Genomic DNA, 134,904 nt, shown 5'->3' with positions numbered 1-134,904 from the left:
GCAAATACATGGGTATGATAAATTCAAACATTTCTACAAAATGATTTGGGATTTTGAAACTGATTGTGAAACCTTTTAGGCTTAAAGCATGGAATTCCTGCTTTATCTTCCTAAAATGTTGCAATCAGTGGGAGCAGTATTGCAAAGTATTTTTATTATGTATCTATCTAGGCTAACAGGCCTCCAGTAAGAAAATAAAAAAGATTTTCATCTGTCTTAAAACTTACATACATTTCAATTAATAATATATTAATTAATTCAGTTATTTATAATATAGTATTTGGAACCAGACACTTCAGTTGACTAGTTAAAACTGTTCGGACGCTTGTTAATACAAATATCTAAGCAGTAAATCACACGGCGTCATCTTAATACATTTAGGTACGTAGACATGGCCTAGATGACCTGCTGACAACACTGCTGATCTGATGGGATTTTCCCACACAAGCATCTTTAGGCCTTACCAAGAATGGTCATAAAAAAACAGGCAGTTCTCTGGATGAAAATGCCTTGTTGATGTCAGAGGTCAGAGGAGAATGGCCAGACTGCTTTCAACTGATATGAAGGCAACAGTAAAACAAATAACTACCCATGACAACCAAGGTTTGTGGAAGAGCATCTCTGAATGTGCAGAACAATGGCCTACAGAAGCAGAAGATCACACTGGGTCCTAAGAACAGGAAACTGAGGCTATGATTCACACAGACTTTCCAAAATTGAACAATAGAACATTAGAAAAATTTTGCCTGGTCTGATGAGTTTTGATTTTTGCTACAAAATTGTAGGGTCCACATGAAAGCATGGATTCATACTGCCTCGTGTCAGTGGTTCTGGCTGCTTGTAATGGTGTAATGGTGTGGGGGATATTTGGTACGCTTTAGGCCCCTTAGTAGCCCTTAGTTAAATACCACAGCCTACCTGAGTGTTGTTGATGGCCATGTTCATCCCTTTATGACCTCAGTGTGCACATCTTCAGACAGCTGCTTCCAGCAGGATAATACATCACGTCAAATTTATCTCAAACTGGTTGCTTGAACATGACAGAGTTCACTGTACTCAGATGGCCTCCACAGTCACCAGATCTCAACCCAGTAAAGCACCTTTGGAATGTAGTGGAACGGGAGATTCATTCATAGAGGGTCGCTGACAAATCTGCAGCTACTACGTGATGCTGTCATGTCAATATGGACCAGAATATCGGAGGATTGTTTCCAGCAATGGCGATTTTGATTCTTGTGAAGGAGTTGCTCACATCACTCATCCAGTGACATCACTCCCTGGCCAATCAGTGACATGCAGTCTGTCACGTTTTCAGTTCGACTCAGCTCACTTGGAACGCTGAGCAAGTAGGTACCAAAAAAAGCACCTGGTACCAGGCACTACCACCTAATGGAAAACCCTAAAAAGTAGAGTTGAATTGAGCCAAGCAGAATAGGTACTTGTGGAAAAGAGGCTATAATGACTTGGCCAGTGACTGAGTACATATAGTTGTTGCTGTTGCTAAAGAACCTCCAACTTTTATCTACAGAAAGCTTTTACTTGTGGTGTTTCTTCAGTGTACCCACTGAAAATCTGAGGATTGAAAAAAACCATAAAGTAATGATCAGTTTGAGATTGTTTTGGTTCTTATATGTATCTTCAAAAGAATTCTCCTTTTATTTTCTCTTTTTTAAGCTATATATTGTGATGTGATTGTGATTATTTTTCTGTTTCAGACTCTGTTATTTACTCAATAACAAAGCTATCACTATTCTAAATATATGGATCTCTTTTTCCAATCCCACCAGACTGCAACGACTTGAAATCTCTGTTTTCTCGACTGCGTGCAGTGAACACCCAAACACACACTTCGCTCCTACCCTCATCCCTATGCAGATAAACCATTCTGACACACACAAACACACACACACATTCACACACTGTCATTCTTTTTCAAATTGGATAGAGACACAGCCATGCGATATTTACATAAGTAATAACAGCGGCTGCTCCGGGGGCCAGAGGCTCCTATCTCACAGCACAGGATGGGTAATTGCTATTTTGGCATGGGGGTGCTACCTGTGTGCGCGCTTAAGCATGACTCTGTGTGTGTGTGTGGGTGTAAGGAAGCAGCATCTGAATAAGAATCAAAGTAAGAGTAGTGAATTTGTAAGGGATTTGTGTGTGTGTCTATATTTGCATGCTCGGCTTCTGACAGAATAAAGCTCTTCCTCTTCCTCTTCTTCTCTCTTTTTTTCATTTGCAGCACATGTCTAGATGACTGTTTGTGTTAGTTTGGGTCCAGTGGGAGACAGCAGGCTGCCTCTGTAGCCCACAGCTACACAGCTTCTCCGCTTGATATTTAGTGTTGGGCTGGTGCATGTGTTATCAGTACATATTGTCCCATTCTGCAAGTGTGCTGCTGTGTGTTTTAGATGGTTGGTGTGAGTGGATCTCACTGCTGCCCTCCCTCGCTTTACTTTGTGTGTGTGTGTGTGTCTGAATATGCTTTTGTCAAGCAAATGTGTGGGCAGCTGTCAGTTGCTCTGGACGACTGCACTTCTGTGTGTTTTGAATGAGTTTGTTTTTGTGTTAGGATGTGGTTGCGAGATGGGACTTTGCGCCGCATATGTCTGTTTTGCCGAGTGTGTGTGTCTGCGCGTGTATATGTGTGTTCCATCCTTACGAGAACCTTTTTCATTTGCACACTAGCAGACATTTTTTTTGCAGGAAAACATGCACCCTTTTTTTTCTCAGAGGAACTAATTCAGTGGTAGTGCAAGATTAGTTTTAGGCTGGATTTAGAGTCCAAAGTTGTGTCGGAGGATTAATGATACTAATAGAGGGTCTTCACAGGTATAGCAAGCCAAACTGTGTTGTGTGTGTAATCCTCAGTGCTCTCGACAGCTCGACACTTCTGCCCTCCTCTGTGCAACTCAATATGCTGCTGTCACTGTGCAGTGGCAGGACGCCATAGCAACCAGCCCACCTTTAGGTGATTACCATGCTCAGCCCAACCTCACCCACCTCCTCCATCAACACCCATGGTGCAAATACATCCCACCCCCAGGAGGAGAAGGAAGGAGAGGAGGAGGAGGAGGAGGAGGTGGTTGGGCAGGAAAGGAAAAGAATAGCTGGTCTAAACAAAATATTTTACCTCGGCATCTGTACAAGATTAGCTTATCAAGATATTTGTTTTTTGTCATTCTCACCAGCTGTGACGATGAGATCAAAAGCTGACAATAATTAGGCTACTAACAAGCCTTTGCAGCAAAAGCCTAATGCAAAGCTCTGAGGTGTATTGTGTAAAATAATATATATGGTTGCTCAGCAGCATACCAGATACATCCATTTTCTTCCACTGGGCTAGGGTGGGTTACACTGGAGTGATCATAGGGGGTATTTTCGTATTTTTTCTAGTTAGTCCTTTGTTTTTACTTTATGTTTTTAATTGAGTTTTGTTTCCAGAGTGGGTTTACGCTTTTTAGTTTAGTTTAGTTTTTTTTTTTTTTGTTTTTTTTTACTTTGTTGTTTTTAGGAAGAAAAAATGCTTTTCCACCATATTCTTTTTGTTATAACATTGAGACAGACAACCATTCACACTCACGTTTATAGGTACAGAAAACATGCTAAACCATCATGCCTAACCTGTCTTTGGACTGTGGGAGGAAACTGGAGTACCTGGGCATGGGGAAAATATTCACAGTTCTGCAAACTTTATCAGCAAAAAAAGCACAAAATGTTTAGTGGTAATGCACAAATGACTTGTTGTGTTATTCATATACTATTCTGTGATGCTAGGCTGCTGAAATGGTTCAAGGCATAGAACCCTTGAACCAAAGTGATAAAAACAATAAGAAGTCAGTCATAACTTAAAGTAGACACTGTACATTTGTGTTAAAGATTAAAGTAGACTTATTTTAAAGGCATTGCCTGGAAATTTCTCTCAGTGTGTGCAAAATTCTTCCAAGAGTTAACCCACCAAGTACAATGTGATATGACTTGACTTAAGCTTTAATTTGCTGTGCTGCAATACAGACATGGCGTGAAATTCAATATCTGTAAAATGTGCCAGCCCTTTTCTTTACTGTCAAACAAGACAGGATGATGTACTTATCTTACTGCAAAACCCAAGGAGGTTTGTGTTCTCTAGTAAAACACCTCACCTATTTTTCATCCTGTTACTGGTTTGCTGTAACACAAAACACTGCCGGGTACACAAGCAGCTGCAATTAAAACATTCTGAAGAAGAAGACAGAAACTTTAAGAGTTCCTCAACACAGTAGCTAATGTCATCTCACAACACACTGTGAAAAAGACATAACCTTTAAAAAAAAAGCAAAAACCCCCCACTAGGGTTACAGCGCATATTTTTAAAGAGCATTTGTATAGTTTTTTTCATACATAATTGATTGTAAATATGATATTTGGTCAGATGTATTGTATTAGCTTGGTTAAGGTTTGGCATTACAAACTACTGAGTTGGGTTAAGAAAATGACATGGAGTGGTTTAAAATACAATGGCTGCCACATCTCTAAAGGCCTTATATTACTGGTTTCCATGGTGATGCTTTATCTGGATAAAATATGTTCTTCTGACACAAAATATGCTTCCTATTCAAATAATTTTTTTTTACAGATTTCTGTTACTGATGTGACCATTTCAGTTCATGGACATAAATAGATAAACAGATTTGCTTATTTGTGCCTGCAAATCACAAATAAACATGTTAAAAAAAAGGAAGTAAAATTAAAATTCTCTCCATGCCCAGCTGCCCCTCCCTGAGCCTGGTTCAGCTGAAGGTTTCTTCCTGTTGAACACGAGTTCTTCCTTCCCACTGTCGCTAACTGCTTGCCTATAGGGGACTGTCTGATTGTTGGGATTTTCCCTTTAATATTGCATGGCTTTTTAATGTGTAAGTGTTGAAGTCGGCATGTATTTGGTTTTCATGAGAGACCATTGCTGATTTTGTTGTGGACATTGTGTCCCATATTGTATATGCTGCACTTTATGTTGCGTTTTAACATTTTGTTGTTGGTACTTTTGCAATCTTGGCTCTTCTAAAAGAGATTTTGAATTCAGCTGGACTTCCTGTTAAAATCATATTTGTAGATAGCATTTACTGTAACTGACGAGGCCAGACTACTGCTCACATGTCCGTCATCGTAAATACGTGATTTATTTTTTATGCCATCAACGATGCCAATCCATGTAATGAATATGCAGATTTATGAATTCAGTCAATTAAATGCAGTGAAGTATGTGTCACCATTTAACATTAGTAAATCACTTATTCATTTACTGCCCTGTTCTGCTGGTTTTGCAGCTTGCTCGTCTTGAGGCTGAGGTGGATTTGGCAGTAAAATGTGATTGTTTTATGGCTGGAAGCAGGAAGAAGGGGCTGTCCTTACGCCACATGATGATCTGAGGCTTTGCTTAGCAACAATCACCGTGGCTGGGGAACCACTGGAAAATACGGTGTCAGTTTTGTAAACCCCTTCTTGTAACATCAGTAATGCCAAGAGCACACCATATGAAGGCACCACAGTTCTTCACATAGCACCTTTCATTTGTCCCAGTTTGTCTGAGAGTAACAGCTGAAGGGCCAAATGCTCATTGTGTGCTCGTAAACTCCCACCGCCTTCTGTGCCTCCTCTTGATTCTCACTAAGTTGGGAGACAACGCGAGATGGAACGTGAACTCCATCACCAAATCCGACGGTCAGCCAAGTGTCAGTTCATTTGTTACCGCGACGATGGTGTCTGCACGTGCGCGTCTGCGAATTGTTAACTACGCAATTAAAACAATGGATCAGACTGAGGGAGAGAAAGTCTGTACATGGCTTTTATGGATGCAATGTGACTGACACATGTGTGCCTGAAAAGAAATCCATGTGAAGAGCTATACGTGTGCATTTGTACAGCTTATCTTCCACATGCATAAACTCACCAATCCACCTCCTTGTCTTTGAGGCTCCAGAGCAGCTGACACCATGCCATAAAATAACTTAGAGACACCTTAAATCATCTCCCCTTCAGTGCTTATTCCCTTTTGCGGCTGCCAAATGTATTTCGCGTGTAATCTTTCACATACAAATTCGAAAGCTGCCTAGAATCGGAGGTGATTTGTAGCTTGTGTTGACGCTTTAAGCACTGAGCGATTGCACTGCCACAGACATCTAAATGTATCTAACGGCAGCGGTTTAATCTGGCAGCCAGTTGAGTATGCGCTGGATCGTTACCCAGCCCCCTAACAACCAAAAATGATGCCTCTACAACAAAAAAGTAGCATAAGTAGGTTTTCATGGGGTTACAAAGAATAATTTGTGACTTTGATATGACTTCGCGGGCTTAACGCCTCATAAAACAAGACACAGCAACTTGTAAATCACACATTTTAGTCACAGCTTCAGAATAAAGGTATCCATAAAAGATTCTGTTATACTTTGTATGTATTTATATCAGACTTTCCAGAAAATGCCATGCGACTTCGATATGTCTTGATCAGAGAGGTTATATCAGAGCGTGGAGAAACGCTCTGTGTGAGCACATACCGCCTGCTGTTCACTCTCAAACCAGTGGCATTTCCCACAACAACAACTCAGGACTGCAACATGAAGGGTGGTAAACAACAGGGTAGACACAATAACGGCCCAGCTCTGAAAACCCCCAGGTAAATCTGAAACGACACAAAGGATCTCTAACTGGTCGCTTGCTTTTCCACAACAGCAGAGAGAGCTCGCGCCTGCTGGGCTCGACTGCCAAACCTGCCGTGATGCTTATTGATTGACACACTGCCGTTGGGGGGTAAAGAGCTGGGTGGCAGGGGCGTGAATAGGTCAGAGAACAGCCAGTCAACATTTCGTGGAGCACACGGATGGATGCTGCACGGTGGAGGGTTGTGGAGGGTGTTCAGAGTTAACATGGCAAGGCAGAAGCATGGCTTTCTCTGTGAACTGTTTACCCAGTTGTGACACTAGCAGGACTTTACCAGTATGGACTGCACATGTAAAACCTTAACCCTTTAACACCTAGTGTATCATACTCAATAAATACAGGTTTTTGTATGTAACGCAGAAGGTTTTGAGTCTTCTACGTTTACAATACATTTTTAAGCAATAATTAAACAACAAAAAGTGTTCGGTGCAATTATGGTATGATAAAATTTCATCAGTAGCTATATTAATATTTATAGCCATACTGGGATCACATATAAATTCAGAGTAATTGCAGAGTTACCTGGTGTAACTTTGTGCAGCAAAAAGTAACTTTAATTTCTAGTAATGATGGACACACTTGTTTCACTTTTTTGTATTAGAAGTTTAACAAAACCATGTTAGGGTTTTGTTTGCTTTACATGCTCCTCTTGTAAAATTAAGGCACAATGCATAAAAATCTAAATATTATATGAAAGTAAAATGCTTATAAACCATACAAAAATGTGAGAAAAGTTGGCAGACAGCTAGTATCCCAGTTGGTGCAGGTTACTTTTTAAGCCCCGCCCCCAGATTTATTTGAGCTGTTAAAATCGTCTGAAGATGTTGCCATTTAGAACAGGTCTGCAAGTTGCTCCAGGTAACAGCATTTTCAAATGTAAGTAAAACATTACATTTGAAAATGTCATGTAGCTGACTTATTCGCTTTAGTGCTGATTTTATCTGTTGTCAAGTTCTGTTTTGCAATTTTAACTTATTGTATGTATTTTATGACTATTGCTTCTTTTATTAACTTTGTTCTTTTGTAAGGTGACCTTGGGTTTTTGAAAGGTGCCCTCAAATAAAATGTATTATTGTTATTATTATTATTATCATTATTATTATTATTAAAACAACTAGGAAGATGACTGTTGGAGCATCTGTTTGGAAGATAAACATGGCATGAAGTGGGGCACACTATGTTTTTAAGAGCAAGTGCTTGATGGGGATAATGAGTGTCCAGTGAAAAGAAATGCTGGATGGTGAAAATGGTTAATATAAGGAATGTTTTAATGTGGAGCCCAGTAAATCATAGCGACATAAGCTTAGAATTAATGGAGTTTTCAGAGTAATTGCCTTAGGACATGTGGATGATCACAGGCAAAGATGTGTTGAACTGAACCCAAAACAAATGTGCTTAGAGAGTACAGAGCTTGTCCATGTGTTTGTGTGAGTGATGTTTCCAGTCCAGTGGATTTTATCTCATCTTTGACATTCTGGTTCAGAGCTTCTCTCCCGCTGCTTCTTTGATCTCCTCTCTCCTTTTTCTCTTCTTGTCTTCTCCGACTCCCACTCGCTCTGACCTCCGGGGACTGTCTTCCTGACTGTGGTCTCGAGGAACACGGCATGAAGCTGGGGATCCGAAGGCGGTGGGCTGCGCCTTTAGCCTGAGGGGGGGTCGCAGGCCAGCAGGAGGGACTTTAGATGGAACAATGAACCAAACTGTAGTAGGGAGAGTGGGAGAAGAGGACAAAAGGAAAGGGAAGGGGGGCCAATAAATATGTGGTAAACCTCCTGTAAAGGTGGAAGATTGGGCAAGTTTGTTGGCTCAGTGTGTGATGGGTTTGTTTGGAGACTTTCTGAAGGTTAGCTTTGGTAATTTTTAGTTAACATTTTCCTGCTATAGTGAACTCAAGACTAAAACATGTCTCTGGCATCATGCGCTGTGTTATGAAATATATGCTTCCCTAATCTGAAATTAAAGCTGGAGGTACAAGCTTCTGGACATAAAATGTTGAAGGGAGATGTTGACTTGGACTTCCAAAGTGGACACCAGGCAGGGAAATAAAGACTCAGTAATCTACAGCACAATTCAGTTCACTTTTGTCTCTGGTTTTCAAGGCTTCAAAGCTGACTTTAGCAGCCTCTGATATCATTTTACATTTCATAAAAACAGAAATGTCAAATGGACTGCAGTTATACAGTGGTTTTATATTTTTTTGTACCAATCAAAACACTACAAGGCGCATTTATCCATTCACACACGCAAACACACATGTGATGCTTTGTGAGCAATACACAGGTTTGATATCTTGCACAAAGGCAGGTAAAGCTTTAAGGCTGAAAAATGAGGCTGAAAGCAAAGTGACAAAACCTGCAGTTCCCGGAGTGGCCACTTGAGGCTGCTTCCAAACAGGAGTAAACAGTATATACAATAGGCTCAGCTTGTGGAATTAAACAGCATTAAAAAGCAGCTTTACAACCTACTACAAAGACCTGGTTTGGATTACAAAAAACAAAACAAAAAACAATTCCTTCATCTGGATGCTGTTGAGACTTAAAGGCAGGAGTGTGGCTGCTTGGACTGACAGGTGTTCTGACAGCTGTAGCTGATAGCGGTCTGCTAGGCCTCATCTCTGTGGGAATCACTGAATTGGACCTCTGAGCTGTGTTTGTACTTCAGTTTTGTTCAGTGAGGTTCCAGTGTTTTATATGTCTGTAACACATCACTCATTATCACATATTTGCGTCTATTGCATTGCAGTGCAGTTTATGGATGGTGGCAGGGCTGGACTGGGACAAAAAATCGGCCCGGGCATTTTGACTAGAGACCGGCCCACCAGGTATTATAGGAAAAACCATACATCCTTTGAATGAAAACAAACACTGTTGTCACAGTGATGTACACTGTCTTGTTGGTATATATGTATCAGTCTAATAAACTTAAACCTACACCATCCTCCCTATTCTGGTATTCTAAACAGTACCCAAAAGTAGACTGCTTGGTCGAGTTAATCTCCTGAACTATCTACAACACATGGTGAGAACCTGAGATTAAGACAGAGAAGACTAGAGGTGAGACATGATCATTACTGATTACTGATGACAGATTTAGATATATTTTCATAAACCATACATTTGCCACATCAATAAACAGCATGGCAGGGCAAAATATTTTTTCTAACATGGCAACCTTTAAAAAGTGAAAGGAGACAGAAAGACAGATGAGAAAGAATAAAACTTAATTGACTTTTTGATGGCATTTCACACACAGTACTGGTACAGTATCTAGAAAATGTGGGAAAATGCTGGCATCATAAACAGTACTTAGCTACTTCCGAAGAAATTATGATAGGGCCCTAAAAAAAAGTACTATGTAAAATAATGGATAATAATGAGAGGAGAAGAGGCAGCTGTGCAGCAAAGACACAGAATAACTCCAGCTTTGTGTCTTTTTCATTGTAGCTGAAATACAAGACAAACTGTGTTCATTTTCACCTCAATACGAAACGCGCAATATTTTCTCTGTATACGAGACGATTCCGTTTTTTACGGGACAGTTGGAAACTCTAATAACTAACCTTATAAATAAGATAAAACAAGTTCAACATCAATAATATCATAGCACCCGCCCAGCAGTATGGAAACGAGTTATTGTAACTGACTGTAAAAAGTCAGCATAACGAAAATAAACTCCACCTAAACTTGGTTTATATCTGACCCAGATAGACTGCAGGTCATAACTTCTTACCTGAAGTTCAGTTCACCGCCTCGGGTCTCTGCTCCTCCTGCCTTTCCGTCATCCACCTGCCAGCGTGTTGCATCTGCTGGCCTCCACCACTTGCTAATGTTACTGAATCTGTAGAAGCTCCGCAATAGCCACCACCAAACAAGTGAGTTATTTTTACACATCTCCCTTCATCTGGCCAATCCACCACCTTTCAGTGTTTATACCGTTACGGAAAAAAACGAAGAAAAAACCCCCCATCAGCCCATAAAAACGAAGAATCTCCATCGGCCCACCGGGCAAATGCCCGGTATGCCCGATGGCCAGTCCAGCTATGGATGGTGGATGTAGCTTGCTAACAAACCTTGCTAGCATTAGCTAACAGCTCAGCACTTTACCCATTAAACCAAATATGACCACTTCTGACTTCATAAAAAGTCACACTAGTGGTGTCCAGAACGCTGACTTTGAGGGTTCAAAACACACGACTCATTTTACTGCCAGTCTTTCTAGTACTCACTACCCCCTAACACAGACTTTGTAGGACTGTTAACCCTCTGTGGCCCATACCGTGGTGCCTCGAGGTGACGACAGACACCTCGTGTATAATGGAGAGACACACAGGCATCTGACAAAGCTGCAGTATGTGTCACATCAGGATGAGGTATAGATGGAGACGAGATATGATATAGCCACTACTAGAAGATAGCTTCATTGTCCTCGAGCTGTAAAATTCCTGTGGACTGAATGATGAAATATTGTCAGGTGGTTTTTAGTTACTGCATGAGGTATGATGTTCACTTAATTTAATTACTTTTGTGTGCTATGAATTCTGTACACCTTAACTTGAAAAATCAAAACGTACACACTGTTAAAGCTGGACTTTGTAGCATATCAGTGTGTGTGTGTGTGTGCAAACTCAAGCAAAGGATTTGGAGTCGGTGTGCATGATTGGCACACAATGCAGATGTGTGGGCAGCAGATGCCATCTGGAGAAAGCGGAGTGGGCTGGTGGAGGGAAGAAAGAGGGGTGGTGGTGGTAGTGTGTGTGTGTGGGGGGGGGGGGAGTTACCCCCCCTTCACCACCACCACCACCCACCCTCCCTCAACTCCAGAAAAGAAAAGCCACCAGTCTGACAGGAGCATAAAGGAAACGATGGGAGTGTAATCAATCAAAAGCACAGCCGCTCAAATAAAGGGAGACAAGAGACACCACCCGCCCACTAGCAGCCTGTCCCGACCACCACTGCTGCCCCTCGTCATTGCTTCAAACTTTTGCCACCGTTGGTCTACAAAGATCAAAAGCACCACTCCAGTCACCGATCAGGCTCCACATCTGACTGAGGAACAAGAGGTATAATCTATATTTTGGGTTGTTTGACCAATTTCAGTGGACACTAGATGCTCTGTCTGCATCATTACACTGGGCAAACTAGGGAGACCATAAAGCCACAACGAGACAGAGTGTCCAGGGCCGACGAGAACAACATAAACCCACACACTCACCTCTCCATCTTTTTCTTAAATCAGCCTCATTTTTTGCAATCCAAGATCAGGACTCAAGAGCTGCCCTTTTAGAGCATGTGAGACACAAAAACACTCTATATATCTTTCTTTTTTTTTATTGGCATCTATGAGGGGGAAAACAAAGCCACAGTATGTCTGTTGAATCACTCAAGACAAAGGCAAGTCTATTTGCCATGAGCTCACCACTGTGAGGGAACTCCTGGATGTTTCCTTGTATGGGCACATATAAACATATCATAGCCACGGTTTGGAAGCTTCAGTTTGGTGTGACAGCTACAAAAGCACACAAGAGCTGGTGCGCTTGGCAATATATCCACACAGACACATTCATACATGTATGAAACGAGAAAAAACAAACAACCAGAAAAAAAAAGGCATTCAGACACCTGCTGAGAGTGAGGAAAGTTTCTTATGGCTCTCGCCCTTGCTGGCTCGCCTTTGCAACCTGGGCTGTGAATGAAGCTGCCTAAATCCAAAATGCATGCAGGTGCATTTTGGATTTTAAAAACAGCAGTTTGCACACAGCGCTGGAATACTTTTCTGATCTGCGTGAAAAATTCTGTTTTGACTTTCCAACCCCCAGAAAGAACAGGCAGCCATACAGCTGATAGGGATACAATGACAAGCCCAAGGACAATGAAGGCAGAGGGCATGTTTCCCAGCTGAATCACTGCCTTCGTAATCTGTGAAAAGGCCACATTTCACTAAAAAGGAGACACAACATTCAAAGGGTGCCGGTCGTGGTTTGCGGAAGCCTGGCTGCAGTCACTGGCCGCAGTGTGTGGTGATGCAGAAAGCCCTAATCTGCCCACACAGTGACAGTCTCCTCTGCAGATCATTGAGAGGCCGCCTGTCAGCCACAGCAACGGGCGCATCTCACGGGAGCAGTAGAAAGACCTGTGTAGGAGGACAAAGATGAGTGAGAGCACCCTGGGCAAAATCTTAAACCTGGACACAGCTGGCTTTTCTCAGATGTGAACAATGCTGCCTTTGTTTGAAGAAAAACTGCAGGGGTAACAAGCATTTGCTTTTTACCTTTTTGCAGCAGCAGCAGCAGGAGCTCAACAGACAACCAGGTCTGCCTCCCTCACGCTGCACTGTGCCTATAGCTTTCATCGTAAATACCCATAAAACCCTGATAATATCAGAATAACAGCAAGTGACAATAATCCAATACAAGCTCGCCACCCATCCTGAAACGGGCATTGTCAATTTCACAAAGTGCAATTCTGTGTAATGTTAGGGGAGGTCATGCTCATACTTGTTCTTTAATCCATTTTTCCCCCCTTTTATTCTTTTGGAGAACAGGCGTCGAGTTGTCCGCTAGGTGGCGACCTTGGTCCGGTGCGGCTCGCTTACCTCGGACTTGCCTGAAGCCGAACTACAAGCAGGATCAGCACAGTGAGAGTGCTGCGAGCGCGCAGGACTGAGACTGACGCAGTGCATTGCACTCCCATGCTGGAGAGTTCAGGAGCGCTTTCTGCAGTTAGTTAAGGTGTTGCTTTTTCTAAACCCCAAACACACACACACACACACAGATTGTATCTTGTAGCTCAGAGTCACTGTGAGTTGGACAAATGTGCGCTATGATCCCCAGTCTCATGCGTCTGAACTGTAGTGACCACTGTTTGGTGTGTGCAGAGGTGTTTGAGTGTGTGTGTGTTGGGGGGCTAGTTAATGATTATTTGCCCCCCTCGCTTCTCTCCCCACCCCCAGTTCTTCTCGTTTCCTATATGGATTGACGGAGTCCGCGTCAGAGCGCACGGAGTGGACCCGCCTCCTGGCTGTGGAGCGCTCGGTGCGTTTCTCTTCCCCCTCTGTCCGCTTCAGACCCATATTCCACTGGGAGAGAGAGAGGAGAGAGAGCGAGGGAGTGAGTGAGAGTGTGTGTGTGTGTGTGAGAGAGAGAGAGACAGCAGGACCTGGGAGAAGAGCACCGAAAGAAAAAGAGGAGAGGGGAAAAAACGCAGCACCGACACAAATGGCACTCATGGCAGGGATTTTGTTCACGGCCACTTTTCTTATTTCTGGGATTTCTACATCTGTTTCTTCGACACGGATATATCCCCCAAATGAAGGTAAGGTCGCTGGGAGGAAAATGAACTGCGGCGGGACTTCATCCCCGCTCCCCCGCGTCTGTGCGGCTTTTGCGCCGCGGAGGCTCACTTCGCCGAGCCTCCGTAGTTGCGAGTGCGTGGAGCCGCGACGAGTTGGGTCACCTTTACGCACTCAGCGGCTTCTGCAGAGCTTTTATGCGAGCGAAACTGGAATGAGAAGTGCCTGACCGAGCGCGCATCGGTTGTTTTGGAGTCGGACTTGGATCGTGCCAGCTGCGGAAAGCCTGGGAGTACTGATACTTTTGCCCCCCCTCCCCTCCACCAATACGTGCTGTTTTCTGTAGGACAGTGAAGGAGACATCTGCCTCCCCCCCCAAAAAAAATTAATAAATAAAATTTAAAAAAAGCACTTCGAGCAAACGTGTGTCGAAAAAGAGAAACGAAATGAATATACGAGTCAGTTTGGAGACTCGCAAACCACACATCCGACTGACAAAGCAGCTCTTAATCCATCATTTTCAGAAGCATCCGCAGCGATGTCCCCCGCTGTCACTTCGTCATTTAGGGAAGAAAAATCCGAATAAATTCTAAAAGTTTAGCTTTCCTGCCTGGCGCATCGCATTGACGCCGACACAACAAAACATTTATCGTCGATTCATTCAAGATTTTTTGCAAGTGTTAAAATGGGAACTATTTAAATGAAGTGTGGTGTATCACATACAAAACATGCGCTGAGGTTTTCGGGGCTGGAGCCTGCTCGGGTCCCGGAGCGCAGCGTGTTAGGTCCGCTACAGATGAGGCTCTAACCCACTTTCTACTGTAAACACTAATAAAATCAATACTTTATTTTTATTAAAGACGAGCACATTAGTTGCACGTCTGTCCTCTGTCGGGCTGTTTGGTGTGCGTCTGTCCTGCTCGGCAGAGCAAAGCTGTCCGACACAACAAGTCCACAGTTAGAAACCCCGAGCGCCGTTTAGTTGGGACTTAAAGAACAAATTAAAATTTAAAATCAGTCTTCAGTGTGCACAATCATTTATTTCATGTGCTTACGTTCTCGGATTTTTATTTATTTATTTATTTACATTACATGCAGCTGATTAAGCTTTTTCCCCTCAATGAGAATTTAAAAGAACCGCAAATATAATGTCAATTTGATCTCTTTAAATTATAAATATATGCGTGAATTTTTCTTGTGCGTGATGTTTTACTTTTTTGGAGAAAATATTGTGTTCGGTTTTTTGTCTGTCACTGTGTTTTTTCCCCTTTTATAAAATGCTTTTATTTTCGACAAAGTTTACGCACGAGGATTCAGTCAAACACGCGTAAAGACGACGGTGAACAACCGATAAAATCACGATGTGAAAGGCTCCGGGGGAAACGCGTTTGTCGTTGATAGAAGATCCCTTTGCTTAACGAAAATCAATCAAACGACGTCCCTTAGGCACAGCCGGGAATTACGCAGAACAAAGCCTTCACATGTACATCTTTTGTAACACTTGCTGGCCCACAGTTTTTATTCCTGAACCATCATCATGAGAAGATTTCCTCGACAACATAAATCGCTTTAAAGCTTTGTGTATGCGTTTGCTTTAATCATGAAAAAAATAGGAAGCCATTTCTCTTCCTCAGAGTGTAAGGCCTAATTGGATTATATGCCAGTGCTGATGTTGTATGGACAGTCTGAGGCTGCATGCTCACTTCTTTCATTCTTGTTTTCCAGTCACGTTATTGGACTCCAGAGCTGTACAGGGGGAGCTGGGATGGGTCTCCAACCCGACAGAAGGAGGGGTAAGTGCTGCAAAGAAGTGTTCCCTTGTTAGGACGCATGGTCCCCTATTGGGAAAAAATAGAGAGATGATATCCATTGTTGGCAGGAGCTGTGGAGTGATCCGCCAAATAGATACACAGCCCCCTTTGATAAGATTCTGTCCTGGAGAGCATTTTATGGGAATATCTTTGTTGTTGTATTGTGTGTGGGTGTTTGTGTTCATCAGCGCTTAGGATTAGATCATTTCACAAAAAATTGAATAAATTCAAATTTTTATCTTATATAGAGGCCACCTGTAACCCACCTCAAGACCCACATCAGGTTCAGGAAGCCGCTTTGAGAACCATGGGGTGTGTAAGCACCCCAATAACCTCGCAAGCCCCGTTCCTTTTTCTCCTCTGCTCCCCTCCTCTCCAACCACTCTGTAATGGTCAGATGCGGGGACCGATACTCCAGCGGGCGTCGGGTTTCCTGAATAGACCGTGGATTGAATCGGCCTTTGTGGAGAAACTTTATATCCCTTTCCACCATTGAGTCGAAGCGAAAGCGAGAGGGAGAGGGAGAGGAACTTGGCAGCTGAGAGAGGGTCCTCTGGAATGGATGAATGAGGGGGGAAAGTGCAGTGGGGTTCAGCTCTTGCCTGCAGTATGACCAGCTACAAAGCAACGGGGAATAGGATCGACAAAATGTGTGATCTCTGGTGGTTCTAATTGGGCTACAGTGGCTCTGGTACGAGAAAGAACAGGGGCCACAGAGGGCCCCACGATGGCCACAAGTGTTAGATTTTAGTTAAACGTAAGGCACATGCAGTGCCTTAACCGAAATGTGACTGTATAATAACAGGTAAACATGTATTCAGATGCATGCTGGGAACTAACCCTCACCCTAACTGGCCTTTCATAAATGAAAAAGTAGGTTTTGATATTTTAGATAAAATATTCATTTTTTGTCCTCTGATTGTGCAAACTTGGGAAAAAAAACATTTTCAAAGGCCAATAAATAAATAAATTTTAAAATCACAAATTGTCAAAGCTTAGAGGTCAGGGTCACTCAAACGACAGAGGGTTAATGATCGTCAGCCAGAAGTCAGTTCTTCCAGTTGTCCTGCTTGCACAAATGTGATGAAGACCACAATTAAGCCTTTTAATGTTTTATGAAAATGAATACAAATTAGCAACCGCCATGTCAGCTAATGAATATGAACCCAGGGGAGCAGGATCTCATCTTGTGCATCTGTTGCGGGCTCTGTTGTTGGCCTCTCTAAATGAACTTGATCGGTGCTGCGCTCCGGTCCTCCCCTCAGCCATTTTATCACAAACAAGTGATTGACAGGGTCCCAGCAGCCGCGCAAAGCCTGCATTCACCCTCTCATTATGACCAATTGGCCTTATTCTCCCTCTTTCTTGCTATCGGCGGGGGGAAAGGTGCGGCGTTATCTCAGCGGTGCTTGATTTCCACAACAAAAGGGGGGCTGAAGCCAGAGAGCAGGAGGGAAATGATAGACATTTTTCTAAATCCTACAGCCACAGCTATGTTTAGCATTATCCCACCACTCTGCTTTGGGGAAATAAGGCTTTAATCTAGATTGTTTATGATAAGGCATCAAGTAAAATCTGGCAGCCTGACTCACATGTTTCACTTTGACTGTTATGTTTTTTTCTTTTTTGTGCAGTTTTCTAAATGGCTGAAACGACAGCGGCCAAAAGCTTGTCTGCTCTTGTTTACAGCCCAGCTCAGTCAAAGGCTCTATTTAAAACACACGGTGGAAAAAAAAAAATAACAGAGGCAGCGGGCTGCTCCGAGGCTCTCGAGAAATACTTGCGTTTCCTCAACGGTGCCGTGTCGAGAGAGGAACTTTATCACGAGTTAAACAAACATTCTCCCTGGGTAAAAAATAAGCCAGACCACACCGGGTAATCTGTGCACCCCACGCGCAAGCTCATACCGACATCAGTGCCAATCATGTATGCAGATGTAAAGAAGGCGCACATTCGATCATTAGCAATCTTCTAATGCCTAGGTGTGTGTTTGTGTGTGTGAGATGAAGATTTTGTATACAGCTCACCAAGTAATTGAACTGTAGGCATTGCTGAGCCAAAGACCTAATCACATATTTCCTTCATAGTGGAGGAGAAGCAATAAATATTAATATCTTTGCACAACTCTATTAGGTGTCATTCATAAAATATGCATTAATTTAAGCCATCGATGAACTGCTCTGCTTGGCTAAACTAACAAAATGCTCTTTTGCGCTATATTGCTTGGCATAAACTGGCACCGTGTAATATGTACTTAGTTGCATAATTAGGTACATACTGCAGATTGGCAGTTAGGAGAGCTTTTATGTCTGGCATTTTCTAGATGTTCTTAATGTTGAACAAATTTTCTTTACAGGTTCCTTTTAGCTGCTGTTTGGAAAATACCATTTTCACAAGCAGATTTAAAGTTTAAACTCTCAACATCCACCCAGTCATCAGGGAACCACTTAGGGTTAGGTTGCTGAACAAGCACAGTTTAAACTGGAAGATATAACTTTTCCAATTAGCTCTTCAATGCATTTGGTCCTCTGCTGAACACTTTTCATTTGGGAAAGCTACATACAGGAAAATTCCATATAAAGGGGTAGATGTGAAACCAGCCCCAAACCAGTCACTGGTGACCTGGTGGAGACGAATAAAGTTTAAGAATTTCCCTCTGGGATTAGTAAAGTCTCTCTGATTCTCCGATTCTGATTTTAACATTTTATTATTTGTTTCCTTTCCCCAGTGGGAGGAAGTGAGTATTATGGATGAAAAGAACATCCCCATTCGGACGTACCAGGTGTGCAATGTCATGGAACCCAATCAAAACAACTGGCTCCGCACTGACTGGATCCCCAGAGGAGGTGCCCAGCGAGTCTACATTGAGATTAAGTTCACTCTGCGAGACTGCAATAGTCTCCCGGGTGTCATGGGAACCTGCAAGGAAACCTTCAACCTTTACTACTATGAGTCCAACAACGACAAAGAGCGCTACATCCGAGAGAACCAGTTCGGCAAGATCGATACCATCGCCGCAGATGAGAGCTTCACTCAGGTGGACATTGGCGATCGTATCATGAAGTTGAATACAGAAGTCCGGGATGTGGGAGCCCTGACCCGCAAGGGTTTCTATTTGGCTTTCCAGGATGTTGGGGCTTGCATTGCGCTTGTTTCTGTCAGGGTCTTCTATAAGAAATGTCCTTTAGCCGTGCGCAATTTGGCCCAGTTTCCAGATACTATCACTGGAGCTGATACTTCTTCGCTTGTGGAAGTTCGTGGTTCATGCGTGGATAACTCGGAGGAGAAGGAGGTGCCCAAGATGTACTGCGGGGCAGATGGCGAGTGGTTGGTGCCCATTGGGAACTGTCTGTGCAACCCTGGATACGAGGAGCGCAATTCAGAATGTCAAGGTAAGCAACTGATATTCGTCTATGGCATTTTTTTGGCTCCTTTCTCGATTTATAGACCACCGTCCCCCCTCTCCTCCAGTCCGGCCCACCCTTACAATATCCTGTCTCTGTCTCTTTGTCTTTATCTCGTGTGTTTTGTTCTCTTTGTTCTTCTCTCTCCGTTGGATGTTTTTATCTCCTTGCTCCCCAGCTCTCTACAGCCTTCTCTCCAGTGTTTAGTTGGGTGATAGAAGCGGAGATGACTGTAAATGGAGTAATTAGTGGGCCCACTGGGAGGTGTTGTGCAGTGGGATGCATCCCAGGAGAATTGGTGACACGGAGAGAGGAGACTAGTGCCCCAACTGGTTTGCACTAACGCTGTGTCTTTCACCCGCCCTAACTGTTCTTTCTCTTATTCCCAATAGAGCCCCAAGCTGTGGAAAAGAGATAGACAGCTTTAGAGGAAGAGAAGGAGAGAGAAAAGGGTTTATAATTCCAAGCAGGTATGAGAGGAGTAAAAATACACAGCTGGGAGATGGGGCTGAAATAGTTCTATTTGGTAGGAGAGGAATAGCCCTTTGTGGACAATTATTCTACTCTTGGCTTGCCGTGATCCTATACCAGGCAGTTTGATGAGGTTTTAAGGTCAGCGCAGAGTGCCTCCCCCTTCAGACTTTTTAAAATCACAATCATGATAGAGCTTGAAGCCTGTTGGTGAATTTAAAATGATCCTAGGAATGCCAATCAAAAACCCGCCAATAGATCCTTTCAAATTTCTGTCGTTTTCCAAGCTCTTCATAAATGGCATTTTTGATTGCCTCTGACCCACTTTAACTCCCTTGTTTCATAGCACCAGTGGTCTGTGGCGTATGGTATTCAGTACTGTGAGGTTAATAACATCCAGTAGGATTCAGCAGCTGTTTTGCTGATCAGTCTTTTGCCAAGCTGGGGGCACACTTGTAAGCTGGCCAGATGAGCGGATGCCAGTTCTGCCATGAAAGTTTATTGGTAAACCCCGGTCGTCACCACCCACCAACATCACACAGAAAGCAGTGGGCCACAGCAGTGAGGGGTCAGAGGCTGGGCACGGGTGATTAACAGGGGGACGGACTACTACACCTCTCCTAATTTACGAGGCAGCCTTTATCTCAGAGGACTAATTGCATGACAAACAGGTCTGGTGATTTAGGGCTACCACTGGCTGCTCGGGGGTGGGGGAAAGGCAAAGGGGTTCAAGTAGTCACAGATGGAGGTTTGTGTGTGTAGTTCAGAGTTTATTTGTTGAGCATACTCTTACTGAGTATGATCAGTAAGAATTCTCCTGGAGTGTTGCCACCTCCTCTGGGTTCAGATGGCTCCAGCCAGGTTTCTATATCCAGAGTCAGTTTTAGAAAAGCAGAGAGAGAGAAATCTGCAATCAGTTTACCACAACAACCTCTTATGACTCAGTATGAGAACCCTGATCTCATATTGTATACCATAACTTCCATTTTGTTGCATCATTGGAAATGACTTCTTATCTCTTCCCTTTAATTCTCGTTGAGATAAATAGCTGTTATAGTCATCATAGAAGGCAATAAAGGACTTGGAAGCTTTGATTTTATGTGACTAATGCAGTATTGTAGTGTTTGCCAGCTTGGCACCGGCACTGTTGCTCAAGCCAATATATCCATTTAGTCCCCATATCACTGCATCTGCTTGAGCTTGTTTAAGTTTACAGTGCCAGTACGCCTACTCCATTCACTTTTAGCTACAGTTCTACTCTCTTTCTAAATCTCACTTTCAGCTGGATAACATGTGTTGGCTTTATTTTGAGTGTGGGTCAGGGACTCGTGGGTTAAAAGGTGCTGGTCCTCAAGTGCACAGATGAGCTGGCTAATATTTCCCCATGTGACAGGCTCTGGGGGGGAGGGCCTCCGCTTTTCTATGCCCGTGTTGACAAACAGACTTAGGCAGAGGTTTGGGGTTTCTTTGTGGTGAGGGTGAATATAATGGAAACATGAGTTTAGGTGTGATTTTTTTTTTTCAGTATTGTTTTGCTGTATTGAAAACATGTATGAGAGTGTCAGCCTATGAGGTGGTTTGATAAAGTTCAAACTGTTTTTCTTTAAAAGGTTTTCTTTGGTGCAGTTGTGTGAGTGGTGTGTGTGTGTGTGTGCTTGTCCTGTGTACGTGCAGGGTTACAAGGGCACCCTGGCCCCTGGTTCCCAGCCCAGGATGAATGGGCTCCCCTCCATCATTGTTTGGGGCAGCAGCGGAGCCGTCTGAGACTGGTGATGTTTGAGGGGGAGAAGGATTTAGAGGGGGAGCTGACAGGGGATGTAGGACTTGTATTCTCTACCCCTGGCAGAGGTCAGAGGTCATCCCCTTCCGCATCCATCTTACTGCAGTGTATGACAGGGTTGGGGATCCAGGATTGATTAAGATGTCAGGGTTTTGACAGCTGTGCTAGGGGGAGTGTGTATGGGTGTCTGTGCCTTAGGTGGACCTAGGGTGACTAGGGTGTATAGCCAGGGCCAAGGCAAGAGGGACAACCGGGGCACTGTGGGCCAAGGGGCCCCCTGATCTAAGGAGAGGGGACTGTCTGTTTGTGTTTGGGATCTCGTTCCCTGTTAACCACCTCGCCTACTCTGTGGGGAGGGCACGGGGGTCAGCTTGTTGTCTCACTCTTCATCTGGTGAGGGGGTCCCTGCTGTTGGAAGTGCGGGAGTGTCTCTCAGGTAATGCAAGGAAGAGATTGCATTACTTCATGCATTACCGCATTACCATGTATATCATTATGGGGAAATGATAATTGCCCGCTTTTTTCTTGGTTAGAAGATTGATCGAAATAAAGTTTTTGGAAAGCAGGTTTTTCATGACTTTTTCCTGACAATCAAATTTTAAGTTGCTTCTGTTGGCATGAGTGTTTGTTGGGGATGAGTAGCTTGTTTGAGGTGTGAAGTTGACAGATGCTTCTGACACTGCAGAATGCTTGCACATAGTTAAGCTGTGAAGCGGTCACCCGTAACCGCCTCTAATCACACCCTTTATTTTTTGTATTTAGGTTTAAATACAAAAATTTAATACCGCCCCAAAATCCTGCTTGGACGCACCTTGCATGTGACATCACACGGAGCCAAAAGTAGGAAAAACTGTCTGAAACAGAGAGTTTCAAGCAGCCTAAAGTCTGAGCTTTTTGCTCATGAGGATTACTTGTTCTTACACTGATCTCATTATTTAGTATTAGTATAGGGTCTTTAACATACAACATAAAGCAACTTGAGGCAATTGCTGTGGTGATTTTGCGCTATGTAAATCAAATTGAATTGGATCAAATTGAATAATCGAAACTTGTGCCATGTTTAATATGAGCATTCACTTATGTAACAGTATATAAAAGACAGAAAATAAGCAAATGCATGGTAAAGTCCACTTTAAATTCCATCTGTGCATTTGTGTTCTCTTTAAATCCTGCTTGTGCACATGTGTGTGTGTTCAGGACCCGATTGTGATGTCAGTGTGCGATCAGTGCATTTTTGCCTCAGCAGTCTTTGCTGAGCTGGAAACTCTCATTGGTATTGGATTAAGAGGTTTTACGGATGAAGTTTCTCTCCTGTGCTCCATTCATTATATGTGTGTGTGTGTGTGTGTGTGTGTGTGTGTGTGTGTGTGTGTGTGTGTGTGTGTGTGTGTGTGTATCTAGGTCTCCCATTCTCTCCCTCCCTCTGTTGACAGTGTTAAATATGCGCTTGGGAGCATCATTCTAAATTCACCACGTAATTCTATTTAGCCTGCCGGTCCCCAATGGCTTTAAATCCACAAACTCAGTCCCTTGTTCCCTCCCCCCACCACCACTCCTCCAACCCCTGTTTTGCTCCCTTTCTTCCTTCTCTTCTACATATACACAAATTAAGCATTTGCATCTTCCTTTTGGTTGTCTTTTTTTTTTTTCTGTTCCATGTCTTCTGTCTCTTCAGATTTCCTGTTGCTTCACCGGCTATTCACAAGCGTTCCTCCTCTTTTCATATGTCTCTTTCTCCTTTCATAGCCCTCCATTTTTACTGCCGAGTTTCTGTAAGCAATTTTCACCCATTCACGCTGTCTTTTTTTCCTCCTTTTCTCTTCTTCTTTTACCCCCCCCTTTCTTCTCTCTGCTCCGGCCGTCGGGGTGGTTAGTGTTTGTCAGCCTGTCTCTGGTGGCAGCAGCAGGAAGTGGGCTGAATAATGAGATTACCTTCGCTGTGGGGAGGGAGGCGGCACACCAAATATCATCACCCGTCACTCTCCCAGCGAACACACATGCGCGAGTGACACCCGAGAGCGTGCGCACAAAACCCAGTCATCTACATCTTGGGATAAACATTTGCCACACGTATGCTCGTGCAAACAAACTCTATATATCCAGGCAAATGCATGGAAATAGATGAAGCGGTGAGACGCATGCACACGCGCACTCACAATCTTTAGTTTTGCTTTCGTGCGCACACAGACCCGCACTCCGAGCAGAGTGCAGCAGAATGGAGGTGAATGTACTCATCACTCTCGCTGCCACCAGAGAGGCTCATTTTGTGCCGCTGAATAGAGACGAGGAACGGAGGCTATTACCAACGGAGAGCAGCAAAGAACAACAGATACAGAAAGAGAGGACAAAATGTCTCACGGGGAATCCTCCACCTCCTCCTCCCTCCTTCCTCGTTCCTGCTGAAATAATTGCATAAAGGATTTTTAAATATTCTGCTGTTGTTTTCTTCTGATTAAAAAAAAGAAAAAAAAAGAAGCAGTCCTCTCAGCTCACACAAATCTTCCCTCGACTTGAATGGGAAGGAGAGGAGGGAGGTGGGGAGGGGATGCTGGTGGTAATACAGCCATCATTAGTCGAGGTGCTGAAATGCTTTTCCTGCTCAGGCGGCCGTCCTGCCTCTGTGTTTGTTCCCTTCATGGCTTGACACTCATCACCCTTCTCTGTTTCTTCTCATCGTGCCCTGTTTAAGGCGGGAAGCCACCGGTGATCGAGCATGACCCGGGCTGATAGCTGCAGTACTCCCACAGTGCCAGCTACACCTCAGGGTGTATGACTATGCTGCTACAAGTATCCATGTTTATCCATGTTTTTCCTTCTTTTTTTTTTCTTTTTCTATGAAACTTAAGCTCCTCTGTCACAATTTACAGTTGGGCCTCATTTCTGTTTCTAACACCGGCTGAAAGAGAGATCTAGTAACTGTATTTAAAATGAGCTAAAGGACTCAATAAATCACCAAGACTGTTTTCTGAAAAAATTATTTAAAGACGTAATAAATATTGTTGTCATTGGAATCAGATTGATATAAGTGTTTTGAATAGATTTAAATCGAGCGCAGCGCTAGGTCAAGCAATTCAAACTCCATTCAGTTTTATTTATATAGTACCAAATCAAAACAACACTTACCTCAAGGGCTTTATACTATAAGTATCGACCCTACAATTATACAGAGAAAACCCCAACAATCAGTTGAGTCCCTTTGAGCAAGCACTTGGTGACAGTGGGAGGGAAAAACTCCCTTTTAACAGGAAGAAATCTCCCACCAGAAACAGGCTCAGAAAGTGGTGGACTTCTGCTGCGACCACGTGAGTGTGAGGGGAGGGAGACAGGACAAAGACACACTGTGGAAGAGAGCCAGAGATGAATAATAACTAATGATCAAATGCAGAGCGGTGTATAAATACTAAGGTGAAAAAGTTGAAAGAAGAAGAAACACTCAGTGCATTATGGGAAGCCCCCAGGAGTCTATTACTAAGGGAGGATTCAGGGTCACCTGATCCAGCCCCAACTATAAGTTTTATCAAAAGGAAAGTAGCTAACGGGGGGCAGATCTGCTGATCTCAGTGCTAACCCACATCAGCTGATTGCTCAATACATTCTACACATATCTTTGGCCAGACTCTTTACCACTCTTTATCCTGCTTTAGCCTCCTGCTGCACATCTGCAAGCAGATTCACAATCCACTTCTTCCTGTCATGCTGCTTCAATCAGTGTCATATCTGTTATCGTCAGGGCTCGCTCTGTTCTGTGCTTTTTGTCTTGCTGCCGCTCTCCCATGACAGAGCAATCCTGCCAAAGACAAGTTACTACAGATGGAAATCTTTCTTTGATTACAGTGGGTCTGACTGAAAAAGCAACAAGTGTCAAATCAGTTCCATTCGATGCTTTGTTTAGGTTTTTCATTAGGTAGTTTAGCCATACTGGAAAAAGATGACAGGTGTTGTTTTAGCTAAATTAGTTAGGGAAATTTGGAGACTTCTGTTTTTGGTTGGACACTGTGGTACAAGGTGGCAATGAATGATCCACAGAGTACAGAATATACCATTGCTTCCCTATTAAGGCCACAAATCTCTAACACTGTACAGCAACTGTTGATGAACTTGGACCTGCTTTAAACTTTTTAATAATCCTTTTTTTATAATGATCTGCTTTTTCAACCTATAACGGAGCATTTAAGCCTTCAGCTCATTTTAATTTCATTGAATTACATTGGATATTGTGAAGACACTACTTTTCTTAAGTACACTATGTTTGTAACAGCGCAGCTTACATGGTTGTCAGCTGGCATTAGCAACATATGGGCCATGAGGATGATAACATTTCTCCTCTCCTCTCCTCTCCTCTCCTCTCCTCTCCTCTCCTCTCCTCTTTGAAAAGCATCCTCTCTTTGAAGCCCGCGATGGGAAGAGGGAGCGATTAAAGCAGTCAGCAAGCAAATTAGCATGTCAAAAGGCCCTGAATCAATACCCCAGCTCTCTACCAACACAACCCTGCAGTCCTTTCACCCCCACCCCTCCACCCCCCCATGCATCTCTGCCATTCCCCCATTCCTCAGGCTGTTCCCCTTCTTCTCCCTCCTTTTTTCCTGCACACTCTCCCTCTTGCTCCTTTGCCCTTTTCTTTCTCCTTCGCTCACTTTTCAGATTTTCCTTCCCCCCCCCCCCCAAAAAAGCCCTGTTCTCTCCCCGAGCTGGCAGGCAGACGGAGAGAAGAGGCGGCGTTTGTGGAGGGAGATGGACGGATGTATAGGCAGAGAAAGGGCGACGGAGAGGGAGAAGTGGACAGCCATCAAGTGGGCATGGGTGAACTGTTTTGGAGAGAGAGTGAGAGAGAGAAAGAGAGAGAGAGAGTGGTTATGAAAGAGAACGAGGGCCTCTGCCACCTTCTTTGTGCTTGAAAGAGAGGCAGAGCGGACCTCACTCGCCAAGAACAGCAGAGGAGATCCGAGATGAGGAGACAGGGAGGGAGAAAAGGAGGCAAAAAACACGGGAGGGAGTGAAGTGGAAAGAGATTTAGTTCCAGTCTGGCAACCTTGCCTTTCTTTTTTTTCTTTTTTTTTTTTTTGCACTTCATCTGTCGGTTCACCATCGCACAGAAATCTCTTTGATCTGGGGCAGTGTGTTAGTGATCACCAGCGCAGACGGACGCGGAGTAAATGTGTGTGTGTCTGAACCGTTATCTGGCCCGTGTTTATTCAGTGCATCTGTCTCAGCGGGCATATCACATGCTGTATCAGAAACTTCTATTAACATCCCGAATCGCAGCGCGCGATCTCTGCATGCAGACAAAGCAGCTCAGCAGCCCCTCAGATGGACGGCCGGCTCTCCTTCAGTATCTGACAATGGGAGGCTGATTGCAAACACCTTGAAATGTTTTATCTCTCCCTCTCTCTTTCTCCTGCTGATTTCCATCTTAAGATCCCCCCTTTCCCCCCACACACACAATCCAGCATCATCCAATAGTATCTAGGTGGTCTTTTTCTTCTCTTTCGTCATCATCCTTTTTTTTTCCTCAGAGGGCAAAGAGTTCAGTGGCCAAATCAAAGGCAGCTCCGTAGCAATCAGTTAGGGGTTATGACAAAAAGCCTTGCAATAAAGGGCCGCTGTGTAATCTGATGGGCCCTAAGACTGGATGCAGTGCCCATTCTAATGAGCCGAGATCCCCCTTTTCTAATCACAGCGTAGGAGGAAGTGGCACAGTGCTTCATTCTCCCTGGAAAAACACACACACACACTTAGAATGTGTGATTAGAATAAAAGACTACATGCAGATTGTTGCAAGGAAAACAGATTAAAGATGTGAAGTGGGAGGAAGTATTCTGGGCATCCAAAGCCTCCTTCATCTTAGACAATGGAAGATGAGTTTGGAGAAGATGAGTTTCAAAAGCCTAAACTGACATTACGCTCGCCTGCGTGTGAATCGGCGCTTCAGCGGAGGAGTCGGTGCATTAGGGTATGGCTTGTTTTTTGATAAAGAGAAAGTTTAAACAGAGAAGCTGGTTACAACTTACAGGTTGCATTTACAACACAGGCTTAAGTGCAGAAATTAAGACATGTAGGGCCAACAATAAGTAGTAAAGTTTATTTTTTAAAAACTTAAAACATATGTTTGACTGCTTAAATCGACAGTTCTAACAGAATTCAGCTCTAGCATGTTGTTTTCCTGCCTGTTAAAACCATAGTAAATGTAAAACTGCTCTGTTGAGTACCACCTCTGTTCTAATAATGGTTGAACCTCATATGTAGTGCCATATTTAGAGCTATCCACATTGCCACACCAATGGACCGAAGCTACATCTGTACTGTAGATGATGAACAAGGAGAGTATTCTCTTTGCCTTTACACTGCAGTCAGTCCCTGCAAGGTCTGCGGCTGAAAAATGAAGAAATACACAAGTGTCAAATACTTGTAATGGCACTCAAGGCTGGCTAAAAATGCAAGTCATTGTTGGAAGCTTCCCATCTTTACACCGGAAATGAACATGTTTTCAACTCAGTACAAAAATAAGAAGGCTTAAAAGTTATGCAAGATTAATGGTGGTGACATAAGTAGCTGTGAGCTCTCTGCTATACCTCACGTTTACTAGTTTGAATAACTGAACAGAATCTTTGTGCTGCTGGTGCTTTTTGGTGCATGTGTTGTAATAGTTATTATATGGGGTATGGGATAATAACCAAAAACTATGTGGTTATTTGTGTAAACAGGCTGTCTATGAAGTCAGATTTTTTTTTGTGGGAAAATTCGGAATATATATGTTTCTGTTAGCAGGTGACTGTGTCTGTGCAGCCTATGGATGTCCTCTTTTTTAACAGAGATCAGCATGATTGGTCTCCTCTTTCCCCCTCCTTGATCCTGGTTGTGTTTAATGTTTCTTCCTGTTAAAAAGGAGTTTTTCCTTCCCACTGTTTGCAAGTGTTTCCTCATAGGGGGTCATCTGGCCATCTTATTGGGGTTTTCTCTGTATTTCTCTGTAAGGCTTTACCTTACAATATTGACCAAATATAGACCATTGACCAAATACCAAACTTTCAGATTGTTAGTCCACAAACCAGTCGGTCATGTCCACGTCCATTATTTTTGTACAGTTGGTGCTTCTGGTGAAAAAACAGCCCACTACAATAGCCCCTGTGCTGTGTCCTCAAGGTCTGCACAGCTTACTGTCTGTTAGCTGTAGCTTTATATTTCTATTCAATGTGTGACAAAGATTTCTCAAAAGAAAAGCAAAGCTCTCTTTCTTACCTTTGTTAACACGTTTATTGCAGTCTATTTGCTGATTTCACCCCCAGAATTTTGAGAACAGGTGGCTGACCCATTGCTGAGATGGGTATGCACACAAAAAAGGCAACGTACATGTGTATCAAACACACCGTGGTGTTGCCTCTGAGGTGTAACCTCTGTGCAGGAGAGCTGAAATGTAATTTGGGGATGTGGAACTCTCGCTGCGCCGGTGGACCCAAAGTTGCTGATCTCCAGCCAGAGGCGGAGGTATGTCTGTGGCAGGGCACATCTCTGGGATTAGAAACCTTGATCCTTCCTGATATGTGGCGAGTTTTCAAATACTGCTAGAAGGGGAAAGAAAAAAAAAGTGACGTGTTCCCTTGAAGACTTGTATCGCCGGGGTATGGGTGAGGAAGAAAAAAAGAGGAAGGGAGCGAAAATGAGACAGACAGATAGGATCAAGCTTAAGAGAAAAGACAGCGATTGAAATCAAACGAGGGCACCAAAAAAGTGACTTTGTTTGACAGAATGAATGTGTGTGTGTGTAAGACAATAAAAGAAAAAGCAAGATAAATTGATTCCTGTCTAGTGGCCTGATAAATGGCTGGAGATGTGAAAGGTGAAGTGGGGAGGGGGTATGGGTGGTGATCACTCTTTGAACAAGCGTACTGTAGTCATGTCATGACCTCTGGCAGCTGCGGTAGATATTACAGTCAATATCAGCTGTGTGTATTGTAGAGTTGATTCACCTGATCTTGAACCATTTTCATTGGGCCTACAGGGAGCATGAGTGAACTGACCCTTTAAAGAGTGCATTGAGATGGAAAGACACCAGAGCTATTCTCCTCGTTAAAGAAAACCAGCTTCTACTGTGTTTAAAAAAAAAAGAAGAAAAAAAAATTAAAACCAAAGCTATATGTCCTGATATGTTGTTTTTACATTAGTATTGGATTTTAGTGTGCTGAAATCATAGACTGTATATAGTAAGAGACAGATCGAGCCACCAAGGCATTTCTTCATTTTTGGATTCTGCTTTTGAAGCCTCAGCTTAAGCATTTTGGCTGCCACCATGTTGGGATTTTCTTTTCGAGCGTTCTTCCATTGGCGCCTGTGAGGATTGGTTCAGTTTTGGAACCAGCCTCAAGTGGCCACATTAGGAATTGCAGGTTTTGGCACGTACTGTTCTTGGCTTGAATTTTCAGGCCTGGAGGTTGGAGCTTGATTATTGACCGCATTAAGTGGGAGAATAAAGGAGGTTATGAGCGCTTTTCTTTGCTTTCACAATCAGCAAAGCTGGTAAGTGCGGAACGTCAACTTAAGAGGTGATAAATCGCAACGATAAGAAGAGATAAGGAAAGGCAGAGAGAGCTGTAGATATGCTTGTGTTGGAAGAATGTAAAGAGTTAGAGGAATGCGAAAAACAAGACACAGAAACTCGACTGCGGTAGTGCCCACACACTTACTTCAAAGCACGCTGTGCATTTTACCTCATATCCCTTTGTTTGCCCCCCAATATCATCATTGTGCATGTGTGTCTGCTGTCACATCAAAGCTAAAGGCTAAAACACATTAGCAGAGTAACCTTGTCAGAGCAGCAGCCATTAACCCGAGGCTCCTGTTACAGACCCTGCACACCCTTCACCCCACACACACCCTCTCCACTCTGCCCACAAGGCTAGGTTTAAATAGTCTGGGGTTAAGCAAGGTAGCGTATGCATCCAGCTGTTGGACACACATATACGCTGCCAGCTTAGGAGTGTGCACACATCATGTCAAGGCATGCAGCATGAACAGGAGTCGACACAGTTTCAAACTGGGGAGAGGCTCAAGATGGGAGGTGTCATTTCTATGATGGCAGTGACCTCGTTTCTGTTTTGAGAGGAGAGAGAGACAGAGAGACGGGGAAAGTGGTCTGGAGCGGGTGAAGCCTGAGTGACTCCAGGCGAGGTCAAAGGGCAGGGCAGGGACAGTCGCGGTGGAGACCAGCAGGCCGTCACTGGGCTGACATGAGCTGTTGAAGAGCCAGTGACCCGGAACAGTTTTTATGTAACCTGTGTGTGTGTGCGTGTATGCGTGCACTCACAAATACACACACATCCAGAGCATAAAATCGCATCGAAAACGTGTCCCCCAGTGCAGAGACACAATGGCAGCGCAGCATTCCCAGGGATACACACACACACACCTCATGTGCACACACATGCACAATAGAAGGTGTTTTGAGGCCCCAGACAGCCTGTCGTCTGGGAGCTACAAGTAGATTACCTAAACAAACAACCTAAAAATACCTCCCTTTTTCACCCATAAGTCGACCCTTTGCAACCTCTGCACCGAGCTGCTTCTGAGAAGCCGTCAAGGTTGATGTTAAACTCGCCCCCGAGACCGCAGACAACGAAGCAATTTAAGTTTTTGCATGTGCGAGCTTAAGCGCTGACAGATGTGCGCGCACTTTCATTTGACAAACTGTACGTCCCGTGTGCGTGTGGTGGAGCGTGTTTGATTTACGACAGGGTCGTGGTGGAGTCATCTAAACTTACATGTAAGCTCGGTGTAAATATTTTACGCGGTGAATTTGTCACTATGGAGTCGTTTTTAATGATCCAAGTGTAAGTTGGAGCCCTTTTTCTTCCGCTGTAACTAAAGATTAAATAAACCATGTGTTCCATTTGAAAAGACAACTAAAATTAATGTTGAAAATCCCCAGCTACAGGCAGTGGTTTAGCCATTCTGCTTTCGTGTTTATCTGGATATCAGAATACATGTGATGGAGGTTAAGGTTTATTTTTGCTTTGAGCTATCTGCAGAAATGTGGCAATTACATCATATTTGAACAATTTTCCAGCTGCAATGTTTCCACCTGAGGTCACACACCTGTGGCAACCAGGTCAGAGAGGGGGGATTTATGGGCTTTTTTTGAAAAAAACTTTAATTAATTTAATTTAAGCTTTGTTTAACCTGGATATAAGATGTTTAAGTTTATATAAGATGTAAAGTGCCATGGACATGAGAGTGAACAGTGGTTACAGAACAACAACCACAAGAAGACATACACATTAGTCTTACACACATACATAAAACAAACAGTGCTCATCCAAATCCACATCACCTTAAATTCATTTATTGAGACCAGCTGCTTAAAGTTAGTTTCTTGTGCAGCTGGTTCCACACCGAGTTAGCAGATAGAGGGAACATTTAGAGATGCAAAATGATCAAAAACTAGTGCATTATTATATTAGTTAAAAATTACTCATATCTAGATCTTGAAACACCTTTTAATAATTACTAAGGCTCTTGTGAATACCTTTTCTTTCTGCAACAGAACAACGGAAATAGTAAAAACACACAAAAGTTGACCCAACACAACAAAAGTGTTTTTAGGGTGACAGACCAGCCGCCGCATGTGAGAAGCTAACAGGAAAAGGTTAATAGCAAACATGTAGCTACAGTATTAGATGAATGATGCAATTAAAACACACATTACCTTACATCTCCCTCACAGCACCGGTGAATCCTCCAGCAGTTCGTCACATGTTTTGGTTTCTGTCGCTTCTGTCACAGCTGGTCTGTCACGTTAATGTGTCCCCAGAAACACTTCTGTTTTTTTCTTTTGTTTATTAATTTTTTTGTGCTTTTGCAACATTTTTTCTATATGTTGGTGTTTTCTTATGTGTCAGGGGCCACCCTACTACCCAGCAGTTGTTATAGTTTTGTATATTGTAATTAGTTTTTGGTTGTTTCATTTTGACTTTTTGCTTTTAATTTAGGCTAGTTTCAGTGAGTTACCAGAGTAGTTTTTTTTTGTTTGAGTTGAGTGTTTATTGTCTGAAAATGTTTAGTTTTAGTTTAGTTTTTATTAGTTTCAATCTTAGCTTTAGTCTTTATTAATTAATAATGTATGGAGGGCATGTGTCAGGGGCAAGATTTAGGAAAATGATTCCAGGTATTAGAATAAAAACACAGAACCATTTGAAAAGAGCGTATTCACAGTCTTATAGTAATCCAGAGTCTCAATAAACACCACCATAAGAGCCTCAGCAGGCAGCTTTTAATATGTCTGTGGATTTATTTACTTATTTTTTTGGCAAAGTAGCAAACACTAGAAATAATGATATTTTTTCTATGCTTTCATTTTATTTTAATTTTTTTTTAAATTCACAAAATTGTTTCAGTTAGTTTTCCTTTTTTGGTGAAAGTCTAATTTTTTATTATTATTTTAAATAACCAGCTAACTAACGAAAATGGTTTTTTCACATCTAGTTTTAGTTTTTAGTTTAACTTTTGTTAATCGTGCTTCCCAGCCTCTGTGGTAATCAGCAGCAAGCAGTCAGTGTTATGAGAGAAAATGCATTAATCACAAAGGCACATTTTAAGTTTGTTATTGCATTAATCTTACCAAGTTTGCTTCTTAGTATGTGATGTATATATTTAGCTGACGCATAGCTAGATTATCCTTTGTTTAGCTGTCGTGATATTTTCTCCCATTTTGCGCAGAAAGCTCGTGATGTTGATGTATTTCCCAGTTTCAGAACGTATGTGTGACGTATTGTGCACTGTGCAAGAAAAAATGGATATGCGAGGGAACAAGCTGTGCATTGAGCATGTGTCACCTTGAGGCTGTGCAGTGATTTGTTGTGTATTTGTACTGCAATGTCACAAGTGGTTTACACTTGTTTACAGAATTGGCTACGAGGCCCCATTGAGACCGCTTCCCTATCGCTTCCTCTTCCTCTTCACCTATTCTTAGTGTGTGTTCTCCTCACACATACTCCCTTTTCCTGCCTCATTCTCCTTGACTCACCGCGAGCAGAATAGTTAAACTCCCCCAATTGTTTAGCAGCGTGTGCGCCCCTACGAGTGTCCCCTCACACAACAACATTAGCATACCCCCCCAACTCCCACCTATCTACCTATTTTTTTTTTTTTTTGTCATAACTGAATTGAAATGCAGCTCTTTTCATTGTAAACAATGTCAGGAAAGTGTGCTAAACACACACACATGCAGACACACACATATCCAACATGAGACACTAACCCCCCCCAGAGAACCTGAGGAAATTGGACCAAAACAATGCCATGATTGTGTTTGTTTACCTCCCCTGGTCCCTGCTGTGCTGCCGTACCGTGCTTAACCTGCTTACACAAAGCCTGTTCAGCTGATATGTGCATCTTTGTGTGTATTTGCATGCATGCATGGCTCTGCAAAGTGAATCTGCATAGTCCAGAGGGCGTTTGAAGGGCTTTTGTATTCATACCTGAGGGTCTGCAGGTGCACAGAAGTTTGCACGCCTCTGTTTGTGTATGTTTCACTTGTCTTGTTTGCCTTGAATTATAGCCCGTTACCCACCTGCTGTGTGAATCTCAGGTCACAAAAGGTCCTTAGTCAGTTGGCACGATGCCCGGCTTTGGGTGGTGCCACCCTTGCCGACCTGGCATGGCCGCAAATGTGGAATCTGAGTGGCTCCCACCTAACGCAGCCAAGTCAAATAGTGTTTCACCAGACAAAGATGGATCTGTTTGCCTGCACCTCTTCCTCGTCATTCCATCCTGTAGCTGTAGCTCTTCTCCATTCGCTTCAAAGTCCTAACAATTTCTGCTCTCCACCCTCCCCTCTTGAGGTGTTTTTTTTTTTTGGGAAGTGCCTCATTCTTTTCCTTACATGTACCTTCAGGACTCTCATTCTTTAAGCAATTGTATTGTACGTGAAGTTGGCTGGGTGGAATACTTTAGATTTCTGCGATATGACCATTGTACTAATATTCCTTCGTAAGGTGAACTTAGAGGAATTAGGGAGGAAGTTAGGGCCTACGTGTCAATATGAACGCTGAGACCCTGGTCTGCAGGAAGTCCTCAGAACAATATTGCAATTTCTTTTTACAATATGGCACCACACTGCGCTTTTAGCAAAAACGGCTCCATAATGAAGCAGGAAACTGTTCGTTAGTCTCTTGTAATATTTGAGCAGCAACCCCTTGGGATGAAAAATGAAGACAACATGTCACCACTTGAGCTTGGCTTCAAAAGTGAAAGTAGCTGTGTTCACAACTGGTTTAGTTTCTTCCTTCATATCCACTATACATCGGGTTAACTGATGGATACCTCATTCAGTTAAATGCTGTTAAGACCCTTCCTGTCTGACATATGCACACAGTGAGCTGTTGTTGGTTGCTAGGCCTAACCTGTGGTACACGACCATCCAAGTAGTTTGTGCTTCTGTTCTGGTGAGTGATAAACTTAAACTAATCGTATTTTATTACTCTGTTATTTAGCACTGATTAGCAGACCAAAGCTAGCAGGAATTGGTAACTTAGCACTCCATGTGCTCCAAATTTCATCACTTTTGGCTCCAAAAAAACCAAACTCACCAAGGCTTCACTGGTTTTGTGGAGTCCAAAACCAATAGGTGGCGTCACTGTGGCTGCGTCCATATTTCATATCCAGTCTGCGGTATAGTCTATATTTGGGTGAACAGGGCTGTCAAAGGTCTTTTACAGTGTCTGCAAAAATTTAGTACTGACTTGTGTGGCTGCAGGTTAGAACATTTCAGATCTGATGTTGAATTTGGATGAAAGGCCAAGGCATCAGCACGAGGGAACAGTTTGTTTTATGGGCATAACCTTGGTTTTTGAGGCCTTCTTTTGTTATAATTCTCCTTTTTTACAACACGCTTTGCTCATCTGGTTCGTTGGCCAGTGCTCCTATATGTCAGGTACAGACATTTTAATTAGGGCAGCGTCTTGGGTGGTTCTTGGGTGATGGATTGGTGCGGCTGAAAATACAGTTATAAATCATCTGGCCTTTGACAGACAAACTGCTGGCAACCCTTGTGCTTGCTGGCACCGGCCGCCGGTAGCGAAGCGACGGTGATTGTCAGCAAGGTTGGCTCGAGTCTTATTAACGTTGTTAGCCTCGATGGCTTTTGTTTGAAGCCTTCATTAACACCAGTGAGGATGTCGGCCCAGATGTCACTCCCAGACTTTTTCACTTTTGCATCTTAAAGGATGCTACAGCTAATATAGGACCTTTTTCCCCCTGCCAGGTCAAGGTCAAGATGTGTGTCGAGTGTATGTCATCAATCATGGTGATCAGTTTCGGTGGCCGTGTGTCCCTCATCCATCACGCTGATGTGTTTCGCTGGCCGTGTGGCTCTGCGTCGCTGTCAGGGCTGGAGGTAATTAATAACCCGGAGTGACAGAATTAATGAGTTAACCTGCTCCACTCTCCTGCTGTTCCAGTGACAGACGCTAACGGTCAGCAGCTAGTTAGCCCTGATAATATGCCACTGGCTCAGGTGTGTCGATATGGAGGCTATTTTGTTCTATACATTCATGTTCATGTGGGGAATATACGTTCAGCTTGTGAGTGTATATTCCATAGCTAGGGGCCTAAAGAGAAACATTATTGGAATCGTAATCTTTTTTAGAAGGAGTCTCACCTGAGCAACTTGCCTTCCACAGAGAGGATAAAAAAAGAGATTGAAAACACACAAAGGCAGGGGGATAAGGCAGAAAGGCAGTCTGAATAGAGATCGTTGGCTCCTCAAGGTGCAGGAGAAGGCGAGACTCTCCTTGCCCTCAGGTCCTGAAAGCCGATCGCTTGGTTTTTTGAAAGAGCGGCTTTGTGAGGATGCCTCCGACCGCTCCTCTGAAGAGCGCTCACTGTCTGTTATGACTAAAAAAGAGTGACCGAGTTTTCATCACCCATAGAAGATAAAGCACGGCTTTGAAAGCAGGGGGAAAGGCAGCAGTTTGAACTTAATTCTCCCTTTTTTTGATTACAAGAGAGGCAATTGTTCTGCCTGGGCAGGCCTGGTTATTGTGCGCCGTGCGCTGGGTGTTACATTCCCGGGGTTTTCGGATGCTTATTGTAGTGCAAGTTCGCTCTCATGCTTTCATTCCCTAGTGTATTGGTTACTTTGTTGTGTAGGCTGCAGAATAGCTTGCCTATCAGGCTTAGCATGCAGGTCACTCAAGGTGGGCTGTAGTAGGTGGGTGTGTGGGTAGATGTGGATTTATTTGGCGGCATCTATCGCTGTTCAAAGCCTGGTGTGTGGGTTGCTGCCACTCGGAGGAAAACTTAGCTGGGTTTTTTTGTAGTTGGCTCGCCTGTGGGTAGCTATCATTGTATCGTTAGCTTTTTCTGTGCTCCTATTTTTTACAGATGGACGCATCGATGGTCCCATTTCCCCCCCTCTCCATTAAACTAAATCAGCCAGCAGAGTCCCCGACTGCACAGACAAAACTACTCATTAACTCTTGCAACTCACTCCACTCTCCTTTTCTCCAAACGTGCTTTAGCTCAGAGACAACAGGGATGGGGCAGGGGAAAGAGTGACAAAGGGGGAAAAAAAGACTAAAGCTAGAGAGAAGGATTGAATGAGTGAAAGAGCTGGTGGGGTAGAAAAGAGGAAGAATGTGATGTCCCCGGTCTATGAGGGATTCCATTTTTTGCCTTTCTAGAATAGAACAGTAAGTCACCAGTCTCTTTGTCTGTCTTTGATCTCTCAGCTCAGGGATTTGGCACCTGACAAACCCCTCTCTGTCTCTGAAAGGAGGCTTGCTGAGAGAAAGCCTCCGAGAGCGGGAGACAGAAAGAGTAAAAAAAATTAAGGGAAAAAAGAGTTAGAGAGCATCGGGAGCGAAAAAAGAGACATATAAAAAAGATGGTGTGGGGGGAAAAAATTGGGTTAGACTTTTGAGGGCTGCATGAGAGGATATGACGAGGGCGTCTCAGCTCAGATCCCATTAAAACTCAATACACATGTGTTCCTGTGCGCCTCTATTTGCGTCTGTATAGGTTTGCCACGGCTGGTCCGGACAGTGATAAATCCAGCAAGTCTTAAGGGAGATTCCTCTCTGAAGCCACGGTCTCTTGGACCACCCACTATTGTGGTCTCTTTCCTCACACACACACACACACACACACACACACACACACACACACACACACACGAAGGCTCCTAATAGGAAGCAAATTCCCCCAGCTTTACTTGGATATCAACCCCTCTTTTCTTCCAGTCATTCCCTTTGCAGGGCAGTCGCTGCTATAAACAAGCCCTGATATGTTGACATCACATTTTCAAACACAAGTTCTGAAATCCTGAGTTTCAAACCACAGATGAAGATGCCAGAGCCTGTCTACGGCAAAACGGGGGGATTTGGAGTTCTGCAAAGAATTCTGGGACAGCCTGTGAGGGTCAGCTTGGGACAGCTTAATAATTGATGGGCAAAAAAAAAAACCCTCATCAACCGTGCACAGTTTGAGGTAGGCTGCTCTTAGACTGTCTTTAGACTTTTAAGAGGCTCAGACCCAAAGGCTGTGAAGCATGGGACTCAATTAACTCTCCCACCAGCTTTTAGCATTCGGGGGTTGGGTGGGGGGCACCTTCTCAAACAGCTGCTTGACCCCGCTCTCAGCTCCGGACACTTTCCTGGTCAGCGCACATGTACAAACCCTGACTTTGTGTTTTGTCACCTGAAGCGGTCACAACCTCTCGAACAAAACCCACAAACCCCAGTGTCCTGTTTCTAATGATGACACCGGGTGCTGAAAGGTTCCTTTAGAGACAGGGAGATAAGACAAAGTACCCCCCTACTAATCTCCTCACTTTTTTTTTTTTTTTTGCTACTGTGAAGAAAAAGAAATGGAGGCTTCACGCACCCCTGCGGGCTACAGTCAATGAGGCCCTTAGCTTAGTGCTAGCGAGCAAAGTGACAGGGATTTAGAGCTGATTGAGGGAATGGGACTGGGCAAAGAATGGCTCAGCAGGTAGCAGCTAGCCTTGGCTCTGTTAACGCCACGCTATGCTAATCCAGCAGCTAGGGAGGAGAGTCTGCAGGCTAAATAGCCTGACTTTATTGCGCCTCCAAGACAGGGATTTCCCAGTATTTTAGAGGGTTTGTGGATTTCCTCTGCTGTTTGTGTGTGCAAGTGTGTCGGCCGGGTGGCGGAATATGTGTTTTCGTTGGAAGACCCGGCTTCCCTCTTGGTGCGGTGAACGTGGACAGGCTCTGATTTGATTTCTGGTGTGGGGAACTCATGCAAAAGTTTGTTTATTCGACTATATGCAGGTTTCCTTGATGTATTTATGACTGTGCTGTTGAAATCCATATGCCTTTCAAAACGTACTTTGAGATCCGGGTTGTGCGTGAGCTTTTGAAGAAAAGGGGAGATTGCTTTACCCCTGCAGACTGTGAGTGTGTAATTATCTGACTTATACTGGGTATGAGTTTACCCATCTGTCTTCATTGGGGTTCTTTTTTTTAACACCATAACAATATAGACAGACACTCAAGTATTTCATTCTAACAAAACCCAAACCACAGCCCTCTGGCCTCCATACCATTTGTTGACCCACTGCCAAGCACACGGCTGCCTCACTGACTGACAGGTTATTCGGTCCAATCGGTGTTGCGACTGTCTGCGCCGCACCTCTCGGAGAATTGTTGTATTGTCCTCGTCTTTCTGGTTCAGTGCTCAGGGGCTGAAACGTAACCCTGCTAGGTTTCTCCGACCATTACAGAAATGGATAGAGGAAGGAGAAACTCCTTGAAAGACGAGCCCTCCAATCAAACTGTCACTCAAAGGAAAGGCGAGCAATGTCGCCAAAAGTAGGAAAAGTGTCACTTAGGTTACCATTTCAGGCTGTGAGGTGTGTGTGTGTGTCTGTGTGTGTGTCTGTGTTAGGCCCGGGCTCAAAGCCTTGTGAGAGTGACAGAGCTCCCGGTGTGCCAAGTGTGGTGGCATTTGTTTGTTAAATGGTCTGAAATGCCATCGGCTCTGGTTTCATTGCAGCTCCACATCTTGCCAGCAGAGCATAGCCTAAATTTGTGAGAGAGACAAGAGGTAGTTATTTGATCTTCTCCTCTTTTTTTTTTTTTGTGGTCGGAGGAAATAGCACTCTTTCCTCCAGCTCTGTTGTTTCTGGTAATGGAACGCAGGCTTGTGAGAAAGGTGAAAAGGGAGAAAGCGCTGAAGTAGAAAAATTAAGACAAAGAGAGAGAGGAGGGGGGGATTGGTGAAAGGAGCAGGGGCCTCTCGGCAACATGTTGTTCTCTGTTGCTAATTGGGGGGAATTGGTCAAGCCCACAGCGCTCTGTTCTTCTCTTCAGAGGGATAAAATACAGGTAAATTTCAAGTTCAGTGATTAGATAATAATCCTTATTACTGAAACTTGTGTTGAGGAACCCACCGGCGAGTCTACTGATTTAGCCTTTGGGAACAAGAGGCTATTTTTATGGGCTTTAAATGTATCCAAGTGATATCTAGTAGTCCATTCATTGTTTATGAATATACAGATAAACCTGACATAATTTTATAAAAGCTACACAGAGAGATGTTGCTGATGTTTTTAAGATTGCATTTCAGCAAATTCAATTCCTTTTTGGCACACACACTAAAAAAAGGTTGTTCAGCCTCAATAAATGTGACGCAATAATTTTGAGTAAGTTCCAACCGAAATATCTCAAATCAAATAATTAATCACTAAGGAAGATGTGCTTCAATCAAGTACATTTCATTTGGCTAGATTCCATTAGATTTTACAGTTAAAATTTTACACTGTACTTATGTAACAAAATTACATGGAAAAGTGGCACGTAATTAAATTAGTTAAAGTCAGCATTTCGGGCAGAGTGCAGACTGTTTACTTGCATGCATCCAAAGCCTTTTCAAGTGTGATCAAAAACTACAAAGTAGCTACACAACCAGAAACCCTCCAGTTCTAAAAATCGTGACCACTGCCTTCAGATTCTCCACATTTGTTTCCAGTTTACAGAGAGTACAAACCCCAGGCGACTGCATATATTAACTGTGGGTGTTTTTGCTTTGTTCACCCTCTTTGGTTTGGACTAAAATGTCTCAGTAACTATTGGATGTCTTGCCATAGCATTTGCTGCAATGTATTTGGTCCATTGCAGTCCATACAGTGGGTAAAGATTTTGTGGACTGTTGTAATAACTTTAGTCTTTCGCTGACTTTTAATCTTAATCTATGTAATCAGATCTAAATTTCTGTTCCATACTTTGATTTGTGAGCAAAATCAAAGTTTTAGCTGCAATTTCTGTGTGCAAGGACAGAAGCATACAGCTAAAACCACCACTAATTTATTAGTGGGCTGCTTTGGAGCCACAGCCTTCCTGCTTCTTCCAGAACTCTCCCCTCTAGTACAAAAGCATTTGAGTCATAAACATGTATTTCATATTGTCCAGATTTGCAACCCTAACCCGACTTCCTCTCTGTGTTTTTGCTATCTTTCAGCTTGTAAGATTGGTTACTATCGTGCTCTGGCCACCGATGGCGCCTGTTCCAAGTGTCCTCTTCACAGTTACTCTGTCAGAGAAGGCTCCACCTCCTGTGCCTGCGACAAGGGATACTTCCGCTCCGAAACAGACCCAGCATCCATGCCCTGCACCCGTAAGTACACCCACATGTAGCATAACGATACACAGCACTCAGTTATGTTACCAGTAGGCCGTGACAGGCTGTGGTTTGCAGTGATTTTCTAAACAGCCAAAGATAGCTGTAACCGAACACTGTTTTGGAAAGGAACCCCGACACACACACTGAGAGCGACCGCCTCCACCGAAACACGGGCATTGATTCTGGCTGTCGCTCGCTAAAACATGCATTGCCAGGCCCTCACACCCACACACACATGTACACGTACACGTATACACACACTGACAGATAATCATGCAAATCGTGCAAACATAAAGAAGGCGCCTGTTGGTTTAATAGGCGTCTTTTGATCTCAGGTGGTACTTAGTCATCGGTCACAGTGACATAGAACTAATGAGGGTAAAAACCGCTGCATCCCAGATTCAGTCTTCCAGACTGTGAACAGGAATCAAACTGTTTGGGGGAGGTGATGAAAAAGGAAAACAAGAGCAAGACGTATGTAAAATAAAGTGATGGGGAACAGGGGAATAAAGGGAAGAAAGCTAGAAGACAGCAATGAATCAAGCTACAGGAAGGTGTTCAGTGGTAAATTCATCTGTGTGTGTCTTCACTTTCCTCCTTCCGGTTGTATGAGTGAACTCCTAGTGAATCTGGTCCTTCCAAGCCTACCCCACTGACTCACCACGTCTATGATAACAAATATTGCCAACAATCCTGCTGCCTAATGATACCTCTTGCCTTTTTTTAGACCTCGTTCCCACTCTGAGTCACAGAACTGGGAGTTCATAGTGGCAGAAATGCACACCAACATGGAGAAAACAGAAAAAGCCACATAACACCCGAATCCCTGCACTCCCATCTTACGGGAAAATAATAAGATTGATACGTTCGTTTGAGAGCCGTTTGTGTTATGAATGAGTAATTTTAGTGTCATGAAGTAATTTTAACAACGAAAACATCTGTTAAGGTGCTTAGCTCATAGTTGGCTCGCCTTTCTGTCAAGTTCCTGAGGAGTCATCACTCAGCAAATCAGCTCACTGAATCAGAGTGGATGAAGTACCCCCCCCCCCAAACTAATTATTTCCCTCTAGCATAGTATCTATACAGGATCCAAAGCAATACTCCACTGTGAGCAATTTGTAAAATTGGAAATGTTCGACTTTGCTGCAAAGTGCTACAGAGTTTACACGTATTTTCCAACTGTCATTAAACATGAAAGCAGGAAAGTATTTACTCAGAGCAGCGAGTACAAAAGCTTTTATGCAGTGGCTGGATGTGTCACATAAAGTGGCAATAGAAAGGAGTGAAATGGGTATTTTATTTGAAGGACAGACAACAATGTAGAGCTTTAACAAAAAACTCCATTAAAGGGGACCTATTATGCCTTTCCTCTTTTTCTGAAGTACACGTACTGTTATAATGGTGGATGCTCATTAAACATGACCGAGGTTTCAAATAATCGGCTCGCCGTGTAAACACATAAATCCCTTGAGCCAAACCTCAGGCTTCAGACTGCTCCAAAAGTTCCGTGTGATGTCTCATAAGCAGATATCCCTAATATGGCTGTCAGCACAGAAGCTCCGCCCACCTGCCATGCTAATTTTTGATTCTGAGAAGCAGCCAATCAGAAGAAAGACACCTTAATGCTAGCACTTTCTAAATACACACATTAAGGATAAGTGTGCAAATTCTGACATGCAGTACACACATATGGAGTTACAAGCATTTGCAACAGCTTCTTTCAAACAGAAAATGAAGTGCACCAAAGCCCCCAGTATAAGAGAAATGACGGTTATTTTGAACTGTGAATGATACAAGGCTGTTCTAGTAAAGTCTAAATGTCTACTGGACATGTAAAATTTGTGCAAATATTTCATGCGTTAAAAATATTTTTCGGACTCATCTACTGTTAGTGACGTCATCCACGACCGCGGAATTCTGCTGGACAAGTTCGCTGCTTTTTTTTTTTTTTCAGATCAAGCTCGATTTTTCCGGGGTTTTTTCCCCCCTCCCTTTTCTTGGGCAAAACATCAGTACCAGCTCGTCGTCGCATAATGTCGACTTTATTTTTTTCATAGTGAGGATAAATTACTCGCAAAAAACATAACACCTACAGTGTGTATATACGTTACATGAGAAATTGGCATCAAAAAAATTCTGAATTTCATTTCTTTTTTTGGCAATGAGCTTGATGTATAAAGGCCTTAAGGAAAATAAATACATTTTTTTAAATCTTATGCTGTAGGCTGCTTTAGGCTGTTTGAGAGATTGATATTCGAGCAGGAATTGTGCTTGGATGCTTTTCATGCTGCAGGAGGACATGTAATGTTTTCACCAAACAAGCTCCACCTGGGCGTTCAGCTTCCTGTAATAGAAATTAAAGTTGAAAACAAGAAGAAGAAAAACAAGTGCAGTGCTGCTGATTATGAATCACTGAAAAAAACAAGATGGTTCAAAAACAAAGAATCTGTGCTGCAAAACATACTTTTGAAAAAAAAAAAACAGCATTCCCTGCTGTTTATTCTTTAATACACTTACACCTGATTTGAATTCTTTTTCAATTGCAGTACTAAATATTGATAAATCCCCAAGTATTCATAAATGAAAATAACTGACTGCTAATCCACCCTCCCATCGCCTCACTGTTCAGCAACATCTCATATAAACTGCATTACTAGCCGTCTTTTAATGGACGAGCAGGGAGGTCATCCCCATTGTCTCGTTAGTCAGTACGGCATTTCACAACGGCTGCTGCAAGTAACAGCTGTCGAAGCTCATTACTCGACTGATTTTATAGGACCCTGCTTTGTCATTCGAGCTACATTCCTAACTTGGCGGTTAGGAACTGAACATTAGCCCGACTCTCTCAGGGACCTTTGCCCTGCCTCGTCAGCCGGTCAACATTTGATCTTTGAACTCTCACCCTGTCTGTCGACTGCTGTTTTCCTTCCCTGTACATTTTTTTTTTTGTTTTTTGCACATCTCACCCACATGTTAGAGCTCTGTAATTACAGCTGTCACTCATACATCCCTACTCATCCACATTTTGTTTTCACTCTCTCCCTCTCTCTGTTTCTCTAAAAACCCACTCAGAGTCACGAACAGAGCAAATGAAGAAAAAAAAAGCCTCTTAAATTCATTTCCCAGTTTGCTTTGCTGAAGGTCAGGCTGGGAACGAGCCAGCATCTCTGGTAATTGGGGAGCATGTCTGTGTGTGTGTGTATGTGCGCGCGCGTGTATAGGTTATTGAAAACACTTTTCCTCTCTCTTAGTTTGCAGTCTAGCAAAGCAACATTATGATTAAAACTGGATGTTGTAGTTTCATCACTTGCACGACTCCAGCTGTATTCTAGCTCTCAGTGCGCGCACCTTTTTCATTGGGCTGTTCTTTTGGTCAGCCATTAATGCACGCTGCATGTGAATGGAAACGTTGGTTACTAGTCTGATAGTCATCTTAGGAGATTTTATTTGCTGTAACATTTTTTTAGTCTTTTTCATAGTTTGTGATGCAGGTTTTAGCCGTGATTACTTTTTTTTACATTTTTATTTTTACAGAGATTTTTACAGAGATTTTTATGTTCTCAGCAGGGGTGCAACCAAGGTTTTGCCAGAGGGGGGACACTGGCCACTACTATGGCCACTTTAATGATGAATATTTTAAAACCGTAATGCCAAGTTTATCATGTTTGATACATGAGTTTTTGTGAGCTTTTGAGACCTCTATAACATTAGTTAGATTTTGGGGGGGTGATAAAACCTAAATTATTTCACAAAAATGCCAGATGTTGGCAAAAGTGATATAAATTAAAACTGATATATGCAAATTGATTAATTTAATTTATTTATTTATTTAAAAAAACAACTCCAGCTTCAAATAAGCAGAATTTTCTGGCAATTATTTCATGCGTCAGGCTTTACAGCCTTAAACAAGAATAATAATTTAATGGCATTATATTATATAATAATATATAGAGATATGTAGCACTCATGCCTTCATAAATAAATGATAAAAGAGATCAAAGTGACCAAAAAATTGATTATTTGGACCTCAGTTTTTGTACCACCCCAATCTATGTAATGGTGTCTAATAGTCTCAGCCTGGCCACCTCTATAAAAATGATCTTGCTCTGCAGCTGGAGCACTGAGATCCATACACACATACACTTCATTATTTTTTTAATAAAGTAATCAGGTAGAAAATATCACCGAACACAATTTAGTGTACAATATTAAAACTAGGTAAAATACCCATGTGAGTGGGTATAAATACACCCACACACAAAGCAGTAATGAGGACCAGCGACAGACACCCGTGGGAGCTGCTTGCTCTGCTTGTGTTCAGGTTATAAGGAGGGGTTGTTCTCCATTTTGGGGTTTCTGTTGGCCCTTGATGTGTTTTTCAGATTTTTCCCCAGTTTTCTTAGCGGTGGTTTTGTGGAGGAAGAAGGAGGGACGGAGTAAGGAATGAACGCAGACTGTGGAGGACTCAAGGGGGGCATTGAATGAATCCCAGTCGGATGGTAATAGCGGGGTCATTGCTCTGGCCAATTTAGCCCGGCTCTCTAACTCGGTCCTGCGCTACACTAGGCTAACAATTACTGATAGAAAGAGACAGACAGAGATAGGGGTGGAGAGGGTGGGAGCTTGCTGTGGGGAAAGATGGAGAATGGGAGTGGAGTAAAAATGAGAAAGACAGATTAAGGTGGGGAGGGGGGGGAGTATGGAAGTGAAGGAGCAGCAGGAAATAAAGAAGTAATGCTCTGAGCAAATTGCTAGGCCATAAACGAACAGAAAGGGAGGGAAAAGAAATCACCAACTTTCTTTAGGAGAAACTTTCCAAGTGTCCCCCTGGATTCCTCCCATAAGGAGTGTGAATTTTGAGGCCATGTTGAGCTAACGTTGTATGAAGGTTCTGCGAGCGTTGAGCTCCCGTCTCCCCCTGCCGTTCTTTCTCCCAGGATTAATTACCGGGTGTCAGTCACAGCCGACGGCTCTCCCACGCTCCCTTGTTCCCAATGGTGCCTTCTGGGAGAGCGACAGGTACAGGCAAATGTAGTTTGCGTGCGTGTGTGTGTGTTTGTGTAGAATGCAAGGAAGAATACTGACATGGTGTTTAAGATTTAGATTTTATTTTTATTTTTATATAAAAGCAAAGCTACATAGTGCAGTTGTTAGGTTTGTATTAGCAGAACAAAAAATTCTTTCTGGGATGATTATACACATTCCCTTGTCAATGGACATCCTGCCCCCTAAAGACCTTTACACACCAAGCTCACTGCGAAAAATTGCTACTTTTAGAAAAATCGAAATTCCAAACTTTTTGGATGCAAGCTTGTTTTATAACGTACACACCAAAATAACTGCATTTTTTCAAAAACTTTGTCCTACAAAAATGCACTACGAAAAAAATTGAGTTGACGTCAAGCAATGATGAGCTGGTACTGATGTTTCTACACAAGAAAAGAAAGAAACAGAGGTTCTGGCTTCATCCAATTCTCCCACGCAAACAGCAGCAGGGAGAATTTTATTGTTTGATCCAGGAGTTGAAACTGTATCCCGACAGCTTTTGTACACATATCGGGATGTCAGTGGGACAGTTTGAGCTCTTGCTGGCAGAGTTGGGACCACATCTGAGGAGACAGAGTAATCATTTCAGAGAGTCGATTGACCCGGAACAGCGTCTAATTGTGTGTCTGAGGTAAACCGGATTATTTTAATATTTGGATATTCAATGCTGCGAGTGCGCTTGTTGCTAAATGCAGTGGTCTGATTGGTCAGATCTGTTTGTTTGCATTCAAAAATCTGAAAAATCCAGCTTGGTTAGAAAAAAATAAATGCCACAAATTTGTTTAAAAAAGCAAAGTAAATACAAATGAGTTTGGATAATAAGATGATGTATATTTCTCAGTTTGTACATTTTTACCAGGGAGCTGATGTTGGGGTTTGAATCATGTTTGATGGATTAGTTCTGTCTAACACCCTTTCATCAGCGCAGTATATGTAATTGTTCAATACATACACAAGGGAAATATTTTTCCTTGCGAGTTTTTTTTAGCTGCCTCTTATATGAAAAGCTAAAGAAAACTCGGCTAAGATAAGGATGTCTAGTTTTGTAGTAAGTGTTGAGGAAATAGAACTGCGTCTGCGTTTCCGTAACATTTCAATTATTAGTTTGACAGCTTAACACTGCTGTACAAATGATCAGCCACCTTTGTCCTGTTACGTTTATGACACCTGAAGTCGAGATAAGAGCCCAGTATCTCAGATAGCGTGTCAAGAATTGGTGTAAAGGTAGTAGGTGTGAGTTAAACCTAGCACACTGACAAAGGCGGTATTGTAATAACACTTTGGGTGGGCACCTTAAATTAGAAATCCCATCTGTAACTTGTTCCCATTGTCTGGGCAGCAGACGTGGGGAATAAGGTGAAAGACCAAATGAGGAAAAGTGGGCGAGGAGATGAAAAGGCAGGGGCAAAGGAGGGTGGATGAGTCCTCTATCATGATTTTTAATGGGAATTTATTAATAGATTTTCGTGGAGGGCTACACTTGGTAAGGGAAGGCTGAGCGGTGGTGCTATTAGCGCAGTCCATTCTGCATCCTTTCATCTCAAAGCTCGTGTACTGTGCAGTTAAACAGATACCTCTCCTCACCAGCCATGCTCATTATTTGCCCTCCCTCCTTGTATCCAACCCTCCAGACCTGCTCCTTCCATACTAATCAGTTTTTTTCTTTTGCTTTCTGGGTGAACAGACGGTGTTTGTCTTCTCCATCTCCGTCCTCTCAGCCTCTGCCTCCCCTCAGCATTTGCGAATTTACCGCTATCTGCCAGAATAACGCTGGAGTCGTGTCCATACACGCGCAGCCAAGCGCCTGCCTAGCGCACAGTTACTCGTCTCCATTAATACGCCGACACTCAGAGCCCGCTTCTTCCTCCTCGGGCGACCGTGCGTGCACAGCCCCACACGCGGTCCTCCCTCCGCTGCTCTTGGTGTCTCTGTGAAATCATTCATTGCCATTCTCCTCCTCCAAAAATAACACTGATAATTAATTTCCGTTGTGAAATGATTCGTCTGCGGACTGACTAGCTTTCATATTTCACCCTGCATCGATCCCCCCAGCCAGCTCGCGTGCGCTTCATTAGTCAGAGGAAGAGAGAGTGGAGAGCAGTGAGACAGGGAAAACAGAGACATGGGGAGAGAGAAAGTGAGAGTTAAGTCAATTACCGCCGCTTATGTTTGAAAGCAACGCAAAAAAACACATTAATTACAATGGAGCTGACATGTAAATTGGGATTGATGTGCCGGGAAGTTTGTCACGTAGCTGCAGAGCTGCTTCCATATAAAACTACAGCGTGTGGCTTTTTATATCAAAGCAGGGACTAAATAACAGGCTACAAAGCAAACTTTGTTTAAAGTTATTCACTGGCTGCCATAAAGTCCCACTGTTAGCAGTGGGCTCAGGCATCCCACCACTTTCCAGCTGATTCGACAGGAATCTGAAAGAAAGTCTGTTGGCCTATTGGATTTCTGTTAGCATTCTGAATTAACTGAGGTGAAACTGGATCCTCCCATTCTGTAATGGACAGGACATTAAAAGGTAACTCAAGAAGCCTCAGCTCCCAATAAACGGAGAACACAGTCAATTACAAATTCACAACTTATGTATAGAAAGGATTAATTGCCACAGGTATACATGAGGTTTGTGACAACTCTCAGCAGATCAGCAGTTAATTTCAGACCTTGATGTTTTTTTGCGGTGGGGTGAATATGATGACAGCCTGTTCCTTTAACGTGCTATTTTTACTGAAGTAAAACCTTGCAAGTTAAGTTTCACCTATTGTGCATTGTGTGTAGCTTAAATCTGTAGGCTTAGTCTGACTTATTAACTCAAGTTAATTCGTCATGTTTTACCAGTTGGCATAATTATAACATAAGATAATTAAGTTGTTCCAAGAATTCTTTTTTGTAGTGTTGTGAACATTAGTGGATGGATGCTGAACAGGCCTGTTTATATGTGTAAAAACAATAAATAGTTAATGGGAACACTAGCTGAATGTGCTACGTTAAGCTCATTTAACAGTCTTTAAAAAGAGTCAGTAGTGGGGGTTGGGTTTGAGATTGTGTCCAACCTTCAATAAATTGGCAGTAACCCTGCTGCTTTAAACCATACGCTAACCACCGCTGCTTACATAGCTTATTAGCATAAGCAACATGAGCACACGGCTAATTAGCTTATAATTACTTACACACATTACTGAAGCTGTTTCTTAAACCTACAGATTGCTGTTTAAACCATTAAACCATTACAAAAATATGTTCTAAATAAAAGCTGGCTAAACTCAAGCTCAATTAAACTGCATATTTCACCACAAAGCACCGCTAACATATGAGTAGCTAACAGCTTAGCGGCTCAGTTACTGTAAAAGTGATAAGACAGAATCGTGAAAACGTGGCTGCTTGTATTATGGATTTCTTCTCAATTTCAGTAACCACAAGTCAATGTTATTGCAACTGTGTGCTTTTTTTAGCATTTGGCATGCTGCTTTTTACAACGCCAGTTCTCCTTCCTCTGCAGGCCCTCCGTCGGCGCCTGTGCATCTCATCTCCAATGTGAACGAAACCTCCGTAAACCTGGAGTGGAGCCCACCCCGGAGCTCTGGGGGTCGCCAGGACTTGACATACAACGTAGTGTGTAAGCGCTGCGGTTCTGACGGCCGGCGCTGTCAACCCTGTGGAAATGGAATCCACTTCAGCCCACAGCAGCTGAGCCTGAAGGGAACCAGGGTGTCCATCAACGAGCTACAGGCCCACACCAACTACACCTTCGAGGTGTGGGCGGTGAATGGAGTCTCACCTCAGAGCCCGGGGCCGGAGCAGGCCACGTCAGTGACCGTCACCACCAACCAGGCCGGTAAGATGATGGGAGGTGATTCAGCTGATTCTAACATGGTTTCCTGTGACCCCATAATCATTAAACATCTGTTTAATCACTTATTACCATATATTCCAAACCCTCCTTACACTAGCTTACTTTAGAGTGTTCAGAGGGGTCTTCTGGTTTTGCAGGAGATCACAAAACATACACTCTCACACTGTGTGAGAGTTTATGTTACCAGAGACTGTGCTGGCTCATGTATGATACAGACGGGTTCATTTGACTGAATGCTTGAAAGTACTTTTTGGGGGACATGTCAAAAACATGTTTATTAAAGTTGTGAATAATTGGGGGGAAGGTTGGGTGATTACTGAGGAGGATGATGATGGATTTTCGGCAGAGGGAAATGATTTTATGCAATATTTCACTGGAGTTTGGCATAATTAGGCATAAGAAGCCAGGGCTGACGATGGGGGCACCGTGCTATATTTAGCACCCAAACTAATAAATTAGATGAGTGGTATTGATCTGGGGAGGATTCATTACAAATTCTGCTGGATTACATGTGCCTGGGTGCCTGTGTGTGTAATTATTGTCATAGAATACAACCACAGCCTCCCCTTCAGACCAGGAGAAGAGCCCTCCAGCCTCCATGCTGTATTCAAAGCCTCCCGTTGTTTCATCATTTAGCCATTTTGTGACCAGTTGTTCTGCAAATGGATTTTACGACCCGGGTCTTTTCTCTTCATCCCTCCCGTCTATACTCCGCTCATAGACGATCATTACCTTGGTCTGCTTTACTGCTCTGCTCTTGGGTGGCAAGCTAAGTGCCTTTTTGTGTCTTCTTTTATCGCTAATTTCCATCCCTGGGAAAAGCGAATATCTTCAATAGGGCTTGGACTGGCAATTTAAGGACACAGTGGCTTGATTTATCAGCCGGGGTCAGGAAGATAGAGATGAATGGATGTACTGCCTGTGGGAGAGCTGCGAGTACTGCCAGAAAGGCCTATGTGGGAGCTGTAATGCAGCACACCCTGGAGTCCGGGCTGAAGGCTCATAATAGCATGTCAGCGTGACCATGCTGATGCACAGTTGCACAAAAAGATGCAGATTTTTTTTTTTTTACAGAGATGCAGTCCCAAACACACACACACACACACACACACACACACACACACACACACACACACACACACACACACACACACACACCCAGAGCCCCCTAAGGTTGCTGGAGGCTAATGTGCTGACTTGAAGTTGTAAGATATAGATGATGTTGCCTTTGGCTCGTCACTGGTGCATGTTTCACAAATGTTCGCCAGGATTAGTTATATGAAGCTGCAGCTGGAAGCTCTATTATAGTGTGTGTGTGTGTGTGTATTTGCACATGTGCAGCACTAACTGCATGCATGGTGAGAAGTAAGAAAATGTTTTGCAGAGATGCTTGCATGAACGCAGATGATCAACATTTGCTTCTTAAACAATGTCCTCTGTGTGTCTGTGCGTGTATCTATGTGTGTGCGTGTCTCTTATAATTTGTGTGTGTATGTGTGTTAAAAGAGAATAGCTCCAGACTGATTGGATTTCTTCCTGCTAATGCTCGGTAGGGGCTTTAGAAGCTCTGGTTTCAGCCGCTGGTAATCCAGCCAGTCATCTGTGGCTGTCCCTCTCTCTGTATCGCCTCCCCTCATCCAGACACAGAGGATTACACATTTATTATGATAGATTTATTAGGATTTATAAGTGCTGTGGAAAAGACACCCCCACCACCTCCCCGCCCCATAAAAGTTCAAATTTCGGCTAGGGAGGAAGAAGTGAGGTAGGCAGGTTGGAAAGGATCTGGATTTTTTTTTTTGTTCGGCACGAGAGGAAAGTGTAGGAAGGTACAGTGGAGAAAAATGAATGCCGTCAGATAAAAATGAGCAGTCCCGCTTAATGTGCGTGTGTGTGTCTGTGACCAGGCATGTATTTATGCGCGTACAAGAAGGTCAGATTCCATGTGTCGCCACGAACAATTCCACTATCGTAAATCAGGCGGGGTGTAACCCTTTCACCCGGGCTACAGGAGGAAAGCGAGGGGAAACGGGGATGGGGAGGGTGAGATGTCCAAGCTTTGAACTGACCCCTGGCTGTAAATGGATGTTGTCTTCCCCTTTTATGAGATCAAGCATTCTATATGTCTATGTGTGATTGTGTGTGAGAGAGGGAGGGGGTTGGGGTCATTTATGTCTTGATACAAAATACTTCAGGTGGCTAAAAGTGAATTCATGCATAAGGATTGCGTGTGTGTGTATGTGTGTGTGTGTGTGTGTGTGTGTGTGTGTGTGTGTGGGCACTTCCATCAGTGCATGTGTGTGAGTTTCCATCGCTCTGGCAACAAACCGGCCAGCATACATGTGGAAATGTGTTCTCGGAAGGTGGAGGCTGACTCTAGATAGGTGGAGGGGGCGAGGAGGGAATCATGTAAGCAGGAGCCATTTTCTCCCAACACCCTGAAAAATGGCTCCCTCCTCGACTATTTCTCCTTGGCGGCGAAGGCAAAGAAAAAAAAGAAAAGAAAAAAAGAGTGACTCAAATCTGGCAACCAGGCTCCAATCTGGCAACCACATGTGCAGCCCCTGTCTATTTTAATGTCAAACTGTAATCGGCCGCGTATTCGCGCAAATGCTCCACCGCAGATCCTCCTCGCTGTACAAATACTCCGTGATGAGCACGCTCGCTCAACGAGCTGGAAAAGGAGAAAGAAGAAAATAAAAAATAAAAATCCGCTATTCTGCCGGGAAGGTTATTTTTCAAACCAAACCCTGAACTCTGTGTGCCTCTGCCAGGTTTTTACCGATTATAATTTATGCATGTGTGCAGTGATTGAGTTTTTTTTTTTTTTTTGCTGTCTGAGCTGTGTGAGATAATGGGGCTAGGTGTGTGTTTTTCTATGTGAATTTCTATCTTTCTGTTTGTATAATGAGTTCCTTTGTGTTGCCGGGATGTGTATGTCTGTGTGTGTGTGTCTGTGTGTGTTGCAAAGCAGTTTTTTTCTGAGAGAGCACAATTCTGAAATAAGATCTGAATATTCATTGCGTCTAACACTTATTATTCCACCGGCGTGTTTAGCCCACGCGTTCAGAGGGGGGCGGTAAGAAATTACAGATCTGTCCCACATATTTAAATTCATCTACAGAGGTGCCAGCAAGTCTAGCATGCTGTGCCTCAGGTGAATGTTTCAATTTTAGGATCTCAAGTTTAGCTGTGCACGATTTGTCTGCACGCATTTGTGCACAGTTTTGTTTTGTTTTTTATTTTACCAGTTGTTTTTTGTTTTTTTGTTTTTTAAAGAGACCTAAATGGATCACTTCTTCTGCATCTGAGCCGAGCTGCCTGGTGATGTCCATTAGAAGGGATCACTCAGAAAATCTGTCATCTTTATCCTCACATTAGTCGAGAGGAAAATAAAAACGCAACAGGAGCAGCAGAACACGATTAAATCGCCATATCTGTCATCTTCGTAGGGGAAGATGGATGTGTGGATTACCTCCAAGGAATGAAGGCCCGTGACCTCCTCGGGGGTTTTCCTTTCGGAGTCAGAGCATCCTCAGTCGGCCCCAGGAGGGCCTTCAAATTGGCTCTTGCTGCCGGCTAAGATTGATCGGAGGGCTACAAATGGCCGCCGTGTAATTGTTTAAGGGAGACGCAACACATTAGGCCAACAGGATGACACAACCTTGGGTTAATCTATTTACTAAGAGATGTCTGCAATCCCATCCCTCTCCATCTCAGTCGACCCCCACCAGTCGCAAGCCCTCTGCCTCAACCCCCCCTCCCCATCTCCCCCTGTCGCTTCTTCACCCCAATGAAACTCAATCCCTTGGCTGGTGCTTGAATTCCAGGCCCGTTTGAACTCAATCCCCCAGCTAAAAGCGGGGTTTTGTTAGCATTAGCTTGTGGGCTAGGCTCCCTGGAGCCCCCGGTCAAAGTGATGAGAATGTATATAATGTCATAGATAATCCAATCATAATCGGTGGACTGTGAACCCCTCATTAATCATCCCCACTGTAATTTTTTAAAAGGCAGATGGTCTGGAACGAGTAAGGTTACAGTAATCAGCGAGGGGCAGAGGTCAAAGATCTGCTCCGTGTGGAGTCGTAAGAGCAGATGCCATAAAAAACACTGTGTTACCTGGGCGTTAGTGGGAATGTTTGTCTATGTAGTGCTTTTGTTCTGGCTCTGTGGGCGAGGTTGTTGGGAGAATTATTTAACCCTCTGTGGTCTCGGTGCCCTGAGTCCTAACCCCAACGCCGTGCTATCAGAATATGTGACTTTTGGCTTTTGCAATCAGGGGCCAAAACCAAAATCAAGCATTTTAACTGACACAAATATCACAAAGTATTTGCATTTTTTCCCTCTACTTTACAGGAACTTTGCTGATGATAAATCTCTTTATTTTGGTCTTTTTGTCTGTGTTTATCTGTGGAGCTTTATTCTATCAGCTCATGACTGCACTGCCATATCTCCCAAAACTCAGTCCTTACACGAGTTGTTCCTCTGTTTACAACCCTATCTCTCCTACACCTATGGATTTTCTCTTCGTAAAGTCGCGAGCGTGTATGACCCAATTTACGTGTTGTCACACTCCCCGGAGATAGAGGTTTGATTTGTGCAGCGGCGACACACTTGGAGGGAGGGGGCGAGCGTAAGCCATTATCTGTGCTTTAACCTTCACGTGTTAAAGGCGTCTGAACACAGATAGCACGGCTGCTTGAAATATGGCCTCATTATCAGCTGCTGCAGAAAAGGCTCGAGATAAGATCACTCTCTGGAGCTTTAATGAAAACCAATTGATTTGCTCTCTTAAAGACAAAAAAAAATGCAAAGGTGTCGAGCCCATTTGATGTTATTCATATACTTTGTGGTTGAGAAAAGTGCCTAGACGCTTGTGTCACGGGAGAGCTTGTATCGGTTTTATAGACGCCGACATTTAGTTCACGCTCCTTCTGTCAAATCAGCTGTGTGGCCGCACGGTTTCGCAAGACCCCTGATTCTGAATGAGAGCCAAGTTCAAAGAGAAGTGGAAGCGATTGCCTCGTGGCTTGTTTGACTTTCTCAGCAGGAGCAGGAGAAAGTGTGGGACAGAACAGACTCAATGTCTCCAAGGGTGAAAACAACAGCTAAACATTTTTTTTCTCTTCTGTTTCCTCTTTCTTTGATCGTCTCACCAGCTCCCTCTCCAGTGACTTCCATTCAGGCCAAGGATATCACAAGACACACCATTTCCCTGGCCTGGCAGCCACCGGAAAAAGCCAACGGGGTCATCCTGGAGTATGAGGTCAAGTACTATGAGAAGGTGAGGGACGGTGCGAGAGATTTCGTTTCTGCTGAACCGTCAAAGCAAAAGCAGCCTCTGAATAAGTTGTATTGTGTTCTTTTTTTCCCCCTGTCCCGCTGTAGGACCAGAATGAAAGAAGCTACCGCATCATAAAAACCTCATCAAGGAGCACCGACATCAAGGGCCTCACCCCCCTCACCTCCTATGTTTTCCATGTGCGGGCTCGCACAGCGGCCGGCTACGGAGAATTCAGCGGCCCGTTTGAGTTCATGACAAACTCGGGTGAGTTAAGTCACACTGCCTGTTCATCTTCGTCTTCTTCTCCCTGCAGAGCCGGGAGACGCCTGATTCCAGCTCCGCCACGGCAGTTTCTGAAAAATTCCTACAATGATAGCATCTCTTACGAGTTTGTCTCTTTCATTGGAGAGTCATTAATCAAAATTGCTGTTGTCTATAAAAGATAAATGATATTGTCCTCCGGCACCTGACTGGCAACTTGAATATCTTCCATTATTCACGTCTGAGTATCAGCCTCAGTAGACGTGCCAGCTGACGTTTAAACTGTATGAAGCTTTGAAGAATGGCACCATTTGTGGCGTTTTCAGTCAGAAGCTGCTGCTAGATACTTCTCACTGCTCGCCAGAACTCTTTAATTGAATCAGTTTCAAGCCAAAATAAATGTATTCATTTCTCTGCCAGAGTCTAAGGCACACAAACCCTGTGATAACTGCAGCAACAGCGCCTGTGTAGGTGGACTCTGATCACAATTTCAGATTAGCCTCTCAAACCTCACTAACCCACTAGTGAGTTACTTACTACAGTGATACAGAGTGCAGCCAAAACTTGTTCAGACCCCGAGAAGTTTATTTGAAATTCTAGTGGAGATCCCACAGTTTCCAAAGATTTCCATTTGATACTGAGTAGCGACAAAAAAAAAAAAACTTGGGAAAAGCTGTTACAAAATAAATCAAATTCTATAAGACAGAGTGGAATAACATGACCTTATAAAGCTCCTTTGAGGGGAAATGAATGAGGAAAACTGTGCAAGATGTAAATGAAAGTCTGTTTTTTCAGGAAGAATTTTACAAAGCAAAACAAAAAGAGATAAACTTTTCTCCATCCAGTGTTTCCTACTGACTAATGCCTGACTTGTGCTTCAACTGGAAATCTGCATAACCAGGAACCCCTCTTAACCCTGAGGCCACAACGTTCTACGTAACCTGACATGCAACTACACGAAACCTGCCTGCAACAACTCTCATTGGCGTGGAAGGTTTTGGTGCAGGGTTAAGAGGGGTCTCCAATCTCCAGTAACGACGCAGATTTCTCACTGAAGCAAAAATTTGGCATCAGACTGCATTTGTGGTGGTGAAAGGGGCACGAGTTGGGCACATCTATAACAATACATATCATACATACTTTGTGACGATAAATAACTGAGTAGTAATCTCTCCAGTCTAACAGCACGGTACATAAACCAGCCGTCCACCTGCTAGAGCTTCTGTTTATGGTGGACTTGGCCTCTAAGATGATGGTCTGTGTGCCCAACGGGTGACACACAAAACAGTTGTTATTCACCCGAGTAGCTTGTAAGTAGTGGTAAACAGCACCATCACTCCAATAATAATATGTGGCCTATTATCTAATCTCAGCTTTCTGTATTTTCTTAGCATTCAGCTTTTGGTCCAGTGAATATATTTCCACATAATGTTTCCCGTTACTGATGACACAGAGGGCTAGAGAGATCCACTAGAAGCCCAGGTGTCCCTTTTGTAATGCAGATAGAGACAGCAGCGCATGATAATGACACGGTCAAGCACACATCCTAATGGGCTGTCATTGTCTCCCAATGAAGCATGCGAAACAGTGGACTTTATGATCAGAATAGTAAAATGGAGGGAGGGCGAGCAAACACTGCGTGGGGACAGGAGGAGGTGGAGGGATGAGGGGTATCGAGTTACTTTGACTTTGCTCTTTTTTTGTTGTTTCTCTCCAACCTTTTTTCTCTCCTCTCTCCAATAGTCCCAGCTCCCATTATCGGCGACGGGGCCAACTCCACGGTGTTGCTGGTGTCAGTGGTGGGCAGCGTGGTTCTCCTCATCATCCTCATCAGTGCTTTCGTCATCAGCCGACGGTGAGCTTCACCACCCGCCCCCGCCCTTCCATCTAACTCTGTCCCTTCTGCTTTCTGTCTATCTCTCTTTCTCGGCACACAGATGAGGGATGTCTTACTTAGTGCCGGGAAAAGTAGCTGTCAGGAAATGGAAGTCACTCAAAAGAGCACACACATACACACACACTAACACTCCCAGACAGCTAGTGCAACTCGCTCACGTCGGATGAGTGATGACTCGCCACACCGGAGATGTGATTGACAGCTCCGACAGCTGAAGAGATGCAATCAGCGACCCCTCGCTCCCTGTCCTCTGCATCCAGCCCGCTCCCTTCGCATAGTCCCACCCGCCTCCACTCCACCCCGTCCCTCTCCCACTATCTCTCAGCTAGTGGCTGTAATCCTGCCCGCTAGTTATTTTCTCCTGCTGCACCTTGCTGACCGCCACGACAAGAATGAGAGAGCGAGAGGGAGAGCGACGGGAGGGTGGACAATGAGATAAGCGGGAAAAAGTGGGAGATAGAATAGAGCGAGGACGAGACAGAGAGGCATCAGGTGGATTTGCAGTGACCCAATCTCAGGGTGTTAACCAGCGAGCAGGACAAAGCACCGTCACACAGATGGGATTACATGCAGATGGGGCTGCCTCACCTCAGGGTGTAAAACCACACGCACTCTCTGCATGTGTGTGTTTGTGTGCGCTTCCATATGTGTTAGGGGTGCGAGTGCATACATCCTGTGGAAAAAAAATAAAGTTTTGTGTGTGTGTGGTGTGGCAGTGGAGGGAGGGGGGTGTCAATGGCTTGTGTGTTGATTCTTGAATTGACCAAATCACTGTTTGCATGTGTGTATTGGTGCTGTGAATGATAGGGAGTGAAGGGGGCTGTTGACTGTGTGTGTGTGTGTGTGTGTGTGTGTGTGTGTGTGTGCTCTCTTTTCCATGTGATTGCCTCTCTCTGCAGCCAAGCAGGTGGTTGTCTCAGGCTTTTTTATATGCATGTGACGGCCACTGTCATTGTGCTGCCGCGTTCATCCTGTGATTGTGGGGAGGGACTGTAATCACGTAGCCGTTTACCATCATTACACAGCCGTAGAAGAGGACAATGTCTCGCACATCTGGTCATTTCCACCACTGACCTTAACACGTCAATATAAGCACAGGTGTTAGGCAGCCTGAGGGATTCGCAGGGATTTAAGTGCATCTTCTCTAGAATTGATTTATAGCTTTTATATTCGTCCAGCTTCTCTGCTCCATGTTGTTATTATACGCTCGGTGCCCTTCAGAAAGCTTCGATGTTGGAAGATTTCTCACTTGAGTTTGATGCAAAAAATATATCAAAGTAAAACTGTTATCAGCAAACATCTAAACCAAAGTTTTATATTATTTATTTGGATTATTACCATTATTGTTGCATTGATATGTATTTTATGAAGTAATCATTTAGTTTTTGCATAAAAACAACTCAGAACTGTAATTATCTTTTGTAATTAAGACTGTATTATTACACAGTCTTAAAGGGTATCTGTACATATTTTTGCTATATTTACTTCTACAGTTGTGGATTATCACCTTTAAGCATGGTCAAAATCTCAGGTAACAGGGTCAGCAAATGAAAAAAGTAGTCCACGTGTGCAATATGTACCTAAAGATTAGGGTTTGGTTTCCAGCATTGTTTTTGTCCTACTCCTGTGCTAATCTGATGTCATTACGTCACCTCACGAGGATTTCTTTAGTAACTAGTCATCTGGAACCCTTCCTTTAATGGGGACACATGTTCATGGTGGCTGCATAGATTTATTCTGAGAGCTATAGATGAATTTCCCTGAAATATGGAGGAAGAGCTAAAATGTAACATCTTTTGTTTGAGGAAGCCTGGTGAGGGGCAGCCAATAAAACACACACACGCCCCTTTTTCCAGCCAACTGGGGGCAAAATATTTACTTTACAGACATACATGTGCCACGTGTAGGCAAGAAAATGAGCTTGCAAAAGGTTTTAACTATTTTTAAAGGTTTTATCATAACATGATATTTTAAATGATCTTTCTTGAGAGCTTGAAAAAAGAAGGCAAGTGGACTTGGGGAAAAAGACACATGAACTGGATGATTGAGAACCCACAGACAATTAAAATCTTTGTGATGAGCATTGTTTAATTATATTAAAAAAGGAATATCCATATCTCATCTTATATATAAGATATAATTGTGTTCTAACTTTATGAGATCTGAAGATTGATTCCCTGCCATGAGTGACCATTCTGCTTTTTTTGCCCCCTAGAAGGAGTAAATACAGCAAAGCCAAGCAGGACTCTGATGAAGAGAAGCACTTACATCAAGGTAACTCATAGTTAACACTCCACCTACAGACCTTATAATTGTAAAACATTATTGCTGTCAGGTATGCTCGTGTGCATGGGCTCTAAACCACAAATGAAGCCCATAAAATGGGAGGAAAAACAAACTGTTTTGAAGTTAATGTACTTGCAACCCAACATGCTCCAAACGCCTCATTATCAAGTCATCAGCATTGTTATTTGTGTGCCACAAAAATTTCAAGTTAATGAGCTCCATCTTCATCGGAGGCAGCCATAGTGACATGAAAAGCGCTGGAGTCAGTGTGTGAAGCGAGGTATGGAGAGGAGGAGGAGAGGATCCATAGAGGAAGGCAGCGTAGCCTGCAGCACGATGGAAATAAAGAACAGATGGAGAGTAGTAGTCGGAATAAATTAACCTTCGCTTTTTTTTAACTTCCTTCTTTCTTTGCTTCCCTTTTTTGCAAACTTCTTTACCCAGGAGTGAGAATATATGTTGACCCCTTTACCTATGAGGACCCCAACCAGGCTGTCCGTGAGTTCGCCAAAGAGATTGATGCCTCCTGTATCAAGATTGAGAAAGTGATTGGTATTGGTGAGGAAAATTTTTTTTCTTACATTACATGCATGAAAACTGATTGGAAAAAGATGATATTTTGCATTTGTTTCATACAAACACACCTTTCTCTGTGATTTGTGGCCTCTTTGAGATTAAAATCCATTGTTTTCCCGGACTTTAACATGTGGCTTCTGGCTCTAGAGAGGTCAACAAGTTAAAAAAAAAATCAACAATGGCTAAATATGTTGTCCATGCTATTCCTTGGGCCAGAGAAAAGTCATCCAATGACAAAATAATAAAGAGAAAGAATCAATATCCATTTCCCCCTCTCTCTGCTCCAGTGGGTGAAGGGAGGAGGGGGAGTAAAGGATTAGAGACCCTGATCAATGTTTAAAGTGGAACCTTTCTAACCTACAGACACACACACACACAAACAGACGTGTAGGCACACACTCTTTTTGATTTGATTTATAGTCTGTGGATCAGAGTGCTCGTGTATCAGTGCTTCACATTTTCATCTGTGGGGTTTTTTTGTTGTTGTTGCTGTTGTTTCAGGGGAATTTGGAGAGGTCTGCAGTGGACGCCTAAAGATGCCCGGCAAGAGGGAGATCTGTGTGGCCATAAAGACTCTGAAGGCCGGCTATACGGACAAGCAGAGGAGGGACTTCCTGTCTGAGGCCAGCATCATGGGCCAGTTCGACCACCCCAACATCATTCACCTGGAGGGCGTGGTCACCAAATGTATGTCAAGGTTTCATTTTTACAGAATGTGTTTCAAATGAGGGGAGGGAAGTGTTTTGCGCAGGTGAAATTGCTCTAGGAAATTGCAATAATGCTTAGCTCACACACATACAATTACTATTATATTCTAAAAGGGCAGTCATTTCTGCTGTCTCCCTCGAAAAATGTAACAATAAATCATCACAAACTGCAGTTCTGGGTGACTTTGGAGAAAGGTGAGCGTAGGGACAAGCCTGTTTTTACTCGCACGCCTGCGCAGTGGTGCGTATCTTAATGCTTCTGTGCAGACATTTTACAAAGATTTCACAATATTCTCAGATAAATGCATATTTTTGAGCAACGTCCGGACGTCCCATCCTGGCTTATCCCCAGGTGGGTTTCTGTCCAGATGGAAGGGGTCCAGCATTGCCGTGGAGGGGGAGGTGGTTGTAGAGGTGGCTGGGCAGTTGGGAGAGGGGTGGGTGGGGGAGTCTAATGGGCCCAGGAACAGGCCCTGTAGCACGGCACCAGACTCATTAATCATGGTGTCAGCTGTAAATGTGTTTGGGGTTAGGGAGTGATACCCTATCCCTCCTCTATCTGCTGCTGCATGGCCACAAAACACTGGCCAAATCTCCCTCCTCCTGCCCTCGGCGCTCTCTCCGTTTCTCCCCCTCTTTTACACCTTCCCCTGATGTTATTTGTTCGGCTATAGGTATGTGTGTGTGTGGGTGTGGGTGTGCGCTGTGTGTGTGGGTGTCTTGTCAGCACATGCCAACATCCGGTACCTTTGATTGCATGCATGTGTGCCTGAGTGTTACCATGTAGCCTCTGCTGGGGTTGGATGGATGAAGTGCCTTAATGTGTCGTGATACTGCTCAGCTCTATCTGTGCTAGATAAAACTGCCATTCTCACTGTAGTATACACCGCTTTTACACACACACACTTATATATGTATATATATACCCACACACAAACATGCAGCCCAGCCGGGGCTGAAAGTGAACAGCAGCACAGGCAGAATTGCTTATCACCTATCACACCTCACACGGCGGGGAATGACCTCTCAGACCTCGCAGCGGCGGCGCGAGAACGACAGAGAAAAAAGGCGGACAGATGGACAGATGGAGGAAGGAAGAGAAACCAGAGACGAGCTGCTGCCAGGGAAGGTGCAAATAGAGATGCCGGACAGTTAGGAGCTGATGGATGAGAGGAAAGACAGGGCGACGCAGAGAGAGGGAAAGCAGAGGGTGCTCGAGCTACTCAACCGGAGGCTGAAAACAAAAAAACGGGGGGGAGGAATGAGCAACGCGGCGGTGACAAGAGAGCTGGCGTGAAAGGACGGCGAACCAAACGCAAGAAGGGCGTCGGAAAACTCCCACTCCACCTCCTTCCACTCTTACTTTTGAGAGCTTGACACGAGGTTTGGGCAAATTAGTCCTTCACACTTGAGTGTGTCAGTGGAATCTATTAAAAATCCATTATTTGAATTGCGCCCCACTCTCCATTACAATCAAGTTAAAAGGAATTCTCAATCTGGCCTCAGTTTGCTGGCATGTCCAACAGAGCCAATTAAGGCTTATTAATTATGGAGGAACTCCAAATAGGGACTAAAATACATAAATGTGCAAAAATCTCTCGCTGAAGACTTGCTGGCTGTGGTCCACCATCTTGAAGGCTATATTTAATGTTTCTATCGCGTTGGTGTGTAATTAAAAATCGAGCATCCATTAAAGCTTGAAATCAGACGTGATGTGCTTAATGGGTGATTTACATGAAGTAAGAGCATGCTGATTTTTTTTAAAAAAGGTCCGCTTTTAAAACCCAGATCTTTGTTTGCTGCGAACGCCAGGGCCTCCGGAGGACATTTGCCCAACGTTCCCCCAATATTGTCCCCCCGACGCGTTTTTTTCCCCCTCTGCCATCTCCCTGTTTTGTTGGCAGGTGATAATCGGCCCACTGGTGGGTTTCTCGCCCAGAGTTCATTGCCAAAGGCGGCTGGGCGTATTCAGTAAACAAGGAATTAGCATGCAAATGGACTGGAAGGAAGAGGGCGGGGCTGGGAAGGCGAGAGTTTAAGGTCGCAGGTCAGACTCTGCTCAGACTTGATTGCAGAGCTGTCAATCACCAGCGGCCCTGGGGCAGAGGCACGCAACAAAGGGAACAAAGATGGCTGACAAAGACGGCCCCCTCTGCTCTCACACAACTTTAGCCGAACTTCCTCTTTTTAGGGCATTGCTGGAGTGCCCCGTAATTAATGGAGTGCCAATCACGCAGCGGGTAAGGCAGTGACTGACGGCCTCTTGGCACGGCCAGAGACCCGCAGCAGAGCAGAGGAACTTCACCTTCTCAGCGGGCTTCGGCAGCTCTCGGCATTCTGCTGGAGCACTCGAGAGGCTTCATACAAGCTCCCCTTAAGGCGGAGGCTTTAAGTCAGCAGTTTTCTATAAGGCTGTAAGCTTTTAAGTCCACCTTAACTGTGCCACTCAAAATGGAACACAAAGAGCGATGCTGTTCTAGGAGGCGAATGTGTGGCAGCACTTTTCAGCATGTGTTGTTGCCGTGGCTGGTTAGGCACCAGCTTGCTGCAGTTTTGGGACAAAAACAAACGGGTCGCCCTTCCTTTCCCTTTTTTATCTCTCTTCTCCTCTGATATGCCCCTCCCTCCCTCCGTCCTAAGAGACAAAGACAGACAGACAGAGACCCACCAGGGAATGTCCACCCTCCCTGCCGCCTGCCCCGGCTCAGATAAAGACGCAGACGCTCCCCCAAGAGAGACGGAGAGGGATGGGGTGAAAAAAGGCCAGAGAGGATTGGCAGGGTTCACGGAGGATAAAAACGAGGAGAGGGAATGAGCGAGGGAGGAGTGGGGGAAAAAAGAGAGCAACAGAGATGAGCTAGCAGGAGAGTGACAGATGCGTCGAAAGTTGGCAGAGGAGAAAGAGGGCAAAGGGACAGTGAGTGACAGAAATAGCGAGTTAGGGGGATTCTGGGTGGGTGACTGTGATGAGACTTTGGATAATACGCCCAGAGTCAGATCATATTTGCATAAACACAAGATGGTGTGTGTGTGTCTGTGTGTGTGTGTGTGTGTGTGTGTGTGTGTGTGTGTGTGTGTGTGTGTGTGTGTGTGTGTGGTGTTTTGTTTCAGTGGAGATGCCTTTGCACGTTAAGGGAAAGAATGGGAACGTAAGGGCAACGGTAACACACAGCTAATTAAATCACTATGGGACAGAGATGGATGGCCTCACAGACACATACACACATGCATTTTCCCTGGAGAACCCCCTCCTGCTGCGTTGAGCTGTGATGTGCGTCGTTTACTTCTATAATCATCTGCCTTTCCTTCTCTCACTCTCCTTTCCACTCTCTCTCTCTCTCTTTCTAGGTAAACCGGTGATGATTATCACAGAGTACATGGAAAATGGATCCCTGGATGCGTTCCTGAGGGTCAGTCATGCGTTTCTGTCTCCACACACACACATGTGTTCATGCGTGTTTGTGCATCGACGCTGATCCCATCTTATCTCTGTAAAGTCATCCACCAAATTTACAAGTGTCGGTTCACAAACATTCGCACTTTGTCCTTCCCATTTATCAGCTCACTTACAATGAGGTTGGAACAGGTGAAACTTTGTGTTTCTCAGGTTCACAGCACTACAGGTCCACTATACATCTTAACCAGCACAGTGCTAGTTAAAGGGAGATGTGAAATGGAGTGGACTTTTTATAGGTCTTTTCTAATCTTACGGATCTTTACGCTATAAAGTTAAACCTTAAGACTATTACTTATCACTATACCCTATGAGCTATTAGGAGTGACCCTTCAGAAGTGTCCCTGTATTTACTTAGCAGAGGTTTTAGTCACAGTGTGGACATTTAACAGTAATAAGGATGATTTCTTTTTCTCCACAGAAGAACGACGGTCGGTTCACTGTCATCCAGCTGGTTGGCATTCTGCGTGGCATCGCTTCTGGCATGAAGTACCTGTCAGACATGAGCTACGTCCACCGTGACCTGGCCGCTCGCAACATCCTGGTTAACAGCAACCTGGTGTGCAAGGTGTCCGACTTCGGCATGTCCCGAGTCCTGGAGGACGACCCCGAGGCCGCATACACTACCAGGGTGAGTGCAAGCGTGTTTGTGTGTTGGCGAGCATCTGTCTGACTGAGTCAGCGGGCTGTCTGTACCCTCACTTGTCGGCTTTCATTAATCAGCCCAGCTTTCAATTACAGGGAGGAAAGATCCCCATCCGCTGGACGGCCCCAGAGGCCATCGCTTATAGGAAGTTCACCTCGGCCAGTGACGTGTGGAGCTACGGCATCGTCATGTGGGAGGTGATGTCATACGGCGAGCGGCCATACTGGGACATGAGCAACCAAGATGTAAGTCAGAAGCAACGTAATCATATGCAGATAGTCATGAATAATGCACAGGGTGAATTAGTGTGAGATATTAAGGCTGGGTAATGTCAAACAACTTTATAAGAATGCTTCATCATTTTAACGTAGTTATACAATTACCTGCAGCTGTGATGAAACACCAGCAGAGTGTTCCTCTTCCTTATTGCACAGTGAGCTCACATGTGTGGTTCCACTAATTATGAAAAAGAAAAAAAAGATAATGTATTGTGTAGGTGCGTAAAGTACAGTAATTAAGAAAAAAGTTATAAAAATGACAAAGTAATCAAACTGCCTGAAGTTTTTATAACACTTCTGCTCAGTCATAAAGTCTTACAGCCACATTTATCTGCTATCCAGGTGATCAAGGCCATTGATGAGGGCTATCGGCTGCCCCCGCCCATGGACTGCCCTGTGGCACTCCACCAACTCATGCTAGACTGCTGGCAGAGAGAGAGGGCCGACCGGCCAAAGTTTGGGCAAATAGTCAACATGTTGGACAAACTGATCCGCAACCCCAATACCCTGAAGAGGACCGGGGGAGAGACCACCGTCAGGTGAGACGGAGGAGAATGACGCAAGGGGCTGAAAAGAGGAAGAGGTTTCAGTTCTGTTTGTGCTTTGGAAAATGAACAATGACAGGAAATATCATAAGGTGATGGTTGATTTTAGGGATGAGTGTGTTTTCAGAGGATATTTTAATCTTAGCAATGAGCAGTCCCAATATTGGTCACACAGTCTCTGGCTTAAACAGTATCAGTCCATATGCATGAAAGCAGGAGAGTGAAAATAAAATAAAATAATAAGCAACTAAAACAGTTTTCTTTGTCAGACTTCTAAGATTGCTCTGATTGCGTAATAGGAATTAATTATTAATAATCAGCTTGCTGCCTCATGGCTGTTAAGGTAAGATTGCTCTGGAATCCACTGAATGAGCTAATTAACATTATCAGGGAATATGACAATTATATAGGTTTATTACACTTAATTTAAAATAAATTGGCAATTGTGTTGTAGGAATTTCCCATTTAATTTAATTAAACAGCCTGGAAATGTGCTAGTCACACATCCACTGCCACATTTGCAAAGTACAGCAAATTGTATAAAAGTAATACAAATACTGTGTGGATACTTCAATGGGTTATTTTCTGTTTGGGCTCTATGATGGTTCTCGAGGACCGGCCAGCTGCAGGAAAATGAGAGACGTATTTTGAGAGTGGGCCTGAGACAAGTTAGGATGCTCTGTGTGAGAGCAGAGTCCGAGAGTGAGGTGACTGCCTGCTGTAACACGTGCATTCACCTGTCAACCTCGATATCACGTTGACATTCATAATTAATGCATCTGTATTTTATACTCTTCATCATCTGCGTCTCGTCTACATACAGTTCTGTATGAGAGCATCAAAATTTCCATAACACATAGTATTTGAGAAGCCACACCAACGTACTGACATGCACACACACAGCGTCCCACTCTGTCACCGCTATTTACATTCACCATTAAACATTATCTGCCAGCACCGTGTGGCTCTTTACAACACAAACAACCTCCATAATGGCTTTCTCTGCAAACTAGCTTTAATGGTGCTTTACACACAGGAATCTAGGCGCTCTAACAGGGGGAGGAATTACAACGTTACACAGAGTTAAAAACAAACACGACCCTACATCTCCGACACCATTACTCTTGAGCAGCCAAACGTGTTAAGGATGACCTTTGTGTGTTTACAGACTCGACGCAGGCCGACGGGAGTCTGTTTGAGTTTAACGAGTGTGCAAGCGCACGCGAGTGGGTTGCGCGATCGCACACAGACGCACACTCCTAATAGGATACAGCGAGTGCAAGCGTGGAGTCTGTGTAGAGTAATTAGCAGAGCTGAATCCTATAACTGCAGCTCTACGGTTACAAAAAGGAAAGAAGAGTGTGTGTGTGTGTGTGTGTGTGTGTGTGTGGGAAGGTATCCCTGCGCATAATCTTTTCCACCTACTTAGAAGTGACGACTTAATAAAGAGCCTGACATCCAGTTCTCACAGCTCTACTCGACATCCTTTTTAAAAAGGAGAGAACGATAAAGAGGCCGAGAGCGCAAGACTCACCCAAGCGGGACGAGTGTGACTCAGACTCACCGGCCTCGTGTAAATGTTTCACGGCTGCTGCCACAGAAAGGGAGAAAGGCAGGGAAAAAAGAAGGAGGAAAAATATGCTGATGAATATCTGAATGTGAAGAGGGACTCCAAGCACACTGTAAAATTCACCGAAGTGTGTCCAGGTTGTGTGTTTTCCGTGAAATAAGGATTAACTAACTGTATCGGTGACACCAGAGGAGGAGCTGTGTTTGACTTGGCTCAGTTTTTGGGTGCAGCCTACAAAATAGGGACACCAAAAAATACAAAATTGCTAAGCTGACACATTTGCTGGTTCAATCAGGGAGGACAAGCTAGGGAGAAGTGTAGCTCGGTGCTTTTTACAGCTTGTAATTGTCACACATTTTTGACACTACGGCACAGAAGCATAGTTAAGAATTATGGAATAACTCCCGCAGTGTGGCCATTGCTACAGTTGAGGTGAATCGGAGGTAATCAAAGATGGAGATGATTATGCTTCAAGTCAAAAGCACTTAAACAACTGACTTTATCGTCTACATGCAAACAGCTGCATACACCCAGGATTTTGGCTATGAGCTGGATTGAAGTGCAACAGCTTTAAACACAACGAGATGTTTGATTTCATGAAATAACCTCGCCACTTTTCTCCACCTATTACAGGCCCACTACCACCCTGCTTGAGCCAGGGAGTCCCGAGGTGTCCGCGGCTGTGGGCACAGTGGAGGACTGGCTGCAGGCCATCGGCATGGAGAGATACTGCGACAACTTCACGGCCGCCGGCTACACAACTCCAGAGGCCGTGGTCCACATGACGCAAGAGTAAGCACTTTGTCCAAAATCATACTTTTACCATGCTCCAAGTGATTTTGAAGGACAAGAAGAATGAAATAGAAACTAAAGGAAATACCAAGCAGCGAAATAGGAAGGTTTTTGTAAAAGTAGGCAATTTTATGAATCATCTTTTTACTTTACAGATAACTTGACAGTTATACTATTATTCAGTTTATAATAGCTCACACAAACCATTAAAAAAAAATCAGATGTTTCAAACTACGAATTTACAAAGAGGGTGCTGCACCACCTCCTTGTGATTGTTTTGGTTACTGGTGGGTCACAGGTCGCTCTTAGTTTCCATGGCAGATGGTGACTTGTTTGCAAACACCCACTAATCTACCACAGAGCAGTAGAAAAACCTGAAAAAGTGCAACGCAAATCGGAAACAGAGTAAGTTAAAGTTGTTTAAAAAGATGAAACATCTACTTTTAAGGTGAATGGTCTCCTCTTTCAGTTTGTGTCAGTTTGCCGACCAGTTTGCAAGTAGTTGGTGAGAATTTGCAGGCAAGTTGTTGATTTCCACACAAACTACCCATGACCGCAGGAATATCCTCACAACCAAAACAACTGCGAAGAGGTTTTAGGGTAGCGTTACAAAGCTGTTGGGGATAACAACAATTGCCAACTGGCTGTGGGAACTCGTGACACTGGGATCCTATTTACTAGAGATCTTAGGAGACATTATTAGTAACACCTGTGTTTATCTATTATTTTATAGCAAAACAGTGAAATCAGATTTTCTCATTAAACATTTTCAAAGAGAAACAAATTAAAACACCTTCATAAAGCTAAGCTTATAAAGCTAAGTTGAGCATAAGACGTGAAAACAAATAAAAAACAGCCAACCTGCTGTGTCCAAATGTAACAGCTTAGAAACATATTGTATTCATACACAAACACTTGGTTTTACATCAGGCAAAAATAAGCTGATTCCCTGAAATAATTCTGGCAAACTCTGCTTTAAGAATTTACGCTAAGATAAGCTAAGCTAGTTTTCTAAAATAATTCAAGGAATTTAGCTACTATGTTTCCTCTGCTTCAGTTATATATGAACTAAAATAAACTAAATTAATCTAATCCAGTCACCTCAAATAATGTGAGCACACTGCTAGCGACTTAACTTTGCTTCAGATGTCAAGGATAAGCTAAGTTATGCTAAGCTAGTTACCTCAAATAATTGGAGCATGTTTTTGGCTGTTTCCCTCTGCTTAGGTTTTTAGTCAAGTTAAGCGGTTTCCCCAGTGTCTCTGCTTCATTTTTAGCACACAGTTTTTCTTATCCCCTTATTAAGGTATTCTGTGACACATTTAGAAAGGAAAACATGAGTTAAATTTGTCACTTCTTTATAATATCCACATTTTTCTTCTGCTAAGATTACACGATTAGAGTTGCCGTGTTGGCAAGTGAAATTCCTTATACAGCAGTTAAACTGTCAGACCAGTTTCCACTGGTAGGCTGTAAAATTCATCATGTGGATCAGGCCTCCGTGTGCGTGTTATTGTTGTCCTCGGTCCTAAAAGGCCTCTTCTCCCAATCCTTTTCAGGGACATGGCGCGCATCGGCATCTCCTCCGCAGCGCACCAGAACAAGATCCTGACCAGCGTCCAGGGAATGCTATCCCAAATGCAACAGATGCAAGGCAGAATGGTTCCCGTCTGAGAAGATTAAAACAAAGAAAAAAGGAAGCAAAACGACTTTGTTTCTTATGAAAAAAAAACAAATAACAAAAAAGATTAAATATTAAAAAAAAAGAGACAAATCAACTATGAAGAAATAGTTTACCTCATCCATGCACTTTAAATTGGATCTAAAAGAAAAGAAGACATTGATGAAGAAGAGAAAAAGTGTTGCAAATCGCACTTTTTTTCAAAAATCATACCTTTACCTTGCCCTTTTAGTTGTTTTTGGAGAATGGGACACTTCTGTCTGCAGCATTTATGGATAGATGGAGGGGACGGCTGGAAAAGTGCTTCCGAGAGGCCAATCTGGAGTGCCTTTAATGGTCTGGAATGAAAAGCGGGGGAGGGGGATCATACCTTTTCTTCCTCCTTTTGCAGAGAGTGTTATTTCTGGAACTTTCTCTCTGGAATAATCCACAGAGCATTTTTTTTTTGATTTTCTGTGACTGTGTTTATTGTACATGAATTGTTTCTGTGGGACTCAGAGGCTGCCCCGGCCACCATTGTTCTCTCTCTCAGCTGGAACTGTTTGATATCTTCCAGAAAAAATGGACAATCCTAGCCGTCAGATATAAACAGTGAATCTCTGACAGGCTGGGGGTTAGATTCTTGGGGGGGGTGGGGTCAAGATGGCTGTGCAGGGAGGGCTTATTTTAAGGAGCTATTTGTGTTGCGTTTTTTTTGTTTTTTGCTCTGTTCTGGCCTGTTTTTTTCTCCCACAACGCTGTATTATGTTGCCCTCAGGACATTTCTGAGAATGTCTTTGATCTTCCAGAGGAGCCTTCCCACTCCCCTGTCTTCCCAAAAAAACAAAAACAAAAACAAAAACAAACAGTCAAAAAAAAAAAAAAAATCCCACCCTCCTACATCTTCGATAAACACAGTTTGGATTCTCCCATCCATCTCCCCATGCGGATCGAAGTCCCATCCCCATCACTACTGCAGGACCAACCAACTCTTCCACACCACTTTTGACGGACGCCCGTTTGGACCACATGAGTTGTTTTTTATAAGCGGAATGTGAGATGAAGAAATTTGCCAAGACGTTATCGGACACGGGGGGCAACAGGGATGCAGAAAGAATCATCAGCATCAAGAAATATTCAAACAAAGAAAAAGAAAACGATGGAGGATCAAGGTGAGAGTTGACAGTCTTTTGTTTTCATTCTGTTACCAAAACTTTGCAAAGAAACAACTCTATTAAAGAAAAGAAAATATAGACATTGGATTAAAGCTCCCTTTATTATCGAAGTGTGCTTCTAATATAACCACAGAGTGCCTGTGAGAGTCATTAGATCCCCCTATCACTGGCCCCTCAGCTCTAGAAGCGGTGTTAATTAACAAGCAGGTTGCTCCACCTCAGGCAGCAAGAGCGGATCAATAGCCACTGGTCTGTGATCAGTCTGCGGGCCTGATGCCTCTGGCATATTAATGAGAAAAATTTATCAGCGGCTGACTCCCATTGAGCCTGACAGAGCCCAGCAGAGCTCCAAGGCACTTTCCAAGAGCGAAGAGAGGCGCTCTGGGGTGTTAACTTTCTTCTGAGCCAACACACCAGCACGTTGTCATGGTACCAGAGGGTCCTAATACAGGGTCTTAATTAATTTTGGCATATCAGATGCTACGTACTGCTCTCTTGTTGGTTAACCCTTGGCCAGACTTTTTTTTTTAAATAATTTGAGCGTCATAATTTATGCGCATAAATTAGCACTTGCCCACAAGGTAATAAAGCGAAGGTTAAGCTTACACAGTTCAAGGCTTAGTTTCATTTATTCAACACTGATTTATTGGACACAGCTACCACTTTAGTACTTGTAAAGCAGTATGGATGTGAAACAGCTGACTATCCTCATTGACAAGAGAGAAACTAGATGCCAAAAGTAATTGTTCATATTTTATGTAGGTATAGTGCCAGTTAAACCCCCAGATGCAAACCCCCGTCTGGTTCTGTGATGGAAGGTTGTTAACACAGTGGAAAGTAAGATGAACCAGATCTAGAAAATGAATGTTTACATGTAGGCGGTGTTAATATAAACTGGAATATAACTGCTCGAGTGGAGTAAAAAGTCCCTACTTTCTGAAAAAGCCCAACTATCTAACGCTCTGTGCACTATTATGGAAATCCTAAACTTCTCAGTGTTATTTAAGTATACATTCAACTCAATTCAGTTCTATTTATGTATCACCTCAAGACACTTTGTATTGTGAGGCAAAGACCCTACAACAGGGGTGGGCACCGAGGGCCGGTGTCCCTGCAGGTTTTACATGTGTCCTTGAACCAACACAGCTGATTTAAATGGCTAAATTATCTCCTCAACATGTCCTGATGTTCTCCAGAGGCCTGGTAACGAACTAATCATGTGATTCAGGTGTGTTGACCCAAGGTGAGATCTAAAACCTGCAGGGACACCGGCCCTCGGGGCCTGGAATTGCCCACCCCTGCCCTACAATAATTTCAATAAAGAGACATGTAATAAATATCTTTGTAGAGAATGTTTCAGTTGTCAGATTGGCTCAGTTAGGAGTGTTTTCATACTTGAGGCAAATCGATCAGTTTTAACATGCAAAAGATCCCCAGTTTGAGATTGTGAGGAGACAAGGATCCCTGGGAGGGTTGAGTCAGGAAGGGAATCTGGTGTAAACATCTGATTTATCTGCTGTGGTGACTCCTTGCAAACAAGTGAGCAGCAGAACCCTCACCAGCATTCTCTCAAAAACCCTGTTATTAAAAGTCGAGTGTTGGAACGTTTCGTTAATTCTCGCTGTGTTTTAATTAATTTTTGAATTTTTGTCTATGCAGGATTAGCCAAAGCTCAAGCCGGTGCAGTCGCATTGCTCATTTTGTCTTAGCAACACACCAGAAGTGTATTTCTGGTTTTGTTACTGTATACGTGTCACTATATACGTGTTTTGTTACACAGGCAGTTGTTTTAAATTATAAGTGTTTCTTATTATATCAGCGTCTATCAGTTGTTATTAAAGCCCGTTAAAAAAAATAAAAAAAGATCTTTTTGAAATTGTGGTTAATGGTAAACGATCAATCACTTCTTGCCTGTGAAATGTTGACAACTTTACAAAGGAATTAAATCGTTGAGTTCTTGACGTGCGCCAATAAGTTGAGGGCATGTTTCATATATTGTGCGCGCAGAGTAACATGTGGCACGCAGAAGTTCGTACACTTCTTGCCTGGAAATCCATATTTCGCCCCCTCAGGCCGGCAGCTCGCAGACTCTGGACGCTCTGGCTTTGGCGCTCGGTTTTTGTTTAGCAGATGAGTCGAATGTTCCATGGAGCTGGAGCCGGAGAGCAGGGTTGTTGGTCAGAACTGGATGCCAAGCAGAAATTGTTTATGTTCTAAACCACCGTGACTGATGCAGCCTCTCATTCCCCCTCCTCCTCCTTTTTTTTTTTTCCTCTCTTCTCCCCAGCTGCTGCCGTCCATCACAAACAGGATCCCGTCCTCGCTCGCTCCCTCGCCACAACTGGATTTCTTCCCCGCTGTTCCTTCTTTGTCTTCCTCCTCCTGGCTACCCTTCCACTCCTCACCGACACAGAGATGACAAATGTATCCCCCCTCGAGCGTCTGGGACGTCCGCTGTCCGTCACAACATGTCAACTTGACAAACTCATGGCCGTCCATCCGTCCGGCCCAGCGCTGGAATTACTCTGAATGAATTTAACAGCATCAAAAAGAGAACAAAGGAAGAATGTAAAATAATGGAGAAGCCCCTCTCTGGCTGATGATGATGATGATTATTATTTTTTCCTGAAAGTTTGGTTTTATTTTGTGATTTTTTGGTTTAATTATTGTTTCATTCTGTTTGCATGTAAAGTAACAAGAGTTTTATTTGAGCGAATGCGATGACGAGTGTGCACGTGGGTGTGTGCGTCTCTGTGAGTGGCAACGTCTTTGAAGTACTATCAGTAAATGTGTCTGTTTTCATGCCACTGTGCAGGAGGAGGAGATAACAGAGTTGTATAGTTTTTGATATTAAAAAAAAACACAAAAAAGACTTCTTTTTTTTTGCTTTTTTGTGTTGTCTAAAAAGAAAAAAAAAAAGGAAAAACATTGTAAGGTGTGTCGGTCATGTTGTGCAAACTCTACTCAGCAACAGCATTTGTTAAAACAACTTTCATGGAATCCGACCCATTCCTGCTCCGGCAGCGACGACGGCTTGTGAATGGACACATGGAGACTACAGAGCTGCACGTGACTAACGGTCTCCCGGTGCGTACAATCGCATCAATCTGGAGCTCAGACTACTGCGAGTCCGTGACGAGTCGAGGAGGAAACGTTGGCACCGTCTTCTCCACGTGGATGTGGGGTGGGAGGGGAGGACAGATTCTAAATGACACACCTTTAAAGAAGCAAGTGACGTGAGGAATATGGTGTCTAAGGAGGGAGAACTGTTGATGTTTTTTTGTTTTGTTTTTTTTATTTTGTTGTTGCTTTTTTTTTTTATATTCAGACCACACCATACAGTTACAGGTTTAATGATGGACTATATTTTGCTCATTTATCTCTTTAAACTATACTTATGTGAATGTTTTGAACTCGTAAGTGATGCTTCATGTAATACAAAAGAAACGCCTCCATCCTTAATACAGCTCTACTGTTTCCTTTTTTTTTTTTTTTTTTCTAAGCAGTGTGTTTTCGGATGTTGGGGTTATCTGTGGACAAAAGGACCTGTTTGGAAATATGCAAGACATGCTGGGAAAGAGAAGGAAACTAGAATGTACTGTAAAATACTTTTTTCCTTTACTTAAATGTCAGATGATTTAAAAAGAAAAAAACCAACAAAAAAAAAAATCAACAACAAAAAGCAAGAGTTAATGTTTGTCATTGTATGCCTTCCGATGCCATATGATCTAGCCATGTAGATCTAACATTCTCTCAATCTTTTTTTGTACTTGTTTTTGGGAGGGAGGGAGGGGGGGCATGGTCATGATTTTTTTTCAGTTTTTTTTCTTTTGCTTTGTTTTTGTTTTGGTCAATGAACTCTAGGTACATGTAACTTATGTCATTTATTTATGTCCTTTTATATCTAGTTTGTAAAATAATAGCCTAAAGTGAAGAAAAATAATGGGGTGCCAAAGTGCATTCTTATTAAAGTAGAAAGTACATGATGATCGTTGTGCCTCTCATTTATGTGTCCACGTACGTGGCGTTCCCTTCATCTGTTGTTGGAGCTATTATGCCTGTAAAGGAGAGCTGATAACCTAGCTATCACACACGGAGCACCGCATTACATGATTGCGTGTAATAGATGGCTTATGTAACTGAAGGAACGGGCCAAGGTAGCACATCAAGCAGATTCTTAGCTGTGGCTCGTCTGTTGGCAGTTTGTTCGCTCTTCAGCACACGCTCAGCAGATATCATGACTCTGGACAACTCCTCTCGGGCCCAGAGGCAGCAGCAGGGGCTGCTCACTTGGCATACAGTATGTCTATTAATGTGTGTGTGTATGTGTGTTTAATCAGAACAACATCTGCTTCCTGCACTCATTTCCAGCAGCGATAAACCACTGATTGTCCTCAGTCTTTGATAAGGGTTGAGGGTGGTGGTGGGTACAGTTTCAGAAACGGAGCTTGTGTGAACGTCGAGCCAAATGGCGTTTTACACGTTCCTTGAGCCATCACCAGTGCAAGGCATGCGTACATTAAAGCCCTGAAGTTTGCAGTGGGAGATGGTTATCGGCCTCAAAGGGGGAAAGTATGCCTCCTTTGGAGATTGTTGGCAAGCTTAAAGGGGGAACACGAAAGAAGATTAGTCAGACTTGGGTTGATAAATTTTCCCTGAAGCTCAGAATTCTTTTTTTCCTTTTTGATTTTGCATGTGTAAAGCATGCATTTAAACACTGGGAATATTTTTTGCATGTTAAGAGAAAGTCAGGTTTATCTATGTCATGGGAATTGACAGTAGATTCTTTTCTGGGAAACGGAGACCTGTACAAAATTCTAGGCCAGTGGATCCATGGAGATGTCAAACTATTTCACTGAAAGTTATTTTGAGAAATCCACAAGGGAACCTGAATATCTGTAGCAAATTTCATGGCAAGTTGTAAAACAGTTGTCAGGCTTCTGTGCTCGAAGTCAGAGGTATATGCCTGAGATGACCATATTAGGATATTCCTTCATGTTGACGTCAATGAGTAGAGAAGAGAAAAACAAGCTTTCAGAGCAGTTAGAAACCTGAGATTTTACCCCAAAAAGATTCCTTTTATGTACAAAACTTTGGTTTTGTATCTACCATTATAACAGTATATGTCAGAAAACAAGGAAAGGCATAAAAGGTTTACTTTAAGATTCACCATCAGGGGAGCGTGAATGTCTAACATTGTTGTCTAACATCTAACATTGTTGGCAAATTTCGGTCTGGATCAAAGTGATAAATCAGCTTAACTAAAATCAAGAAGGTGTGAAGCTAAAAAAAAAAAAAACCCAAACCCCCAAAAGGCAGGAAGTAAAACTAAGAAAACTTCTTGATGCAGCCCTAATTGAAAGAAAAAAGGAGAACGGAGCAGAAGAAACTGAGTAACTGAGACACTGGGAGTGCAGAAATACTTGGCCGACTGCTGGAGTTGGCTAACCAAAGTCAGTTAAAAGTTCAGGTAATGGCCATTATTCAGCTGGAGTGCTGCCTTCCTCTTAACAAAATCAGTGCAATCCAACACCTCTGTCAGTAAAGATTCTCTTTTAGGGCCAGTTTCTCAGGGAGATGCTGAAAAAGAGGTCTCCCAGGTACTTTAGCATGTAGCCCTTTTTATGGGTAGAAATAAAACACAGATGTTGGGGGGAAAAAAGACAATCCGATATTTGGGTCACTGTTGACTTTATCTACCAAATAATGAGAAGCTTTCCATCTCTAACAAATCTCTAAAGATTACTTGTAATGTGGGTTTCACAGGCTTGTTGGTTGGAATTTTCATCTTTTACTCCCAGTGTCAGTGCAGAAAACAATGTTTCTTTTAGTGAATAAGAACATGAATTAACAATCTTTCACCAGGGACATCTATACATCTATTATTCCCAAGAAACATTGTTTCAGGGGTAACATCCAGGGGCGTGGCATCAGAGGGCTCCCTGGTTAACAGACTTGGTATGATGGTGCAATGGTGGTGCAGTGGTTATCACTATAACAAGGTTCTGTATGGATTGCAACCTTTCTGTGACTGTTACCGTGGGTTTCCTCTGGGTACTCCAGTTTCCTCCCACAGTTCAAAACAAGCATGCAAGTGGCAATTCTGTGTTGGCCGTGGGTGTGAGGTAGTTGAAGTGTGCAAAGCACTGGGTATGGCTTTCAGTCTAAAGCACTTTTTTAGTAAGACTAAAAAAGCCAATTCATTTCCATTGCAATATGTAAACTGTTATATCCAGGCCTTCCAATTCTGCCTGTTGCTGGGTGCGTTGGTATAATATTTAATAATATATAATTGGGATGATTGTGGATCATGTGGTGAAGCTGGTTATCTACCAATTGAAAGGTTGGTGGATCAATCCCTGACTCGTCCAGCCTGCACACTCAAGTATCCTTGGAGCAAGTTGCCCCCGATGCTTGCATCAGGTGCTTTATGATCATGTGTGTGACTCAGTAAATGAGAATTGACATACAAAGCAAGAATTACAGTACAAAGTGCCTTCAGTGCTCAGTTGAGTAGAGTAAAACCAATCCATTTACCGTTTAATAAAATTAGTTTATAGCTCTTGCGCTAATTATAAATACAGAACATAGACTTCTAATTCATATGCCTACTATTCTCTAACCTACAGACAAATTACCAAGTATTAACCTCCTTAGCTGAAATATAAGGCCAGTGCGGAGGTGGAGCAGTTCCTCTAGTGACCACTTGAGGCTGGCTTCAAAATCAAATTCCTATAAGGTTCCCATGTTAAAATTCCCAAACAGACAGCATTAGAAAGCATGTTAACAGGCTGCTGCGTAAAATGGCTTTGGCTTTTGTGGATAGATTCTTCCACATAATAACACAGAGGAGGATGATTTAAAAATACTGGTGTCTGCGTTTATTGACAGGCAGCTATAAGGTCTCACCTCCATTATTTTGATTTACAAAACTAGATCTTTTCACTTTGCATTATTGGTGCCTTGAACATTTCTAATAGATTATCTGACTACTAGCTTGATGTTTGGTACAGACCATGGTGGTAAGTAAAATTCTTCTATTTGATTTGTCCATTAGGGCAAATTATTTAATATATGAGTTGAATGAATGCTGCTTACTAACTAAGCTACTTTGTGTTAGCTGATAACTTAGCATAAGGTAACTTCTGGCTCTAACTAACATGGTGAGACCTAAAGCTTTAAGTCTTCACAATGTGACTTCCAAGGGTAGGGTAGGCCCTAGTCATTCTGTGCCAGCAGGTTACCCAGGTCTCCAGTAATTTGCACAGAAGACGTAGACTTGTTTGGAAACATTTGCCAACAATTTGCCAAAGGGATATGAAACTGTGAAAAAAGTAACACAAACCTATGCCTTTAAATTTGAAGTTATCCCTTTTCAAATGTGTTGGTTGCAGCGGTAATGCAACCAGCTCTTAGTATGAAGATAAACGGTCTCTGTTTCCAGTTTACGCTGTGAGTAAATGGTGAGTGTTTATAGAGAAGTTGACTCTTTCATGCTAACTACAGGCAACCACAGTAATCTGTTAACACCCAAAGCAAGCACAAAGAGGTTTTTGATGCAACAAGTTAGTATGTCACCCTGGAAACAAATGTTGTCTATCCCTGCCGTAACCCCCTTATTTAATTTATCCCGAACACGACAGGAAAGTTTAGGTGAACATAAATTAAAGTTTATGGGAGATATTGTTTTTGTTTTTTTTATCTCTTCCTTCCTTCAACCTCTAGCTGAATCTGGTGCCTGAGGTGAGACGTTGACATTATATCTCCTAATGTTTATGTAGCTACTGTGGCTCTCTAGAACTCGCTAAATTTGTAACCAATTTTTAGGTAAATGTTTTGGGGTTTTTTTTACCCGACCATGCACATTCCTTCCAAAGTGCAAAGTGCCTCTGGCTACATCTCAATCAAGCCTCTCTTCAGTAACCCCTCTCACATGTATACCTGACAAAGGAGTCTAAAATGATGACCAAGTCAAGACATAACAAGCCTACCACTTCAGCCCTTCTTTTAGACACACACACACAATGCTACAAGCCTGAGAGCTTTTGTCATCCAATCTAATTAAGAAAGCCTTAGGTGAAGTGGCAGCCCTCAAACAGGCTTAACCCCCACTGTCACTGCAACCCCTTTTCATCGGTCACTTTGCTTCATAATTCAATTTTCTGATCTAAAAGATGAAGCCCCTCCAGGCCCGTCCTCTAAGCCGCTCACAACGGGGCGCAACACACTGACAATATTACTCTGTCTTTTGTGTTGTCATTCTAAAGTGCATCCTTAGGTCTGAACAATATTATAATCCATAATCCAAACACTTCAATGTTAATCCCCAGCTGTGTCTGACTCAAGAGTTTTCTTTTCTTAACTTTCCAAGTGATCGTTTTTGTTTTTGTGAAGGGCGAATGAAGAGGCAAACCGAGTGTTTTTTTTATGGAGAGAGAAAAAAAACAAAATGAAACAGAAAAGCTGGGTGAAGAAAACAACAAGAACTGAAAGCTTCAGTGGGAAAATAGCCAGGCAGAGCCTCTCAAACGTCTGAGCATATTGATTGAGAGGCTTCCGGCACAGAGTTGACCTTGCGTCTGGTCCGCGAGATTTTACATCTCCGGGCTTTCGATGGACAACACACATGTAGCATTAGCTGTGAAGGGCCAAAAAATGTCTGTGCTGGAACAGAACATGAGCAAATTCTGGCAGCAGGACAGAGCGTATCTTAATTTAGCTACATTTGAAATCACTCTGTTCACAGTCAAATGTTGTGTGTGTGTGTGTGTGTGTGTGTGTGTGTGTGTGTGTGTGCGTATCCGTCAAACGTGGCTTTGGTTCGGAGAGACAGAAACTATCGCAGACAAACACCCGAGAACATGAAAAAGCACTTACGGGAGAAGCACCGTCTTTTCGTTGCAACCCCGCCTAAAGGCAGCTTTTTTTTCCTTTTCCTCCTGCAGAGCCTCCTGTGAGTAATGGAAATGAATGAGAGACGACTAAGAATCACAGAACAAAAACAAACACAAGAAAACAGAGCTTTGAGTTGGTATAACAAAAGAAACAGAGAGAAAAAGAAGATAAAGGGAAAAGTGAGCGAAGATTGATTGGTGACAACTTCGGGACAAAGCTAAGAAGACTGAGTCGAGAACTTTACAAGTAATTGGCAGCAGATCTCAGAACACTGATTCAAGGATGCTTGAAAACAATAAAAATAAATATCTAACAGATGTTAAATGTTCATTGAAGATTTTTCAAGGCAAATACAAGAGAAACTTCTGGTTTTTGTTGTAAGAGCAACTTAAAGAAACAAAAGGGTGGAATAAAAATGCATCGCTGAACCTATATCTCCAAATTTTACATATTTAGCTGTACTGATATCTATTTGGGTTCTTCTGGTGGCTTTGTCAGAGTGATGGATCGATGGTGGACCAGTCCTCCACTGCAGCTCAAAGTGAAATATCACACAGAGGTTCAACACTTACCTTTAGTGCCAACTGAAGACACACAATTGCCAGTACATCTATGAGATGTATTGGCGAAAAATGTGATGCCGGTGTTAACTGTTTCCATATGATGTCCAGTGACTTTAGTGATCCCCTGACAATTCCAGTGAAATCAAAAGCTTGAACTTTTGAGCTCAGAGTGAAATGTTTTCCCAATTATGGGAATGGATTTCCATGAACTGATCCACAGACTTTCCTTCTGGCATCAATAATCTTTTTTTTTTCTTTTCTTTAACTGAAATATTATCACGACTGTTGAATGGATTGCGGAAAACTGTAGCGCAGAAATCAAAAATCCCTGGAAATGATTTTTAAAAATAAGCTTTGAAGACTTCCTGACCTTTTGTCTAGGTCTAGTTCCAGCATCAGGTGTAAATTTACTTAGTATTTTGGTTTATGACCAAAAAGCTCAAAATAGAGCTGCGCTTGGGCACAGACACTCTAGAATTGAAATCTTTTACCTCCTAACATCCACCAGATCGCCCTTGGTGTTGGAATGTAGCTGTTGGGATAAGATTTAGTTGATTTCCACCCCTTTTTATACAGTTTTCTCCTATTTGGAACACACAGGGGAAAGCATTTAGTAGAAGAACTACACTATCAAAATAAATGTTTTTCTGAGAATTTGTTAAAAAGGTGTACTCTAATAGTTTCTAAGAGTTTGGTAATTTAGTATGATGCTGAAAAAAAACTGCTAATCACAGAATCACACAGCAAGATGAACTTGTCTTGATCTTGGTACCGTCCCTCTTTGCACTGCCAGTGACTAAACTAGCAGTTTATCCCTGCAGGACACAGAGGGACGGAAAGGAGATTTTGGGAAAAGGTGAATGAAGACTTTCGGAGGCTTCCACAGTTTAGGAACTCACTATTTATCACCTCATAAAGCATGGCTGTTTTCAGAAATGTCATGGCCCTGAACATCTGTCTGAGGGCGAAGACGTCAACACTGGAAGACACATTTGTATCAAAGGCAAACTATTTGCAAGTTGAAAAGGTGACCAGTCAACAACTGCACCTTCTTTTCTGGGAAAACAAAAGCTACGAGGCTACAGACGGTGAAGCAATAACATGAAGAGCCATTAAGTATGGAGCCTTTTCATCTTTCCCCACCTGCTTATTGTGGAACCCGTTTCTCTCCAGGAGCATAATCCTCACTGATTGTTGGTCTTCTGGGAGAACGAGAAGCTTTATCAGCCCCACCAGACTAATCTCACCTCCAGGCCAAAGGGTGCTGGAGGGTGGCTTGTTCCCAAATGAAGCCAGAGGAAGGTCACCTACTTGACCACCGAGTAGCTTCTTATCCAGAGCTGCTGGCCACACGGATAGACTGACCCCACCTGATAGGCTAACCTTTGACCTCCCTGAACGCACACATGCACAACACAACCAAATATACAAACATGCTAATCTTAAAAGCAAAATACTTTCTCTTAGCACCAAGTCTTTTATGTGGGGCCTTCTCAGCATGCAAGCTGGATGACGGATAATCAAGTTAGCCCTTGCACTCTTCTTCATCCTCCCCCTCTGGGTCTGGATGGAAGCCTGATGAAGGTCCAGCAGGCTATCAGCTCAAGCAGAAACCTGATTATCACGGTGAAAGCAATGTTCAAAATCCCCTTGATAACTGTCTGATAGACTGAGATGGACAGACAGCTATGTATATATAAAAAGACAGAGGGGGAAAATTGGAAAAGAGGAGTGAAAAGAGAACTGTTGATGAAAGGAGAACTTGGGAGACAGCCGAGTGATTCAATTCAAACTCCCAACAATTGCCCCTCAAACTAGTTTTTTAACCTTATTTTATTTAAAAAGTTGGGGGGGAAAAAAGGTAAGAAGAGCGAGAAAGCGATAGAGTGAAGGGGAAAAGGGACCATGTGACACAGCAGCCATCCATCATCTGCTGTTTTGATTCTCATGCTGAGAAAAAGGAGTCTAGATTAAAAGAGACAGAGAGCTCAGTAATGCTGCTGAGAGTCGGGCTGTGGGATTTTCTCTGTTCAGCACAGCTTTGGCCTTTGGACTGCTGACAGCAATAAGATTCCTATCACTGCTCACATGTGGGCTACAACACATGCAACCCAACACACACTCACACAAACATATGGACACATGATCTGTACAATTTTAATCCTTAGTTTTCAGCAGGTTGGGGAATGGAATTAAAATAGCACTCATGCCAGGGAATAGTGATACAACATTCTATGATAAGATCATGAGAAATATAGTATGCAACAGCTTAGCTCATTTGTGTGTAAGCATTTCTTTCATGTCTGGCTGCTTTTTGTTAAATTGGGATATGCACGGTTGTGATACAAAAGATAAAGTGGTTTAATATTTCACATTAAAAATGTACTACAACTTCTACAGCTATGCTAAATACCAACATGGGAATGGTTTGGCTTATAATATACACAACGTTCCTGCTAAAGCATTTTCAAAACAAAGAAAAAATATTTATGGGATATGGAAGAATATACAAAAGATCATTGCCCAGTAATGTAATGTACATTGGTAGTCTCTATCAGTAGATAGCATCGATAGCTAAAGTATAATCAATAAAATCTCACTCTCAGCATCACCTTCGGGTAGTATGTGTGTCATCTATCTATCCTCAGTATTATAGACGCAGTGTTGGATCACATTAGAGAACAAAACAAAAGGCAGCCAACATCCAATTAAAAGGTTTTAATGTCCTTGAAGAAACCTGGAGAACTATCTCTCCAGGTTTACTTAATTAAAGAAATGATTAAAAAAAAAAGCTTGCCTAAGAGAGTTACTGAAGAATAGGTGGTCATACCAAATATTAACTTATATGATGTAATCTCTTTTGTTGGTTTGTATTACTGTTTCCATGGTCACAGATGTTCCAATGAACAAGCTGCACCTATTCCTAATTTTGCTGGAAAAGCTAAACAGTACTGAATCGGTCAAGACGACCCACTGAAGTTTAAACCAAGCATCAGAATAATGCTTGGTTTAAATGCCGGTTGATTTAAATGCCGGTTGAAATATTTCAGAAACTGTTGATTTACTTGGAATTTCCCACACAAACATCTGTGAAGGTTTACAGAGAATGGTAGGAAAAAGAGAAAATATCCAATGAGCAGCAGTTCTCTGGTTGAAAATACCTTGTAGAGGCAACAGTAAGCACTAATTACAACCAAGGTACGTAGCATTGCCGAACCCGGTAGCCAATGGGCTACAACAGCAGAAAACCACATCAGGTGCTGCTCCTGTCAGATAAGAACAGGAAACTCAGACAAAAATTCATATGGGCTCACTGAAATTGGACAATAGCATATTGTGAAAATGTTGTTCTGACAACTATCCACCACTGCTGTGATATTTGGACACTAGGCTCAGATTTGGTGTAAACAACATAAAACCATGGAGCCATCCTGCATTGTATCAACAATTCATATTGCTGCTGCTAATCAAATGATGTGAGGGACATTTTCTTGGCACAGTCTGGGCCAACAGTACCAACTGAACATCATTTAAACAACAGTGTGACTATTTTCTAGTGGCTGTTTCAAGCAGGATAATCCACTGTGTGACAAAAGTTCCAATCATCTGGAACTGGTTTCTTGAACATAACACTGAACTCACTGCAGTCACAGCCACCAGATCTCAATCCAAAGGAGCACCTTTGGTATGTGGTGGAACGAGATTCACATCATGGATGTGCAGCCAACAAATCTACAGCAACCATGTGACGCTGTCATCTCAGTATGGACTATAAAGGTGACATAATGACACAATGTGCTGTGGCTGCAGTGATGCGGATGCTGCACTGGCCTGTTGTGGTGAAGAGAGAACTGAGTGTGAAAGCAAAGCTCTCAATTTACCGGTCGATTTACGTCCCTGCCCTCACCTATGGTCATGAGCTGTGGGTTGTGGCCCTGGATAAGCGGAAGAAGATGGATGGATGGATGGATGGATGGATGGACGGATGGATGGACAATGGAAGACAACAATGGTACTTAGCAATGAGCTATTTGTCGTATCTCTCCTATGACAACCTGAATCCTCGCAACAAAAAAGCACTGCCTGTCCACGCAATGAACAAACATGTTACAAACTGTGAAAAATGTGCAGCTAAAATGAAAATGCAACGGTGTAACTAACTATTTTCTCAGTGATGACTAGGAGCAACAGTTCATTACGGATTCTCCTTCATTACATAACCCCCTTATCCTCTGCTGCCTGCTAACAGCCCACTTGGGGAGTTCTAATAACAGATGCGATGTTTGATCCTTAGCAGGGAGCACAACTCAGGCTTTCGCTCTGCCTCTCTAAGCACCTCTTTGAATTGCCTTTGTGTACAAACTGCTATATCCAAAGAAAAGCTTGCCTTTCCACACTAGGTTAAGCCTTCCCACATATTAATTAGGGGGCAATGACAAATCAATTAAATTGACTTTTTTGGCTCCCTGTTTGAAATAAGACTTAGGTGCAGCTATCGGGCCTCGAGCAAAAAGTTTTACCTGAGGGATTGCGATGTCTTGATTGAATCATTACCAACAAATCTCTTAATGGAGCACTCACAGTGTGGGTACTCCTTCATGTTTCTGGATTCTTGATTGATTCCCCAATCACAGAACAAGAAGGTCAGCTCAACAACAGGCTCTCAGTAGGCTGTGGGTACAGTATGTTTTTGTATGAAAAATATCCTGATGCGTGCTGGCATGGGCTCCAGTCCCTCTGTGATCCCGAATGAGAAATTATTGAAAATTAATGACTCACTGAAGTTTTTTTCCTTAAGATCAGGCATCACCAAATGCAGCTGAGCTAAGCTCTGACAGAGTGATATAATCTGATGTGAGGCAGGAGGAGTGCGCCTTTCCGAAATAACAAAGCTCAGCTGGGCAGTGAAAATGGAGTGCTTAATAAAGTCGTATAATAAGCAGCGCCGGTAGTGTGCCGACATATTTATTTACAATTCTTTCACCCACCCTCACTCAGCTTGTGTCCTTACATCCTGTTGAAGACATCATTCAATCTGTGATCTCCAACCCCTGCTGTCCTGGCTCCTGCACCCCCCTCAGAGTGAGGGATTCTGGGACCGGTCTGGGTTCTTCACCCATGCACGACCCCATCGACTGAGCTGCTCTACACCGCCTAAATGATTGATTCTAGGCTTTGCTAACTAGACTCCTGAGTCCAAAAACAACTAAGGCTGACCGGCCAGTCGGTTGCAGCATGTGTGTGTGTGCATGCATAATAAGCCCAGGAGACCCAGTAAAAATAAATGTGCAGCAATGAGCCAGAGTGTGTTTCTATATGTTTGTGAGAAAATGTGCTTATGGGGATAAAAGTTTAAGATAGCAAGCCTTTTTAGGTAATTACGGTGTGTATACTGGAGGAGTGTGTGTTTGTGTAATTTTTTAGTGAGCGTGCGCTTGTATAAAATGTATCAAAATAGCTATATTTCACAAAAGTATCTGCAGATTTCTTTATTGTTTGTCTCTTTGTTGTGGGACCTGTTTTTTTTTTTGCCTGTAAATCTGATGAGTTGACTTTAGTTCAGGGGGACCACACTGCATGTACTGATGGAGACGGGCTGTGTCATAATAAGATTACAGCCAGGCTAATTGAATGAAGTGGCTCGTGCTTTGGTTCACCGGTTAGCCTGCTAGCGCTTTTTGAACCCATGACACTGATCGTATAGTCCATTAAGTACCAATAAAGGGCCAACAGTAAGCGTGGCATGGACCCTTCCCAAAGAAGAGGGGCTTTACGTGGAAGTTTAAGGGCAGAAATCATTACAAAGTGACAGCAATATGAAGCACAAAGAAAGCCACTGCTCAATGAAGGGTTCAGTTTTGGTTATCAGGACGTAACCTTTATTTTCAGCTCAGCTCTGTATCCTGTATCTATTAATAACTATAATTGCCGTATCTATACCATCATTACTGCAGGTCAGTGGAGCTATCAAGGGAACTTATGGCTAGACTATCACCATGGAAACCAAACCCTTATTAATTGGCAATTAAACTAGGTCAAGAAACTTGTCTTAACAAATCACAGAGGTTCAACAACTTTAAATGTCCTCCTCGTCCACAAGCATGTGTGATATTACTAAAAGAACAGTGAACAGCTAACCAGTGAAGCATGAAGGCGAGGTTTGCATGTTAGCAGGTACACGGGCAAGAGAAGGAAGTAGATACATGATTAATGTGGACTTGTTAATCTTTTCTTACTTGTGTCATATTAAACGTGGCCAAAGTTTCAAATAAGGAGGTCAGCATATGTGGACCGCTAATCCCTGTGAGACAAAGGCTCAGGCAGCAGGCTTTAAACACTTACATATTTTTCTTCTCGTGGATTTATAGTGATGTCAGTGAGAGGGGACATCCCTTATAGTATAGCTGTCTCAGGCACACAGCTCTGACTGTGAGCAAAGAAACCCCCACCTACTATTCAAATATTTTCCCTGAGAGGGGCAGAGTCCGGAAAAAGCTGGCTTAAAGGGAGAAGCGAGCAGAAATGACTTGTTTCAGCTTGAGGATTAACTGGGGAGCATGCACTAAAGCCCAGAGAAAAACAAATAAGGACTGCTTTGATTTGTGCATCATGCTAAGCAACTCTTGTGGAGCCCAGCAATAAATATATAGAGCATGAAATGAACATAATAGGACCTCTTTTACATTTTACAGGAGTTTTCTTTTCTCCAATCAGAATTCATAGTTAATTATAAGTGTAGAGTGGATTTCATTTTTCTTCTTTGAGATGTTTTTAAAATGTTTAAATATTGGGAACTTAATAGGATGAAACTTAAAAATAGTCAAGATTAGAGAAACTGTTGTTCCTCATGTAAACATCACACACACTGCAGTGTTGAGGTCATTACTCAGAAAACAGCATCACTCATTACTTAGTAGTGCAGTATGTTACTTAATTGTGCACCAGAGTAAGTAATTTGTTACACTACTCCATAAAATCCATCCATTCTCTTGTGCTTATAGAGCGAGAAGTGGGGTACAACCTGGACATGTCAGCAGACAGAGAACATGTAAACTCCACACAGAAAGGCCCCAGCCAAATGGTGGATTTGAACTCAGGAGCTTGCTGTGAGGGAACAGTGCTGACCACCATGTTGCCCTGGCCTGAAACCCACTGTCACAAAATTATAGGTTAGCAATAAAAATCTGACTCTACTTGATGTAATGTAACAAAAACCAACAACACGAACCGAAACCAGCCCAAAGACACTTCAAAGCAAAGTGATTCTCTACCAGAAATATGAACTAGTAGAAAGTGATGCTGCAACCTGATGATTGTTAAGGCTCTGGCTGCTTGGCTGGGGTCTGCATGCACTGTGCTTTAACATCACTCTGGGTTCTTAGTGTTAGCATGCTGTCTGTGCAGATGTTTGCTGAAGTTGTGTTAGCAGCATAAAGTAATTGTAATTTTATGTCATGTGTCACCCTCCCCTGACCCTCATCCTGACCGTGACATTTTAAGGTGAAGATCCACAAGAGAGCAATCGTAAGGTGGTTTTCGGTACAGCGCTCACTTTGTGACCAATTTCATTTAGCAACAGCTGGCAACCAGCAACTACTTGCTAACTGTTCGGGCAATACACATTTGTCCATAGAGGTTGCTAAGTAGTCACTGACCAGTCTAAGTGACTGAGACCTAAGTAAATGTAATTTCTCAATCATAATTAAGTATGAGTCAGTAATCTTTCTATGCCATTTTGTCAGAAAGATGTAAAGGGTTACTGTGCATTATGATTGTGTAACGCCTGCTTCTCTCTTATTTGAATAGGCAAATTAAAGTTCAACGGTTGATGTCTGATCAAAGGTGTTCAGCCTTGTAACAGTTGCTGCTGATTTTCAGGTTCTTAGGTGTTTCTGCTGCAGGCCACAAACAGTCATGAATATTTTCATAATTTATTCTGGATAATTATGCTACATGATTGTGAGATTGTTTTTAAGTACCTCGTAAATTCTATTAACAGTCTCCTATAACATCAACCCCTCAACTTTCTCTCGCTTTCTCATCTAAATGAAGTTTCTGCTGGGCGAATTCAAGCCTTGAAACAGAGGAGATTAAATATCCATTGCAGACAATAGTGAAGAGTGCAGGTAAAAGAAGCAGGAAGTGTGATCACTGCGTGAATTCAGTTTGCTTAAAAATAGATTTCTGTTTTTTTTTCTTGATGCAGTTTATGTTTGAGGGGTACAAAAGATGCACTTCTGCATCTTAACCACAGACTGTATATAAAAGATCAATGCAGCCACCCTGACATCACCAATAGGTGGACTATAGCATTGGAACCTTAAGTTTAGCACCCACAATTACATGTGATATTAAATGGAATTACTATGTTTGACTAGTAAAAAAACAGGTTTGAAGACATTACTGAAAAATCTGAAGGGTTTCTTTTGAGTTTTGAGTTGGTGCTGCAACATAACTGAGCACGGCACATTAAAAATGCATACTTTAAATACCACTAGTGTTAATATGTCCAACCAGAGCGTGGTGGTTGATGTTTAAGTGATTATCTTCTTGTCTTTTATTTTTATGTGTGCCACATGTAGTGGTACATTTCTCCTGACATGCCATGTCTTTCTCATGTATTCACGTCATCCTCTTAAACTAAAGATTTAAGAAAAATTCATATACTGAAAATGTGTGAAAAAGCAGTTTATTTTTTGATCTATATTGGTTATGCATTAATCAGAGAATTTTTGATGTGTAATGTTATCATAGGTACCTGCAGCCCAAGTGAGAACATCATTATACACATAATTTTAAACCAACAGTCAAAACCTGAAAATAAATTCAATTTTTTGAGTCTTAAAAAAAAAAAAAAAAAAAAAAAAGGTGTTTAAGTAACTGGACTATATGAAATATATGGGGTCTTTTTAGGAGAGAGAAAAAAATATTACCATATGATTTATCTTTTCACAATCCATTTATTAATGAGCCAACTTTATATATCTACCAGCTACTTTCCTTTTTTACCTCAAAAAAATCTTACATTTACATGAGAATTTGTCACTAAAACTGCCAAATAAATGTAAAGTACAATCATTTTCCTTCGGTAATGTGGTGGAGTATAAAGTTGCATGAACTAGGAGGGAGGACAGGGTGAAGGAGAGATGTTTCCTTCAAGCCAAACCATCCCAGCCATCCAAAAAAAAATCAAATAGGCGGCCTGACAGACAATCCTCCAATTTCTTTAGCTCACAGCATGCTAGCGGAGGAAGGCAAGGCTAAAATGGAAACTCAGTAACTGACCTTTAATGTAATACGGCGCCGATGGCTCACCAAAGAAAGGCTCTGGAGTAACGGCCATTGTACGACTGTGTATGCGTGTGTGAGAAAGTGTGTACGTGTGTGATGAGTTATGACCGGCTCTCATGGCGGCATTTGGAAAGTTGAGAGGCAAAGCCAGGTGGATTAAGACAACTCGCCTCTGTGAGCACGCTGAAAGCGGGTGTGTGTGGGTGTGCGTGTAAGAGAACTGAAATGTATAACAGAGGCATAAAAATGCCGCCCTAAACAAAAGAAAACAAAATAAAGAAGGCAAACCACGGGCACTACATTAAATGAAACAAAATAAAATGTGACTCAAATAAAATGTGCACTGAAAACCTAACCAGACAACATAAACAGTGGTTGTGTGGGCTCTGAGTTGGTTGGAAACTCTAAAGTCAAGAATATGTACTTCCCCTGCCTCTTCACTTGTAGGCCATGACCTTTCTGACCTCTAAAACAGGTGTGTCAGTGGGTCCTCACAGAGGCTCTTTCTAAGAAACACTGCTTCAGTCTCAAAAACAACAACAGGAGATGGATGGCAGTGAAGTGGAAAAAACTCAGAGGAGGAGCGATTGGCCTGAGAACGTTCAAGAAGAAACACACAGAGGAGGATTACATTCTCATTAAAGATATATTTGAAATACATTTACTTTATTTAAATCAGTGACATTTATTTCCTGTTGGCTGAAACATTAACATCAAGGTTTTTAAGCTAGATGTCACAAACTATGAGTGATTCTGACTAAGGATGGGCGTACAAGCTACAAACATGTCAAAAACAAGCACAGTCTAAAACAGATGTAGGATACATAAATCCTTAGATAGGCTTTTTAGGCTATTTTATTCAAATGATAAACTTAATGTATTATTGAAGAAAACTTCAAGATATTGAGTCTATATTAGAGTTATTTTTTTGTAAACATTCAATTCAATTCAATTTTATTTATATAGCACCAAATCACAACAACAGTCACCTCAAGGCGCTTTATATTGCACAGTAGATCGTACAATAATAGATACAGAGAAAAACCCAACAATCATATGACCCCCTATGAGCAAGCACTTTGGCGACAGTGGGAAGGAAAAACTCCCTTTTAACAGGAAGAAACCTCCGGCAGAACCAGGCTAAGGGAGGGGCGGCCATCTGCTGCGACCAGTTGGGGTGAGAGAAGGAAGACAGGATAGAAGACATGCTGTGGAAGAGAGACAGAGATTAATAACAGGTATGAATCAACGCAGAGAGGTCTGCAAACATCTTTACAATCATATTACTTTTAGGCAACCTGATATGTGTCCCATCTTGGCATTCTGTATTTGCTTTAATTTTCAGAAGCCAGAGCTATGTTTTTCTTTATTCTTTTATTTTTGCTGCTATTTAACATAACAGCCTACTAGCCAATTTGCTATATGCAAGAAAGCTAGCTAATTTGGTCGCTAACAGGACTATAGCTCAAAACATTTTGTTCAGAATATGTATTTGAACCACAATGTATAAATTCTTTAGTGAAAAAACAGTATAGGAAATGTCTAACAAATCATAAATCGAGTGTGTTTATGTTTTCATGTACGTCTAGAAAATATCAACTACTGGCACTTAGCAACTAGCATGCTATTGCGCTAGTTGCTAAGTGCCAGGAGACTACTGAAATGAGTCACAGTGAAAAAAAGAGTACATGCTCTTTAAATTCTAAAGGTGTTATATATTATAACATAAAAATAATTGGGTCCATTTCAGGTCTTAAAATTTGATAAATGCAGCCTCAAATAAAGTACAAAACGTGACATATTAAACTATTAAATTGTTAAATAAATGTTATATAGTTGCATAAATAATGGCACAATGTTATTTTTCATGTGTTTTCATGTTTCAATTCCGTTTGTATTTAAATAGTATTTAACCCTAGTAAGGACTAGAGGATTGTCTCTGAGGTAAGGACAGATTTTCATTATGTCCTGATATATAATATCTTAGTTTTTTTTTTTTTTACTGTACTTATATCTGTCTGCTAAACTAAACATCACAGTGAACATTTCTTCACTTAATAGCAATATTCAAACTGTTAAAGCTGATAAAATGACCTTTAATTTTGATTTCGTAGCTCTCTATTCCTTAAAAGAGAAAAAGAGTAGCTGTTTTACGCAGTTACTAGGCCCTAAATCATAAAGTTGATTCTGAAAGATTTGCAACCTGTCCTGCATGTGCAGACCACTGAGCTGGATAGCAGTAGCAGTAACAGTAGTAAAACTCTCGGAAAAATATCAAATGGGAGAAGCAACTGTAAAAAGTATCACATAAACGATAACAGAGTTACATACATAACACTGATGCCATAGGAATAAGAACTGAGTGAAAACAGGCCCGGTAGCAGAATTAGACATGTAATCTATAGTCAAAATCTAATGTAATACAAATGCTCAGTGGAACGTTTAATGCCGGCAAAGACTATGCAGAAACTGAACTCAGCACTCCCACTGATGGATGAGAAAAAAGGTAGAGGCAGACGGCAGCGCAAGGCAACTGTCACCTCCTGCACCTTGACTGCAACAACTTTCATGGAGAATGCATAATTTCTATCTATCTATCTGGACGGGATGAAGGATGAGACTCCAGGGCCCATCAAAAATAGAGTTTGACAAATATGAAAAAAGAAATATTTCTAGAATATTTCTTTCATGTGAATATCATATCATGTGAATGATAACAGTAATTAGCACCTAAATTACACCTTTTTATCCCGTGCTGTAATCCAGAGATCGTACTGTTATTGCATTTCATTACATCAGTTTCTCCCCTTTCAGACGAGACGCATTCTCTGAAAGAAAGAAAGCGCAGCTCCAATCACTGCTTGTCGTCCCCCTGTCTCCTTTCAGGCAATGAATAGCATTTACTTATTCATCTGTTTATCCGTTTCGAGCGACGCATCAATGCATTCATCAAAGCTACCCTAATCCCGTGTTTTGCTCACATGTGTTTTTGTAAGTGCGAGTGATGTCGGCTTGGTAAACATTATTATCCCGGGACGAGGTGTAAAATGACAGCGAGACACAGAGAAAGAGAGAGGCAGATGAGGGAGCTGCTTAGGGGAGATATCATTTGTGTCAGTGGAAGTGAACACCTATCGATTTACATCCAGAGCTCCTCCGCGCCACAATGAGAACTCATGTATAATTCATGCGGGACCTGTGAGAGAGCCATAAATACAGTCGCTCCGCTCGTCAGCATGGCACCCTCTCAGCACTTATGGTCACCCAAACCCCGGCTAGTTAGCAGGAGAAGTCAGGGAGAGTTAGGGATGAAGACGAGAATATGATGATATAATGTTTTTGCCGCTGAGCTGGTTGTACAGTCACACGTTTCCATTGTAACAAACCTATGGTTTGGAGGGGGGTGGGGGGGGGGGTGTAGTCCTTCATGATTTTTGAGAAAGGCCGACATCTTTTGTTTGGAGTTGTACCCCAGAGTCATAGGGGCCTTCTTCAGCCCCTCCGCTTTGACGACCTGCACGATTTACATCCCTCACTCCGTCGTAAAAACAGTTGCTCGCCTTTCATTCCCTCCACCCTGCCTTTACAATCTGGAGGGGAAAGGGTGGCTGAGTTATGGGTTTTGTTTGGGACAGAAGAAAAATAAAAATGCTATACGGCCCTGCTGTGTCAGAGATGTCAAGGAAGATTGTCTGCTTCACATGTGTGGAGAATTTAAAAGGGGGAGGGGGACGTGTCGTGCACGTAACTCTTTGTGCATGCTTGCTGCGGGTGCGGTTGCATCAAATTGTCATTACATCCCATTAGATAGAAGAATAAATCAACTGAATGCAACACATGCAACAGTGTTGTGATAATATTTGATCACCAGGTTTGCATGAGATGCAAATTCAAAATACAAAGCTGAAAAAGAAAGGGCACTAGCACTCTCCTTTTCAATACAGTACACACTTTGTTTGCCTCTGCCGCAGTGGAACCAGTGCTGGCTAATCACCTGATCTACACGCTGGTCCATTTCTCAAAACAGTGCGTTGCCCTACACTAAATCTCCACACCACCGAGGTCATCACCTCACAATGTCTCGCCATCCATCTCCTCAGGCTTTGCGAGACCCTCATAACCTCCCAGTTTCCTCCCCTGGAGTGCATTTTTTCCCCTCGCAAACACCGAGTAGAACAAACCTTTGTTTCATCTCCTCTCCACCGTAAAGCATCGAACGACTGCTCCGTCCTTGAACGTAAAAGTATTAGGGAGACAGACAAGGTGGAGGATGCAGAGGAGGAGGAGGAGAGAAAGTCAGAGAAGGAAAACAAGGAAAAAGAAAGGGCTTTTTCATAATGACAGTCAGCTTAATGAAATAGCAGTTAGGGCTCATATATCTGCCGGCCCCAAGGTTCAGCCTTCCCATCCTCCCCTCGGTAAGAGCTGCTCGGCTGAGGCGAGTCCGATTTGAATGAGCAGAGCAGAGCCAAGCCAGGCTGGTGAGGGTCAACAAAGGCTGGGGAGGGTCAGGTTGAGCTAATGGGAGCCGAGCCAGGGCTAAGGGAGGGTCAGGGAGGGGCAGAGCTGGCCTTGAGAGCACAGCAGTCGAGCACATCAATCCACACAGGCAAGACAGGAAGGACGGGACATCAGTCACCAGAGCTGCAAACCGCAGAATGCAGCGCACCACATCCAAAGTTACACACACTGTGAAGCTCAAACACGTACACATGGCCGTGCACACAAACACAAATACTCCATTTGTCTTTCTTGCTTTGTAGCTTCAGATCTCTGCCAGTTTTACTCCCCCTAACACTCGGCTCTTCCAGTAACTGATGCAGTGCGGGGTAAAACACACACGGCTTAATTAGCAGCAACCGAAAGCATCAAAGAAGTCACCTGCGGTGCACACTGCACACGTACAAGCTGTAAGCCTCTGTTTTGAGCACTGCTGCAGTGTGACTTCGCAGCGTGATTTGTGGGGCTTTTTGCACGCCACCGGGTGAACGATGCAGCCATTAATGCTCAACAGCACGTGAAACGTGCCTACATGGCTGCCATATTGACGTGCATGTGATGAGCTGCAGATGAACTGGGCCAAGGGTATCTGCTACAGTCAGATGAAAAGCCATCCTGTACACAAGGGAGCCTCTATCCACAGAAGAGCGCCCTCATTTCTAGGCCAAGAAAGTTGTATGCAAGGGAAACTGAGACGGGAGGAAGCCTTAGCGTGCAAGCGCGAAGCCATTCGGTAATGAGGAGTTAGACAGGATTTTAAATCAATAAAGTGTGTGTTTGTGCAGGGCTGGAAGGGCTTAATGTGTGGTTTTAGGCGTAATTAGCTCATGCAACAGCCAGTCAAAACAAATAATGCAGTATATCAGAATGTGCGTTTCTTCTCTTTGGCCTTCAAACTCCAAGTCTTGGACATAATATATCATGGTAGAAAACCTCAACCGAGAAAAGACAAGGCTATGCTATGCTAGAGCTAACATTCAACGAACTCTGAATCATGGTGTGATCATTAATGTAAATTATACAATGGTATAGCTTGAAACAAGCGAAGAAGGTGTTTTTTTTCCCGTAGCCTTGAATAGAGCTATTTATCAAAAGCATACAATTTGAAGGCAGCAAAAAATAAAAAATAAAATAACAGGAGAAAAGTGAAAGGTCCCTGACAGGTACGCCAGGAATGCCTGAATCTAAATCAACTCTCTTTAAAACAACTATTTGTCCTTCATTCTCAACAGCTCACATTCAGAGTCATTCTTTTAGGTTCTCTGAGGGGTCACTGAACACAAATTATTAAACAAAAAAGAAACAATTTCTCACTGATAACTTTATGCAGTCCACGTCTAAAGATTATCTTGGTGTTACTTGGAGTTAGACATACCTTTAACAAAATGCACTTTTAATCAGTACGCTGAATTGCATATGTGAAAGCACTGAAAATGTTTTACTGCAAAAGGCTTTTCAGATTTACCAGGTCCTCACCAACTATTGAGTCCTGCTTTGGGTTTGTGCCATTTTGTTGCGTAAAGCTTCTAGGTTCCAGCTGGGTATGGTTCTGGTTATTTTCACTTATATGTCATTTATTAAGATATTTCTCCTTTCTGCCTTTATGTTTGTCATGTGTTGTAAGTCGATCTACAATGCCCAGTGGGGAGTAAGAGATCAGGACAGAGCATGGCAAATGTGTTGCATGAGCCTGGCATGGTAACAGTCAGTCATGATGAAGTAAACGAAAAATATAGCCTCCAGTCTCAGTCTGGGTTTCTTTTTTTCAGATTTGGCAGGAACGGGGAGATTGTTGTAGCAAGTCATTCCGACAAAAGCCCTACAACAACATGTGTTTACTTTCAAGATACAGGCGGCCATGACTAATGAGTCATGTCAGCGATGAGCAAGAGTGGAAACAGTGTAAAATTGTTATCGAGTCAGGAAGTCAGGAGACGTAGGAGGCTGGGGTTGTCGGAAGGGTCAACAAAACATCAAACTTTCAGTGGGAAACCATTGTTTGCTTCCTTTTTTCTGCAGTTAATGTTGGTTTCCTTTGACCATGGCACCGCCAATAAAGAATTGTCTTGCTCAAGTCTTGATGACTATAATTTTAAGTCAAAATTTAATTTCAGCCACTTTGTTTACACAAGTATACTGGTTATGGCCAGGGTTTATGAGCATGGACATGGATATCCTTCCTGGACTACAAACCAGTATATTATGGCCTGTTAAACAAAGAGCCCTTATCAAGTTTTCTCAACATTCAAGAAGGCTGAGACGTGAGAGGTGAAGGCCTACTAAATATAATCAATATCAGGATTAAAAATAGGGGCAGCAGTTGACATGCAAACACACTTTGTATACACTAATAGACCAGTGAGCGATCATGAAAGGCAGGTATTTGTAGGTGCTTTCAACGTCAGCAATTGTTTTACGTGAGCCAAGCAGGCATTTTCACCCAAACAATGATCGTTACCATATTTCTTTTCTTCCCTTTTGCTTAAACAAAACTTGAACCTCAGTGGTTCATTTTTTATACTTAATGAAACACACAGACAAATGATGTCTGCACATTTCTTTGTTTAATTTGGAGGAGAACCACTCAAATTTGCAGGGGCGGTCATTACTCTGAACGAGCCACACAATAATCTGTCAGCATTTTTTATAGGATTTTTTTTTGTAGTGTTGTACTATAGTTCAGAAAGACTTTGAAGAAACATCTAAATATCTGAGACCAATAAATAAATAAATAAACCTAACACACATGACTTGGCGAGCTACCGCTTACTGAAAGACAAAATGCACTTTGATTATTTGGTTTAAAGGGATCCTTTGGATTTATGCCGCTGCTTTTCTCTCTTTTCTCCGTCTGCTGTGTTTCTTTGCTTCTGTTTATGTGCAGGGGAACGCCAGCAATGAGTTTTCCATTCATTCTCCTGCATAGCAGCCCATTTAATAAACACTGAATTTCAGGCCGGCCTTTTTGCCCCATATGTGAGTTATGAAAATGTAGGAGTGTAATAATATGTAAGTGTGCAATAATAAACACTGAGTACATGTGTGGGTTTACGCTCTGCCGCTGACCCCGAAACCTGAATGTGTGATAAGACGTAATGAATTTCTCTGGCTTGACATAAAACATAGCATTGACTTTGTGTTTACCCTGCAGAGGAATGCCAGATACACAGACCTGCTTCTCTCCCTGAGGCTTTACATATCGGATGACCGCCATCTCACACTGACGCACACACCTATAAGACTTTTAAATTCATCACATTTTTATTTGTAATTTTTACAACGCTGTTAAAATGAGGACAAGGTGTCTGGGCGTCTGTGTGTGTGTATGTGTGTGCGTACGACGGTGCTTTTGCCTCTGACTTTGGTTCCGACTGTGGAAATATTTCTTTCAACCTTTATCTTTATTGTCTCAAAATCTATTTGTCTGTGAGTCGACCTTCAGAGCTAACTGTATGTACTTTTCCCCCCAGTGCCAGGATTGATAACTGGATTATAGGCTCAATATTAAGTACACAATGGCCGTCTTTGATAAAGGAAACGCAGTCAGAGCAGGAGGCTGGGAGGGGAAACTGCGCTTCGCCGAAACCACTGTGGATTACTAAATAAAAGAGCCATAAAACACAGCCCTTTGGCTCTACCGGAGGAAAGCTTATGCTAACACACAGCGGTAATGATTTTAATATCTGCATTTAGAGCAAGAGACCACACGCTGTAAATTTCCAATGCACCTAGTGCTGTGAAATACACCCCTCCACTGCTCTCACTCCCTTTTTTAGTCTCGGCCTTGCGCTGCATTTTTTCCTCCCAGCGCTCTCCTGGTGGGCCTTTCCCTTCCTTTTTTGAGACATATGAGAAATATGCAGAATCAGCTCCTGTATTTCCCCATATTTACACAGAAACAGATGGTCTTTTTAAAAATTATTATTAATCATTCTTTTTCTAGTCCTCAGAGCAAAATATGGATTTCTTTAACTCAAAAACATCTAACCTTTTGTTTGGTTTTTTAAAGCCTTAAAATTAATTTTATGTGTTTATATTAATAATATCTGCATGAAACCTGTTTTGTCTTTCTTCTCTTATCAGGAGCAGGTTGAGGAGAGTTTGAGGAGGTTTTTTTCTTCAGAAGATTCTGACAATCCCCCCATAAGCCAACTCCACTGAACCTTAAAATGCTAAATGATGCTGATGCTTTAGCCACGTTGTCTCTGTGCAGAGTTAACAAAACAATGGTGATGAGCACGTTCACGGTTCCACACAAGCCATTTTAGTCAATGGGCCACATGCAGCCCAAAATGAGCCAAGGTGGGTCTGACCAGTAAAGTGACCACATAAAAACCCATCTTTCTTTAGTGTAAAGTAATGTAAATTTTTTTGCTTTGTTTTAATGAACCAGCCCCTTAAAAACTAGATGCCAAGCTGTACGCTTTCAGCGAAATGAATTATTATCCCAGCCCAGGAGGTTGAGTTTTGGTTGGTAGCATTTGCGCACGTCTCATCATTCTGTCTAAAACCCCGACAGCTCAAAAGGTTTTGAATTAATTCTGCTAAATCCTTGTTGGGGTGTACAGTGGGGTCATGTCAACAGTCCATTAAAATTTGGCTCACATCCACCAAGGTTTTTAAGATCAGCTTCATGATTTATTGGCCCCAAATTGACAAAATGCCTTATAACTATGATTCTTATATGTCAACATATATTAAAGAACTGTATAAAGATTTAAAATATCATGTAATGTCATAGTTTAAAAATTACAGTTTTGATTGCTTGGCTCATGTGTGACCTTCAAATGAATATGCACTATTTCTCACTGAATGAGGCATTCACAGGAAATGCAAATCCAAGTACCATGAGTTGTCCTTTGGACCGTACCAATATCAGACTGCTAAACAAACAAAATGTGTGATAATGGACACCTGATAGTGAGTGCTGTATTGTCTTATTGTTTTATTTATTATAACTGTCCTGTTTATGGCCATCACATCTTTTTAAACTTTTTCTTGCTTATTTCCTTTAATTATATCTGCAACTCTGGACAAAACAAAATTTGTGTATAATGTACAAGCTAATGGTAAAAAAAATGTAAGAAAATCCACTGATTTCTGTCAAATTTAAGGCAATACAAACTCATTTCCTTTACTGTATTTACTGGTCATGCTTACTATGTCAGCTAAGAAAAATGATGGAGTGAATCTATTTATTTTTGAACACACAAGCAGAAGAGATTTTATCAAACCTTTGAAATTTTGAGCTTACTTTGAACCTATTCAGGCATCTGGAAAGTCATATCAAACCAACTTCACAAAGTCCAAATATTTTGTTCCAAGTAGTTTTCCATTAGCCTACAATTTTGCAAGAATATGATAAGAAGTGCAATTACAAATGTTAAGAACCGTGCATTTACTTTCTGTCCTTTCTGCTCTATCTCTGCATCTGTTCAGTGTTAGCGAGATAAAGATATCAGCATGTAGTCCGCTGCTTTATCCTGAAATTCTTAGCTAATGTTGCTTATGCACATAGAAGCATCAGTCAGTAAGCGCTGCAAAAATATTATTCTTTCTTTGTCAGGAGATGTTGGGAGTTAATGACTTCTACATATCTGCACACACACTCCTATGCAAACCTAGCTTTCACCCAAATCACACATATAATTTGTAATGTTAGTGTAACTACCTTCCTCTTGTTTTTCTATTTTTCCAAAAATCAAAACTCCATCTCTTAATGAAGACCATGGAGTAATACTTGAAGTAATTCCGAAAATAATAACTGTATAATAACAATTTTTTAATTTTTTTTTGAAACACGTTAAAGCGCTGGAAGGAAACACTATAAAAGAAAATGTTAACCCTAAACTACACTGCAGATTCCAAGCCTAGTCTTTAGTGGTCAGCATTGTGAAATTGTATTTATTTGTTCTTTGACTCCAGGAAATGAGTCCAAAATGACATTGCTAGATAAATCTGCATAATCATCATAAAGTATTTTGGGTTTCCAACATCTGAGCTAGATTATGTGACATTTAACTAAAGATTTTATGTATTTACTGTATGAAAATGCTCAAAATTTCATCCATTGTTATAATTTTTTGCCAGTCAGTCTTTTGTAATGCAGTATAATCAGTTAAAACTGACTAAAATGTTATAAAACGGTCTGGAAAAGGGAGTCTGTCCTGCAGATATTGGTCCCTAGGTCATAAGTGCAAGCTGTTAAACATTTTAAAGTCCTCTGTTAACCTCTTCTGTCATGTGTTGAGCATGTGCTGGTGTAGTCACAGTTATATGGGGTGGAACTCAGCACACTGGTGCCCAGAAAATGGAGCTTATCATGATATTTCTATAGTCTAGCCAAATGTGACTAAACCTATCCAAACAGCAGGTGAAAACGAATGTAATCAGTGACTGAAAGTGCCCCAGGAGTCAGCCTCTGATGGTTGAAAGAGGGTGTGTTTGTGCCATACATGAGTTTTGTGGCTCAGTACCTCCTTACAGAGGTCATTTCAGAACAGAAATCATCTCTACATTCACTTTTTTGGAGGACTTGATGGGAAAACGTTGGTAAGAATACACTGTGTACTATTTCCAAGGTCAGAAAATGAATTTTCACATACAGCATAGATCCTAATTTGGGCAAACACTCATGACAGCTTTTATGTGCCTTTAAGTCATGAGACTTGACCATATTATTTATGTTCCATACTTTCTCACTGCCCATCGCATTGCATTCACACACTGAAACACATGAGTCCCTCCTCCACCTCATACACGCAAATGCAATGCAATACACCACACACACACACACACACACACACACAGTGTGGCTGTCCTCTGGCTATATCTGTCGGTATTGGTTTATAGAGGGAGCCAGGCACCTCATTAGTGGACAGCTGCTGCTGCATCTCCTTCCATACTTCACATCCTCCATCTCTCCATCCTCTCCCTCTTTACGCTGCCCTCACCCTGAACCTGTCCTGAGGGGGGAGATAGGGAATGAGGGACGAGGAATGGGATACGGAAGAAAGAGGACAGGAGTGATATAGCCAGAACTCTTTCTTCATGGTCAGTTCATTTTGTCTGGATACGTGTGTGTGTGTGTGTGTGTGTGTGTGTGTGTGTGTGTGTGTGTGTGTGTGTGTGTGTGTGTTGGTAGGGGAGGATACTCCTTTTTTACTGGTCCATGTGGGTCAAGGTCTGCTGATGATAAAGTGTGTATTCACACTATGCCGATCACAGAGTGAATTAGATGTGTCAAAGTGAGACTTATGACAAAGCTGCGATTCCTTCAGACCTGTTAACCCCTTTGTGAGTCGCCTGCTTTTACACACATGCACAAGAGAACCAAAGGAAAAATATATGAAACGTGTAAGATGGCCACAGAGAAAGAAATAAACATGAACTTTCTGATCTGAAACATTATATCAGTCAAGTATCGTGTTTTCAGCAACATCCATCTGACAAAACACTTATCTGTCCCATCTTGCGTATCTTTTTCACCACTGGAATAAATCCAAGCTGTTCTGCTCTGAGAACCTTTCACCAAAATCCTCCCCTGAAGGGCCGGCATCAGTCCCAGCTCCTCTTTCATGTCTAATCGACTTTTACAAGCCTCGTCCCTCATAGGCCGACTTTTACGGTTTCTGCTCCTGATTGGCAGGATGACTGAGTGTGCCGAGTGGCACAGGTGCAAAACATTACTCCCTTAATAAGAGCCAATTACAAACAGGTGTGTCTGCGGCGCAGGCAGGGAAGGTGACTCTCTTTCGGAAAAGGGAGGGCGCAGCTTCTGAGGCAGGGGAATCATTACATGACTGAGCACGGCGCTGCTTCGTGAAGCAAAGCGACTCGTTTTAATAAGGGGTGGACGCCAGTTCAATTACAACTGTAACTTCTGCCTTCATGCGACTGTGGTCAGGGGCACGTTTGAGGTGGCTGAGCCTCGGTGAGTCAGTGGTTCTGCTACACATCAATGCCGTGAATGACGAGTCGGTCCCGATCATTTAAAGAACGATTAGCATTCTTTATCTTCAGCATGTTTCAATCCCTGTTTAAAGCTTGCTCCATGTCATTGGATAAAATTGTTATTTTTTTTGGTGTTGGCCATGTTACTTATGTTTTGTTATAGTAAATAAGAGATTTTTTTTTTTTAAAGAAATATGATAGAACATTCTATCACAAACTGAGTCACTGAGGGATTCTAAAACCTTTCAATTCATGCATTTTTTTTTTTTAGCACTCACCACTTATAAAAGTGTCCAGACCATCTGAACTGAGCCTGGCTCCTTTAATTGTCTGGGTCTGAGTGCTACGACTGATATATTAATCAGAGTCTAATCAGAGTCTGTGTCCATAAGAGTAATGGCATGGATTTCCATCTACATCATCTTTGACTATCAGTTGCCTCATAATGATTCCTACACTGGCTGGCAGCTTCCAGTTGCTAGGGAAAAATGTGCATTACTTGAAAGGTTGGCCAGTGGTTGCTGGACGTTGTTTGCTGTCACCAGGTGAAATTGGTTGCAAAAATGAGCATTGAATCAAAACCTCTGTCTGATTGTTTTAGTCACTAGCAGACTTGCCACGATTGCCCGTAGTTTGCATAAAAGATGCTGGTTTGTCTGAAAAAACACTCTCCAATTATTCCCCGAGGCACAAAGCAGAAACAGAAAACATTCAGAGCAAAAGCTGTGCCTTACTATCGCAACCAACGCATTTCAAAACTTGCAACTTTTACTTTGAAGGCAAAGGTTTCCGATGCTTCACAGTTTCGCAACATCTTACCAAGCAAAGCTGGAAGTGTTTGCAGACAAGCATCTTCTGATGTCCTACATCCTACAATGTCCTATGTCTACTAATTAGCCTATAGGAATGCAGCATCATTTCCAAAATGGCATAAATGGAAGTGAAAGACAGGAATCATAATGTTTGGGATTCTAACAAAGATCTTCCTGGGCTGTGCCAGCAGAAGACTTAGTTGGATCACACATTGTCCTGCTGTTACCATGACCAAGTCCTAGCATGTAAGAATAAGTATAAAATAAAAATTTAGATCTTGAGACAAAGCGGTCATGTAGAGATTTAGGTTTAACGATCAATGTGCTCATCATGTTTGAAGGTTAACCGATTACTTATCCAGTATGTAAAATGGATTGAGAATGACTATATCAGTCAGAATCTAAAACAGCATCCGCTTCATTGATAACTTTATTTTGTTATAAAGTTTGACAGTGCTGACTCTGTCAGTGTGTTAAACTGGGACTGCTCCAGGTGATTATAAAGTCGTTTGCAGGATATTCTTGGAGAAATCCTTGCAGCTGGCACAAACGAGCACAGAAAATATAGGCTGCCACTGTTGGTCAGACTGCGGTAAACAAATCTCCTCAACATCTTCAAACTGACTGCTTCATGGTGTTTCATTGTAAATACAACCGATTTTCTGTGTATATATGAGATGAAGGCTGACATTATAAAATTATTACAGCAATCTTCTACCACTGCTCCCTTATATTAGTCTGACAGCATACAATTAAGACTTGTACAGAACTCGAAATGACAACACATCACACTGATGTCATGACCACATGCCTGAAAGGAGGTTAATGCAATAGGCTTTTGTCTCTGCAGTTAGTTTGACTAGTTATACTGTAGCAGAAAAAGCTCTAATACCATTAACAATAGCTCAGTTAAGCAACTAATCCAAAGCAATGAAGCTGTAATGGTATTAGTTAGACATAGATTTCAGAGACAATAATACAAAAAAATCTTGAATTGAAATATTCATACATTCATTTCCTATTTATCCAGGTCACATGGGCAGCAGTCTTAGCAGGCCTCCCTCTCCCAGGTGCCTCCTGCTGCTCTTTTGGGGGATATTGAGGTTTTCATAATTGCACAATGTCCAGTATCTTTCCTGGGCAGATACAGGACATTGTCCAATTCTGAAAACCAGTAGGAAGAAACTATTTATGCTCTGACCACCATCCCAGGTGATACAGGAGCCTCCTCTTGAAACAAGGCCTGGGCAGGCTCTCACATGGTACCTGAGCTGGCTCAGTCAATGATTTTGGAGAGCTGAAATCCAAAATGTTCCTGGTTTCAAATGTACGTATAAGTTATCCAGCTCAGACTTCAAGCTTCCCTAAATGCTCCAGTTTTTCTGCTCTTGAATCTCTTTGATGGTAAAGAGAAAGGAATGTCCTTAAACAGACTATGAGCTTGGCAGCTCTATCTACCTGTCTTTTCCACCACTCTGTGTAGGAGTACTCTGTAAGTGATTCAAGGATGATAAGAATGTCTGCTGTAAAAAAGAGATTTTTCACTTGTAAAGGAAAGTTACATTTTTGGGGCTTTTCTAACAAAAAGAGCACAAGCACAGTGGATATATTATTTTTAATCCTGGACTGTTTTATCTGTAAAGTACATTGTTGAGGAGTCAGAAGAGTAAGCTGTAACATAACAACCCTGAAATATTTGTCTTTTATTGATATTTGTGATTCATTGATTGGTAACGGCCATATTTACAAAGTATCTACGCTGCTCTTTATTGTTCTGCTAACTCTTGCAAGATGTTTTTACATGTATAAAAGGGTAAGGAGAGACAAGAGAATCACTTGCTAATAGCAGAACAACAGTTTTGCTGCTATGATACCATTAAGGTTTTACTTCAGTCAGCATTTTAACACATTTCCCTCAAGTACACCTATTATATATGCAGTGTGTGTTTGTCTGTGTGTATACACATATATTTAGAACAGCCCCAATTCTTTGTGGCAACATCATGTAGGCTGTCATGTTTAAATGAAGCCGGGTTGTTACTATCATTCTCCTCTGTCCTCTCACATGTTTCTGCAATACATTTTGTTGCTGCAAAAGTTCATAATGTCTACTCTATGTTGGATTTTTGGGATCAGATACAATCTGGATAACATAAGATAGGATTTAAATAAAGAAAAAACAAATTATATTCAATCAGATGACGGTTTGTTTGAATGAGGGTGGCATTGAGGAATGGGAACTAAAGCAGCTTCTTTCAGAAAATGGATCAACAGTGCATGCATCAAGATCAATTGCTTTTGAACTGTTAAACATGTAAAGCTCCAAGAATAAGAATATTGAGCTGTAAACTTTCATCAAGCTTTTTCTAAGCCTCCAATAAGATTTATAATGGCTCTGGCCACAGATTTCTTCTTTTTTTGTAACATTTTTAAATACTGTATCTAATAGACAAAGCAGGTAAAAGCCACTGGGTTCACTCTAAATATTTCAATCCAATATGTTGTTTATACACTTGGTTCCAAATATTCAGTTGCATTGTCTTTGTGTCACGGCCAACTCATCACCAAAAATGATGTTCATGTTACTTTGAGCACTAGGAACAAGAGATTTACTGCCGAGGAGCGGAGGAACTGTTTATTTCAAACTAAAAGACAAACATGACATAAAATCCAGCCGTAAATTTATTCAACATCATCTGAACAAAAGCAAACACTGAAGTGACCTTTGTTACATTTGGTGTTAAATGGAAATAATCTTTGTTTTGTGAATCAACCAAGTGATGGGAAGTTTAGTAAGTAAAACATCATGGTCTCTAATGGATCGCCAGGATAAGGCGGCAATCGAGACAAGGTGTTTACTGGCACTTTTACAATGAGTAAATATTAAGAGAAGGAAAGACAGACATAATCTGCGTTTTGGCAAAGGAAAGAAAAATCCAATTTGAGTATGTTGCTGGCCGATTTGAATGTCAGGTGAAAATGTAATTCAGCTTATTGAGACATTATCCAGATGTAGCACAAAAGCTGCGTTCTTGCCAGATTTCTCAGGAAGAAACCTCAAGTGTTCTCAGTCAGGAGCAAAAGTTCAGTCAGCAGAGACAGATGAAGGCAATGGTTTCATAGCCACCAAACAGACCAACCACAATGTGGAAGTTCTTTAAGAAAGGGCTAAGTCTCATAAGTCTCATCTATCAGGCTAAGTAATTAGCAGCGCTTTTTGGAGCCAAAGACAACCTTAAAAACACATTCTTTGTGGAATACAAGCCATATGTTATGTTCTCTCTATATAGAGAGAAGCAACATCATTAACCAAAACTATGGCAATAAACAATTGATTTCCTTTTTTTTTTCTACATTAAGTACATAATTTAAAGGGAGCCATGCTCTCAGGTTTCTGGAGCCACAGTTTCATGATTCCATGGCTTTACTATAAGTATGTCCTCTCAACTGTACACGTTCGCTGCTGGCAACTGTTGGTTGCTTGACCAGCCTCATGGATGGGCTGATTTTCCCACCAGACTTAAGATTTTATCATAAACAAACATGTGAACAAGGGGATGCTCAAGCAACACATTACCCTACATTTATTTTTGATCACAGTATATGTTTCTCTGTTCCCTAACGCCTCCTAGATGCGTTAATCAACAGCAACATTACGTGTACTTTGTTTTTTGTAAATGCATTTTGCTAAACAATTTTTAGTGCACTGGCACTTTGGGGTCACTGCAATGTGTTGTCGTATTTCTAAATAAGTTTTCATCGAACAGTGACGCTGTTACTGCTTGCCCCGTCTTACACAATGACCATGTAGCTTGACGTGAAGCTAGTGCCAGCTAAGGCAAAATAAAGCAATGGGAAAACCAAATCTCATTATTTCTATTCAATATAAAACATCAATATTAATTGGCATGACACTAAGTTTTTACAATTACATCAGTTGGAGTTACTGAAGACTAAAATGTATTAATCACATCAGGATATCATAGAAACAAAACTACATGTATGTGAAACTAATTTTTCAGTAGCTGTTGTAGTGCGTTATTGTGTTACTCTGCTTTGTTCAGGACATGGTGCAACATAAATACTTTTATGTGACTACTACTCACTAAAATGGAGACAAGGACATGTTATGGTCCTAAAGGTCAAAAGGAACAATAGTAGTAGGTCTGGACTTCTCTAAACCAAAATGAGACCGCAGTGTCAGTGAGAGGAAGAATCAATCCCACAGCCAAGTTTGATTGGCAGGTTTTTATGTAGAGCCAGCCTCAAGGCAAGACACAGAAACCACACGGTCGCCGTCTTTGTCGAAATCAATATGTTTTGTTTTTCTTGAAGAACAGAGTGGAATGCAACAGGGTAAAGAACAAGAGAGAACATAATTTAGCCATGCAAATAATTTTAAGGAGCACTTCATTGGAAACGCTGTGCTGATACTGGGTAGGGCCTCGCTTTGCTCTCAAACATCCTCAGTTCTTGGATTCCACATGATGTTGGACACTCTCCTTTGAGATTTTCCCTCCTTCTAGATTCATCAGCTACACGCCCATGCTGCAAATCTCCAGTATCCCATAAGGTCTACTCTTGGCATGACATGTGGTGATGGAAAACAGAAATAATAACATGGTATATCATAGCAACGAACGAGATGCATGCGGTCAACAACAATACTCTGCACTGGATGCACGTGCTGTTTTTTTCACACATTTCTGAGTAAACTCTGAGTAACTGGTTAGTTAGTGTTGTGGTGAAAATCCCAGGAGGCTCAAACCGACCCATCTGACACCACAAAAATGATCACTGTCAACGCCCTTCCTCCTGCCGCTGCTGCCACATGTGGCTGGCTGATGGAATAACTGTATGAATAAGCAATGTAGGCATGCCTGATGAACTGCTTGGTCAGTGTAAGCTAGACCTGACTTAAGAAGCTGTTCTCTCTCTTTCGCTCTTTTTTTGAGGGGGCATTCATGATTTGATTAATATAAATGTTTTTCAACTTAATATAAAGCACTATTTACCAACCTTTTCCACTGAAAGAACTCTGATAATGTGACCATTACTTAATTAGTTCGAGAATTTATTGTGTAGCTGATGCTAAATTGTTTTCAGTCTCTTGGTTGAAGCTCGCTTGGATTCAAACAAACGGCAGCGTGATTCATTTGCTGACTGAGGCCTGCGGCTGAGTGAAGCATAAGCAGTTTTACAAGACTGATTAATTTTAATTCCCTCACCCTGATCCGACTGGCTTTTAACTCAGGTTTTACAGCAGATCCTTACAATAGTGAATGATGTGAAAATGAAAGCTGCAGAGGAGTGTGCAAGCCTGTGTGTGTGTGTATGCTGCTGTTTGAAAGGCCAGTGGAGGACTAAAGGCTTTACACAGAGTCCAAGCCTGAAACTTGTGTAAACAGAGCAGTGGCCACAATGACTCCCCTGCCAAACGCTGGATTTCTCATCAACCTCAACTAAACCACGCACAAACACACAAATACACAGGGACAGCAAGACAAAGTGAGAAAGCAATGCAAACATGGCTGTAAACGTATGAAAAAAATACAGGCACACTAAAAGATAAACACAAAAAAGAAGTGCACACGATGTGAAACAGACAAACACATACACATGAGCTAGCAAACTGACCTTGTGGCTCACATCCCATTACATTACAACAGTGTGAGATGTAGCAGGAGCCAAGCAAATCACTGTCAGCCTGGATCCAAACTAAACATGAAACCACATTTGCCTCTGACCTTCTGGAGAGCCGTTTGACAAAAACAACAACAGCACATAAATATATACAGATCCAAAATGTCAAAAGGATCCAATCCATCCTCCGTTTTCTACATATTGATTCAGACAAAATATACCACGAACGCCGCAACCTTAACAGGAGAGAGCAGGTCGGATCGAGAGGTGGAGGGATTTCCCACGTGTGAAGAAGAGAAATACGAGGTTGGAGTGAGGGAGGCAGAGAAAAGGAGGATGAGGAAAAGGGAGCTGTTTGTGGGATATCTATCCAGAAAAGTTCCTGGGACAGGATTGTGGAGCAGGGAGTTGGAGGGTGGCCGTTTTCCATCTTGACATCCATCCAACTGCATGGTGTAAAAGATCAGAGAGAAATGCAAGGTTGAAGGCCCGCAGGCAAAGACTTGGGAGTTTCCGGAGTACGTGTGGCCAATGTTTGGCTTTTCCCTCTGGGCTCGACATTTGGGAACAGTGAAGCTGTTTCGAGGTGGGGGTGACAATATTTTATTATCTGAGGTTCACAAGGCATGTGAACACTTTTGGCATGGGAATAGTAAAACAATAGCTGTTGAACTTGCTCCTAAATGATAAAAATGATGAATGATAACTTGGGTCATTTCACAGTCATATCGACACATCACTCCATGTTGCTATCACAGATGTATGTGCTTTCTAGACTCAGTCTTCTAGAGCTTTAGTGTTCCCTTTGTTGGTGATTGGGAGTTAGATGTCTCAGTATTTTGATACAGATTCATAAGGTAATCAATAAAGTAGACTGGTATAAGAGAGTGAAGAAAGAGAGGGGAGATAAGGGGTTAGCTCTGGAGAGCTGGTAAGAGGAGCTGCGGCAAATACTTTTTGACATCTAAAATGAAGATAACACTGTGTATATTGTTTGTTTGTTTGTTTTTTACCTTTATGCTTTGTATAAACAACTATAGTGTGTTGCTTATGAAATCCATGAAGTGCTACGGAGAAAATTAAATTTTATTTATGTAATGAACACATCGTCAACCCTTAAAAAATAATAACTAAAAATAAAGTCAACCAGTTGAAGGTGTCTTTTAAATGAATTAAAAAGCTGAACTTAAATTATCCATGTAGCAAAAGAAAAACAGTGAGCCGTCATCCTTATATCGCCTTCTGGGCTTCCCGGAGCGGAGCCTTGACCAGAATTAAAAAAATAATTGGAAAAAAGCACTATGCTCCTAAAAAATTAAAACTAAATATTTTCAACATATCTGCATAATATTTATTTTACCGGGTTAATGTGCTTCGCGGGGCGTGGCCCGCAGTGACGCTGCAGGAGAGGCAGACGTACCTGAGTGGCATCCGCAATCACACCTCACCGGCTTGCTCTCTCTGCTGTTGTTTGTATGTGTAGGGCTGTGCGCTGGAAAGCTACAGCCGGCTGTGTGTGTGAAAAGTGGTCATTAAAGAGATGCTGAAGAGCATGTTCATGTAAACATCGTCGGTTCTGCCGTGATGTGTTTACAATCAGACTTCTGCTCCTGAACCTCTGCGCACAGCGTCTGCTGTACGAAGTCACTTTCATCTTTACGCAGGACTGTAAGCTGTCGGCTGTGAGGCGTGTGCGGTGTTTGTTTTTAACATAGTTCATGGTGGAGAATAGATGCTCACATACATATGTGGATCCGAAGATCGACACTCCACAAATTAGACATACTGGTAGGCCACTCTCGTCAGTAGTAAATACAAATGACTCTGCCCAGGCATCGTTAAATGTTGTATTTTCTTCAGATATTTTTCTTTTCTTGCAGTTCTCCATACTAGGCCTACCTGGGGCTGAAAGTCTCGGTAAATGCACGTCGTTTCGGCGGGTATACCGGCTTCAAAGAGTGTGACGCTTATTTTGAACAACGAAAATAATACAATATAACTTTATTTTTATTATTCAAGATCTCAATAATGTTCCAATTTAGAACTACAAGTTTTAAAAAAAGAACTAACACAAATAAAAAACACTTCAGTTAAATACTTATAATTTATTTTTCCAAACCATGCAGAGCCGCAATATAAGGATTAAAGAGCCGCATGTTGCCGACCCCTGTTCTAGGGTTAACTTTAAACTGTGCATGTTAGGGGATTAATGCCACTACAGCTACATTAAAGCAGACACTGGCCAGGCAGTAGCAGTATTTTCTTTTTTGTATCTGTAGCCAGGCTGTTTCCATGTAACCTGAAGAGTCCACAGAGTGTTCAGCTTAAACTCGTGAGAGACACTGGTGCATTTGAAAATATGAGGACCAGTGTGGATACTGTACAAAACAAAAGCCTGAAAATGTCTTCAGTGTTTATGGCTTGCAATAAAGGCATGACATAGTTAGGACAAAGGGTACTAATTAAGGATATAAAGAATTTTTGGACTCGGTGTAAGAGGAAACCGTGACTAGCTTAATGTTTTCTTTCCGTAAGACTAAAATGTTACAAAAATTAAGGTTATACAGTCTGAAAAACAGCACTGCAGTATATTGTAAGAGTTCCTGGCAAAATACGATTACTGCCTCTTTTCCACTAGCACCTTATTGGCTTGACTCGACTCTACTTGGTTTGTGTCATTTTACATTACAGTTGAGTACCACCTCAGTGTGGGTGGGTTCGTGATTGCAAGGCGGCCCAAAAGTCCCATGACGTCTGAGAAAAATGTAACAATGGAAGACATCAAGGCGATGGCATACCAGCTGCTAAACTCATGGTAAATGTAGGAACTCGTCATTGGATTACGGTGTCAGTTTGTGTGTACAGTTTGTGTGTAGCTATGCCATGCTGGGTTTCAAAAATGTTGGGTTTAATTCTTGTGAAGGAGTCGCTCTTATGACGTGGCATGCAGTCTGTTGTCGCGTTTTTGGCTCATGTCATTTTGCTTGGACTCCCGGATGAGCAGGTACTAAAAAACACCTGGTACTGCCACCTAATGGAAAACCCTAAAAACCGAGTCAAGTAGGTAATAATTAAAGCTTAACATCCAATTATTACAACATTTAAATTACTTTATGGTTCAGTTTAAACATATTCCTTGTTGTTAGTTTGTACAGTTGGTCATTGATACGAATGAAGTGTACTTTTTAGGGTGCTGTGGTCGTCTCCTTCATGTTAGTGCTCATCAAAATCTTGCAAGTTTGTGACGTGAAATAGAAATTTATCCAGTAATCTGTTCTTCCTCGTTCCCCCGGCGAGCGCTGCGCTGGGCTCTCTCCCTGTCTTTCTGTCTCACTTTGAGCAGTCACAGGCCGCTCTCATTGGAAATGATGCAGTCCATCTGGGGTGGTCATTAACATGCTCAGCGGAGAGCGAGCGATTGGCAGGGGACACATGAAAACATCTTATATACTGAATCCACAGCAGAACCCAGGGGTGCTTTATAATGGAGGAAAATCAGTTTGGTGGGGAAAATGTCTGGAAACACAACAAAGCTGTGGGAAATGTTACCGAGACAACCGCAACGCCACTTTATTTTCTTCTGGTTATTTTCAGCAATCCGAGTTGGAATTGCTCACGGGGAAAATCAGATCATTCATAAAGAATCATTCCTTCATGTCTTTGCTTCTTCTGTGAAAATAAGTGGTTTAGATGTTTACTTGTGCCTTTTCCTCCGCCAGCTCCCTCAGTCCACTTAAACTCTGCGACAGATGCACTCAGCGTGACTTTTGGGTACGGTAGCACTATGTCACCGGGCTGCAATGAAACGCCTACAGACTTCTAACACCATCCCACTCCGGCATTCAAGATCAAGTGACATAATGATGACCAGTTGTATTAAACTGACAATCACAGAGGCACACATAATGTCATTCAGCTGACTAAAACCCAGTCAGATGCTCCTGGAAAAGTGATGAGGTCATGCAAGTTTAAGTTTCCTTTAATTCGTATGCAGATTTATGCTTATTAAATGGGGCTTCGTCTAAATAATGAGCTCAGCAGTGTGTCATGCTGTGTGCCAGTATCTGCCATCATAAATCTAGCGCTGGTCTTTAATGATAAAGCGCAATGTGACACTGCTTTCATGAGAGGTGATGTAATGCAAACTGCGCATCAGGATGCAGTTTCAGAGGTATTTTAAAAAAAAGTTTTTGGTCACTTCCTCGCAGACAGCACAGACTGTGTATAAAAGATAGATTGGACTTCTGGGTGTGAAAAGGGAAATCAGTGCAGGCACTTTCTTTCTGATGGTCAACAGTGGGGGACTCCTGTAGTTGCCAAAAGAAGACAGATTGTAGATAAATCAGTGAGAAAATGACCCCACTTCTCACTCAATTTCTTACCTCAGTAAAGAACTACTAATTAGGTTAGAGTCTCAACCATGACTTGACAAGTACTATTTAATAAGGATCTCCAGTTTGTAATGTAATATGACCCAAATTAGAGTATAAAATAAAGTATAAAGCAAGATAGAATTTAGTGCACCAACCACATTGGCATGCAATGTCCTTTGTGAAATCTACTCTTCGTTTTTGAAGTCTCATTTCATACATGGCCAGAATGCCAAACTCAAGGTTCATTGTTTATTTGCCGTCTATTGAAAAGGGAAACAGGTGGAAAAATAGATATCAGTGTTAGCATATTATTAAATCTGTGGACGGTACAGTGAATCCAAAAAGAGTTGCACAGGCTTTCTGTATAATCGTAAATCGTAAAAAAACACACCTTTACAATTTGGAGTTAGAGCCAATTAAAGAACCGGACACAACACACAAATATCTTGTCAGGCAATCACACGGCAGCAACTCAGTGAATTTAGGCATGTAGACATCGTCATGGTGAATTTCAAACCGAAGTTCAAACCCAGCATCAGAACAGAAAAGAAAGATGAATTCATAGCTTTGAATGTATCACGGTTGTTGGTGCCAGATGGGCTGGACTGAGTATTTTAGAAACTGCTGATCTACTGGGATTTTCCAGTACAGCCACCTCTAGAGATTCACATCAAGCATGTGCAGCAACTGTGTGATATCAATATGGACCAAAGTCTCTGAGGACTATTTCCAGCACCTTGGTTAATCTGTGCCACAAAGAACTAAGAACTAAGGCAGCTCTGAAGGAAAAAGAGGGTCCAACGCTTCATACTCACTGATGTAAAGTATCCAGTGAGTGTATAATATGTTCATGAGCTTCTTGTTGTTATTTCTAGACAAATAACATGCTATTTGTTTCCACATGCTAAGCTAATCAGTTTATTCTGTCTTTCTGGTAACAGAGCAGGTGTGGTAGCCGAAAAATATCTATTCTCTGCAAATATGAACATTTACATTTATGTGTAAATAGACTATGGACCGTTTTCATGTTTTGTATTTTTATTGTTTCTTTTTCTGCTTTCTTTACCGGCAACTGGATTTTTTCCCAAAACATCCAGCACATGCTGAGGAATGGAGCTAAATGACGCTTGATTGGTAACACTTCACATTTAATACCGGAGGATAAGGGCCCTTATGTGCTTTCATATGGTAGGTTAAAAAAAACGGGGTAAATGATGTGTATTAAAATGTAAAACAGGCTGGAATATCTATTTATATGGGCTAAAGCAGCTGTAACTGCTAGCTAAGTGATTCATTAGTAACAGCACTTTCTTAGCCCAGGGGACAGCAGTAAAATAACATAAGCAAGTCTGTGTATGCACACTAAGCGGCATCAACACATACACACCCACATCCCCATTCCACAGGAGACACATTTGGAGGTGTACAAATTAACCTCAAACTATCATTAGTCACAAGCAGCACATTTGTGCGATGCTACAGAAAGCACAAGCTGATTAATTTGTTCCTTCCGTCAGAGTAAAATATATAGGTAAACACTAAAGAGCGAGAACGTGGGCGGCAGCGCTGGTAGAACAAGAAGAATCATCGTCTATACTGTGTATTCCCCGAGGAATCTGGTTGTGGCTAACCTTAATGGGTCAAGTTATCAGTGTCTGCTCAAGTCTAACACTGCTACTGCCGAAGCTGTTAAGAGACAATAGTCACACATGTGCACTGGGGTTAAAGTGGGATTTGGCAGGTCCTTAAGAGGCTGTAGCAAAAAGTCACAAAGATTTTTCTTTGTGTAAGGACTATGATGAGCTGACCTGTACTGCTACCATGATATTCACTGATCCTTGTGGGTTTAGCCGCAGTCAGGTTTTAACGAGATACAAGCGGATGCTATATGGCTGATTTCTAGACACCACAAAGCGAGTTTGAGTGGTAGAATTCAGTGAGTGATTCTGATCAGCATCATCACTTCAAATAGAAATTTAGTTAAGCTTCCTCCGATGTAACCAGTGTAACATAGCGGGTTGGTGTAAACAACTTTTATCTCAATACATAGGCATGCATTGGGGTAAATATATGCCTATGTATTGGGCCCTGAAGTGCCTGGTTTGTGTAGATCCAGTATCTGATTTAAAAACTCTAAAGTCCTAAAGCACGGCAAGCACATCTGTAGCATGAACACATAAAAGATGTAAGCGAGTAATAGGATGTCATTATTTTAATATTAAGCAAGTATCTCCATGCTAGAACCAAAGCCAGGCGGCATCATGCAAACTGTTACCTCATTCAATAGCAACCTGCATTAACCTGCCTATAAGATTTAATTACTCATTAATTGAAGGTACTGCTAAACCAGATCATTCCAGCCCACTATAACTTCTACATATGTAGCGAGTCTTGGAATTTGATTTGGAACTGGAACAAAACCAGGTGCAGGTTCTGGATTTATCCAGTACCTTAGGGCAACATTGTGAAGTGGGCGCCACCGACCATCGCCCCTCATCTTTTCTCCTACTGTCTGACCGCACAACTAAAGTTGGAGGCATATCTCAGAGCTTAGTGCTAACCTGGTACCTAAGGCGAGCAGCTGATGTATGCCTCATAAAAAATGTAACTAAATATCAAGGTTATAACACTGAAGAGGATAGCATGTTGGAACTGCAAGATCTGTGATCATTTAGCACAGGCTGTTTGTAGACTTCTGATGCTACAGGAGATCGGTGAAAATCAAGGAATGATTTGGGAAGGGAGGAAAAATTCTCCTTTGACTTCTTCTCTCTCTATTATTTATCTAGCACTGAGCTGACCCTGCAAACGTACTCACAATTGAATGTACATGTTTGGTGGTGAAATTAGACTTCAAACATATTCTGGGATGGATGATAATATGATGGTGAAATAAAGTTTATTTTATTTGCTTTTTGAAACCCTGTATAAGACAGAATGTCAGGTTTGGGGAATAATGATGCAGGATTTGCCATAAAGGCTGAGAAAACCTGTTTTTCCAATCATCCGCATACCCTGAGTAATTTGGTCCAGCATGAACACATGATTTTCTGCCACAGTTCAAACCATTTCAGTTGCTTCATTACCAAAACTGCCTACCGAAGCTCTTCTCGCTGGTTTGAAGTGGGTCGGGCTGGGTTGAACAAAGTTAACAACTTACATTCTGTAATCATAATTTGGAAACATCTGAATTGTGATCTTGCAGTTGCTTATTTTCCAGAGCCAATGTCAGATAATTACGTGAAGAAATGCTTACATTTTCCAGCGGTTCAGTTCAGGGTCATTTTTATAGAAAGAGAGTGACATAAAATAGCATTTTATCCAATGCTCATATTGTTTCTGTTTATTATTGTATTACTTTTGCATGTTGTTATAGACTGTACATAAAAGACTGTTGTAGTCTCCAGATCTGAGATGTGACCCCAATGTGGAAGTAGAGCAGCACAGGGCGACTCTCTGACTTCCTTGATCTGTGATCTGTGATCACATCATCATCTGTGATATGTCACTAGTTGTAAATCTTATTGAATGCAACATAATGTTTATTTTGTAAATAAACTACTCTTCAGCTATTTACCATAGAGGGTAGGTCCCAAAGGCGTTTGGATCTCCTCCCAGGATCAAACCAAAAATCTGAGAATTCCACATGTGCCCAATGCTCTGATTTTTAGATGGGACTTCACTAACACTGGTTAACATGGCGGTTACCTCCATCTGTTATATACAGTTAATGCATGTTACTAAACATCTATGCAGTTACTCTGATTACAACAAATTAATATAGACACAGTGAATCCGTTAGGCCCTCAAAGCAAATTGTCTGCTTTTTTGTTGGTAATCATAAAAGACTTAAAAAGAAATTCATATTAAAGCTATTACACACTCTGTCAGACTAACAGCATAGCTCCAAAGTTTTAGTTAGTTAGTTAGTTTAGAGGTGCCTTTATTTTCAGCCAGGACTGACATACTGGAGGAGAAAATTCTCTTCTGTTCCTTTGGTTTATACTGTCCTGTTCACTTTTCTTCTTTCTTTTTTCCCTCAACATCAGACGCAGCATCTGTTTCACACACTGGCTTTAAGGCAAGAAACTGAGAGGAAAAAACTTCAACCTTAATTTGCCACTTAGCCCATGTAACACACCCTCAGCCAAATCCTTGAGCCTCGGACTTCTTTTTGCGTTGCACCAGCGTCCACTCCCTGCATTCTCCCCAAATGGCTCAGCATCAATTTATAAATCCATATTAAAGCTAGAATTAGTTTGTTTCCATTTCAAGCGGGAACATGACAATTTGAATTAAATCATTGCCGAGCCTCCTCCCATTCTGACTCCTTTTCCCCCAAAACATCTTTTCTCTCTCTATTTAGGAGTTTCTGCACACACACACACACACACACACACACACACACACACACACACACACACACACACACACACACACACCCCAGCCCCCACCATCTTCTCTCTGAGTTCAATAATCTGCTTAAAAACCTCTGGGCTGTGCTGTCTATGCAGCGCGATCAGCCATGGCCAAACGCACGGAGACAAGGGAGAAGGGGGCGAGGAGAGACTAACGGGGGCGTCTGAAATGAATCTGGATTTGTGCAAGGGAGGAGGAAGGGGGAGAGGGCGGGGGTGAGGATTGATTTCCATTTAAATACATCTCACTCACAGGAATTGTCAGGTTGTTCCCATGGCAACAGTGGCCCATCTTTGGGTCGTGTGTGCGCACGTCTTATTGTATGTGTATGTGAGTCATGACCTCTTAGCTCGACACCTTTAGCCGGTTAGTTTCGCCGCAGAGGCCGGGGCCGGCCAGTCGCTCTCGTTTTTAGAGATCTTGCTGCTGCTCTCTTCCCCGACATTAAATATTACTTCTCCTCCGTTGAGCTCTGAGGTCGCCTCTGAAATACTTAGACTGCAGTCAGAGTACCCACTGCTCTCAGTGCTGCTCATTTTTTTCCCCAAACAAAGCAAAAAGATGAAGGCGTCGCTGGCAGGTTTCTGTCACAGGAAAAGAGCTGAGCGTTTCAGCTGGTTAAGGTTTATTAAACCCTGAATCTTTATGTGTGAGCAGCAGTTACTGTGCACAGTGTATGCACTGAATGCTCATGTTCAGTTCACAATTAACAATTCAAATTCACATCCATTTCTTACATTATTATGACCTGCTGTAAACTTCCCATTTGGCCCAAATCTGCACCACTTCCCAAACTATGTGGATTAGTATACTCTAATAAATCACACACCAGCTGAAGTACATGTAAACAGTGTGCAATCATTAAGCAGGCTCACTGATGGTGGGTCAATTTACAAGTGTTTTTTACTTTTATTGGAAGTTTTACCTGTGATGACTTTCTGTTATGATCAATCCCACACATAAATCTCTCCCTCTTAGATATTTCCCAGGACTGGCCAGATACTTTGATTTAATGTGAAGTTTCAGATTTGCCTGTGCACCCCGATCTCATCTGCTCTTGGAAGCTTTGGAGAGTCAGGCCTGGTTGGTACTTGGATGGGGCCCGTCTGTGAATACCAGGTGCTACAAGCTTGGGGTGGCTATAGTTCAGGATTGAGAGCAGGTCATCTACTAAACAGACGGTTGGTGGTTTATGTCCAATGTCTTTGTGCAAGATACTGACCCCAAGTTCCTCTCCAATGCATCCATCAGAGTCAAATGGTAGATAGAAATACTTAAGCACAAGAAAATTGCAGCATGTTGTATAGAGTAGAGAAGTGGAATATAAGAACCAGTCCATATACACGATTGTTTGACAATGCGGCACAGTCTGTCACGGTCTGAGCTGATTTGCTCAGGAAACTCCATCACTAGTACAAGAAACCATGCCTACCAGTTAGCTGTTTACACTGCATTACATGCACCTTCACTTCACCTGCTCATTTTATAGTAGCAAACCTAAGCTTTGCATTTTACCATTAAGTGAAAGCATGTTCATTTTAATGTTCAACTTTGAGGTTTATATTCGATTTCCAGGCTTGTCATGAGGAATGCGCTGGTAGGACGCTGCTTAGTGTATGTGCACGTAAGGTCAGGCTTCATGTTGCTCTAAATGTTCAGTTTTAGACCAGGTTTTCTACTCATGGCTCTGACACTGACAGTAGATATCCTTCATATGAGCAAACCTATCAGTTTGCAAGGTGCAGCCAATCAGAAAAAGAGAAATAAATATTTTGAACTTTGAATCATCCAAAACTGCTCTAGAAGAGTCCAAGAAGGAAAATACATAGGTGGAAGTGAACACAGTAGGTGTACTTTAAGAGCTTTTCTGTAATGTTTTCCTAACCTTGACCGAGTGCTTTGCATCTTAACCAAAACTACAGAAAACCAGAATAACAGTGATATGAGATATGAGTACAGCTTTTGGAGGGTGGATGTTGAAATGATGGAGAAAACACACTTTTGAAAGATAATGACCAATGACTATCATACTGTTCGGTACATTTGTTTTTTATCTATAAATGGGAACAACAGTTCCTAATTTGAATAGCATATTTGGAGTGGATTATTCTCAGTCCAAGAACAGCCGTCCAATGTAGCAGATGTTGGAGCGTGGAACAGAGTCTGACCTGGCTTATTCACGAGTCTGACTGAAAAGACGAAGCCAGCCGTGCGCCGATCAGTTCAGCCCCAATGCTTCTGAAATCCACGGCTGCAGCATCATGAGACGCAACAAGGAGGGCAGGGGCTAAGGACGGGCGTGGGGGGTGGGGGTTAAAGCACCAAAATGGAGGCCGCGTGCACAAGCTAAATGGATTACTTCCCCTTAAATTGAGAGATCATTGTGTGTCAGGAAACTGGGACCCCATGCTGGTTTTCGTGCCAGGGGTGCATTGAGGGTTTGGAGGGTGCGAGCGAGCGGTTGGATTCACTCATTTGCAGGCGGAGCGGCGAAGACTGACGAAGCAGGATCTGACAGACAGCGGGAAGGCAGGGCTGGGTGGGAGCAACCTGACAGAATATCTCAAACAGAGGAGAAGCTCGTAGAGCTGGTGCTGATTGAAAAATCTACAGACCCCCTCCCTCCTGCTGCGCGGGTGCAGCTGTGGTGTCGCATGTTAAAAGACTGGCAAAGAATTGGGGTTTTGGATGGGGGTGAGTTTAGGTGTCAAAGACAATGTGAGACGAATGTGAACGTCTGTGTGTGTGCCTGTGTGTGTCTGCTGCCTGAGCACCAGTGTTGCATAGTAGAGGCCTAAGCAGCCCATAGCAGTATTATCAGGACTTTCCTTAGTGATAATAGTTTTATTATCAGTGTCAGTCACTGCATAAGTTTAAGATGTGAAAAATGAGTTATGACTTTGGCTATTATTGGCTGAAAATCCTAAACCAGAGTTATTTAACCAAAAAATCTAAATCTCTAATTTTTGTAAAATGAGTCATACTGCTACTGACAGTGCTGGATTTATGTAATAAATCCTTAACATCTAAATGAATGTTTTTCCCAGAGAATGACACTTAAAGCTTCACACGCCCAACACTTCTGCCAGAGCACGAGCGCCTGTAAATTACTCAGCTCATTAGGTACCGGGAGACTTCTGCATTACCCAACTCAGCCCCAGCATGTTATCTAAGCTCACAGTTCCCACTGCCCCAAAAGAGCATGAATCATGTGCAGTGTTGGGTGTAACACTGTAATCATACTATGTTCTTCAGCAATGCAGTAAAGCAGCGGTCCCCAACCCTTTTTGTGCCATGTACCAGTTTAATGTCAGACAATATTTTCACAGACTTTAAGGTGTCGCAGATAAATACAACAAAATAAAATGATACAGCCAAGACAAAAACTGTGGCATTTTGTAAATATAATAATAAACACAAATTCACTGTGTAATTTTGTAACCTTATTAGCGGCGTCCTCCTGAAATGCACCAACAACATTGAGAGTAACATCCTCCTCTCTGCCCCTTAATGCTCTCTGGTTGCTATGATAACACGTAAATATTTCTTTCAAAATAAGACACACAACTACAACATGGGAAAAGACCCAGGGAAACCGAGTTAACGCTAAAAACCCCGAAAACCATAAATTTCACACACGAGCCTCAACTCTCGCGGCCCGGTACCGGTCCCTGGCCTGGGGGTTGGGGACCGCTGCAGTAATGTAACGTTTCAGTACAAATTCAGTAATTGCAGGTACAGTTATGCCATTACTGGTGATACAAAGGTCCTTCAGTTATCTGCATGTCAGGTGGACACAAAGAAAAAATGGTTCAGCAAACATGTTTTTTTCTTCCTGCGCACTCCTGCTATTGCCAGCTAATTCTAGTTTGTGTGGAGGAGGAAAACAGTGGAGCAGTCAGCAGGGATATGGGCAGTGTTTTTAATGCTATTGCACAAAAGAATAAAGAGTGCGATGGTGAACTACATCCAGGACAGGAATAACTGCATTAGGCTACGAAGACAACTTTGGCTTTTTGCAACCACCTGCACAGACAGCATGCTAACACTAAGCTAGCCAAGTACCTAGAGTGACCCCTGCCACGGCCTCAACTTCAGAAGGTGACAAAAGCAGTGATGAGCAGCCAGCTTCCATTTTTACCTGTGCATGTTTCTAAAGTAGAAGCACTGTGGCGACCGCTTTGTAGCCTCTCTGGGCTGGGTTTCATCTTTGCCTTGTGCTGTCAGCTTTGTGTTTATACAAAACCAGCAAAAGGAAGATCATACGTGTTAACATAGGGATTTATGTCGGCGTAACGACAAAGTAATGTGATGAGTAGGGTAGCTTAAATACTTTCTTGGCAAGTAATTACTGCATTACTATGACGCCAACACTGACCTGACCATATGTTGTGCAGTCATGTTTTGAGTCAACGCACCTTCCCACACAGCCAGCTAATGTGCCAACTTAACAGTCCAGGGCACATTTTAAAGAAAAGCTAAAAAATAAATAAATAAATAAAGGGAACTCGCAAATTCATTTGCAATTTAAATGTAATCTTAATATCAACTATTATGAAAAGTTCATTTTTATTTCCCCTGTGCCTGTCTGTAATCTGTGTAAAACACAATGTGTGTGCTTATAACTTTATCTGTCTGACCTTTTACAGTTTACTCGGGTCTGCTGCACACTTGCTTCTGCTTATCCCAAGATCAAGGCTGAAGCCCAAGGGGAAATCATGCCTTTGTAGCTGTGGCCCCTCACCTCTGGAATGAGTTACATTTTAGGCTAGGCTGGTACCTAACACTGTCTGCTCAGGCTATTCTCAACCCAGTAACATCAAGTAGAGCAGTTCGCACCAGAGCTGTGTCTACGTTCTCTTTGGTGCTGGCTGGTGACACACTAGTTTAGGTAATTGGCTCTGAGCACTCTGAACTTTTCTTTTTCCCCCCAGTGAGCAGGCTTGTCAAGGGATCTATTTTAAGCCTAACCACGACCTTTTCCTAAAACTAACCAAGTGATCTTTAGTGTATAAACCTAACCACGTGCCCGTTAATGCCTACTCCCAAACAAGCACCTCTTAGTGGCTAAACCAAACCAACATGTGAAACTTATTTTCAGTTGGTCCCTTATTCACAAGAGGTCGCCACAGTGGGTAGCTCTGCATTTTTGATTTGGTGGATTTTTATGCCAGATGCTCTTCCTGACTCAATCCTCAAGGGATTTGTGTCTCCTCCAGGGATCAAACTCGTGAGCTTTGGTTTGTTAGGCAAATGTGGAAACCACACATGAAAGCAAAAGGAGGGGAAAAAAAGTAAAGTTCAAAACAATCCAAACTGGATAGGAGCCAGTGTTCCTGTCCAATTTGAACAGCCACAAGATTAAAACCTCTGACTTCACCTGTCAGTGGTTTTAATGTTGCGGCTGACGAGTGCATACAGTGTACAGTGTGGCCAGAGGTCTTTGTTTGTCTTTTCAACGTTTCCTTTTTCCCATAGATTACATCATCTGACCTGAGAGCAGACCTCTATTACTCAATCCCCTCCACCTCAGATGATTGACAAATGTGGGTATTGTGGGAAACAATAAGGCTTCAGATAAACTGTGCGTGTCCTCAGAGGTCAAGGGGTCACACGGAGGGCCACCTGTGCAGTGCTGTTAGCGCTCAGCCACGACGGAGACACGCACATGCAGCGGCGCTGAATGACACGGTTCTCTTCCTCCCTGGAATGGCAGCAGACAACGGTAAATTAAAAAGCTCTTTTCCTAATAATTAGCCCCTCGGCGGGGGCAACCTTTGTGCCTCCCTCAGCAGGAGAAGCACACAGGTAATTAATGCCCCCCCTCAGCCCCACCCTACCCTCCTCATCCTTACACACACAGACACACTGATACCGTGCCCTGTGGGGCGAGGGCTGCACGGCCCAGTGGGTCTCCTGTGAAAATGATAGCCTGTCCTCTGTGCCCCCTTTAGGGCATCCTACCTGGGCATCCATGGGCAATGGCAAGGAAATTGTATGTGTGCGTATTTGTGTGTGCTTCTTTGTGTGCGCAAATTGTGTTGTGGGCTATTTTTTTTGTGAGAGAGAGAAACACAAAGATTACTTGCATGAGGGGGTTATTTTAAAAATGACTGTGGTTTGGAAAGGAGAACACGGTGTCTGCTATTACTGAGTGTGCTTTTGCGAAAGTGTGCGCATGCACTTGTGCGTGCCAGCGTGGGCATCCGTGCTCGTTCATGCGTGCGTCCACATGGGTTGTGTATGCATATAGAATATGTCTGTGTATATCCTGAGCAAATCTACTCAAGCATGTGTGTCCATATGGGTTGTGTGTTAGTCTATATGCTTGTGTGGTGTGCGCCTGTGTGTGTATGTGTGTGTGATGGTGGGTTTTAGGCTGTCAGAATAGCAGTGTAATGGTGCGTGGTCCCTTTTGATAAGTCCTACAGTTGTGACCGTGGCCCCGTCTTCTTATCTCCAGAGGACAATGTTGCACTCAGAGCAGCTGCCACCACCAGCACAACACACACCAGCTCACACACTCCTGCCGCTTCATGGCTTCCCATTCATCTCTCTGCACGCTCAACTTCACACAGACATGCAGATACACAGACGCACACAAGCGCATGCACGCAGATTTTTACAGTCACCGAAAACTGCACACACAGACACACACTCAGTGACAATGCACAACCCAGCGCTCCACTGCAACAGAAAAAAAATTCCCAAAACGCTCACATATGCACTCGATCAAACCAACTTCACAGTCTAAACAACTTAGTTCTTATCGCTCCAACTCTTTCTGACTTCTGGCACGCACCTCCTTAAACGGTAATAATTGATAAAATGAGATTGATTAAGCATGCTATTAGTGCAGGATAATTGGCTTGATAATGAGCAGATTGCCTGCTAATTGCTGAACAGATAATAAGGCTCAAATTTGCCCCGGGCGAAAACAGTGAAATACCGTAGCAGATACGCACTCGCTGAAAACGAACAAACGGCAGGGAAAAAAACGTGGCCTGATACTCGCTATAGATTACCCCTCTGCCTTCCAGCCACCCAGTTCAGTGGAGCCACCATGACTCCATTACAAGCTGAAGTGCATGTGAGGAAACCAATGGCCAGCACAGTTTGGTCAGACATATGATCTTTAAACTGCCTGCTTCCTTGGACAAAGTCTGTGTGATGTCTGATTATGTCCATGTAAGAACAGCACGACTAATTGTCCTGTGCATTCCCAGTGAGTGGACGTCATTGCTTCCTTCCTCGTGCACACTTTCCTTACAGTCCCAGAAAATAAGTGCCTTATTGTACCTTTAATGGCTTGTCAATGAGGCATAACCCTCCTAGGTACTGCCATTGTACCCTTGAAAGTACCAGGCTTGTGGTTTGTACCTCAGGACCAGTCTTGAACTTCGTGTGAGAATTTTCTGTAATGGTACAAAAACAGACCTTTAAAAAAAGCAGTTTGGGGATACTGAAGTAATCATGAATTTATTTTGTATTTGCCTGGAAATGAAATGAAATGAAATGGTTTCAACACAATGCTAGTCTAGTCTTACTTGACCATTCAAGTTAAGCCCTACCAGTGGTAAGGGTAGAATCACTTATCAGCTGGTTTTTAGTTTTACTGTACTCGTTTTCGTACGGAGTGTGTGAACATTTCGTACTCCTTTTTCTGTCCTTTGAGAAAAGCCAACTTCAGACGACGTCCAGACCTGATTTTTCCAGCACTGTCTGGAATTCATGTGTGAAAACCTCTACAGTTTCTTTGGCTTCAAGCATTTTATTGAATCACTCACATGAGGAAACCTTTGGGTAATTCACAATTTCTGCTCTACTGATTGTGCCCTGGAAAATCTCAGTATCCGTTTGCTTAAAGCAGGTAAGTTTTCATGACCTTTACAGGGAAAACAATGAGCAAGCCTTCGTCTTTATGATGTCAACACGAACCCTTTCGACATTAACTCTGACTGAAATAGATCTTGTTCAGTTCTGGTTCAAGGTTAAAAAGTTCTTACACCACCATCAGTGTGTGACATCAGCGCCGTCTGAAAATGAGGCTTTCGTTTAAGTGAATTCCCCAAAAGACAAATATAGGCTAATTTAACTTGTCTTATGACACAACCTAATCTGACACTGACTGGAAAAGACTCGTGGGTGCAAACAAATATGTGAAACTCACATTTTGAGTCATTTTTTTAAAGAACAAAACACTTTACCACTTTATTCCTCCACAGAAATACACAAAATTTGCTACAATCCAGTTGTAAATTTCACTAAAGTAGTCCCTTCTCACAAATGGTACCAGCGCTCACACATGACTGTCTCTCAGAAATTGCTTTCAGTCTTCCATTATAATTACTCATCAGTCCCAATTTCATTCTGATTAGCTGTATCACTATATATAATAAACCACAGTTTAGTTTTTGTCTTCCTAATAAGCCTTTAGGATCGCACTGCTGCTTCTCTGTGACAAAAGAAGCCAGTTGAGGTGTTTGGGAATCTGATCGTAATGCGTCCTCAGCTTTCCCTTTAGAGGTTTTCCAGACATGCCCAACTGGGAGGAGATCCCGGGTAAACCGGAACCTGCATTTTTGTCCTGGGACTGCCTTGGAAATGGTTCCTTGGGAGAAAAATGTCTGGAATAATCTTCTTAGCCAGCTGAGATTGCAGCTCAAATTGGGATAAGTGGGAGATAAAGGAGAGGTGGATATATGACCACAATAAATGATTGCCAACTAGCTCTCTGCTAGGGCTTACCTTTGCTAATTTGAGACGATATGCAATATTCTCATCTATGTTTGTAGTGTTGGTGCTCTACAAACTTGTTTTAACAAAACTGTATACATTTATTCATGAACTCTGTGCTCCACTTTTGGTGTGTGAACTTAATACCAGTAAAGAGCCAACATCTTTAAGGACATCTTTATATGTGGTTTATATTAGCGACAAGTCAACACCAACTCAGCCTACCCTCAGAGTCTTTTATGTACAGGTAAAACAAGCTTTGTAGAAGCTGTCTGTATAAATTAAGAGGGAGAAAAGCCTTAATGATTACTTGTACCTTTTCAAGTCTAATATCTTGTGGAGAAAAGAGAGACTGGAAGAAAAGAGAGACTGTGAGATTTAGTCTGGGTTGTGAGTCTTGATATGGCGCTTCTGCTTTCTCAAACCTGATCGCCACATTAAACCCAGAAACATATGTTTGGACCTTCTGGTGGCATTAAAACGGTAACCTCAGGTGCCTTGCTTTAACATAGGATTTAGTGAATTGATTCCTCGCGCAGCATCTATTTCCCCACCATTTCTCTCTGTTCTTTTTCTTCCCGTCTATTGGAGGTGTCTTTCAGCATCCCTGTCAATACGTTGGCCATCAATGGCCCTCTGTCCTCCTGCCTGGGCCTCTGTTTGCCTTAGGGCTTCCCCCTCCCTGCTCTGAGCAGCCTCCCTTTGTGTGGGAGAATCAGAGGGAAAGAAAGCAAAGATGACAGAGAGTGGAGAACAGAGGGAGAGTTTTGGTAAACAGTAGCCTGTCACAGCTCAGCAGGAGATGCTATAGCCGCTGCCTCCTCCACCGCCACCGGGGAGATTTTTAATCGCCGGGGTGTCTTAAAGAGCCAATTAGACAAAGAGGGGTTTTGTGTTGTCACTGCAGAGAGTGCTGGACATTGACAAACAACTGTGTGAGAACTGAGGGGTGTTTGGGGAGATGTATAGGGTGTCTGTTATGGTCAAGAGCTGTCTGATTTATGCCGTCTTGTATACTGTACTGATGGATGGGGTGGGTAGTCTCAAGGAGCCTGCTGAGAGGGATCTGTGCAGAAGTCACCTATAGAAAATGAATATTTCAGGCTTGAGAGCGCACTGCACTCTATTTTGGTGTCAGTTGGGTAACAGTGAAAGGTATGTGAACTTGCACAAACTTTATGAAGCCTTGTTAGCCTCAACAATTTCAGTTTTACAAAGAAAATAGGGCTTATAGAGGCATCTGTTCCAGATTCATCCGACTTAAAACAAGATAATAAAAGGTGGCTCATCAGCACATATAGCGAGAGGAAGAGGATGTCAGATGTCCTAGTCTGGATTCCAGGCGTGTTCCCAGACTCCAGGCCACTGTGGCCGACGCAAGTCTCCACTGTCATTAACCTACATCGCTCTAAATTACCTCGTATTCCCAATGAGGGGGGAAAGGGAAGTGTGTGGTGGCGCAGGAGAAAGAAAGAAAGAAAGAACGAAGAAAACAGAGGACAAAGGAGGAGGGAAAAGGAGGTAGAAATAACGTTGGCAGGAAATTCAGGGGGTGCAGGCAGGAGGAAGCAGAACACGATAGATGAGGACAGTGATGGAAGCTGACAAGGAAGGAAAAAAAGGAATGAATGTGAGAGGCGAGGCCCGAACCATTAGGAAATGAAAACCCAGCATAAAACTTTGTCATATTTTGTCACCGGATCCTGCATTAAATGTGAAAAGTGTGATTTATTAGTGTTGTGTTTTCAGCATGAAAATATAATTCATTGGATTGTAAATAGTGAGGCTGCCTGTGTGTGTGTGTGTTTCACTTTCATGACATTTGGGAGTTCTGGCTTTTAATTAAAATGCTGAAAAAGGAGAGACAGAGACGGCGTGTCCTTGTGTGGGTTTCCTTCCCCGTACATGAGTGCGGACGCTCTTTGCCGTGTTTTTATCTAAGTGTAAATAATGTGGCGTGCTCTATTGGTTCCTAATGCTCAAGCTGTGCGCTGTTTCACCATCGTGGCCGCACAATGCTCACACAATGCCAAAAAGGACAGAGAGACAGGCTGATGGAGTTGACTAGAGTGAAAAGAAAAGCACACTCACACACTCCACTGCCTCAATTACCAAGCAGAAAAGAACAGAAATGATTATTGAATTCCAAGACAATTGCAACTGAGGCAAACAGTAATAAGTGATGGGCATGTTGTGCAAATTGATTATGGGGGAGAAATGGGCATGAAATTGAAAAACAACAGTAATCAGAGAACATTAAAAGCTGGAACAAAAGGGGGCCTGTTTAAAAGGCAGAGAGGGGAGAGCAAAGGTGGAGATACTCAAGGGGCAGCAGGGGAGGCGACCCGCCGCTATTGACAAGGTGATTGGCAGGTAATGATAGGCTCATGCACCTGATGCCTCAGGGTGAGTGCAGGAGCAGCTCAGGTGACACAGTGAAGTGGTGGAAATTCCATCCATGACATAAGCCATTCACATACTGACCACACATGAGGGGTCGCAAATGTTCACACACTCCAGCGTCCCCATGCATGCACGCACAGACCCCGCCCCACACACTCCACATGCTGACAAGCAGGCTTTCTTCTGCAGAGGTGATAGTAGACGGACTGGTGAACTGCAACTCTTATAATAATCAAATAATCTTAGGAATATATGTGTGAGAAGGTTTTTAGTTTTATTTAAAACTAAAAATTTGATTATTATTTAATGAAAAATAACAAACTGAATTCATATTTACATACCCAAATTAGACCCGACACACTGGACTTCAGTCAGAAAGTCAGAAATGAGTCAAGCATAACATTCAACCACTAAAACCAATTTTTCTGTTCAGGAATGCAAATAAATAGCTGAATTTGGCATCTTAATCAAAAAATAATCATGTGCTTTAATATTTTTCTGCTTTTTTGTAAAACTCTAAATGTGAAAATTCATGAATAACAAAGATAATTATATTTTAGCATAAAAAAATATCATTTTGATTAAAGCGCTTGCATATTAACCATTACAGAAACCTAAAACAGTGATTTTAGTAATTACAAGTACTGTTAATTTAAGGCAGCTGTGGCATTAACCTTACACTGAGTGTTGGTTTAATAAATTTGTTAAGGACTGTATTTATAATATGAACAGCTGAAAAAATAGAATATAAAGTTGTCTCCAGTTGAGTGTTTGGATTGTTTTCTTGCATGCTTCAAATGTGCCTCCCAAAACGAGTGGGGAAACCATCTTCACTTCTCTTGATGTGCATGACAAACTGCTGAGAATTTGAAGGTGTGTGTGTGTGAGCACTTGGCTGCTAGCTCTCTGTGTAGGGCTCACATAGATTGTGTGTGTATTTCTGTTTTATTTTTGCATCTTTGGAGAACTTCCTGCAGACTTCCAGTTGATGCTCAGAGAGATCTCAGCTTATTGGTGAAGTTCTACCTAAAACTACAGTAAATATACAAGAACTAGATGAAACTGATTCAAGTGATGGTCAGACAGTAAATAAATGATAGATATGCAAATAGGATTGCTTAATATGAAGATTTACTGATCCTGAATTACCTTAATTTCTACCAACTGAGTACAGTTGGTTTGCAGGTCAATAGAGGCCTAATTGAAGCATGGAGCAATCAATCAATCAATCAATCAATCAATCAATCAATCAATCAATCAATGAACCTAATCCAAAAACATGAGAAAGAAATATTTAAGAGAAGAATCTTCTCCTAAACATTTTTAGAAGGTTCCTTCATTAAGGAAATTTTTTTTGTTACAGAGCTCTATTAAAATATAAATGTGGGAAGGTAAAGAAAAATTTAAAAAAATTGAATAATGAGTAAAAAATAAGGTGCAATGTGTTAAGTACTCCAACTTCAGCAATACTATGCACTAGGTAAAAATACACTGAGCTGTAAAGTTTGGTGGCCACAGGTAGCACTGGTTTCCTGTTTCTGTAGTGGAATGAGACTTCAGCTAAACACCCTCCTGTGAATGTCTAGCATGTCATGGGGAGTGTGTGAGGGATGTATTTGTGCTTTGGTAAATTTGAACTGGCACTTCCTATGCAGCTGATCCTAGCCCCATTTTTCTCAGTCACAGAGAAGATTTTTTCTATTCAACAAATTAAAAAAAAAAAAAACAGAAAAAAGAAAAGAGAGACAACAAAAGATTGAATTTTTTTACCCAACAGTGAAAGAAAACAATAGAATTAGCTCAGTTTCACATTTGAATTGTGTTGCAAACACGAAGAAGTTAGCGTTTGAGAACAGATGTGACGTCTTTTGTTACTTCTCCTCGAGCGTGTCTTTTCTGCTCTGCCAGTTTGCGCTGTAATAGGATGGGAGTTACAAGCAAATGGATATAAGCATCTATCAGAACCGGATATGAGCAGCATGTGGAAGCGAACATGAAGGCCTGCTGTGTGAACACGGCTTCGGTACACATTTGAAAACACATGGGAAGGATTCCCTGACAGACTGCACCGAGACATAACACACATTTGCAAATGCAGATAGCAAATCAGACGCAGTCTGGAAACTTTTCGACTTAAGAAAATCTTACAGTTCTACACAAACGGCACCTCGCTCGCCTCTCCCCACCTGTTTAGCAGTCTGTGAGTGCTGTTGGACTTACTTCAACATGCTGCTAAATGTGCTATGAAGCACATGTCTATCGGTGCTTCAAGAGCCAAGGATGGCTAAGAGCTAGCAAACACCCCTCTGGAGGATATCGCCATATCCTCACATCTCCCTCCCTCCAAACACCCAAACAACATCCTTCAAAACATCTCTTCATCTTTATCCTTCCCTTCTTCCCTTTCCTTTTCCATCGCATCGTACTTCACTCAGTGATGCAAATGAAAAACAGTTCTAGGCCCGTTGCCGGTTCTAATGTTACACTGAAGTTCTTTCAACCTCCCCTGCCGGCATTTTGTTCCAGGCTAGCAAGGCAACTCAGCAGGACAACTTTTCTTACTAATGCTCAGTAGTTAGCTCATGCTGAGGGTTTAGGGAAAACTAATTTGCGTTTCGCTACATGCGGGCGAAGTTTGCGCTCGCGAGCAGTTTAAACAGAGGTCGAAATGCAAAGATAAACAAGAATCTACAGAGAGAGACTGATTTTGATTTGGCATTTTTGTGCACAGATGCACAAAAATCCTAATTTGGCCCCCTGTATCAGAATCAGAGAACGAGAACAAAGAACAGGCAGTCATTCTCTAGGCTGTACATATGAAATGAGGCGCCTGTGTCTCGTTATTACTCAAATATCCCACAGCATATGTTCACAAGAGGGCACCCCAGTGAACAAACATAACAACTTTAAAGGTTAACAGGATTTTTTTTCAAACAGGCCAGCGCATACACACACCCTCCAAGTGTCCTGAATCAGTCATATAAATGAGTATGTAAGATATTTGGCACACAGTTTAAGGTACACATATGAGCACTGGATTGCAAGCTGTTATTTGGACTCTTCTTTTAAAAAGAGGGTCATTGGAGATGACAGCTGGGGTGGATAAAGAGTCCATAAGGAAATGAAGAGCTGGGAGGAGGGACTTCTCCTTGATAGGTGATTGTTAGGCAAACATACCTGCTGTAAAAGCAGTCATAAATCATGGCTGCAGGGGGACGCCTTGGCAGCACGCTGTACACACTATACCACCACAATGGGACTCACCTGGAGCTAAAGCATAAGGTGACGGGGACAAGTGCGAAGGGAGTGACAGGCAGGGTGAGATAGAAAGAGAGAGAATAAAGAGATAAAAGGAAGAGGAGGACAGACAGAAACATGAAGAAGTTTATGAGGAGTCTTAGAGGGCATAGACGGAGAAAAAAAAAAGACGAGCGCTAGTTTGGCTGAGGAATGTGTCAGCAACAGGGTGAGAGAGAATTAAAGGAGTGAGAGGACAGGGGGTGATTGATGAAAACCCCCAGTTACAGGCCCTTGGAGGAGGGCGGGACACCTCACTTCATCACAATCACACACACGCACGCACACGTCTTTGTCGATGCTGAACTCCTGACAACATCCTTGATGCTCTTTGATCCCACACACCTTCAAAATCCCTCATCAGTCAGCCAGAGACATCCACGCTCATACATTTCTATTCAGTGACTGACCCCGGTCTAACCCCTCAATAGCCTCCTTGTCAAAACACTGAGGCATCATCAATGCCTTTTTGCTTACTGCTAAGGCCGTTTGCTTCTAAGCAGCACATCAGGGCTGCCGTCTGAAAGTCGATGCTTGGAAACATCAATGGAAACAAAATGAGCATTTGCTTATCCACATAGCTACAAGTGCTGTGGCCGTGGTTTACTGATGAGAGGCTGAAATTTGAGGTGGAGTGATACTCTTGAGCCTTTTCCTCCAAGGACCTGGTGTTCCTTGATGCTGGAATTTTGCGAAGTAGCTGCAGCCACTGTTGTGCAATCTGACATTGATTAGTTACTGTAATCAAACCTAGAGTGTCTAAATATGCGTGAGCTTTAGTATAACTGTTGTCCAGATGTTGTGCGCTGTATTTGCTGCCCATAAGAAATGAAATAAAGGTGTGGTTAATGCAGCAAAACTGGCTGCCACTCATCCCCGATTTGAACTATAAAGGTTACCAACGCACATGTGTTTCTCTTCAAATCACCCTCCGTATGCCAAAATTTTTAGTTCAAAATGTTTATGACATCAACAAGTAAAACTATGATCTATGCCCTCTATGAAGTAGTGTAAACAGTTGCAACCCACCAGTTTCATGTACTTTGCAATCCTTGTTGTTAAATAGTTTAAGTTGAACTTTTTTAAGTTATAAAACTGTCACCAGAGGTTCAAGGTTATCAAGCACTTTTCAAGGTTACAAGGCAGCACTTTAGAGTGTAGTGCTCGATGACAAGCGGTTGCACTTCCACAGTTAGACAGCCTCCCAACTTTTTCAGAATTAGGTTTGTGCAATAAGATACTTGAATATCTGAGATTGCAGTACATGGTGAGTGCAGGAAAGCTAGAGTTCCTTAAGATTTAAATGAATAAGACAATAGTTGGCCTGAGCGAACCAATGTATTCTTGTTTGTCTGACAACCATCACATATGTCTGTAAAAATATACAAGGTGTCTGAACTTACCTGATGACCCTACCCAACCATACAGCTCTTAAATTCTACGAGTGGTCCATATGCTTCAACTGAATTGCCATCCACCCATCCATTTTCTTGACGGGGGCTAGAAAGAGAGAGCATATTTCTCCCATACTGGCTCCCTGTTAAATCCCAGAATGGAATTTAAAATCCTCCTCTTGGCATCAAAGGTCTTGAATAATAATAATAATAACAATAATAATCAGGCCCCATCTTATCTTGAAGACCCCATAGTACCATATCATCCCATCCCCAGCACTTCATTCTCAGACTGCAGGCTTACTTGTGGTTCCCAGGATATTTAAAGGAGAATGGGAGGGAGAGCCTTCAGTTTTTAGGCCCCTCTTCTGTGGAACCAGCTCCATGTTAGGATTTGTGACACAGGTACTGTCTTTACTTTGATTTAGCTTAAAACTTTCGATAAAGCATATAGTTAGGGCTGGATCAGGTGACCTGGGTTCCCATGATCCACTGAGTGATTGTTCTTCACCTTTTTCATCCATTAGAGTGTTTATACACTACGCTGCATTAAATCATTAGTTATTAGCTCCCATCACCCCCAACCAGTCACGGCAGATAGCTGCCCCTCCCTGAGCCTGGTTCTGCTGCAAGTTTCTTCCTGGTAAAAGGCAGTTTTTTGTTTCCACTGTCACCAAGTGCTTATTCATAGGGGGGCATGTGATTGTTGGGGTTTTCTCTGTATTACTGTAAAGTTTATCCCAGCTGTCACTGTATAAGGGGTGGCGTACACCCTGGATTGGTCGTCATTCTGTCGAAGGGTTAACACAGCAGGAAGACAGCCATTCACACCTGAATCCGATTTAGAATAATCAGTTAACCTAACAAGGACCTTCCTGCGGTGAGGTGACGGTGCTAACTGTCACCTTACTACTTGAAGTAACTTCTGATATTAAAACTCACTTTCCAGAACCAACAGCCGGTTAGTCAAAACTGCCATATTTCCACAAATGCAGCTTGTAAGTACTGACTGCAGGTATTTATGCCACATTTCTCAGTTCAACCCATCAGCTAAAGCTGTTCATCAAACATAGTCAAGTTTCTGTCACTCTGCCTATCCACCCAATTGCTTTTCACCTTAGGCCATGTCCACACTAATACGTTTTCATTTGAAAACACATCTTTTTCTCTCCGTTTTGGCCTTCCGTCCACACTGAGACGGCGTTTTAAGTCAAGGAAAATGCAGCGTTTTGAAAACACTGTCCAAAGTGGATACATTTGAAAACGCCGTTTTCTCGTCGCAGTGTGGACAGTGAACCCGGAGCCTTTTCAAAAATGATGACACATTTTAGTCATGTGATGCAGTCATGTGACCAATTAAACTAAGATAGTGGAGGGCAGCAGTTGTTTTGTTTGCTCTCAATCTTGACAGCCCTATTAAAGATTAATATCAGTTTGTACATGTTCCAGATAGCTTTTCTTCAAATTCTGTAATTCTCACTCGCTTTTGCAACTTTGAACTTTTG

The 134,904-nt window shown here is 42.4% G+C and overlaps 1 protein-coding gene across 2 annotated transcripts; it reads left to right on the top strand.

Moving 5' to 3' along the window:
* The first annotated feature begins 13,694 nt into the window (after positions 1-13,694).
* Positions 13,695-75,109, top strand: epha4l (eph receptor A4, like). 2 transcript variants are annotated; one of them, XM_031741549.2, is made up of 18 exons: positions 13,695-14,006; positions 15,709-15,776; positions 18,523-19,186; positions 40,920-41,075; positions 49,636-49,971; positions 55,149-55,273; positions 55,378-55,537; positions 57,278-57,389; positions 59,650-59,705; positions 60,162-60,275; positions 60,795-60,980; positions 64,349-64,410; positions 64,876-65,085; positions 65,196-65,345; positions 65,721-65,917; positions 68,127-68,285; positions 69,845-71,117; positions 73,408-75,109. In XM_031741549.2, exons 1-17 carry the CDS (start codon positions 13,910-13,912, stop codon positions 69,957-69,959), a joined length of 2,967 nt encoding a protein of 988 aa, XP_031597409.1. In that variant the 5' UTR covers positions 13,695-13,909; the 3' UTR covers positions 69,960-71,117; positions 73,408-75,109. The 2 variants fall into 2 exon arrangements, with proteins under 2 accessions (XP_031597409.1, XP_031597408.1); XM_031741548.2 differs by having other exon boundaries at positions 13,700-14,006; positions 59,647-59,705.
* The last annotated feature ends 59,795 nt before the right edge of the window (positions 75,110-134,904 follow it).

The sequence above is a fragment of the Oreochromis aureus genome, linkage group 14 (assembly GCF_013358895.1).
Source record: "Oreochromis aureus strain Israel breed Guangdong linkage group 14, ZZ_aureus, whole genome shotgun sequence".
In the NCBI taxonomy this organism is placed as follows: Eukaryota; Metazoa; Chordata; class Actinopteri; order Cichliformes; family Cichlidae; genus Oreochromis; species Oreochromis aureus.
Note: the sequence above shows the minus strand (reverse complement) of the source record. Positions and strands in the feature narration are given on the sequence as shown.

Excerpts from the sequence above, each read along its gene's own strand:
- epha4l (XM_031741548.2), top strand. The coding sequence starts at position 13,910 with ATGGCACTCATGGCAGGGATTTTGTTCACGGCCACTTTTCTTATTTCT. Across the intron at positions 19,187-40,919 it reads GCGCAATTCAGAATGTCAAG|CTTGTAAGATTGGTTACTAT; the intron begins GTAAGCAACTGA and ends GCTATCTTTCAG. Across the intron at positions 65,346-65,720 it reads GGGACATGAGCAACCAAGAT|GTGATCAAGGCCATTGATGA; the intron begins GTAAGTCAGAAG and ends TCTGCTATCCAG.